The 144,179-nt window shown below is 43.5% G+C and overlaps 5 protein-coding genes and 3 long non-coding RNA genes across 19 annotated transcripts; 5 read left to right on the forward strand and 3 right to left on the reverse strand.

Annotated features, from left to right (window-relative positions):
• The first annotated feature begins 17,903 nt into the window (after positions 1-17,903).
• Positions 17,904-21,839, forward strand: LOC307034240. The gene is made up of 2 exons (XR_013806839.1): positions 17,904-21,478; positions 21,691-21,839. It is a non-coding gene; the product is annotated as an uncharacterized lncRNA (long non-coding RNA).
• Positions 21,840-24,907: 3,068 nt separating this feature from the next.
• LOC307033005 (uncharacterized protein) lies at positions 24,908-37,141 on the forward strand (the record flags this gene model as incomplete). Its single annotated transcript, XM_079671276.1, has 12 exons — positions 24,908-25,112; positions 29,380-29,446; positions 33,792-34,243; positions 34,572-34,681; positions 34,941-35,021; positions 35,252-35,459; positions 35,652-35,821; positions 35,912-36,010; positions 36,192-36,424; positions 36,513-36,691; positions 36,777-36,874; positions 37,062-37,141. Exons 6-12 carry the CDS (start codon positions 35,260-35,262, stop codon positions 37,139-37,141), a joined length of 1,059 nt encoding a protein of 352 aa, XP_079527402.1. The 5' UTR covers positions 24,908-25,112; positions 29,380-29,446; positions 33,792-34,243; positions 34,572-34,681; positions 34,941-35,021; positions 35,252-35,259.
• LOC307032241 (uncharacterized protein) lies at positions 37,009-40,388 on the forward strand. 3 transcript variants are annotated; one of them, XM_079670090.1, is made up of 8 exons: positions 37,009-37,406; positions 37,548-37,665; positions 37,742-37,833; positions 37,945-38,062; positions 38,386-38,502; positions 38,620-38,811; positions 39,057-39,680; positions 39,867-40,388. In XM_079670090.1, the coding sequence occupies exons 1-7, from the start codon at positions 37,149-37,151 to the stop codon at positions 39,248-39,250; spliced, it is 1,089 nt and encodes a 362-aa protein (XP_079526216.1). In that variant the 5' UTR covers positions 37,009-37,148; the 3' UTR covers positions 39,251-39,680; positions 39,867-40,388. The 3 variants fall into 3 exon arrangements, with proteins under 3 accessions (XP_079526216.1, XP_079526215.1, XP_079526217.1); XM_079670089.1 differs by having other exon boundaries at positions 37,742-38,062; XM_079670091.1 differs by lacking the exons at positions 39,057-39,680; positions 39,867-40,388 and having other exon boundaries at positions 37,742-38,062; positions 38,624-38,706.
• A 105-nt stretch (positions 40,389-40,493) lies between these two features.
• On the reverse strand, positions 40,494-45,045 carry LOC307032476. Of its 8 annotated transcripts, none has more exons than XR_013806270.1 (5): positions 44,762-45,045; positions 44,324-44,384; positions 43,690-44,223; positions 43,288-43,510; positions 40,496-43,159 (listed from the first exon to the last, which is right to left on the reverse strand). It is a non-coding gene; the product is annotated as an uncharacterized lncRNA (long non-coding RNA). The 8 variants fall into 8 exon arrangements; XR_013806271.1 differs by having other exon boundaries at positions 43,690-44,241; XR_013806265.1 differs by lacking the exons at positions 44,324-44,384; positions 44,762-45,045 and having other exon boundaries at positions 40,494-42,623; positions 43,061-43,131; positions 43,690-44,313.
• Positions 45,046-47,398: 2,353 nt separating this feature from the next.
• On the reverse strand, positions 47,399-55,645 carry LOC307033337. The gene is made up of 3 exons (XR_013806472.1): positions 54,395-55,645; positions 47,947-48,014; positions 47,399-47,815 (listed from the first exon to the last, which is right to left on the reverse strand). It is a non-coding gene; the product is annotated as an uncharacterized lncRNA (long non-coding RNA).
• LOC307034532 (putative nuclease HARBI1) lies at positions 48,903-51,053 on the forward strand (the record flags this gene model as incomplete). Its single annotated transcript, XM_079673358.1, has 5 exons — positions 48,903-48,950; positions 49,539-49,983; positions 50,089-50,372; positions 50,476-50,681; positions 50,774-51,053. 4 exons carry the CDS (start codon positions 48,903-48,905, stop codon positions 50,677-50,679), a joined length of 981 nt encoding a protein of 326 aa, XP_079529484.1. The 3' UTR covers positions 50,680-50,681; positions 50,774-51,053.
• An 18,605-nt stretch (positions 55,646-74,250) lies between the features above and the next one.
• LOC307031471 (uncharacterized protein) lies at positions 74,251-80,530 on the forward strand. Of its 3 annotated transcripts, none has more exons than XM_079668600.1 (10): positions 74,251-75,337; positions 76,261-76,541; positions 76,701-76,805; positions 77,195-77,306; positions 77,552-78,366; positions 78,528-78,711; positions 78,886-79,352; positions 79,452-79,623; positions 79,973-80,121; positions 80,314-80,530. In XM_079668600.1, exons 1-5 carry the CDS (start codon positions 75,220-75,222, stop codon positions 78,235-78,237), a joined length of 1,302 nt encoding a protein of 433 aa, XP_079524726.1. In that variant the 5' UTR covers positions 74,251-75,219; the 3' UTR covers positions 78,238-78,366; positions 78,528-78,711; positions 78,886-79,352; positions 79,452-79,623; positions 79,973-80,121; positions 80,314-80,530. The 3 variants fall into 3 exon arrangements, with proteins under 3 accessions (XP_079524726.1, XP_079524727.1, XP_079524725.1); XM_079668601.1 differs by having other exon boundaries at positions 78,886-79,336; XM_079668599.1 differs by having other exon boundaries at positions 78,886-79,623.
• Positions 80,531-80,660: 130 nt separating this feature from the next.
• LOC307031472 (uncharacterized protein) lies at positions 80,661-81,831 on the reverse strand. Its single transcript, XM_079668602.1, has 2 exons — positions 81,618-81,831; positions 80,661-81,142 (listed from the first exon to the last, which is right to left on the reverse strand). The coding sequence occupies exons 1-2, from the start codon at positions 81,806-81,808 to the stop codon at positions 80,881-80,883; spliced, it is 453 nt and encodes a 150-aa protein (XP_079524728.1). The 5' UTR covers positions 81,809-81,831; the 3' UTR covers positions 80,661-80,880.
• Between the last annotated feature and the right edge of the window lie 62,348 nt (positions 81,832-144,179).

Here is a 144,179-nt window from a genome sequence, read left to right on the forward strand (position 1 = left end):
CTCCTGTTGTTAATTGATACGCCTGAAACATGCACTTGTCAAGGTTCAGAGGCACATTTTGCAAATATGGCAGTAGCCATCGATCATCTTAAGATAAGATATACTTTATTGATCCCAAGTTGGAAACATTTGCATTACATCAGCAGGTGTAACAGTTGTAAATATGCAGTGGTGTTTATTTGTAAATCATTTAGTATAATCAAATAAATTCTGTGTTTTATATTTAATAATTCTGTGTTCTTTATTTATTGATTGTTCAATACCTGACAAGGCCGGAGATTAAATATGTACATACATCTTATAAGAGTATAATACATATGTATAATATCAGTTAAAATAAGTGCTTCAACATAGTTAACATTGCTGGAGGTATGCACAAATATTGATAGATGTCTTGTAATGCACTATTGAGGAACCTGCGACCCAAGTTTTTCATTCATTGCATAACTACACCGTTTGTGAATATGATATGTCAATAAACCTTAGAAAATCTTGAAATCTTGAAAGGGATGTACAAAATAGTCATTATATACAGTCTTTAATTAACTATTAGTAGAGAATAACGAGTAATGAATATACTTTATAGGGATCCTATTAATATCTAATAATAAAAATAATGAAATTCAATAACATGCTTTAACCACTAGGTGTCCCTTTATATCAGCTGTGCACGTTTATGGTGTAAATACAGCCTATCTACCAATTGGATCAAATATAAAAGTCAGCCGAATTAGTGTTGATATTGCGAAGAGACGTATTGTGTGAAAAGAAATGTAAGATGTTGTTTAATTGCTGATATATTTATGATCCACGTCACGTTTTCAGTTCCTCATGTTTGTCTAGAAGTCTTCTCATCAGGGCTCTATAAATAGAGAACTACGACAGATATGTAATATTTAATGCAGCCGAACCGTGTATTACAATGCCGATATGTGATGACTTTCAAAGAGAATAGTATTATTTTATTTTTTTAAATGTTTTCGGTCTGTTTCCGGTATTTGTTAATGACGATGTGATGTGAGATGTGAGACTGGAATTGCACAGGGGAAAATAACGTATCTTTAGATGCGGATTTTGTTAAACTAATACGTTTGCGCTGTGGACCAACACTCTACATTGACGGGGAAGGGGGTAGCAATAAAGATAACACCATTAAACAGTTACACAACATAACAGAAATAATATTGATAGCAGCGTCCCTAGCAACCACCTTGGTGACAATGAAAACATTGTATGGACGCAATTTCCTGAAGTAATCTTCGTAATAACTAGCAAACTAAAGATCATGTACATCCACTGCACACATAATCTGAAATAACAACTCATATTTCTCGCATCAAATGACATCAAAACGCATTTTAATGGCCAAACTAACTTTAAAACAGGCATTTTCCACCGAGAATAAAACGATGTTTGGCGATGTTTTTTTTTTCTGCAGGGAGAAATTTGAAGATCACGTGACATAGACGCCAGCCATTGGAATGAATGGAATGCAGTTGGAGGTCAACCAATCACAGAGCTTGAGAACTAATCACGGGGCTTGTCAAACAGAGCATATGGTGTAGTCCTATATGATAGCTGGGGATTCTGGGTAGTGTAGTGTCTTCTGCCATCCTTTACTCCGAAAAAATATTAGTTTCTCCGAATCGAAGGGGAAAAATACAAAAGCATTGCACACAATTGAAACCAATCAATGTTGTGTAATTAACAAGGATAATCTGGGGTTTTTTAGTCGATGAGTAGTGCAGATATCACTGTAAAATCAATCGAGAGTAAGGGAAATACTTACTTCCGGTTGTACAATTCTCCGTTATCCAATGGGAATGGACGCTCACATTGCCTTTAAGGGCAGCCGACACAAACGAATGCCGTGCTTCTATGAGCGTCAAATCCCGCCGCAGATGGGAATACATTGCAATCAGTTGAAAGCTATTTGCGTCCCTTTATGAAGCTGAAGGAGCCGAGGAGCATCACAACCACACGCCACGGGACCCTGACCAAGCGTCGCTCCTGGACGTTTATGGAGTGAAAGTGTGTTGCTCTGGGAGGGAAAAAACATTTTTGACCGTTGGCGCTCATCCTAATTTTCGGCCTTGATGTAACAACATTCATAATTAAGTATATTTAACACCCGTTGCATTTTTCATTTGCCCTGTAAGTGATGAAAGTGGGGGATCTTGGCTTATCAGGCTCATAGCAAGTCTTGGTCTTGCTATCTTCCTGTGTCTTTCGCAACCCACACTCACACACACGGAACTCAACTCAGGTGTGGTTAATCATCCAGTGGTTCTGCCACAATCAAAACGATGCGTGGATGAACGTCACTGTGTATGTGCATGTGTGTGAGTTTGTGTGAGAGACAGAGGACATGACAGCTCTGTGTCAGGAGCCTTTGCCTCCAAGGCCAGATTTATATTTTTCAGAAGCATGTTAGCAGACTGCTTTGTAGCCTGTAGACTGAATCAATATGTGACAAGATGTGTACACACACACACACACACACACACACACACACACACACACACACACACACACACACACACACACACACACACACACACACACACACACACACACACACACACACACACACACACACACACACACACACACACACACACACAAAACAGAAACCCAATATATAAAATTGATTACTCATTTCCTCACAGTGAATAGATTGTACATTACAGTTTACAGCAGACTACAGCTTGTAAACCACTCCATTCACATGTATGTAAAATGTGTGCATGCTCGCATATGGGCATGTGTTTTTTTGATTGTTGGGATAAGAGACAAATAATTTTAAAACATTTCTTAAATCTTAGCAGCCCAATGGCCCATATCACTTCTTACAACTACAATTCCATTCTTTTTTTTAAAAAGGGAAACTGCATCCCTCACACCGTATAAAACAGGCGCACTTTTCAACACAAGTTAATGTTGTACATTTAAACTAGTTAGTTAGCTTTAGGGCAAATAACTACTTGATTGGGGCAAGGACAATATCCAATATCGTGTGCTACCTACATAAGAACTGTGTCCACATGGCATATTTTCTGAGTGCCAGTGCATTTTTGAATATTTACCAATGAGGAAGAGTACAAGACTTAACTGTTTAAAATGGGAAAACGCATGTCTTGGCCGTGTCTCTCTATCGTTCTCAGGGTTGAGTGAAGCAGGCAGGACCCAAATGCAGATTTCACAGATAATACCTTTATTTCAATGCTAAACTAGAACAAACAGAACACTAACCCGTGACCATAGTCATACTACAACAAGGAACTCACAAAGACTAACAGAAAACACAGAACCTAAATGCACACAGGACTAATCAAACAAACAAGAGACAGGTGAGGAGGGAGGAGAAAACACAGGGGCACCAGGTGAACACAATCGGGTAATCAGGGAGGAGGGTAGACAGACAGAAAGCACCGCGGCTCTCAGGGTGCCGGGTTCGAGGGCGAAGACCGCGGCTCTCAGGGGGCCGGGCTCGAGGGCGAAGACCAGACAGTTCCGGAGGCCGGGCAGGACCTGGTGTCGGCCGAACAGGAACCGGAGCCGGTGGGACAGGCTTCGGCAGGATCCCCCACGGAAGAGGACCAGGAGTTGTCAGGACGCCTGGCGAGACAGGTGATGGCGGGGCCTCCAAAGGAACAGGACAAGGGGTTGGCAGGACCCCCCGGCAGGAGAGTTGTCGGCGGGACCCCCGGAGGAACAGGACATAGGATTGGCAGGACCCCCGGCAGGACAGTAGTCGGGGGACCTCCAACGGGACTGGACATGGAGCTGGCAGGACCCCCAGCGGAACCTCCAACGGCACAGGACATAGGGTTGGCAGGACCCCTGGCAGGAGAGTAATCGGCAGGACCTCCAACGGGACTGGACATGGAGCTAGCAGGACCTCCAACGGCATAGGACATAGGGTTGGCAGGACCCCCGGCAGAAGAGTAGTCGGCGGGACCCCCAACGGGACAGGACATGGGATTGGCAGGGCCCCCGGCAGGAGAGTAGTCTGCGAGACCCCCAACGAGACAGGACATAGGATCGGCAGGACCCCCAGCAGGAGAGTAGTCGGCGGGACCTCCAACGGGACTTGACATTGAGCTGGCACAAACCCCAGCGGAACCTCCAACGGAACAGGACATAGGATTGGCAGGACCCCCAGCAGAAGAGTAGTCGGCGGGACCCCCAACGGGACAGGACATAGGGTTGGCAGGACCCCCGGCAGGAGATTAGTCAGCGGGACCCCCAAAGGGAAAGGACATAGGGTTGGCAGGACCTCCAGCAGGAGAGTAGTCGACGGGACCCCCAACGGGACAGGACATAGGGTTGGCAGGACCCCCGGCAGGAGAGTAGTCGGCGGGACCCCCAACGGAACAGGATCTGGTGTCGGCAGGACAGGTGACGGCGGGACCTCAAACAGGACACAGGGAGCTGGAGTGGGTCGGAACACCGACAGGACACGAGGAGCTGGAGTGGGCCGGAACATCGACAGAACACGAGGAGCTGGAGTGGGCCGGAACACCGACAGAACACGAGGGACTGGAGTGGGCCGGAGAGCCGGAACGTGAGCCAGAATCATAGCTGCTGGGGCCGGCACTGGAGTCGGAACTGGAGCCGGAATTGAAGCCGGAACCATGGCTGCTGGGACCAGAACTGAGGCTGGAACCATGGCTGCTGGGGCCAGAACTGGGGCCGGAACTATGGTGCTTGGGGCTCGGGCTGCCAGCCTGGACCTGCGACTCCCCCTCCCAGGAGCCCCCTGGAGGCTCCGCGGACCTCCAAAAGCCAGACGAGCTCCAGAGAACGGCTCCCGGACAGGAGCAGGAACTGGGGAAGAAGCAGAGGCCGACTCCAGACGGAACACACCGAGGCGTATGGTGTCAGGTTGGGAGTTGGGAGGCAGGGAGCTAGCAGCCCTGGGGATAGCAGGCCGGGAATCACACACCGAGAGGAAGTCCAAGATCCAGCCAGGTAAGAATTTCACTAAACCTGGTCTCTCCATAGCCATCTGGTGCGCCTCAGCCAGAGCAGCCTCTCGCTGCTGAACTCCAGACGCTCCCCTCCACTTATCAGAGCAGCCAGCCAAAGAAAAGGAAAAACTGAGTTATTCTCGCTCAAAATAATCTGCTGGGCCCATCCTTGGTGAGTTCCTTCTGTCAGGGTTGAGTGAAGCAGGCAGGACCCAAAGGCAGATTTCACAGATAATACCTTTATTTCAAGGCTAAACTAGAACAAACAGAACACTAACCCGTGAACACAGTAAAAGCAACAGGCAAGACAGGGGGTGAACACTTTTCAAAAATAAAACAGGAAACCAAAGACAGAAAAAGACAAGACAAAACACAACACAGACAGATCGTGACAATCGTGATCTTCATTTCAGAAGGACACAATCATAACAAAGACTAAAAAGCTAATTTGTGGGTGCAGATTGGCGGGGCGGACACAGATGTTGTGCGTTACCCGTGAGTGACGTTTTTCTATCTCCGTGCGCAGATTGTCCTCCTCGCTCTTTGGCTGTCAGATTGAGCAGTGAAGCTCATTCATACAAAGTGTGAGCGCAAGAAGCTTCTGGTTGGTGCTTTTGCGGAAGAACATCAAAAATAGATAGTAAACAAATAGATAATAAGAAGACGGAGACGTTCTTAATCTATCACAAGCGGCAGATGGAGTGGTCATATGTTTTGATGAAATACTGGGATGATGCTCTCTACAATACCTCTTTGTAAGAAAAAAACCCACAATGTGGCAGGTTTGGGACAGGTTATAGGACACAAACAACTTCTAGGTGATGCCTATGTTTGTTTTGACTGTCAAGAAAGTTCAGAAACTCTAATCAATATCCTAAAAACCAAATATTTGTCTCCAAATCTTTTTTCTCAGCCATATAAAGGGCTGTGACTCTTGACAAAAGTTTGCAGAAGTAACACTGCAGAACATTTGATCATTTCCTGCTGGCAAGTTAATGTACTTGTCAAGCGGGATGCTGAGTTTTGATTCCCTGATGTACAGATCATTGTCTTTATGCCACTTCCCCACAGGGATCATTAAAGTGTTATTCCCCCCGTACGTCACATACCTACAGTATAACTGGGATGGTGAAATAAATTCAGGACCGCAGCTCCACTGTGACAGTTTCAGGCTCTCCTGTGGGCATGTCTTGACAGGGGGAGACGCCAAAGGTGTATTTATGGGTTGACAACCAGCTGGTGAGTTTGAGCTTGTCCTTCCATGTCTTCTCATCCTCTAACAAAAGTGAAACACATGGAGTAGTTAAAGAACAATTCCTTTAATGTCACAGCTAGGACACTTGGGTCTAATTTTATGCTTGTGTCTCCACCAGCAGAAAGAGTCATATGTAGAGGTTACTGCTCATGTACCGTTGACCAATTAAACTTAATCTTTTGCATGGCTGCCAACTACAGTAACAAGAGTTCTAGTGGGAATGAGCCTTGAGTTTCTAGATACGTGTAAACTGTCAAATAACGTCATAAACTGCAATAATTTATTGCAAATTCAAAGATATGGTAAGAAGTAATAAGAAGTTTTACTGCACAGATACCATAACAAAAAAAAACCATTGGGGATAAAGTGCACACACAATGGAAAACAGTTACATTTTAAACAAAAGCCATCTTTAAAAAGGGGATTTATATTACAATGGGGGAATAATCCATCAATTCAAAGTTTGAATAGGTTTTGAGTGAAACACAATGGCATGGTTACTGAAATAGAAATAAGATTAAAGAAGCAATCAAAATGAATTACAAACTGAAGGCTTGGCAATTATACATAAATAAAAGAAAATGATTGAATGAGTTGTTTACAGGGTTTCCATCACTTTTGTTATATCTTATTATCATTTGAAGATATCATATGGTTATATCTAAGGAGGTTTAAGCCAATATTTCTAGATTTATATTGTAAAGCCAAATTACAATTATCATGTTGTATGGCGACAGCTATACCTCAATTCACTTTTTGATGCATTTGGGTGTTGTTATTTTCAAACATTAAAAGGTCCCATATTATACTATATTTGAACAATATATTATAGGGCCATATTGATACAAAACATGTCTCTGAAGTGTTTCATACCCCTCTATTTCGGCCACTATTTCAGCCACTGTCACAACATTTCGTATAAGGCTTCTCCCTCTAAGGCTATCGCTATTGGATAATCCCACTGCACGTGTGCAGCACTGACAGACTTAATCCACGCCCACCTATGACGTGGGCCCCACCTACGGACTCACTTCCGTATAAATAGGAAGTAGTCCCTACAATCTGCTCCCACTTTTCTTCAGCACTCCGTTGCAGAAGCACTGTACAGGCACAAGCTCTTTTCAGAGCACCAGAAAGCAAACATTCCTAGTGGTTCCCCTGGCCCCATCCTCCCTCTCCTCCGGACGGGGGAGACAGGGCGGGGGCCCGGTGTCAACCCGACATATGAGTTACGACCGGAGCTCACGGTGTGAGTCCTGCCGGGGGTTGGAGCACGCAAATGCAGCTCTTACTCCCCAGGTGTCGTGCACTCATTAGGCGCTTTCACACCGCAGTACTTTTCCCACAAAGGTTAACGAGAACTTAGTTCATCAGAACTCTTTAGTTCTGATAAGTCCGGAATAAGTCCCTGGGGGTGGATTAGGCAAATGAAGCCGCTGACGTCACTTCTTCTTCTTCTGCTTTGGGTTTAATGGCAGGCCGCAAACAACTTCACGGCGTATACTGCCGCCCAAAATCCCCGGCCGGAAGTCCCCGGAGTTGGGAACTGGCTTCAGTAGAAGCTGCTGGGACTCCCAACAGCTTCTACTGAAGCCTTCCGAGTAAATCGCCAGAACTCCGACACCTCCTCATCTCCACCGCTCCCATGTTTTATTTTGTGTTGCCATAAATTAGTCTCTCTGCGTTTCTGCGCTGGGCTAATGTTAATGCTAATAATGCTAATGCGAGGATAATAAAATGGTGGCTTCACAACACTTTTTTTGAGTTTTACGGGGCGTGGTTTGCAATCCGCCCAGCCAATCAGAAATATAGCTCTTTTCTCACAAGAGAGCCGCATGAGAGTCCCTGATCTCTAGCAGGGACGGAAAAGGGGGTAAAAAGGTTCTCATGAACTAATTTTAGTTCCGGCTCTTTTCGGTGTGAACGCAACATTTCGGAACTATATCGGAACTAAAGTGGGAGAAGTACTCCGGTGTGAACGCGGCTATTGTGTCCGTCTCCCTCTGTCCCACAGAAAGTGGAGAGCGGACGCTCTCGCTGCTGCGGCCGAGGATGATTGGCTAGTCCGGGAGTCTTACTCTGTGGACCAAGCCCTTGATTTATGTGATCCGAGTGGCGGGCAGCAGTCAGGCGACTCCTTCCCCTCCATTCACGGGTCTCCATGGGGTTCCCCCGGCCCCATCCTCCCTCTCCTCCGGACGGGGGAGACAGGGCGGGGCCCGGTGTCGGCCCGGCAGCCGAGCCTATAGGTTCGGCTGCCGGGCTGACACCGGGTCCCGAGGTCATCGGGTCCCTCTATCCGCCATCTCGGCTCTGCCGTATAGGCGGTATTCTTCAGGAACTCCCGGAGATCATCGGAAAGGCAGCCGCCTAATGAGATATCCCCGTTCCCCCGGTTCAGGAGAGCTCTCCTCCGGATGACATAAGCGGCTACCTCATAGCCTGTCGGTTATTAGGCATCAGGGCTCGCGGCACAAACCGGCTGTCTTTAAAACCTGTCTGTTGATTGGACAGCATGGTTTTTTTTCCTATGTCACAGATATGCCTCCACACACCTCTTCTCATTCCTCAAGCGGGTTTGAGCGTGAACGCGCCTCAAATGTCCGGTTTACGAGCCTTTTCCTAAACGGCGACATGATGAGAGCCGCTGTGCAATACAGCGTGTGGAGGTGCAAGAGCCAGCTGTAACCTGTCAGTCAGCAGGCAGCACAGTTTTTTCCTCTGTCCCAGATGTGCCTACTACACACGGTCGTATTATAACGCACTGTGTGAATAGCCTTCTCCTAAACAGGGACAGGATGAGAGCCGGTGTGAGATGCAGCGTGTGGAGGCCCCCTCGCTGCTTTTCTCTCCGGGCCCCTCTTGGTTTGCTTCACGGGCAACGGCGGCGAGGGCTCTGACGTGGCTCGTCACCATGACAACCACAGCACATCCAGAGCATGTCGCACGCTCTCAGAGTATTACTCAGAGTGGCGACGCGTGTGTTCGATGGACAAATGGATAATAATAATAAGCAGCAAGGCCCACCGGGTAAGCTGGCTGCCCCTAACCTGTCGGTTAAAGGCAGCATGGCTCGCTGCATAAATCGGCTGTAGTTAAAACGTACTGGTTTTTAGGCAGCTCGGTTTTTCTCCTCTGTCCCAAACCTACCTCCTACACACGGTCCTAATGAGCCCACGAGTGCCATTATTACAGTGTGGACAGCACTGCACACACCTCCGCTCATCCCTCAGGGGTGTTGAGCGTGAACGCACCTCAGTGTCCAGTTTAACACTGTAAGCATTTGCTGTTAATTTACAGCCAATTTTCAACACTAATCTACTGGCAGCCCCCTAACCAGAATGTTACTGTGAATATTTGTACAGTAATAAACTGAAATTGTTCAACAGTATGAATACTGTATAATTTCAGTGTATTGCTGGCGTCTCTGCTGCCAATATTTTACTGTTAATTGAAAAAATACAGCGGTATACTGTATTTTATTTTTACAGTAAGAGGCTGTAAAGTCATTTCACAGTATGAGTACTGTGGTATTACAGTAAAGGGCAGGCGTCTGTGAAGAGACTGCCAGCACTTTGCTGTTATTTGACAGGAAAATGTGTTAGAGTGGACATAATGAGAGCCTGTGTGAAATGCAGCGTCAGGAGGGCTCTGGCGTGGCTCGTCACCATGACAACCACAGCACATCCAGAGCAGGTTGGCTCGCTGCCTAAGCCGGCTGTTTTTTTTTAACTTATAAATCGATTAATAAAACAGCAGGGCTTACTATTCAATTCGTCTACCTTAAACTTTTTGGGTTCAGGCAGCACAGATTTTTCCTCTGTCTCAGACGTACCTCCTACCCACGGTCGTAATAAGCCCACGGAGGGCCATTATTACGCATTGTGTGGGCAGCACTGCACACACCTCCGCTCATCCCTTAGTGGTGTTGAGCGTGAACGCGCGGTTTACGAGTCTTCTCCTAAACGGCGACATAATGAGAGCCTGTGTGAAATGCAGTGTGTGGAGGGCTCTGGCGTGGTTTGCCTCCAACCACAGCACATCCAGAGCGTACACCCGGCGCTATCAGAGTACTGTATGGTATTCAGGGTGGCGGAGCGTGTGTCTGATGGACAGGTGGATGAGCAGGCGGATGGGCAGAGGGCAGTCTCTGCAGTTCGCCTCTCCCCCCCCCGCAGTTCTACAGGATACAGGGCATCCTGTCATCCCAGGAACAGTGTCTCGCGCTCCATGCAGAGCGGCAGGAATTCTTGTTAAAAGAAAGCTTTTTTCCAGGGTTCCTCAAGGGGAAGAAAATCAGGGGGTTTTTACTCCTGCTATTTTCTGGTCCCGTAAGAGACGGGGCGGGGGGAATGAGACCCATCCTCGATCTGTCAGTGTCCAACAAGGCAATCGCTTTTTCCCATGCTGACGATCAAACAGGTGCTGGAGTGTTCGCCAGGGAGACTGGTTCACATCCATAATCCTGAAGGATGCATTCCTCCACGTAACCATCATCCCGAAGCACAGCAAATTCCTGCGTTTCTCGACTGGGTCCACGCACTTTTTCAAAGTGGCTGGAGACGGTTGGAGCAGCTACTCAGTCCACTAGTCTACTCAGAATCATAGATATATATAAATTAGGGCTGTCAAACGATTAAAATGTTTAATCAGATTAATCACAGCTTAAAAATGTATTAATCAGGATTAATCACCATTCGAACTATGTCCAAAACATGCCATTTCTTTATGTATATTGTTGTGGGAATGGAAAGATAAACGAAAGAAGGTGGATATATCCATTTAACATACAGTATGTATGTATGTTTATTATAACATTGTTCTGTGTGTCAAAATGAAAGACAGCCCACACACCTATCAATCATCAAACCGTGGGGTCTTATTTCATTACGTGTTGATTTCTATCAACACGTAATGTTGTATCGATGTATATAGAGATGTACTACAGCAAAAGTATTTTCTGTCAGGACTTCCTGCAACAACACCAAGCCGTTATCGTGATTCTGATTGGCCAGAAGACATTATCAAAGATGTTCTATTGAGAAGACGATCACTACGTGACAAAAGTTTTCAAAAACGTTTCTAGTCTTCGGCATTTCCAGACAAGTGACTACTGAAATCAATCTTACTAACTGCTGTCTGTGCAATTTACTCAGCGCGAGTTGGCGGACTTTATTTTGCTTACTTTAACATCATTTTTCATTGTGGGGCTAAAGTGGGGCTAAGCCATTTCTTGGTATGGCTGGAGCCTACCCTGGAGTTGCCACTGGTAGGATGTATGGGGCGGGCCATTCTGCACATGCGTTAAATGCGTTAAATATTTTCACGCAATTAATTCAAAAAATTAATTACCGCCATTAACGTGATCATTTTGACAGCATTAATATAAACACTAGATAACTCACCCGCGCTGCTGGCCAATGGAGACCGACGTTGCCACATGGCCGCCATCTTGCTACAGGCAGTGCTCTCATTCATAAGATTATGGTTTACTATTTAAATAACCATAGCTTGCTCAATTTTCAACCAATTTTCAAACGGTTTGGTTTTTTATAAACATCAAAGATGTAGTTATGATACTGCATACTTATAATCATGGACTTTCTTATGAAAATAACATTAAGCAGATAAAGCAATAGCTATACACACACACACAAGGTATTTATATTAAATATTTGCCGTGTATATATTTCCATTAATTTTATTATATTGTTAATATTTAAAATAAATTATAAAATTAAAATATATTTATATTTTATATATAAAAATCGTTCTCATGTTACCACTCTGTAAGCCAAGAGTTGTTAATTTAGCAATGTCTTAGCTTGAAGAACAGGGACACAACTAATGACAATAGCATATGGTGGTATATTATTTAGATATTCACACCTTTATCAGAAGAACCAAACCAACATAAAATTAATCAGTAGGTCCTGGCCAGTTCTGTCTCCTTTATCACAATTATTTTTGACATCAGATCTTCATATCGTCCTAGTTTTGTATTTAGTTTCTAGATTTGTAAACAAATCCAGAACCTTTGAAATACGTTACCACTTCACAGCACGGTGCGCTGAGTTCTTGTAGTCCCTGTGTCCTTTTGTGTCCTTCTATAGTCCATTTACTGTTGTTTGTCTTGTCTTACCCCGGCTGATATCTCACTAAATCCACAGTTTTAATTGTTCCCTATATTGCCCCTATGCCCTGTAAGGTGTCCTTGGGTGTTATGAAAGGCGGCCCCCCAAAATAAATGTATTATTATTAAGAAGAACAACTTGGTGTGGTGTGGAGGGGATGTAGGAAGCAGGGGCAGGTGGGGAGAGATGGGGCTTCAAGGTTCAAGGTTATTTTCTTTTAAGTATGTCTTGGAGATAAGGACCAGCTGCACACAATAAAATACAGTATAACACAAAACCAATAAGACACACGGTGACACATGGCACACCAACAATCAATCATCGTCCAGCCTCAGCTTTGGTATTCTTTCACAACCATTTTATGGGTTTATTAGACAGACTGAGCAAACATAAACATATGTGGGAAACATAGTCAAAGGCAAAGGAGGTAGAGAGATACAAAGTTTCATATGCTGAAGCAACAGAAAAGAAAAAACACCAAACGGACCCAAGAGATACCCGACATTTTAGTCTAAAAAGAAAGGGTCTGGTTCAACCTCCGTTGACTGTCTAGCTGCAGGTGGAGAGGATGGGTGGGGTTATCCATGATGAACAACAGCCTGTTCAGTGTCCTCCTCTCCACCACAGCTTCAAAGGGGTCCATCTTGATGCCGATGACAGACCCAGCTTTCCTGATCAGTTTATTGATCCTGCTGGTGTCACCGGCTCTGATACTGCCCCCCCAGCAGACCGCAGCAAAGAAGAGTGCACTGGCCACAACAGACTAGAAGATCTCCAGCATCTTGCTGCACACGTGCACCTCAGCTTCCTCAGAAAATAGAGTCTGCTCATCCCCTTCTTGTGCACAGCGTCAGTTTTGATCCTCCAGTTCAGCCCATTGTCTAAGTGCATTCCCAGGTATTTGTAGTCCTCCACAACAGCCACATCTTCTCCCAGAATGCACAGGGGTAGAGGAGACGTCCTCACCCTCCTGAAATCAATGACCGTCTCTCTGGTCTTGGCCACATTCAGAATACTCACAACATTAGGCTGAGGTTAATCTTCCGCTCTTCTAGAAGTGGTTGTGCTTCTTGTTGCTTCCGGCTAATATAAACATAATTAAAGATATTTTGAGTGTTTAAAATATGCTGTAATACAGAACACATTATATTTATTCCTAAACTTGCAGAAAGAAAAACTAAAGTGTGACATTTAATCACATATTTATATATCAATCTTATACACCTTGAATTCTTGTTGGCCAATGATACACATACCCTTTGAAGATGAGCTGGGAAATTGAATACTGTTGGCACAACACCATCTTTAAGCCGGACAGTCTGCCCCGTCCTGTCAAAGTCCTCACAACTGAAGTGATCACTGCAGAGCAGTGTCCTGCCACAGGAAACAAAACCGTCCCTTCTTAGGGCAACTTCCCACTGCAACTTCCCACTGCAACTTCCCACTGCCTCCTCCTCTCTCCGGTTTTGGGAAACCTTAAAAACATGAGAAAGGTAGCCAGATATATAAATTATTGTCAACATTGTCCTCCCTTCTTTCCTTTAACATTAAGGGTAAGGACAAAAATACACACCGAAATTATCATTATTTATGTATGTATGTATGTAATGTATACTTTAAGAATAAGACAACCACACTAAGAGTTATAAAAAAGGTGTCCAAAAGAAACATTAAATAATTTTGTAAAGAAATGGTAGCAACATATTCTAAAGAGGCTGGGTCAACATCAATCTTGCAATACTATTATCTCACATAGCCCCACTGATCCTGTGTAGCAGGACTTGTAATGTACATACATCCACTAAGTAATTAACGATTATCCTAATTATAGTCATAATATTGTCATATCTTATACGTGAAAGGTGATTCCACGGGTTCTTTTTTACAGACTGCGGCGATTAGAGCATTCGTAGGCTGCACAAAAGTCCGGCATAGTACTGCGGTCAAGCCAGCCTCCACTCGGAAAAACCTAGTCAAGCCAGCCCTCACGTGATATTGCGGTGCGCGAATATCCTATGCATTACGGTAGAGTAAAAAAAAAAAAATCATCCCTCTGTGTTTAGATGAGAATAAAACAAAAACTGTCCAGTATCAAAGACTAATTTCACTTCAGGGTGATAGCAGTGCATCCCATCTAATCACTCATCAGGACATTCTGATGTAGAGTTTCAAAAATAAAGACCTTTGAAGTCTCATATATGAGCTATCATCCATTTTTTTAGATGAGAATAAAACTAAGACCTTTGGGGACAGGGATCATAGCTCATATATGAGACTTCAAAGGTCTTTTATTTTGAAACTGTACATCAGAATGTCCTGATTTTTTCTGAGTGACTACATGGGGTGTCCTGCTATCACCCTGGAGTGAGATGGATCTATGATACTGGACGGTTTTTGTTTTATTCTCATCTAAAAACAGGGATGATAGCTCATACTATAGAGATTTCAAAGGTCTTTTATTTTGAAACTCTACATCAGAATGTCCTGATTTTTTCTGAGTGAATAGATGGGATGTCCTGCTATCACCCTGAAGTGAAATGAGTCTTTGATTCTGGACAGTTTTTGTTTTATTCTCATCTAAACACAGAGGGATGATTTTTTTTTTTTTTTTACTCTACCGTAATGCATAGGATATTCGCGCACCACAATATCACGTGAGGGCTGGCTTGACTAGGTTTTCCCGAGTGGAGGCTGGCTTGACCGCAGTGGCATAGTCAGGTACTTCTGTAAACACAAAGCCAGCAATTTCCTGTATCATAATGTAAGATGTTTATAACAAGCCAAACCACTTGGAAGAAATCATGTGTAACTTAAGTTATGTTGAAAAGAAAGAGCAGTTATGCCTCTCCCACTGGTGTAAAGTTGCTGGGTCAACTTTTTAATAGAGAGGCGAAGTCCCTCCCCTTCCGGGAGCCTCCATGGGACCCCGGAAGCGGAAAATTATACATTGAAGTCAATGGAGAGAGAAAAGTTATCTTTTGATCCCGTTTGAATTGTGCCACGAATGACACATATGATGTTTGTCAATCTTAAAAAATCATTTCCATGTAAAAAAAAGTCACAGTTTGTCGTAAAACTGTTGAAATATAAGACTATGAAAAATACGCAACTAGAAAGACTACAAATCCCAAATGCATTCTGGGTCGCGTAAGTGATGTCATAGGCGATAATGCTCCAAGACTGGTTGCGACTCGCAAAGCAAAGAGGAAGAAACGACCTGGGCGACCAGGAGCAGACACGTGCTGAGACTGAGTAGACGGAGATAGGAGTGAACGTTGAAGGGAGTGCGAGATTGAGAGCAGCTGGTGGAATGGCTTCTTTGAGTCCTGGAGAGGAGAATATGGAAAGTGCATCTGAAGGAGGATGGAATGAAGTAAGGAAAAAGACTTCAAGAAAGAAGATAGACATGTCAAGTGACAGTCTTAGTGAATCTGATTCACAGAATGAATTGAAGAAAGTAAAGAAAAAGATTGAGAATGAGGAGTGGAAAGTGATTGTGGAGTTTGGTGAGCAATCCGCAGCTAAGCTACATCCAGTGGCCCTGACTAAAGCAATTCACAAAGAAATTGGATTGATAAAACAAGCAAGATTTCTGAGCAAAGGACGGATGTCGGTTGAGTTGATTAATGCAAGACAACAGGAAAAGTTACTGAAAATGAAGACCCTGAATGAAGTTCGAATTAAATGCCATGTTCCTGGAGCAAATCGGAAAATACTTGGAGTTATCAGTGGAGTTCCCATAGAAATAGGCATAGAAGAACTCAAGAAGGAAATTAAAGGGGGGAAAGTGACTGTAGTAAAGCGTCTTCCTACTAGGTATCAAGGTAAGATAGTGGATAGTTTGTCTGTTCTTCTTCAGTTTGAAGAAACAATACAACAGAAGATAATGATCGGTTGCATGAGCTTTCCAGTAAGAGAATTCATCCCTAAACCTCTGCGGTGCTTTAAGTGCCAAAGGTTTGGGCATGTGGCAGACAAGTGCAAAGCAACTAAGCCCAGGTGTCCAACATTTGCGGGGGAACATGAATATGGTAGTTGTACTGCAGGTGCTAAGGTGAAATGTTGTAACTGTGGTCGGGAACATAGTGCTGCGTATCAGGGCTGTGAAGTGCAGAAAAAGGCCAAGGAGGTGCAGAGATACAAAGTGCAAAATAAAGTCTCATATGCTGAAGCAACAGAAAAGGTTTCACTAAACATAGCTAGGAAATCCCAAGTAGCATCAAGTATGTTCTCTTCAAAAGATTTTCCCAAACTCCCACAGGCAAAGGAAAGCCCCACAAAGTGTTCACATAAGTGTGTGATAGGAGAGGATGCATTGATTGTTAATAAGTACAAGTTTGTGGCCTTTATTGGAAAAGTGGTGAATGTTGCGTTACAACAGACAAAAAAGAGGTCAAGACTGAAAACAATAGTGGAGGCAGCAGGTGAATTTTTGGGGATAAAGGATATAACCGTTGAAATGATACATGAAATGCTAGCCACCAATAATGATGATTCACAGATTGAGTAGATGAATGGTTTTTCTCATTCTGCAATGGAATGCTAGAAGCCTTATTGCAAATGGACAAGAATTCAAGACCTATATATATCAGTTAAAAGAAAAACCAGACGTTATTTGTATTCAAGAAACATGGCTGAAGACTCATTTGGACTTCATAATTGGGGGATATACTGCTATAAGAAAAGATAGAAATGATGGCCAGGGAGGGGGATGTGCAATCTTTATCAGAGAAGTCATGTCTTATAGTAAGCTAACTTTTAAGAACAGTCATGATTTAGAAATAGTGGGTGTAGAAGTGTGGATTAATAAAAGGAAAATTAGTGTCCTGAATTTTTATAATCCATGTAATAAACTCAGAATAGAGGAATTAGACAGTCTTTGCCAAGGAAATGAAATAATATGGTGTGGTGATTTTAATGCACATAATACAATGTGGGGAGGGAGATCAACAGATTACAACGGACAGGTGGTGGAGGATTTAATGGAGGCAAAGGAATTAGTTTGTTTAAATAATGGGCAAGGTACAAGGATCAATTTTAGAGATGGAACAGAGTCTGCGATCGACCTAACTCTTGTAACAAGTGAATTAGCTTCTGGTAGCAGTTGGGAAGCATTGACAAATAACAGTATTGGGAGTGATCATCTTCCGATTATAATCAAGTTTGATATAAATCATGTGGTTGAGCTAGACGGTATCATGAGATGGACTTGGGAGATGTTTGCTAAATTGTGCGATCATGAATTGGATCAGATTGATATGGCAGAAAGTATTGATGAAATAAATGAGCAATTTACTTCAAATATAATTAAAAGCGCTAATCAAACTATTGGGAATAAAACTGGGAAACTTGGTAAATGTGTTAAGATGGTACCGTGGTGGAACAAAGACTGTAATGATGCAATCCGAAACAAAATCAGGCTGTTTGGAAAGCTAAGAAAGACAAATTCATTACATAATTTATTAGAATATAAAAAGGCTCAGGTAAGGAACATTGTTAAAAGAGCAACAAGTGAGTGTTGGAGAGGATTCTGTTCAAGTATTGGGAGAACTACACCATTAGATAAAGTATGGGGAATGATTAAGAAGATGAGGGGAATAAGACATCAGAGAAACCTGCCAGTATTAGAGATTGGAGGGGAAGTTGCCACTGGTGCTTTGGAGAAGGCAGAAATTCTAGCTGAAAATTTTGTCAAAGTTCATTCTTCGGAAAATTTGACAGAAGAAGGTAAGATCAGGAGGCAGGAAGTGTTAGATGAGCATCCTAATGTGTATGAAGAAAGACATTCGTCGCAGAGTGTTGTAAATATACCTTTCTCTATTCAAGAGTTGAGAAGAGCATTAAGTAAGTGTAAAATGACTGCTCCTGGGAAAGATAATGTATGTTATATAATGTTGACCAAATTAAGTGATTTTGCATTAGGAAAGCTGCTGGAGATGTACAATAAGATCTGGGAGAAAGGGAAGCTGCCAATAATATGGAAAGAGTCAGTCATTATTCCTATTAGGAAACCTGTGAAAGATCCAACCAGTCCAGGCAGTTATAGACCTATAGCTCTGACATCACACTTGTGTAAAGTTATGGAAAGAATGATAACAGAAAGGCTAACATACTACATTGAGAAAAATGAACTAATGACTCCTTATCAGAGTGGGTTTAGAAGAGGGCGGAGTACTTTAGATCCACTGCTGTGCCTGGAGTCTGAAGTCAGGAAAGCCCAAGCGAACAAGGAGTGTGTTGTAGCTGTATTCTTTGATGTGGAAAAAGCTTACGATATGATGTGGAAGGAAGGATTATTAATAAAACTGGACATTATGGGTCTGGGAGGTAATGTATACAATTGGATTATGGATTTTTTGTTTGGCCGTGCCATCAGAGTCCGAGTTGGCAAGTCATATTCTCGAAGGCATGAAGTTGAAAATGGAACCCCGCAGGGGAGTGTCATCAGTCCTCTTTTATTTTCTATCATGATCAATGATATATATACACAAGTAGGATCTGATATTGGTAAGTCACTTTTTGCAGATGATGGAGCTATTTGGAAAAGGGGCAGAAATGTAAAATATATTGTAGCTAAGATTCAGGAAGCCATTAGGGAAATTGAAAGCTGGTCTCTGACATGGGGGTTTAGATTGTCGGTGGAAAAAACTGAAACTTTATTTTTTACGAGGAAAAGGATAGGTGAGGAGGTTAGGTTAAAACTTTATGGACAAGATCTAAAGAAAGTGAAGACATTTACATTTCTGGGAATATGGTTGGACGAGAGAGTCACATGGAGTACTCACATTGATAAAGTCATAGATAAATGTAAAAGGGTTTTAAATGTTATGAGGTGCTTGGCAGGCACTAAGTGGGGGGCTGATAAAGCTGCTTTGAGGAACGTATACACGGCCTTAATAAGATCAGCCATAGAATACGGACTAATAGTGTATGGGTCAGCTGCATATTCTTCTCTTCAAAAATTAGATAGAGTCCAGGCACAAGCACTAAGGATATGCTGTGGGGCAGTAAGATCTACACCAGTGTCGGCACTTCAGGTAGAGGTCGGAGAAGTACCTATTTCTTTGAGGAGAAAGCAGTTAATTGTTCATTACTGGGCAAATCTACAGGGTCATAAAGATACTCACCCTACTAAACAAACTTTACAAACAAGTTGGGAAAGTAACAAAATAAAAAAAGAAAGTTGTTGTTTTTGTGTTTCGGAAATATGTAAGGAATTCAAAGTTAAGGAATGGAATATTAGTCCGACGGTGTTGTTATCAGCTGTTCCACCATGGTTGCTACCTCAACCTATAGTAGATTTATCACTATCGAAACGGGTACATTCAATGAAAAACAAATTCAATGTACAGGCTTGTGAACACTGTTCTACATGAACAATATGGGCACTTTATACAAATATTTACTGATGGATCCAAAAATCCAGAAAATGGTCTAACGAGTTGTGCATTTTATGTTCCTGAGTTAAAAGTCAAAGTGGGAAAGCGTACAAGTGATCACATTGCAGTATATACAGTAGAGATGATGGCTATCTCTCTAGCACTTCAGTGGGTAGAGGAAATACAGCCAATGCGAGTGGTCATTTGCTCTGACTCCAGTGCAGCTCTGGAGAGTATAAACAACTTCTCTTCAGAATGTCGTCAGGATATTTTACATGAAATTTTACAAAGCATGTTTAGGTTAGTTCATCTGGGAATTGTTGTTCAATTTGTGTGGGTTCCAGCGCATGTGGGCATTAGAGGGAATGAAGTAGTGGATCAACTGGCAAAATGTGGTTTGAAAGCAAACCAGATTGATATTATGGTACCCATCAGTAGAGCAGAAGTCAAATCTTTTACTAAAGTGGTTATCAAGCAACAATGGCAAAAACTATGGGACAGTAACACCAAAGGAAGACATTTATATCAGATACAAAGGGAAGTAGGAACAGGAAGCACTTGGAGGAGTAGTAGAAGAGAGCAGAGCATCAACAGCAGGATAAAATTGGGACACTCTGGACTAAACTCATCACTGCATCTGATTGGAAAACATCCAAATGGCAATTGTGATGGTTGCCAACAACCAGAGACAATACATCATGTATTTTTTAGCTGCCCGGACTATAACAGACAAAGATTCATTCTGAAAACTGCACTGGAACAACTCAACATCAAGGACATGGATTTCAAGGCAATATTTGAAAGTAAATCAAGAAATGAAGCAAACAAGCTGATCTTCAAATTCCTCAAAAGCACTGGTCTGAGGACAAGGATTTAGTATGAACATTTAATAACTAAACAGTAGGTGGCGATATATGCTCCAAGTGGAAGCGATTCGCCATTAAAGAAAAGAAGAAGAAAGCAAAGAGGAAGAAGAAGACTGATTTATTCCCTCCAATAAATATAAGAGATTGCTCCAATAAATTCACTTTTACAAGATGCCTGTGTGCTTTGTACCAGGTTGTAATCACAAAAGAGATCATACCACTTGCTCGTTCTATCGCTTCCCGTCTTATGAAAGGACCAGGAGTCGTTGGACCAAACATATCAGGTAATATACATGTTTTGCATGGAACATAGTCAAGTTAGCTACCTAGCTAGTAGCGAGCATGTTAGTTAGCATTACATTACATTACTTAGCCTTGTCATTTGTATTAGCCTTAACATGAAGTAAACCAAAATGTTAAACAGTAAGAGTAGTCATGATGGTAAGTATTTTGTGAAACATTTGAAGAGTAGCCTATCGCCCCCTCCACCAGGTGCTAAGGGGGCGGGAGGTAGGCTAACGCCACATTAGCATCAGCGATCTACTTAATGCTATCTGCACAAATGGTTAACATTGAACATTAAAAGATCAGGCAGTTCAGGGAGAGTCGAAGGAAGGAAGGCAGCTTTGCATGACATTCTTCTGGACGTGTTTCATTGTGATGATAGTGAGAGTGAGTCAATCTGTTTGTTTGAAAGACAGTAGTTGATTGATTACTGAGAGAACATTATTAAAATAGATAATTATTCAGTGTTGTTACTTTAAAGTGTTGTTACTGACCTTTTTCTCTTTTATTTTCTTTACCTCACCTGTAACTGCTGAGACCCTGAGGAACATGCACACTGACCTGCTCTGGCATCCTGATTTCCACTGTAAGTAATAGTATTTGGTTATGGTATATTATTTATATACATCAAAGGCACAATGCATCCCCCAGAGAGACACATGTATTGAGTGTGATATTTTGCATTGGTCATGTGAAATCATATTTACATACTAGAAAACTGTAGGAGCGGCAACTTGTTTTGAAATTGAATCTTTAATATCCGATAATAAAGTTTTCTTTATTCTTCTCTCTTCCCAGCTCCATCCATCACCGTTCTCTGTTCCTGCAGGTCCTGCTTGCTAATCAATATTCATATTTTTTTACACAATTACAAATAAAGTCAATGTATTGTATGACATGAAGTTGTGCTTCATTCTGAGTCAATAATAAATTCATTCTGCCTTCAACTGCAAAATTATTGTGGACTGCACCGACATCCATGTAGCTGCCCCCCAGTAAGATGAACCAAGCAAAGTTGACATACTCAACATACAGCTTTGCTCTTAAGTTTACATGAAGAATTTGTGAAATATTGGTAATAACAGGTTTAAATGATTACTAGTAATTAATTATATAATTTTCTCATTGTAGATGAGCAGACAGGGAGCCAGACGAGAAAAGCATAATATGCAGATGCAATTTTCCACATGGAAAAGAGAAAGGGCCAAGTGTATTTGAGTGGACAAAAGAGAAATCCCAAATACGAAAAATAAAATTATACAATTTACAGATATGTATACAAATATATATATATATATCCTATATACACCATGTATAATGATGGTGTATGATGTAGAAGGAAGTGTGGTAGATAACAAGTAAATATAGAGTTACATACAGATCCATGTTACAGCAAAAGATGGAATAACTAAGAAGCACACAGTATAATAATAATTACACGCAACAATTAAATAACTGCTCAGCATCTCCACCACAATCCCAATCTGCTGGGTCCTGTTTTCCTCCCCTCTGCATAACACCCCATCACACATACGAAACACAAGGCTGTGTCCGAGGGTGTTAAGAGTATGTTTATTTAAATGTCCTCCTCTACTGGCCAACACAGGGAGCATATGCTGGGTGTAGAATTGTTCCAGGAGGAGGAGATTTCCATGCCATGCAGGGTCTTTGGGGAGGGGGATGATGATCGCCTGCTCCGTGGTCCACAGTAGCAGAGACTCCGGTCTGTGAAGTGCAGCTGTTATATAATATACAATACATTTTTGAAAAACATTTGATCAACAAAAAAGGATTTGGTCAGGATCTAGAGTCAGTGTGTAGTTTATTAATTAATCAATGCTCTCTACATTAGGAAAACACATACCAGTGTACCAGAGAGAGTCACACACAGCTGTGCCTAGATAACCAAACAAATTGACAACAGGGATGCAAACTCATCAGGTATGAAAAAGGTGACAAGGATCCGAGCCCCCTGACCCCACAGAATATCGGCTTTAAAATGAGGAATAACAGAGGATTTTAGCAGTCAGAACAACTAAAGCAGTAGTGTTAATAATAACTAGGGCCGGGACTCGATTAAAAAAATTAATCTAATTAATTACAGGCTTTGTAATTAATTAATCGCAATTAATCGCATTTTTAATCACATATAAATATTTGACCTGAGAACAGTGAGAAGCAATTTTTTTCACACGGATTTTAGTATACCATTGAATAATGACTGAATACATAAGCTTAAGCAACAAAACATTGTTTATTTTTTTCAAGGTGGTACACTGGCCATAAAGTGTAGCAATAGCACATTTAGGAATATAGTACATTTCAGAGATTCAGGTAGCCTATAGGTAGGTAGACCTTCTGTAAACTATAACACTTTGTTTTTTAAGTAAAACACAATACTTTCAAGTACATTCAGAACATTGGAAACCCTGACTATTAGAAAACATCTCTCTGTTGCTTCAGAGGCCATAACAGACTTTGTTGATTTACCAACAGTTGATTTAAAAAATCTAATACATTTCAGTCCAACTCTCTCAATAACCTTGGCCGAAACAATAAACAGTTCAACATAAAGTGCCAGTTGCACCAACAACATAATAAATAGTTCAACATAAAGTGTACTGTACCATTTAAAATAAAATAAAAAAGTGCCAGTGATCGACCTCAATCCCTCCTATTCTTCCAATATCCTGATGAAAAATAAAATCTCTCTGTTGTATAGGCCACTCTGTTTGATCAACGCGAATTGGGTGTGGGTCCTTGTACTCCGAGTCGGGCTAACGTCCACGCTGGCTTCCATGCTAGCTGCTATATTTTTTTGCATTGAGGTGATACTTGAGGCTTGATGTGCTGCGGTGATCTGCAAATTCCTTTTTGCATAATTTGCAAACAACCGTGCTCTTATCGACGCTTCCATCCGTCCGTTTTTTAAAACAAAATGTCCCATCCACGGGGCAAACCAAAGCGGTCTCATCAGCTTCTTCGTTCGACTATTGTTCACTGGTTTGTTGTTGTCTGAAGTCATGAACGTTAGTTGGTGCTCCAGTATAATCGGTACCCCTGAAACTCATCCAGTGAGAAACGTTCCGCGGTACAAAAATAAGTGCGATTAAAATGCGTTAATTTTTGTGTAATTAATTCATCTTAATTAACGCGTTAAAGTCCCGGCCCTAATAATAACAGAAACGCCAAAGAGTCATATCTAATAGAAATATATAAAAGCATTTATTTTAATTGTGTAGCAGTCAGTTTATAATTTTGGCAGCACTGTTGAGCATTTTGAAAATGTATTTTCATGCCTCTGTGCAAGGCTTAGTCTTTCTATCTTTATATCCACATGGTGTAAAGTAACTAAGTTCATAAACTCAACAAGTACTATACTTGGGCACAATTTTGAGATACTTGTACTTTACTTAAGTATTTCAATGTTTTGCTACTTTGTACTTCTACTCCACTACAGTTCAGAGGTACATGGTGTACTTTGACTCCACTACATGTATTTAATCCCTTTAGTTACTTTACAGATGTGGATGAATGATGTGAAATATAATCAAGTGTTAAATCAGACTTTAGTTCCACCTGGAGTAAATCCAAAAGCTACCCTGCAGTATACAAAGTCATTCAAACTAGCTGCACCTTTACCAGCTTTGATAACACTTTCATGATCAATCATTATAGAACATATCATATTATTCTGAAATGGACCAATCTGCAAAATGACTACTTTTACTGTCGCTACTTTCACTAAATTTTGATAATAATACTTTTCTACTTTTACTTGAGGAACATTTGGAATGCAGGACTTTTACTGTAACAGAGTATTCCTACACTCTGGTACTTCTACTTTTACTCAAGTACAAGATCTGAGTAGGCTACTTCTACTTTTACTCAAGTAGCCTACACGATCTGAGTAGGCTACTTCTACTTTTACTCAAGTACAAGAACTGAGTACTTCTACTTTTAATCAAGTACAAGATATATACTTATACCACCTCTGTTTATAGCCTATGAAAAAAACGATTAGAAAACGAAGGCTAAAGCTAACGTTAGCAGATAGTGACAATGTATGCTAGTTAGCTAGCTCAACGATAATATTGCGACGGGAAAAAAAACTTTTCAGTGCACATCACGCTCTGCCGCTCCGACAGGGAGCTCTACTCTGAACACTGTTGGAGATTTGGAGGATGTTTAAAACCAACCTCGTCTCCGCGTGTCATTTGGTAAGCTGGATAAATTCGTAAAAAGGAAGGGATTAAGAAACACCAGAATGCAAGTTAAACAATAATCTTGTTTTAATGATAAAAAGTAACAATACAAATACAAATACAAACACAAAGGAAGTACTTCCTGCTCTTCCTCCAATCTCACGGATCTGGTCAGTTTGAAGAAAATTAGAGGCTGGTCTAAAGAAAACATAGGCTTATATCCAAAACCCCAGGAGGAGCTATGCGGCTGCCCCCCCCCCCCCCCCCCCCCCCGAGGGGTCCTCCACTTAGAAAAGACAGCCAATCAGCGCGAGCCAGAGGCGACCCTTACATTCGAGATAACAAACCCCTCCTTGCAAGTTTCACATACTTTTGGCATTTTATAAAGATAGTTTTAAGATATAGTTTTTTATAGTTGGATTATACAAATAACACATGTGAGTTACCTTAACCTCAAACAATAATAACAAGAGGAAAACATCAGCTCTGATCTCAAGCAGTAAAAAGTACCGCACACTCATTTAGCCTGCAACTCTTCCAGACACTTGAGCTATTGTTCTTTAAGAATATTCCCTGCAGAATCTTTATTTCAAATAAAAGGTTTCACATTGCATATTTCCAGCTTCCTTTACACATACTGTTATTATTAATACAAAGTAATCAACCACACACATCTATTTAAAACAAGTAGATTTCCCTGATCATTTGACATGCTACAAATCTCGGTAAGAATGTCCCCTCCCCCAGCTCTCTCGTCCCTGTCATAAAAGCTGCTTCCATTTCATATAGAGTAATAAAACATGTTTAAGCTAATTTCTCCACACTTTTTGTAGCCCTCCAGTACCCACATATGAAAGAATAAAAGCAGAGGAATCAAAATAAAACACCAATACAGGAATAGTTCATAAATGATTATACAGTAAGGAATACACACACATATTCTCTATGAAGTGACCCTTGTTATAGGTCCGAATGTCCTGTCCCCTGAAAGTCATGAGTTTTGGTTGATTAACAGAAGTTTAATTGTTCTTGTGGCTTAATGGCTTCCCTGAACTTCCCTTCACCCCAAAGTCAGCTTACTAGGAATGAATACATTTTATTGATAAGCTAAAAAGGACGTTTATCTTGGTTACTGCTGGGTGACCCAAGTCTCAAGGCCTGCAGGATGTGTAGGAGATAAATCATTAATTCTACAAGACTTTAACTACATTATCTGAAAATGTATCTGGGACTTCCCCTGTTAATTGCAAGGACTATTGATAATTAATAGAGAGACCCTAGGGGCCTCTTCTTGGTATCTGTTAGGCAGAAGTCACTCAATGCAGAAATCACAAGTTTAACACACATTCTATATAAGGTGACATTAAAATGAATATACCAGATTGAACTTTCCTGCCATAACACGTTACTTTAATACTTCAAATAACTCAAATAATACTTCAACACCTGAACGGCCCGTGCTAACAGCTGTTCACCAGCGGTCCAGTCTGTGCCCCAGTGACTCCGGACGCACAGTTAATATTAACGAACGCACCCGTAGGTAATGTAGCTGCTGAAGCTAGACCATCATCGCCGAGCAGCAGAGGCTTATTATACATCATGAGCAGAGCCGACAGGCAGGAAGACTCGAGCACACAGCTCGCGCTTCATTATAATATATAAAAAAAGCTCGCGGCCGCACAGTAATCCGGGTCCCAGACCCCCTCCCATACCCCAAAATATTTTTAGCGCAGATCTACATGAATCACACAAACGACCTATTTTGGATTTCAAAACGGAGAATTTCGCCGAAAGGTGACAAGTTTGCATCCCTGGACAAGATAACCAAAATCCTTTAATCTACACACAGCAAAAAAACTCAAATGACACAACGAGATGTAAAAAGGAGATCACACATATAGTCGATATAAAACTGGCCGCTTCAATCTGAATTGCAACTAAAACAAAACACGGGAGTGTATCTTGTTCTTGTGAACACTAATGTTATCCACAGCATACACAGAGACCACAAAGTTCTTAAGGAGAAAACTAGTTGCTAAAACAAAACACGTTAGTGTACCTTGTTAGCTAATGTTAGCTAGCTGACATTAACCTTAAACATTGCACTCATATTACTCACTGAAACCTTGTAAAGCCGGTCCCGCATGCTGGCTCTTACAGAACCGCTCCCTTTCGTGTATGTACAGCTCTCAACATGCCCAGACTTGTAGTGATTTTCACCTCGTTTTATACTTTTTCGCCTAATTCTGAAAGAAACAGGTGAAATGTACTAACGTGACGGCCATTTTTGTGATGGTGACGTGTATTGTGCGAGACCAGAGACCTGTAGTTCACTGAGCGGTTTCACACACAAAAAATGGTAACTTCACAGTTTTACGACACATTTTTATTTTTTTGACTTGCAAAATGTTCTTTTAATTTGACAAACATCATATGTGTCATTCGTGGCACAATTCAAACGGGATCGAAAGATGACTTTTCTCTCTCCATTGACGTCAATGTATAATTTTCCGCTTCCGGGGTCCAATGGGTCGGAAGTAGATGGGCGGGACTTCGCCTCTCTATACTAGGTCTCACTCACAGCCTCTTGTTATTAGCCAGCTAATAAATACAACCACGCCACATACACAAAGAGAAGCTGTAATTTCAACATGTCCAAGCATCCTGTATCATAGCCATGCTAATAATGTTTATAATAAACCAAACCGTTTGTAAATCAGTCAAGATTTCAGAGATCTAAGAGTATTTTTGTGCATATCACTCACCTTACTACCATAGCGCGTGCCAGAGTAGCTGAATGTAGCAAGATCGCGGCCGGTGAGCTACGCTGGAAAATCTCCCATGAGCCATCCAGTGTTTATATATATCTATGCTCAGAATGGGGATGAGAGTGTTATTTTACCTGGATGACCGGCTGTGGCTGGCTCACTCCAGGAAGGGAGGAAGCGGCTTACAGACGATACGTATCTCATCTGTCAAACCTGGGTTTCATTATCAACTGGAAGAAGAGCTGTCCTCTTCCCTCCCAGGTTATCATTTAACTGGGAGTGGAATTGAACTCAGCCCGCATGAGAGCGCGACTCACAGCGGAGAGGGGAGAAAGTGACAGCTCTCCTCCTGCGCGTCACACCCCACTCTCCGTGATGCAGCTGTTGGACATGATATCCAACCCAGTCTCACGGCATTTCGTGTTCACCAACACGATTTTTAATCTATTGAGTCGTGTTCACCAACACGATTTTCCCCTTTTTTTCGTGTTGCACAGCACGATTTTAAAAGCAATGTATTTCTGTTGGTAGTCTCACGGCATTACGTGTTATAGGAAGACCGGAAGCTGTGTGGTTCATAAAAATATGTTCTTACTCAATATCAAGCCACAATTATTGCTTTTATTTAAAATCGTATCGTTTCGGACTTTTGTTGCTGTCTGTGAGGAAAATAAATGGGGCTCATTTTTCCTTCTAATTTGTTATTCTTTTCAAAATAACCCACTGTTATTTAGTCAACAATAACACACAATTATCCTTGTTTTTATTTATTTGTTTAATTCTATAATCTCTGGCTTTTTTGCCGTCCTTCAAGAACTGAATTTCAAAATAAAAATAACCGGAAACAGACGTAGGCCTATAAGGGACATTTCGAGCATCGTCGAGTTTAGGATGGCCGAAGACACTACACTACCCATAATCCCCAGCTATCGTTTTCTGACTACAGTCCCCGTGATTAAACTTCAAGTCGGGATTGGATGTTGGAGTGGCAGTGCGCCAAGGTTACAGAATCGAAACTGGATCGAACGCCACCCCCCCCCCAACAATTAGAAGTTGCCAGTATTAAACAACAATTATTAACCGATTAAAATGAACCGACTAAACATCTCTCTGACACAGTTTAAACGCATTTCAAGTGGAAGAATTGTTCGTGTCTCCTCTTCGTGTCTCGGGAAGCTGGAAGCTGTATTATTTTCAAAAAATCAAAATGAAATTTTTTTTTTTTAACCATAACGGGTACTTTACACAACATTGAGTCAAATGTAACCTTGTTTTAATCCTTGTTTTATTTATGTTAAATTGTTGTTGTCGGTTAATTTTCCATTTTATTTATTTTGGTTTAAGATATCATTATTTTTGATTCATTATTATCATGTGAGATGTTTAAACTTTTCTGCATTTTATAAGGCAATATATACTTTTTTGTTTTTGTCCGTAGGCTACTTAGGTTATTAAAGAGTTATCGTGTCAAAATATAGGAAATGTATTAATATTTTATTGTATAATCGGTACAGGAAATTACATCATTCAGAGCACCACCAAAGACGCTGCCACCGGCATTGCGATCCATCCTCTGACAAAGTAAGTTGGGTCACTAAAGTCTGATATATGTTTTGCTTAGATTTAATAATTGGGGCTTTTTTTTAAGCCTTTACTCGCATGGTTCATCATACATACTGAACTGTTCTAAGTCTGAGAAATGCTTTCGCCATAATCAGCAAAGCAACATTAATGTGAAATTATTCTTGCGGGCGGCTAGCTCGCTAGCTCACGTTCAACATAAGCTTAAACTAGTTTAGCTACATTTATATCAGCTCATAAGTGGTGTGTGAAAAATATTTGTCTTAATTACGGCTACATACGTCGGTGTTAAAGTGTGAGTTATACGTTATCTTAATCGCTTTTGTTTTACACATGACAGTACTTACGCTGGCCGACATAGAGAGCCGCAGTGACGCGTCCTTAAACCCGGAAGTAAACTTCTTCCGGTTCCTTCGTCTAAAACGCAATGCAATTTCTCCATAGGATTTTGGAAAATAGCTCGAAATAAGGTCTGTGGTTGACACATATTTAAGAGATGGATCACGTTTTGTTCAGCCGGATAATATCCACATGTCAACCCTACTTTTATAATTTTTGAATAATAAATCTAGTCGGCTGAAGCAAAATGCTAACGTTATGCTATAAACGAACTACAAGCCAGTACAGCAGCAGGGTCGCACGACTTCAACGTCACGCCAACTTAAGATCGTTTCAACTGACTTGCACTGAAACTGCACTTTGAAAACTTTAAATATATTAACATTTTAAACTGTATACCCCGGTTGTCTAGGCCCGTTTTGTTTAATGTATACCACGTTTATCTAGGCCCTTTTTGTTTTATGTATACATGTCACACTGTGGGAAACGATATTTCGATATTTCTGGATGTATAACACATGTAGAATTTTTGACAATAAAGCTGAATTTGACTTTCGCGTGCTTGCATATTTTAACAAAGCTTTTCATTTTAGCCACACTGAATTTGACTAGAAGTCATGGCTGTGTCAATTACCAGTCTGATATCGTTTTACAAAGATGACAAGAAGAGTGTAGATAGAGGAGAGAACCACTACAAGTCAGGACACGTTACAGTGCAGCCTCGATGAAGGTGTGCTCACCGGTGTTGTCAGGGCTAGCATGAGGGACAAGGTTTATAGTGTCGGTGAGTAGTGATAGCAAGAGTACCGTTAACCTTTTAAGACCGAGTTAATTTATTCACATTAATTCCCATCAACAAATCAATTTTATGTGTCACATGAAATCTTTATTAGGCAAGGCAAGTTTATTTATATAGCACTTTTCAACACAAGGCAATTCAAAGTGCTTTACAAAAAATGAAAGACATTAAGAAAATGGCATTTAAAATCAGTCATTAAAAAGAAAAGCTAATAAAATAAACATTAAAAGAAAAAATACATGGATAAAAGTTACAGTGCAGTCTAAGATATTAATAGTTCAATTAAGAGCAGCGACAAAAAGAAAAGTCTTCAGCCTGGATTTAAAAGTAGTAAGTTGCAGCGGACCTGCAGGTTTCTGGGAGTTTGTTCCAGATATTTGGAGCATAATAACTGTACGCTGCTTTACCATGTTTAGTTCTGACTCTGGGGACAGAAAGCTGACCAGTCCCTGAAGACCTGAGAGATCTGGATGGTTCATCATTTAGCAGGAGGTCAGAAATGCATTTTGGTCCTAAACCATTCAGTGCTTTATAAACAGCAGCAGTATTTTGAAATCTATTCTTTGACACACAGGAAGCCAGTGTAAAGACTTCAGAACTGGAGCGATGTGATCCACTTTCTTAGTGTTAGTGAGGACTCGAGCAGCGGTGTTCTGAATCAGCTGCAGCTTTCTAATAGATTTTTTAGTGAGACCTGTGAAGACACCATTGCAGTAGTCCAGTCTACTGAAGATAAAAGCATGGACACGTTTTTCCAAATCCTGCTGTGACTTTAGTCTTATAATCCTAAATATGTTCTTTAGGTGATAGTAAGCTGATTTAGTAACTGTTTTAATGTGACTGTTGAAACCAATAACTAATTTAACCCGCTGACAAGAGAGCCTACCTCCGAAGATCGTGACTGGCTGAGGGACAGACTCGGGGGCAGGTTCTCAGGAATTTCTTGGCTTCTCTCCCCCGAGCCAGAAGAGGAACACTACAGCTTGGAAACACTTACTGTTCCTGAAATTATCAAATCTGTTGGGCATCAGGGACCTGAGGCAATTGTGGCAAGCATGGCATTGTCTGAAGAGCAACAGAGGGCAATTCAGGTGGCTACCACTGGTCAGCGAACCAGCCCAAACTGGCATTTGTTCAGGAAAGGAAGGTTGACTGCCAGCAACTTTGGAGCTGTCCTGAGGTCAAAGCGTGTGACTGCTTCCTTTATTGCCTGGGTCCTAGGGCAACAACAGGCCCTTGATGGTGTTTTGTCTGTACAGTGGGGGACTATGAATGAATGTGAGGGCGTCAGGGCATTCACCACTGCAACTCAGATGCAGGTCCATGAGTCAGATTTGTGGCTCTCCCAATCAGGAATGTTGGGGGCATCTCCAGATGGTCTGGTAGGGTCTTCCGCTGTGCTTGAGGTAAAGTGTCCCTACGGAGCAAGGGAAATGACAATTAGTGAAGCATTGCAAATCAAGGGCTTCTTTGTCAGTAAGGAAGGAGAAACATTCAGCCTGCGTGAGGAACATCCTTACTGGCACCAAGTGCAAGGTCAGCTTCACCTCACTGCAAGAAAGAAGAAGAAATAATAAAATTGTGAATTGTTTTTAATTTACATTTACTCGCCTTTGCAATGTTGTGGTTGATAGAGTGTTAGGTTTCCTGTCAGCTCGTCTGTTGGGAAGATATAAAATATAGTTTCATGGAAGTCACACCGTCACATATATTGTAAGAGCATTAAGACATACAGTACATAGGCTAAAACAAAACATCTAAAGATATAACCTTGCACTTTGATAAGTCTCGTGAACATTTTCACTATTTTGACATTTTTATAGATGAAAATTGAACTAAAGAAATAAATGGTAGATTAATCCATATTGAAAATAGGTGTCAGCTGCTACACTAATTATAATAGTTATATTTCTTAATTAATTAAGATAAGATATTACTGTATTGATCCCAATTTGGGAAATGTTTGTGTTGCAGCAGCATAACAAGAAAAACTAAATATAAGTTATTATATATACAAAAGTATGTGAGGGATGGAATATTAAATTGAATATAAATGTAAAATGTACATGTGATTTTACGTCCAAGAGAAGCTATGGAGCAGAGAGTTCTCTGCCAGCCAGAGGTGATTTGTTATTAGTTCAATATGTCAAACTGATTTCCCTGACTACAATCTTTAGTTACATGGTGAAACGTTATGCTGCTTGTACTAATAAGACTTATCATATAAGCCACACAGGTTTTAATAGGATGTATTCATTATATTTACTTGTGTTGCGGTCTTTTCAGCAGCGCCAATTCTATAACGGCGATACAGTCACTACCCATTATTTACATTTCACCGTGACATGGACAAAAATGTAACGTCAGCTTACCTCATGGCACGAATCCAGACTCTACTTTGGAAAACATTGGCCGGGAAACGAAAGAACAAGCACGTTTCATGCGAAGACCTGTGGCTGCAACCCGGAGCAAAGCAACAAACCATTGCGTAGCTAACTAGTAGCGCTAGCTTTAGCTAACGTTAGCCAACGAAACGAACTGCTGAGTAAAATTGGAAAACACTGGTAATTAATTATTCTATAATTTGTAAAACTACGGTGTTAAAAACGACAATTTCAAAAATACAGATTCTAATGGTCTGATATAGATATACAGATACTAAAGATAGGCAGGTACTTGCTTTTAAGCAGAACACAGGGGAAAACAAACTTAGCGGGAGTGTTTACGTGTTCGGCGTAATGACGTACAACGGCCTCGACAATTTCTGTAGTCCTATTCAGCCATTCGGTAACAACCATCGTTTTTCAGACACGTAAACTCTTCAAAAATCCCCAGTGGGGTCACTGCTGATGTATTTAATGTCGTAGAACAAAACGTCAATTACCTCTTAAATTTGTGTCAACCACAGACCTTATTTCGAGCTATTTTCCAAAACCCTATGGAAAAAATGCATTGCTTTTTGAGGAAGGAACCGGAAGTGCTAAAAATGCTAACTTACTTCCGGGTTTTACGACGCGTCACTGCGGCTCTCTAATTTGATATATGTTTGGGGGGGAGGGGCATAGTCCACGTCCATGTGCTTGTTACGCGTATGAAACAGGAAACACGTAAATGAACTCAGTCTGTCTAAAGTAGTTAAACCGTCACAATGTAATTTAAAAAAGCTAGTTTCACTACATAATTCACTTTTTCTATTCTCTCCTGCAGCTCCCGTACCCACACCACAAACTCATACACTGATCTACACCATCATAAAACCAACGGCACTTTTAAGAGCCAAACTCAACCTATCTCTCTGTCTATCCACCTACCTTTCTTATAGTTATTGTCTCTATCTTTTTCTATCATTCATTATCTATTTCTTCATCTATCCATCTCAATCTTACAATCTGTCTCTCTATCTCTGTTTGTCTCATACAGCAGCTGTTGCATATCTGTTGTGTTTGTCTGTCTGTCTGTCTGTCTGTCTGTCTGTCTGTCTGTCTGTCTGGCTGGCTGGCTGGCTGGCTGGCTGGCTGGCTGGCTGGCTGGCTGGCTGGCTGGCTGGCTGTGTTGCAATGGCAACAAAACACAACCCAGACCCCAATAATCCCACATCCAAAGAAGGGAAACGCATGGCTCTTGAGCTGAAGAATGAACACATGCTAGCTGAAGCTAAGGTTGGTGTTAACCCATATGACCTCATTCATTTCCCACTTGAATCTGGCACTATCTGTTATACCAAAAATGCTGAACAGGCCAAGAGTAACTGGATTTTGGATCAATGTATAGGGCCTTTGCAAAACGGTTCATCATTACAACATGGGGGGCAGAGGCTTACTAAATAAAGCTTGTTCAACTTGTTTTACTTCATTAGTTGTATATGGAAGGAAAAACTTGAAGCAAAAATGTTCTTCAAGTGAATGAATTTACTTTTATTTGTCCACTGTCATATGGTATCAGTTTATCAGCAACATCAACCTTACATGAGTTGTTACTTGGTCACAGAAAGCAGCTGAGGAGAGGAAACGGGCATGCTCTGTAGGAGACACTTTGCTGTGTAGGACGTGGCAAGCCGAGAGGGAGGCGTGGAGGGCGACGCCAAGGCTCAGCTACAGGTTGAAATCCCAATTATTTTACATTTTTATGAATTTACTAAGTAAATGGTTGGAAAATCGAATTAAAACACAGTAATTGCTTGTTGATGGTCTACAATAATTCCAATATATAAACGCATAGTGACACTACAGTCGGAGACATTCCCACTGTGGTTTCATAAGAACTATGCTTTATTTAATTTCACAAGCTTTTAAACAATAGGTAGATAATACAAATCATCAGTTATCTGTTGTTAACCCTCTGTGTGATGTTTTACAGTCACATCCCCCCCGACTGAGGGCTTCCAGTTTTCCAGTGTGGAGGTTCTGCGTACTGAACCTTCAGCACAACACGAATTTGGTAAATCACAAAAATGGCTTTAAGTTTCAAACTAAAATAAAAAATTTAATAAATTGTGTTAGTGAGAGAAAATTACCTTATACACAACTGACAGTTCAGGACTCGAATGAGGAATGTAATTCAGTAAAAATATTGGCCCGTTCCATACTGAGCAAAGAAATGATCCTTGATTTTTAGTGTTCATCTTAAATATACTCATTTACAGTTAAAGTTTCCCATTCTGTTCACAGAAAAGAATATGGAGAGACTCTCTGACATTCTTTCCTCATGTCCTCCTCCTGAGCCTCAAAAAAGCTCTGCCTCATCCTGGTCTTTTCGGCAGCAGAAAGCCTCAGAGCGCTGGAAAGAAGCGAGACCACACCACCTACAATGCCTTCTAGAAAAAGAGGCTGTTGGTCATCCCCTGTGTGGCCTCTGCCACAAACCGGCTGTTATTAGGTGAGATAACATTTACCTTTATTTAAATTACTTTACCTAATTGTAATTTTTCAGTATTAATGCTCAGTGCCCTGCTATTTCAGCTAACATGCATGACTTTTGGGATGTTAGAAAACTGGATAACTAGAGAAAACCCACATGAAAATGAAAGTAATTCTAGGATATTAGAATAATTTTGTATTTCCTCCCAAGGTGTAGAGAGTGTCTCCCCGAGGAGTGGTTCTGTGGAGACTGTGATGTACTTCATCACAAGAACCAGCCACTCCACAACAGGGACAGTTTAATGAATGGTTTTTTAAAACCAATTAGTCCAACAACGTGTGTTGTTAGAGTGGAAGGTGGATATGACACCCATGACCAAGGTATGCTCTCTCAAACTTGCATTTTGATGTTCACATGTCTCTTCGGCCAGCATATAATGGTAATTAGTGCTTTTCTTTTTTTTTTGACAGCTTGCATATTGCCAACTGTGAAGGCACCCAACTGCTCCTGTAAAGGCACAAACTTCACTGTGGTCCCAGGCAAACCAGTGATTTTAATTACCATCAATGGTAAACAAATATATATATTTGGATTTCTATTGAATTGTTGTTATATGTTTACTGTTGTGGGCTGAGGCATTGTGATTCCACTTGGAGTAAAACCTTCATGTAATATATGTTCATCTTTGACTATTTGTAGATGGAACTGTCGTAAAATGTGTCTTAATTATGTTTATTTACTTGTTCCAAGGGCGTTATGACTTGCATCTGCCACTATATGTCTGTCAAACTTGCCAGCAGCAGTGTACCCCCGACTTGAAAGTCCTCCTTAAGAGTGCATACTGGCCAGCTTCGGTCAGTATTTCCACACTTTACACCTTGGACCTCCTGAGCTCCTTTGAAGAGCTCAAGGTCATCTCTCCGGGATTCTCCAGACAGGCCTTTGCAAAGCTGCTGGAGCATCGCACAAAGTGGGGAGGAAGAGTAAGTGTAAATATTCTTTACCATATTATACATTCAAACATTTCCGTAAATAGACAAAATCACAGCAATATATGTAATTATCTTCCAGTCTGGACCTGTGAACGGAGATGCACTGCAGCGCAGCTTTCTGGAGTTCTCCTATGCCTCGTATGAGGAAGACCAGCTCTGCTGTGGTGCTCCTTTCATCTGCCCTGCCTGCACGATGGAGATGTTGGCTGTTTCTGCCGATGGAAACAGGAAGCTGTATCGCTTGCGGCAAAGTGGAAGGTGCTGTTTTTACAATGTTGTTATTTAACTTTTTTGATTACTGTTTATATTTCATGGATGTATTTGCTAATCTTTTTTTCCTCAGTTCTGATGGCAGTGCCTTTATTAATGGGCTCTTTGTAGCAGAAGACAGCGCGGTGGCTGCATTTGTCGACAAAATACAGAGATCACTGGAAAATGCAAGTTTTTATTCGTCATTTTACCTTATAGGTATATCACAAAAATAGCCATGTATATCCGTCCCTGACTTTCTTCAAATTCAGCTACTTCTCCTTACCATCTACTCCAAAATCAGATAATTAGAGCAAATGGTGTAGATCGTGATTCCATTGCTTTTAACTGATTTGTCATGATGTAATGTGTGTCTTAGACCCAGGGAAGAGGCACATGTGGGGACTCCCAGTGGACAGCAGCGAGGGAGACGTCAAGGAGGGCTTCGAAGCTGGATGAAGAAGGGATGGAGGTGGCTGTATGTTCTCATGGGTTTCTTTTGAAGGCCTTAAATATGTACAGGGGGGAGATATTCGCCTACCCCCTGTATCTTCAAAAGGAACTCATGCCAGCCAAAGCCAAGTTCTTCGCCATGGATGTGGCTTGCAAGTACTGGCCGAACATGGAGAAAGCTGCAAGTGTCCTTCCTGCTCTCCAGGAGCTGACCACCATGAAGCCATTCCTCAGTGTAATGCATGCTCGAGCCCATGCTACCAAATGCGAGGTATGTGAAATATTTTTGTATCACGTACATTTATATTTTTTATATTTATAATACTGAAGTAGTAAATATCTAAGCTATACTGTTTAGTATAGCAGATTGTAGCCTCTTTGCAAAACAATTCCAGCAACCTTTTACCATCAGATTATATGGAGTGGGAAGAACCAGGAGGGAGCAGGGATGAGCGCTGGGGAAGAGGTGGAGCAGGTCAACAGCTACCTGTCCCGTTGTGCCCTGACAACAAAATACATTTCCAAAGCAGGTGAGTGGAAGGTTTTGCCCTATTATTGCATAGTTTTTTAGATGACACATCATAACCTCATTATTGCTTTCAAAAGCACGACTGGACATGCTCACAGTGCATGCAATGGGATGGAACAGGAAAAAAGGTGACTCCCTTCATCAGGCACTTTCCACAAGATATGTGAAGGTGAGCCTCCTATTAAAGGTGTTGTTGTGTCCTTTGTCATTTGCACATGGCTTGTTGTTAATCATAGCAAGTTTTAATCTTGATAAATGTCCATCGTCTACTGTTTATCAGACTAGTAAGAGGCTCCTGGAAGAGACTGCAAGTCTTGAGGAACTAAAGACGGAGCTACATTGTGTCTCAGATGACATGGTGTCGACGTGGTTTTACGACGTGAAGGAATGGGCATCTGGTAAGCACGACGAGATAACACCAGCTAAATATCATTGTCCATGACTGTTTGAATTTACAGATTTGATTCTAAAGAGCAGCCAATTTTAAGGCAATAAGGCTGATTTTTTATGTCACCCTCACTGGATTTCAGTAGACAGGGACATAATCTTCAAGCAATAGCAAGCCAACTATGTGTCCATGTTTATCTCTGATATGTTCCAGTTTCCATAGTTGTACCATCAATTTGTGTTAAAAGGTGTTAAATATGTTGCACAACTTTGTTTCTCAAAACCGTTACGTGTTGTGTAACAGTACATTTTACTGCCAATATTATTTCTACAGGAACATCAGAAACATCGGGTACTTCTGAAGACATCCTTCAAACAGCACTGCAGCAAAGCATTGAGGGGCTTTACCTAAGTGTGAGGCAGCGGAAGCAATCCCTTTACCGACAGAATGGTATAACAATATAATGTTTTAGGTTGCAGATTCAACCTACTGAATTATATATATGTTTTGCACTTGCAAATATAGTTTGTCACATATCCCTATCCCAATACTTCATGTCTTTTTCAGACAGCAACAAGCCCCGCCATCAACTTCGAAGGAAGCTTGCAGACGACAAAAAGCGCCTTAACCAGGAGATACTGAAGTACAACCAGCTGGTACACGACTCTGCCAGAGGCATAGATGTTGCTGCGGTGGAGCATTCCCTCTCTGGAGGGAGCATCATGTCTGCGCTGTGTCCGAGGGAGGTTCATGGCATGGGTCAGTTTTCAGATATTTCATAATAATTAATTTGAAGTTCTGTTATATGAAGGTATACCTTGCTGAGTTATGCACATATCATGTACAGTGTTAGAACGTTCATTTAGTTTATGGGTATATCTTAAGTTTTCTTATTGTGTATACATTTGATTATTTTGAAAGTACATGTTTCGAGTTTTAAACATATTGTTATGCTATAATGAAAATGTGATTCATGTATATACATAACTGTGATTGGATTTTAGCTAACTTTACAGCCAAGAAAAAGATACTTGATCAAGTCATACTTACACGGAGACTGCAAGAGGAGAAAGGCATCCTATTGTGGGAGATGGCGCAGCATTGCACATGGTTGCAGAACATGGCAGTTGCTCTAAAAAATAAGGTGGCTGAGGAAGGTAAGTTGAAAGCAAAACTTAACCTACCTTGTAAAGTATGAGTTTTAAAGGAAAAAAAGTCAGCCCAAATCATTCTTGGTCACAGAAATTGGATGGAGTATAATGGCCTTTGCCCATTCGACCCGGCCATTTTACATAATGAAGTCCCTTGACAGTGACAATCATCTTTATATGTACATGGGAGAGAATATACTCCATTGAAGTGCTCTGGCCTCGTGAAGCAATCTTACTTTATAGTATGTCCATATAACAATATTTTGTGTATTTTCCGATGTAGACAAGGGGAATGGAGGACTTGGGTGCACCCTAAGAAGGAAGCATGCTGAGGCGTTGGAGAGGTTGCAGGTGGTACTGCAGCAGTACAAGACTGCTTTAGGTCCTGATGCTTGTTTCCTTCAACATGAAGAGGAAAGTCAAAGTGGCCTAAGCAGTCCAGACACCAGTGAAGATGAAGAAGGAAACATCATTTAGGTAATTTACTTATGAATTAATGTACAGTATCTTTGTTGATTTAGCCTCAACCTAGACATGTTGCTGTTACTTTTGTATTCATTAATGCTAAACATACATTGTGTATTCAAAAACCTCAAATTTGTTTTCTGATCTGCCCCTCTTTTTTGTTTCTCTGTATTTCCCCATATTGCTGCTGCTCTCAAGCACAAATATCCGCCAAGACTTGATGTGCTATCAGAAATGTAAATACTTTACTGACTTTATATTTAGAGATTGTATTCATACTCCTCAATGGAAGATCACCCTTGAATATGTTGACCATATGACTTTTCCCTATGCATCAGGCCAAACATTTCACTTGTACACAACTTAAATTGTATTGAAGAAAATGCTCAGCGTCCCTGAAATGCATCCTGAGCAATGAACCATTCACTTTTGATCCTTTTTGAAACACTAGAATGTAAATTCCTAAATCTCCAAGTATATCTTGCTGGTTACCATACAACTTGGTGAGCACATCATTGTCCAAGAGCAGGAGGTCTTTCCCTTTTTTCCCAGAACGGGATGCCTATGCATTATTATTTTCGATCTCTTATAGGATTTACCTGTCATTAACTTTATATGACTGCACCTGTTACACCGCAGGCCAATAACAGCTTTCCTCTAATTGTTCACTTTTGTTTCTTTTGCGTTACTTGCTTTAATTGCTTTGTCAGTTATATTTCCTTTTTGTTCTGTTGTCCATGCTTTTCATGTTAGACTAAACCCAAAGCTCTAGAGTCAAGACATGCACCCTTATGGTGGCCTTTTGCTTGTATTGTGGTGAAACACATAAGTAAACCATTGCCAGAGAGGACCATTTTATTGTTTTAAAAACAATGTTATTGATGTGGTTGGTTGATGAATAAATATAAATTAAGCATACGTCTGTGGTACTTTTTGTTGTTTACATCACACTGCATTATAATGCGTTTGGAAATAAATTCATTTAGAAGTAACAATATGGGTTAGCACTTGAATAGTTTTGTAAAGAGATGATCCTCATCCGGAACACTGGTTGTTGGTTTAAGATAAGATAGAACTTTATTGATCCCAATTTGGGAAATCTTTGCATTGCAGCAGCATTAAAACACATGGCATTATACAATACAAATAAAAAGACAAGAAATAAAGAAGAAAATATACATGTTGAAATTACAAATGAGCAATAAGAAGATATGCAAGGTATTATATTTACATAACTATGTGACAGATGGAATATTAAATATTACACTGAATATGTCAAATGTACAGTGAAGAGAGAAACTATGGAGCAGAGTTCTCTTCGAGCCAGAGGTGATTTGTTGTACAGCAACACGTTCTCACTGTCACATGTTGACGGACGGTCAGGCCCCCTCCCCGTCACCGACTTGCATAGAGCTCCCTGAACGTTGGTAATAGACACGTTGGGATATCGGCGAAATGCTCTCCGCAGATCTATTCTCACAGCGTTTATCAACCTTTTTCTTACTCAATATCAAGCCACACTCATTGTTTTTACTTCTTTATTTTAATTGAATAATGTAGGACTTTTGTTGCCGTCAGTTATGGGGAGAGTAGGGGCTCAGAATACTGAAATCTGTATTGTTTCATCGTTTTTTCCTTCTAATTTTGTATTCTTTTCTAAACCACACACTGTTATTTACTCAACAACACATAAGTATCCTTGTGTGTATTTATTTGTTTGATTAATAAACACAAGTTGGAGTCCGTCAGGACCGAGGGTCGGAGCAGCTCATTTGCTTTCGAGAATTTTACACCCGGAAGTAAGTATTCTCTCCGTTTCGCTTGACAAACCCAGCGCCGTATAGATAGAAGAGTTACGACAGCGGAAGTCCAAAAACGGTTATCGTCACGTGGTTCATGCAGACGAGGATCGTTCCCCGGAAGTTCATGGCAGGCAATGTGAATGCATTGATAACAGGAGATAGAACTACGATTTTTGGTAATTATTAGTGAATAAAGGTTTTGATTTGCAATATTTATAAAACAAATTGATATGTGTATGTATTTACATCAATATGTTTTAAAAAATTAAATAGAATTTGCTAATATTAAGTGATAATATTAGGATTAGTGTGAACAACTAGTTTACATGTTAGGCTAACAGTGCCTTGGTTAAAGAGCCTGTTGCTGTTTATAGCTTTGAATTCTTTCAAACCAATATTATCTTCTTAAACTTGTATGGTAGTCAGGAGCATCACTTTCTAATGTTTATTGATATATTTAGAGGGAGGGGATCTAAAGGAATGCTTCAAAATTCAGATTAGATTAATTTCTACCATTTTCTTAAATTCATGGTAGTTTCAGTAATCCCATGGTAATTGAGGACACAAGTTATCTAAATGACTAATGTCATCTTTATGGCTTTCAGAAAGGACAGGAGACCGACAGGTGACTATCAAAGGACTAGCAGCAGCAGCAGCAGCAGCATGATGATGATGTTAAATGTGTTGTTTTAGGAACATCCATTGCAAATACATGGAATTCAATAAACATTGAATAGCATATCATGCAGTTTGTCTGTGCCTTTTCCTCCGTGTTGTCCTGGTTTGCTGTGCTGCTTCCTAGTCGCCACCATGGTTTGCTGTGCTGCCTGGGGATGCTCAAATCGCTCCGAGAAAGGAGTACGAATGTACGGCTTCCCCACTGACACAGAGCGGAGGAAAAAATGGCTGGATCAAGTCAGCAGGAGCAATTTCACGACCAACAGCAAAAAAATATGTGAGGATATTATATACAAACACTGCATTTGCACTTTTTCACAAAACGAAAACCACACCATTGGGAAAGCTTAATGTTTTGGTTAATACAAAAAAAAAAGGCAAAGGCTTGAAAGACATAGAGCTGAGACTCAGGGTGCAGGGTGAGGGTCTCAATGCAGGTATTCAGGCTCCATTGAATCCCCCTCTGGTTCTTGTGCTGAAAGAGGGAGTAACAGACAGGAGAAAGGGTTATACACACCTATATAGCACACCTATTGGATGGGAAATTGCCTTGGGGAGATAAGGTGTGGTCTTTGTTCCCAACTGAAGTTATGGAACTTTATTATTTGTGAGTTTAACAAAGTATGACAAATGGCATCAGTAACAGATGTGATATGAATTTCTATAAAGTTGTCTCACATTCTTGGTCATATTTTATATACAGTATGTAATGAGTATAACATGTCCAGTAAGTATAAAGTGTTTCCTAATACTGTGTATTCAACCACTATGGAATATGTATGTGGGCAGACAAAACTGACTTGTTCTGTGTGTGAAGTAACCTCAAGTCACTCCGCAGGCACATTTTGATGATGACCAGTTTGTCAAGACAAAAAAGGGCAAGACTAGGCTAAGAGCAGAGGCTATACCCACCATCTTCGTGCATCGCCCTGTGGTCAAAAAGAGAAGGGCCCCTGCACCACGATTCACCCCGGGACCTGTATCTACAAAGCCCATAGCTCATGATCACAGCTATAGTGTGAAAGGTGACACAGGTATAATAAGTATGAACTCTTAGTAGCAAAAGTCATATTTCTTATTTTTAAGTGGTATAATATTTTAAATGTTCGAAAATCTACAGTGCCATGTCTTCTACTTACATTAGTCTCAAAGATTGAGGGAAGAAGGGATGAGGAGACTGAGAGAAAGGAAAGTGAGGGTGAAGAAAGAGAGGACATGGCTAGTGAGGAGAGACAGGGAGGGTGGACACCACCCACTCAGCCAGCAGCCAGTCAGCATACGAGGGAACCAGCAGCCAGTCAGCATACAAGGGAACCAGCAGCCAGTCAGCATACGAGGTAACCAGCAGCCAGTTAAACAGATCTATTAAAAAAATTAAAGAGAAAATTAAAGAGCCAAGAAGGAATCACCAAAAAAGCAAAGTCTGCACTAAGAAAAATCAGGAAGGAAAATGCAGCTCTCAAGAAAACAATGAAAATTAGGGACAACAAATATAAGAAAACGTTTTAAAAAGACCAACCCAAGGCATTAGGCAGACTCACCACAAATGGGATGAAATGGAGCAATGAGACAATTAAGAAGGCTTTAAAAATTCGCTTTGCGTGCGGACCAACGGGTTACAAAACTCTGCAGGAATTGCAGATTCCCCTTCCAGGATTAAGGACACTGCAAAGAAGGATGCAATGTGTTAAGTTTGAGCCTGGTGTGTAACAGCTAACATCAATGCCCCTCCACCTGCCAACATCACTGCCCTCCACCTGCCAGCACCCAGCCAGAGGAGCGCAAACAACAAAAACAAGCAAGGTGTCCCGTCATGTACCTGGACATTTGGGTTTGCAAAATGGAGTAAGAGATGGACTTGAAAAACCTTGGTGGCTCTCTACTCATGTTGTTACAGTTGTCTTGGTTACAGCTCTCAAGTTTTTTTTTGTTGCCATTTCCACATCTTTAGAAAATATGAAATAAATGAAGTGAAATCAACCTCTTCTCTGGAGAACAAACTTTGATTTCTCTGTCTTGTGAGTTTGCAGTCTTGCAGTTTTGCTCCTCCACCTGTAACATCACTGCCCCTCCACCTGCCATACAGTAGGTTACTAACAAGATTACTTATATAATACAGTGATAGAATACATGTTTAGCATGCTTACTTATATAAAACAGTAGTATTAAACTTACCTTGTGTTTTCACTCTCACTTAAGTCCCTCTCCCTTTGCCATCAATCCAAAATCAGCTGAGCTGCAACATTATACAGACAGGTAATAATCAACATAATCACAAGGACACAATATGGCTCTGCTAAAAACACTCACTCTTACACGCACCAAAGTTATATGTATCTAATATTTAACTCCCTCCACCCCCGCTTACAATCCCTCTTTTCTAATTCAACAACGTTGGACGAAATGACATTAAGAGAACGGAATTTACAATTAAAAGGCTGTTCAACGTGTGTTGCTAACTTGATTCGGTATCCTAGCTTAATCTGTTATCTGTAAACGTTCCCTAAATCTACTAATTTAGGGATAATCCACTGACATCCTTTAATACACATGTTCATTTGAATCAGATTTACTGATAATATCCGCAATATAAATCTTTAAACTTCTTCTTACCTTTAAAAGTCCGTCACGAACGGTCTATTATGCTGCAAGTCTACAGCTCTGCTAGCCTTGGCGCTAACTTCCGGGGAACGATTGAGAGGCTCCACGATCCGCCATGCCCATTGCTGTAAAAAAGTGGTCCATTGGAGTGAACGGAGATGACGTAACTCTCAGTCTATACGGCGCTGGACAAACCCATCCATGGACAAACCCCGTGATAGTCCTCAAGCTCTGATTGGATGTTTGAGTGTGCGCCGAGGGTTACGCCGAGCGTCGAACAGCACTTTGAAATGGGATGGAACCACGGCAGACTGTCAAAAACTGGATTTGAACGGGTCCACCCCCTCCCCCACCCCGTCCCCAGAACTACAAATTTAGTAACTGTGTAGTAACTACACACTATCGTGTGTTTCGCAACATGTTCTATGGCACGTCTCTGCTGGGAATTGTAGTTTTAAAAGACGTTTTCATATTTCCCATAATAAGAAGTTGCCAGTATTAAACTGTGTATATCCCTGGAGGTTTAGGAGATAGGAAACAATCACATTTAAAACATATAATTAATAAATGGGGGGAAATTGCTTGTGCCCCATAATGGGCAGCATTAATATATATATTAATGCTGCCCATTATATATAATATAATATAAATAATATATACATATATATATATATATAATATAATATAAATAATAAAGCTCTTCTGACCTTAGCTGTCATGTGGATACCCACATGCCAGCTAAGGTCAGAAGAGCTTTATTTAACAGCTCGTCTTATGTCTGTGACCCCTCCTGTTGTAAATTGATAAGCCTGAAACATGCACTTGTCAAGGTTCAGAGGCAAATTTTGCAAATATGGCAGTAGCCATCGATCATCTTAAGATAAGATATACTTTATTGATCCCAAGTTGGAAACATTTGCGTTACATCAGCATGTGTAACAGTTGTAAATATGCAGTGGTGTTTATTTGCAAATCATTTAGTATAATCACACAAATTCTGTGTTGCATATTTAATAATTCTGTGTTCTTTATTTATTGAATGTTCAATACCTGACAAGGTCGGAGATGAACAACTTGGGTCGCAGGTTCCTCAACAGTGCATTACAAGACATCTATCAATATGTGTGTATACCTCCACCATTAAACTCATCAAGTCATATTCTGCACATTTCTTATACTATCTACATACATCTTATATGAGTATAATACATATGTATAATATCAGTTAAAATAAGTGCTTAAACATACAGTAGTTAACATTGCAGGAAAGCAATATATTAGTACTTTGTCAGGCTTAATATGTATACCCCCAAAGCTTTTTTCTTATTAAAAATAAGACCTTAACCTAAAGTATTCTTTAATTTTTAAATAAAGCCTTATTAGTTTGTCTGTCTGTGTCTCCTATTAATATCTAATAATAAAAATAATACATTTCAATAACGTGCTTTAACCACTAGGTGTCCCTTTCTATCAGCTGTGCACCGTTATGGTGTAAATATACCAATATACCGATTGGATCAAATATAAAACTCAGCCGAATTAGTATTGATACTGCAAGGAGTTGACCGTCCGTCAACATGTGACCGGTTGGAAGTGAGAACGTGTTGTGTAGAGAGTTATTGCAGTGGGCAGGAATGTTTTCCTGTATCGGTTCCTGTGACAGCGGAGCTGCAGCAGTCTGTTGGAGAAGGAGCTCCTGTCTGTCCAGGTGGGGGGGGGTTATCTGTCTGTCCAGCTGCAGGTGGAGAGGATGGGTGGGGTTACCCATGATGGAACCAGAATACGTTTTTTTTGGCTTACACGCCTTTCATCGTTGTGGAAAATGTTGTCATATGCAATATTTTTGGATAGTTTCACCATTGAAATGCGTTTGATAACACTAGGTGCTCTAGTGCCAAAGTTGTGGCCCTACAAAAATATCAACTATTCATTTGTATGGCATCCAGAGCTTCCACATTTTAGGGAATATGTTTTTCTGATTTAAAATATCATCAATGTCATAAGCAATGGTTACATTAAAACCCTCCTATTGTATTCGTTTCCCCCCCTTACTTTGGTGTTCGCGGTCAAATTTGACCGGTCCTGTTTTAACTGCTATTACATTAACACAAAAACCATGAATCATCACCAAATCTCATTAATTTCATCAACATTGTATGTTGAGTTGGCACCTCAGCTCAAAACATACATTGAAATGATATGAGAGCAGTGCTACAAACTACAATTCCCATTAGATACGCGCCCAACAATCGTTACAAAGTACACAGAGCTGACATATTTGTAGTTCTTCCGGCGTGTGTGCGTGGACTCGTTCGACTTGTCTTGCGTTGACGGCCGTATAGGCTCCATTCCCTTTCAGAAATCCGTCAATCGGGCACGATCCGAAACCAAACCCTGTGTTTAAAAAAATATAAAATACAAATTTGCACTTTTGCCTCCTTAGCAACGGCAGTATCGTTTGGGTGGCGATCTGAGTTCGGGTACCGTATCTGTGACGTGACAAATATGACTCAAATGGAGCATATAAACAAGAGAACAAACGTGCAAAAACAAAACTGGTGTTCAAATAACAGATTTTATTTTTATGCATTATCATGGAGAATTCTTCGGCTGCCAGGAATGAGCCCACTCCTTGCCACTGAAAACAGAATGGAATAATGTTAGTTACAGTTACTGGTTTCGTCTTTCCGAAAAGCATAAACCATGTGTGAAGCAAACATCTTATAACTCAATTTATATAAGTAAATGTTTCATTTACCATATAGAAAAAGTGAACATAGAAATGAAAACAAATGTTCTAACAAACAATAAAAACAAACAAAAACACATACATTAACAACAATGAAGTTAAACAATCATTTGTTCCTACACTACTTCAGCTGCTTCAGAATAACAGCAGTGAAATATATAAGAGGACTGGTGGTAGATTTGGATGTTTTGCATTTGTTAAATATCATGTGTTTGTTCTCCAACATGGGACTACATCAGATGACATGAAGCCAAGTAACTGGAAGATATATACCATACTGGACAGGGCTCCCACTCCACCAACATTTCTGCTTTTCCCTATCAAGAGAAGAAAACAAATCTCTAATTTCGGAAGGACCAAACGCATATTAGCTATTTAGCAAACAATTGTGTTGGAAGTTTGTAAATCATAAAGCACACCCTATGCATTACTTTTATTCCCGTCTAACCTTTCTCATTCTTTCTTTTATTACACTCCTGATGGGGAAAGTTTCTAGGGGAGTGTGGTAGTAGCAATCTGTGAACATCAAAGCAGGTTCCACATAGAGTATTAGTCATATTAGAAATAAAATAAATACAACTATGAACACTTAAGTAGCAACCAGACTTGCACGATGAAAAGTGACCACACTGTTATCACTGGTCAAAAGTTATTGTATACATCATTGAAATGGAACCAAGCTGCTCTCAGTCCTAACATGGGATGCTTGTTTGAATGGCCATACCACTGCTGAGCCTGAGATGACCAAAGATAATACTGCTGTGTGAGGCTGTGTCACAGGCGTCTCCTCTGGGGTGGATCCCCCGGAGAACATCAAAGCGCACGGCACCAGAGGAATTTCCTCCACCACGGCGTTGCACGGAGGAATGACAGTGGAAGACATTTGCACTGCTGCATCTTGGTCTTCCCCCTGTTCTTTTATTCATTTGTATTTGAGGGATGTCTCCCATTCCTCTCTGACACACTCAGTACTGAGTGTCCTGTCAGAGTGAGTCATTTCGGGGACTCAACTGCGTGCCCTCTCTCCTGCCTGTCGGCACTTAGAGAGCTGCCCTTTTCCCCGTCTTTGATCGTTTTAACAAGTGGGACTTTGGTCTCTACTTTTCATAAACGACAGGTAGCCTATTTAGCCTACCTTCTTTCCCGTATGGAGAATATTCATTTTTAAAATGCTATATTCCCTGGGAATGTGATGCCCCATTACGCATGGGTTATTAATTGAGTAGGCGTGTTTTTGTGCTTCTGGTAATGGACGGACCAGTGGGAAGTGGACTACATCCTGCTTCGCCCTTAACCCAATAGCGATAGCCTTTGAGGGTGAAGCATTATGAAATAGAACTGGGGTTACGTACTGTAACCCAGCTTCTATGAGTTAAGGCGCAGCCCTCTAAGGTACGGGCCCCAATGGCTCCGCGAATAGCTGAAGAAAAGCTGTTTGTGTGGGAGCAGATTGTAGGGACTACTTCCAATTTATACGGAAGTGAGTCCGTAGGTGGGGCCCACGTCATAGGTGGGCGTGGATTAAGTCTGTCAGTGCTGCACACGTGCAGTGGGATTACCCAATAGCGATAGCCTTAGAGGGCTGCGCCTATACTCATAGAAGCTGGGTTACAGTACGTAACCCCAGTTCTGGGTCCGTAGCTTTAAATGTAACCGAGCTGCTCCTGGCCGCGCCCCTTTGGAGCGGTGAGCTCTGTGAAGAGGCAGAAACACAGTTTAACGCAGCCGTGATTAAACGCCATATTATGTTCCAAAATATAAACATGTCTATAGAGATATATTTATACACAAACAAAGAATATATGTATCTGTATTTTTAGCTAACAGTAATGTTATTAGCATATAATACTGATAGAAATTTAATTTCAGGTTGAGTATAGCTTGTGTATATATAAATATATCGTATATATTTATGTGTGTATATATCAATAAACATATATATATATAAACATGTCAATAGATATATTTATACACATAAACACAGAAAAAAAATACTCTTCACTTATTTAACCCTTTTTTCTCAACCTTTCCCTCTACCAGCCAAGGCCCCTGTATTGCAGGATCAATTTAAGCGTCCCTGTCCTGGACAGGTTTTTCAATGACCAGGATACACGCCCTGATTTCAGGCTGAGCAGGGAGTCCCTGAAGGTGTTGCTGGACCTCCTGGGTCAGGACAGGAGACACGGCTGGGGGGTCACAATTGAGACCCTGGTGTTCCTGTTCTGGCTGGCAAGTGGGGCATCATACAGGGTGGTCTCCAGAGTTTTTGGGATGCCTAGATCCACGGTACATCGGATTGTCCACAGAGTGACTGAGGAGGTGGTGGCCATTCGTCACCAGGTCATCCACCTCCCCAGGACAGAAGAAGACCTGGAGGCTGTGTCGTGTGGGTTTGCAGGGCTGGCCAGACACAGAGCCTTGAGGAAAGCTACTGGAGCAATCGACGGCTGCCATGTTCGCATCGTACCACCAAGCGGCCCTGATGGTCACTGTTACAGAAACAGGAAACTGTTCAGCTCAATTTTGCTGCAGGCTGTTTGTGACCATCAGGGCCGCTTCATTGACACATACATGGGCTGACCTGGGTCAGTCCACGACTCTAGAGTGCTCCGCCACAGCCCACTCTATCGGCGGGCACTCTACCCTCCTCCAGGGCACTATATCCTCGCAGACGGGGGGTACCCCTGCCTCCAACATCCACTTCCCCTCATCACTCCCTACAAACGGCCGCTGCAAGGTGTGGGACCCCAGCGCTTCACCAGCCATCACTCCCGGGCACGCTGCATCATCGAGCGTGCCTTCGGGATGATGAAAACAAGATTCAGGAGTATCTTCCGGCAAGCGCTGGAGGTGCACCACACCTTTGTTCCTCAAGTAAGTAATCACTCATTAGGACATTCTGATAATACTGAAGAGTAGATCTGACATGAGGTATAACATATATATATATATATTTCTGCCAATTTAAACATTTCAGATCATAACAGCATGTGCCGTCCTCCACAACATCTGCATTGGGGCCGGCGACATCATGGCCCCAGAAGAGGACATTGTGGAGGATGTAGCGGAGGATGAGGGGGAGAATGTGTTGGAGGCAGTCAGTGGTGCTCCTTGGCGGGACCAACTGTCTGCAGAGGTGTCTGCCCTGGAGGAGGTTCCTGGTGACCACGATTATGTGTAAATGTATGTAGAACAATTGACGAGCTGTGATATAATAACCTTGTGCAATATTTATATACATCTTTTGTTCCTATCTGCTGCTGAAAACATCTTAGTGACATGGCAGCCGTCGATTGCGTCCGCCCTGCGAACCCTAGCCCAACAATCCGATGTACCGTGGAGAGAAGCATCCCCAACAGCTCTGGAGACCACCCCAAAATGAAGCCCCACCCACCGTCAGAGGACACCAGGGTCTTAATTGTGGCAGCCAGGTCCAGCAGCACCACCTGGGACTCCCTGCTCAGCCTGAATATGTATATAGTTTAAATGTTGTTTTATTTGTATGTTATTTTATTTGTATGTTATGTTGTTCAATTAAATAAATCATAAGTTTCATATTGCTCATTACATTTATTTATTTATTACATTATTTGTCCACTAATCTTTCTAGCAGAGTAAAAAGCCTGTTGATGTTCTCCCTGCTCTCCTGGGCTGCCTCCCTCTGCAGCTGCATGTCTTCTCGGATGAGGTCCATTAGCCCATCCTGTTTTTTTTTCTTAGGCCGGGATGGCCCTGCCTCAACTCGATCCTCATCCTCGTCCTCCTCTTGGTCCCCCACTGCTGCACTTGGCCGTGGCGTGTCCTCTGGCATGGAGGACATTAGGACAGGGGGGCAGATGGAGGGCCTCTGTCCTAATATCTCGTCCATTTGGATAAACCATGGCCAAGTTGCAGCAGTGGGTTTCCCACTGACTCCCTCTCCTGACCCTGGGTATTTGCAATCCTAAAGGCAGAGTAAAACAATCATGGCAGTACAAAAAAAAACACCAGCAGATAAACAAATGTCAGCAAATATGTTTATTAACTTGTAAAACTCACATACTTTATATATATTTTTTAAGTTGTCCCACTTCTTCTTAGCCTAACACTTCCCTGCAGGCCCATATCTTCCAAAACCGTCCTAATTACAGAGAGAGCAGTCAAAAATCTAGTATTATGAATAAAACAATAACAATGTCACAAGGACACACACACTTAGGAAGAAATCTTCTTTCTGTTTTTAATGGTGGCATGGAGCCATCCCTACACAAATACAACAAAGAAATAAGGCATTGTCCCATATACTAGTTGTGTTATTAGAATGGACTGTATGAAATGAGGGATGATTCATAAAATAAGAACCATACAAAGTGGATATTGTGCCTTACCTCCAAGCGATGCTGGCGGAGAATTTGGCCCCCGTGAAGAGGGCTTCATTCTCCCCGCGCATCTGGATAAATTGCGTAGTCTGCTCCTTGCTCCCTATCAAAACAAAATTGTTGCAGTAAGATTTGTATAACAAAAGCAGTTAAATAAATAAATTAGCTTTATAATGAATCCCAACAATATGAAAACCAAACAGGGTTTAGAAATATTTTCACTTCATATTATTTTATGTATGTAATATAAAGAACACAGCTAACCCGTATATTTAAATACACAAATTAAATAGGTTTACTTTTCTTTCATGTCGTTTACTATTTGGGTGAGTTGAAACCCCATACTTACATTTCAAAACGAATCCAGCTGAAACCGTTGTAGCCGTTGATGGGACGTTACAAGCCATATATTTTTTTAAAAACTCATTCGTCACCGTCACCCGTTGCATCCTGGGATATGGTAGACCGCGGAGTGTACATCAGATGTATCCTCTAAATCTGGGGAAAGAAGGGTGCATTTGCGGGCCGCATTCGGAGGAGTCTTGTCTTTTTTTTGAATTGGGACAGCCTTCGTTTGGCGGAAGTGACGTATGCGGACTCCGAATGCATGCTCAGGAGGATGCGGCCGCTGAATTGGGACACAGCTATTCTCTCCAGTACAGGTTAGCTCTGAGTGTTAGCGATGCTTGCTAATGTAAACACAGGGTGCATCTCACTTCGGCTAAATGGATTCCTTGCGTCCCTCACTTGCATCGTTTCCCTGCGACTAGTCCCTCCCACCAGGGGTGCATGGAGAGACACAAGGAAACCATGAGAAGCAGGGAAATGAGTTTTAAGAGCAATGGGACGTCCTTTCCTCCGGAGCGTCACGTGAAGCGACATCCTTTGTGATGTCGTCTGACAGCAGCTCTGTCCCCGTTATTTTCACAAACACCCCCGCCTCTGTTAGTACACATTTACTGACACAAACGTTTGTATCATCTGTTGTAGACCCAAATAAATAAAATCAAATAAGAACTCATTCTCAAAAAAGATAAACGCTGTTCTTAAAATGTATAAACGAACAATAGTTTGATTAATATTGATTAGAGTGCACAATAGAAATAAAATAATTGAGAGAATAAAAAGAGATGTTATCAAAACCCAGTTAGATTAACACTCATTGGATTGCACACTTTGTTTGTGTGGATATGTAGCAAATTCACATTTTAAATAGTAGCCTACTTAAGGACTGCGGCGCGCCAGCTGAATTAAAAGCTAATCAGGTCAGTGACAAACTACCAGCTGAAACCCATGAAGGTCATTTAGGAAGAAGGTACCAGGCCTATATACGTTTTGGATAGAAAGAGGTTCAACCTTACCAAACACAAGATGTCTCATCATGCCATTGCATGTGTTACTGTTGTCCATCATGCAGGAGCAGTCCAGGCACCGTCGGGCACGACTACAACAGGCTATTTATTTAATGGAGGTAAGCATCACACTAGTCTGGTGCAGTATGACTGGTTTCACCAACAACAGCAATTTAATGTAAGATCAATTAATTGTCGGAGCTTAGTAAAAGCTAGGTGCTGAAGGCAACAGGTATCTTTATTTTACAGATGGATGCCGATCCCATCCAAGCAATTATGAATCCACATGTGCCAGTCCTTGCTGTGTTCTTTGAAGGCCAGAAGGACCTCATGCAGGACTACAGACTGGGGCGCCAGTCTCTGGAGGCCCTGCTGAGGATCCTGCCATCAAAGGGCACACAAGGCTGGTCACATGAGGTCAATATTTTAATGACAATTTATTGGTTGGCACACGGCTTGTCGTACAGTGTGGTGTCCCGGGCCTTTGATGTCCCCAAGTCTACCGTCTGCAGACTGGTGCACACTGGAGTAGAGAAGATAACAGCCCTTCGCCAGGAGGTCATCAAACTGCCCCCCCCCCTGGAGAACTGGAGAAGGTTTGCCAAGCATTTGCAAGGCTGGCCAACAGCCCAGTATTCTCCTGGTGTGTGGGGGCCATTGGTGGCTGCTATGTCCGCATAAAGATCCCCCCAGGACCACTGGGCCAGGATTACCTTAACAGAAAGCTCTTCCCATCCATACAATTACAGGCAGTGTTTGATGGGAAGGGCTTCTTTCTCAACACCTTTGTGGGTATCCTGGCTCAGTCCATGACACCAGAGTCTTGAAGAACAGCACAATTTACAAAGAGGCTCTGTATCCTCCCTCAGGTGGGACCAAAGATTCTTGTAAATCCATCAATGACTGTTAGTATACTAAAGATCTTCTCTCTCTTTTTAGGATTCTTTATTGTGGGTGATGGTGGCTACCCGTGCATAGAAGGACCTGTGGCCATTATCACCCCATATAGAGGACCACTGCAAGGGAGGGTGCAGAGCCGCTTCAACCAGCATCATGCCAGGGCTCGCTCCATCATAGAGCGGCCCTTTATAGAAAAAATTGGAGGCTTGGGGTACTATCCTATAAGCAAAGAGCAGGTATGTCAGCCACTGATCCCAGTCTGTACCACTGTTGTTGACAAACTTACGTAGCATCTGCTTCAGGGTTTGGTTGAAATGCTCCGTCAAACCATCAGTTTGGGGATGATATGGTGTGGTCCTCAGGCTCCGTATACCCAGCAAGTGATACACCTGTTTCAGCAGAGTGGACATGAAGTTAGTTCCCTGATAAGTTAATATTTCTTGAGGGAAACTTAATCTTGAAAAGAACTGAACCAAACAGAAAACAACTGATTTTGCTTTTATGGATTTCTATGGAAAAATCTCTGGGTACTTTGTGGCGTAATCTGTTATGACCAGCATTTACCGGTTTCCCCCCTTGCTCTTCTCAACAGGACCACAAATGTCCATCCCAAGGCGCTCAAATGGGGTGTGAAGGATGGGTAAAGGCTGCAGTGGAGCTCAGGAGGGGGTTCTAGCAGATGTTATTTGGCACTGAGGACAACTTCTGCAGAATTGAGTGACCTCTCTTCGCAGGCCAGTGAAAATACCGTTGGATGCGAGCTATGGTTTTATGCTTACCTAGGTGGCCAGCCCAGGGGATAGAGTGCCCCAATGAGAGAATGCTCTCTCTAACTGCTTGGGCGACCACTAGTTGCAACACTGACCCCTGCTGACGGTAGAGAATGCAATATTGCAGAACATACTCATCTTCGTTGAAGCCCAGCTCAGCCCCTGGCTCTTTTCCTTCGCTGTCTGAAAAAGAGAAACTAGGGATGGATCAGCTTTCTGCCTTTCCATGATATTGGCTGGCATTCGAAACTGTAAGGTTAAATCTGGCTCAGTGCTGGATGGTGGGTTCACAACTGTGTGTTGGAACTTTTCCTGCCTCTTCTGTCTGCGAGTTTTCCGAAGTCTCCCGGATGTTGTGTCAAGCTCCTCATTGAGAAAAGGTAAAGCACTAAGAGTCTCAGAGTGCTCATTTGGGGATTTTATCTGTGCTCTAGTAACGACAACATTACATGTTTGGCTTTGCTTCCCCTCCAACAAATCAAAAAGCACTGGAAGATCTCGCCCCAGCACCGCTGGATAAGGCAAGTTATCAAAAACCCCAATGTTCAAGAGGTAAGTTTGACCCTCTACTTGTATGTATATGTCAGCTGTTGAATAGCTTTTATCATCTCCATGCACACAACAGATTGGGATGGTGTCTCTTGTGCTGATAATGTTGGGTGGTACAAACTTCCGGTGTACAAGATTCTGACTACTCCCAGAATCCAGCAAGGCCTTGATAATCTGTCCATTAACTTCTATGAGTGTCGTCTCAATAGACTGGTCATCCTTACGCACATGCTCAAAATGAGGGCGAGGCACAAAGCACATTGTGTCATTTTGGCTGCATTTTGGGGGCTTTTCCACAAAGATAACAAATTGGCTTTTTACCAAGAGGTTTAAATGGGCAGCTAGCTGACTGCTTTTCCCACATGGGAGGCTTACCCACACCGGAGCGTGCCTCCTGATCGTATCATCGAGCTGGTTTGTGTCGATCCTTTGAACTCCATGAGTTGTAGCTCCATTGTTGTCCTTTATTACGGGCAGCAACAAAGACATCAGCCAGTCTAGCAGCCTGGGTCACTCTCTCGGATCCAGACTTGAAGCTCAGGGGACAAAATGCTCAAATATTGATCTGGTCTGATTATTTCATCAATTTCCTGTATGGCTTTACCTTTTAGTTGGATCCATTTCCCATAAAGCTCCTTGAGTCTTACATACAACTCCTTGGGGCTCTCGTCAGGGTTAAACTCCAAGGAACGAAATCTTTGCCTGTAGGTCTCAGGGTTGTTGTCATACTTAGAAAGAATAGCAGATTTTAGGTGGTCATAGTCAAGGGAATAATCAATGTCCATATGCACATAAGCACCTCTAGCTTTGTCAGTAAACAATGGTAACAAATGAAAACCCCAATCTGCTTTCTGCCACCGGCATGCTATAGCAATCCGTTCAATGTCATCATTGTCCGTTAATTTTTCCATTCTGAGCTCATGCGAGACTGACCTGCAAGGTTTGGACGGGCAGCCATGGTAAAAGGCTCAGCTTGCGCCTGAGGATGGTTGTTGGTGGATGGTAAGACTTCCACATCTGATGGATCAGGGTCTGCGGACAGAGAATCTGGTACTGGAGATGTTCTGGCCTTAACTTCTAACTGCAAAAAGCTGAAACTGCTGTTGCATTGTTTTAAAACGCTGTTCCTGTCTTGTCGTTATCTCGCTCTGAGCCTCCGTCTGCCCCATATGAGCCTGAAGCAGGGCCACCAGGTCCAACATGGATGGCTACTTACCTTCAACGCTTTCTACCACTCCAGAGGCCCCATTGTCCTCCTCTTCACTATTGGCTTGCTTTTCCTCGACATTTGAAAGGGGTTTCCTTCCAATTTTCCCTCCACGCTGCATCATTTTTTTTTAAAGAAAAAACCTGTGTCCTCCACTGAATGATCACCACTGCCACCAATTGTCAGGGACCAATCAGTAAGGCAACAGGACTCGAGTGGTTTAAATAAACTGGGTTTTTTTATTTACCCAAAAGTCCAAAGCAAACATCATCAATCAATAATTTCTAATAACTAGGCCTATAAAATAGGTCAACAAACTGACCTGCTACAATGAAAAACCAAGAAACCTATATAAACCAAGTTGAAACCAAGGGATAATTAATAGTAACAGAATATACAAAGGACACTGACAAAACCCAAATCCCCCCTTTGACATGGAAGCAGGTGGTTTGTCAAACTCAAGAGACAAAGAAGGTAAATACTACAAACAAATACTTGTGTTAGCTGTGCTAAAATGTTTGAAATAATGTCAGATTACAATAAAATAAAGAGTTTACCATTTAAAGCAAATGTGTGGTGTTAATCTATCCAGACATAAACAATAACATATGATTAGGTTTGATCATGATCTATTCTACAGTATGAGGGCATTTAGTGTGGAAACCCAGCATTTTCAACATTTCTTTGTGTATTTGGAACATAATTTTGTCCTAAACACATTTGACAAGATTTGGGAATAGCTGCTGTATGTTAAATTTTCTAGATTGAGTTATTCCTGTTCAGTGAAAACTGAACTGAAATTTGGCACTGCTGAACTGCAAATGTAAGGACTCAGGGGGGAGTCAAGCATTTGTCAAGTATTGATACTAAAATAGCTTTTCAATAAAACAACAACACAGAGTGCAAAGCTGTCAGGTTCTATAAAGAACTACAAGAGGCCTCACAAACACAGCTAGTATTTCTCTCTGGACCGTAACCAAAACACCTATAAAGAATTTATAAAGACATGTCAATACCCCTGCTCAACCTAAGGCCTTTCAACCAGTCGAACTTCCCTTCTGTTTTGTAGAAACATGAGGAGAATAGTGATTCAAAAATAGTGTGCTATCTTTTTATTATATTTTAAAGAAGGAAAATGTAGTACATTTAGTTGAAATTGATTTTGTTATATATCAAACCAGACTTCCACATTCATATTTGACTTCTTCTTGAGGAAATTCAAATGTCTGACACACACATCAATAACTGATGTATTGATAATGCAGACCAACTAACTGTGTTTATAATTTATTTGAAAAATATATTCATAGCCCTGCGTCTGTCTTTTTGGTGGCACAGCAGTTAAATCTATGATTCATGAAAATATTTAATTTCACATGTAGGTAAGAATAATATGTGTGGCAGACTTCAGAACAAGTGTGAGCAAAACAATAAAAAAAAGGCCAACAGATCTTACTGATCGTAACGTTGCCATGCCATAAAGAAAAAAACCTTGACAGAGTGCAGAGTTCCTTGTTGCCCTGTTAACAGTGGCCAGATAACAATATGTCATTGACTTCGACAGATTGTCTGGTTTTGGAATCCTGGTTACCATCTTGTATCGCCATTTGTGTGGGACTTGTCCCCCCAAGTTGAGAATCATAGCAAACTATTAGACCAGTTGTAATGAGATCTAATCAAAATTCACCAATTGGAGACAAAATACATTTCCAAAATATTTTAAGTCAGATCACATTGAACTTAATAGTCAGCTACTGATTCAGCATTATTTTAGAAGTTATCGCAAGCTGGTTTGTTACCTTCTTTGTAGTTCTTGAATCAGAGTTACTCAGGTACTATTGCCTGCCAATAACTCTTTAACCATCGGTTCAGATTTGTTACTTGCTCATTCCTCAGTGAATACTCAGGATTTTGTAAACTTCCATCAATCAAAGTTGATTTATATAGACCAATATCACACATTTTACATGTGTCTCAGTGGACTTTACAGTTTGTAAAGAATATGAATATGACACCCTCTGTCCTTTGACCCTAACATCAGACAAGGAAACACTTCCAAAGAAACCCAACAGTTAACGGGGAAAAATGGAAGAAACCTCAGGGAGAGCAACAGAGGAGGGATCCCTTTCCCAGGACGGACAGACGTGTAAATAGCAACATAGGTAGTCCAAATGTTTGGAAATACATGTGTCTATGTTACGACCCTGGGTCGTTAAGTATATTGTGTGCAGATATTTCTTCCTCCTCCTGTGTCTGTATGGCTGTGTGTGATTAAACAGGTGGTGCCAGGTAGCAGATTGGCTGCCCTCGACAGGCTGATTGGTCCACCTGAGGAGACGAGAGCATATTAAGCTGCAGCCGTGCAGTTCCTCGGCCGCTCTCTCTGACTCGACTTCTCCTACTCCCAAACAATTGCGTTAAAGATATCTGTCCTGTTGTGCTGTGTACGCATTTTTTACCGTATACCTGTCCTTCCCTTCTTGTGGTGAGACTTGAGGAAAAAAGCTACTTTACCTGACTTTGCAGACACGCTTTATTTTGTTCTCAGGAGTGCAAAACCATTTTCTTTTGATTCATTTGTTTTCTCCTGTTTTTATGCTAGAGTAGGTAAGAAGCCTGTACGTTTATTTTTGTCTCATTCGTTATGTAAGATTTTTGTGTTAAAAGTAGGGCCGGGACTCGATTAAAAAAATTAATCTAATTAATTACAGGCTTTGTAATTAATTAATCGCAATTAATCGCATTTTTAATCACATATAAATATTTGACCTGAGAACAGTGAGAAGCAATTTTTTTCACATGGATTTTAGTATACCATTGAATAATGACTGAATACATAAGCTTAAGCAACAAAACATTGTTTATTTTTTTCAAGGTGGTACACTGGCCATAAAGTGTAGCAATAGCATATTTAGGAATATAGTACATTTCAGAGATTCATGTAGCCTATAGGTAGGTAGACCTTCTGTAAACTATAACACTTTGTTTTTTAAGTAAAACACAATACTTTAATTACATTCAGAACATTGGAAACCCTGACTATTAGAAAACATCTCTCTGTTGCTTCAGAGGCCATAACAGACTTTGTTGATTTACCAACAGTTGATTTAAAAAATCTAATACATTTCAGTCCAACTCTCTCAATAACTTTGGCCAAAACAATAAACAGTTCAACATAAAGTGCCATTTGCACCAACAACATAATAAATAGTTCAACATAAAGTGTACTGTACCATTTAAAATAAAATAAAAAAAGTGCCAGTGATTGACCTCAATCCCTCTATTCTTCCAATATCCTGATGAAAAATAAAATCTCTCTGTTGCATAGGCCACTGTTTGATCAACGCGAATTGGGTGTGGGTCCTTGTACTCCGAGTCGGGCTAACGTCCACGCTAGCTTCCACGCTAGCTGCTATGTTTTGCATTGAGGTGATACTTGAGGCTTGATGTGCTGCGGTGATATACAAATTCCTTTTTGCATAATTTGCAAACAACCTTGCTCTTATCGACGCTTCCATCCGTCCGTTTTTTAAAACAAAATGTCCCATCCACGGGGCCAACCAAAGCGGTCTCATCAGCTTCTTCGTTCGACTATTGTTCACTGTGGTTTGTTGTTGTCTGAAGTCATGAACGTTAGTTGGTGCTCCAGTATAATCGGTACCCCTGAAACTCATCCAGTGAGAAACGTTCCGCGGTGCAAAAATAAGTGCGATTAAAATGCGTTAATTTTTGTCTAATTAATTCATCTTAATTAACGCGTTAAAGTCCCGGCCCTAGTTAAAAGGTTCATTTGTTTTGTGGTTTTGTTACTCCTGTGTGTGTATCATTTTGGTAATTGAATTTACCAAACGACATTCCCTTGTCTCTGCGTCCGTGTTCTTGGGAGTGGGAAAAGTGGGGAGAGTGCAACTTTATCCTGCACCTAGGATCCCCTAGACCTGGACGTAACATCATAATAAGAAGATGAATCCAGGAGGATGTCAACAATCCTGTGGGAGCCATCAGGGAAGTAGTATGATGAGAGTTAGGCAGGACCACAGTGACAGGTTCAGCCACGACTCAGGACCCCAGCGTAGACAGACAACAAAAATACATTTCGGGGAAGCTGGGTTATTCGGAACATGAGAGAACACAGGTACAGAGAGAGAGAAGGAAGAAGTAAGGTGTCCCCCGAAGCCTATAGCAGCAAAACTAGGGGCTGAATCAAATCAGCCCTAACTAAGAACTAAACTTAATCAGTAATAAGTTCCAAAATAATTTATGCCGTATACAATTTAACATTTGGAATCCGCCTAGTACAGCAAATCGGCATCCAGTTCTACTGCAAAGATTTTCTGAGCCAGGAAAAAGCTTGCTTCTCTGGCCATTAAGAAACTGCCACTGCAACTGTATGTTAGATGGCCAAAGATATTTCTGCAGACTGTGGTGCCATGGAGGGCTGTACCTTTGACCTCCCAGTTGCAGGGCTGACACTCTAATCACTACAGGCCACCATGCTGCCTCCGTGCTATCGGATGTACGGCAGCAAGGCCATCCACAACAACTTGAGAAGTCAGAGTCCATGGCAACATCTTACATTTTCCAGACTGTATGTGTGGCTGAGTGTTTGCATTTGTGTAAATAAAAGATTGCTACATAAAAACCAAATTTTCCATCTGCAATTTTTTTATTTTTTTTATTTAACCTTTATTTAACCAGATAAAAAGCATTGAGATAAAATCTCATTTACAATGCTGACCTGGCCAAGAAGGCAGCAACGTTACACATAACACATAACACAAACATGTACAAATAAAGAGAACACAACTAAGAAAACAAAAGACGAAAAAGCAGTCTCTACATTTTGCACATTTGGGACAGTAAGAAAGGTGCACTACTTATTACTGCAAGAGCAGCTGGTGGTAAGGACCTCAGACAACTTCAATTTAAAAGAGGCTATTGGGACAAGTGCCATCAGTTTGCGGCTTGATTGAAGGTCATTCCAAGACCAAGGACCATAATAAAAAAGACTCCTTTTTCCAGCCTCAGTCCGCACGGCAGGTACCTGTTTTAAAAATGTGGGACAGAGAATGAAAGCAGCAGGAGTAATAACTTGTTTGTTTGTGCCACAGTGGGGCTCTGAATAGAAAACAACACGCTTACGCATACAAATCAAGAAGATTGCATCAAGCCCCATGCTAGGAACAAACAAATACTTTATGGTTTTATTCCATTTGTGAAATAACAAAATGATTTATGCGTAAATCAGTGCTGTAAACTGAAAGCCTATTTTGTTCACAACCCCAACTTTATGGTGGTATATTAATTGGCCTTACAGCCTTAGAGAAAATATCCAGTGAGGGGTCGTTCTCCAGGCAAAGAAAAGGAGAATGGCTAGACTCGCCCAAGCTGAAAGAAAGTATCCAATAACTCAAATGAGCACTAGTTACAGCCAGTAACTACAGAAGAGTTGAACCTTGGAGCAGCAAATGGTTATTTGAGTAATTTGTATTAGATTTTGTCTAGTTTTACATACCTCAAAACATTTAAGTCCAGTTTTAGTCATAAGTCCAAGTGTTTTCGTTTGCGATTTCTTTATTGACAGAAACTATATTTATAGCTTTTAGAAATCAGTCAATATTGGATGATGTTGGTGCCATTGCTCCCCGGGCGCTATACAATAGCTGCCCACTGCTCCTAGTACTAGACTCCTGATACTAGGATGGGTTAAATGCAGAGAACACATTTCATTGTCTGTGCTATGTGCTCTGCATGTGTGACCATTAGAGAGGGTTTCACCCCTCCCAATATTATATTATTTGGTCTTAGTCATAGGAAAAAACGTAATTGGCGAAACATATTCTGTCAAAGTTCTGTTGAACCAAATGAACACTGCACTCCTGTCAGCTGATAACAGGAAACTGAAGCTACACTTGACAGAGCACACAAGATTGAAAAATGCTTCCCAGTCTGAAGAGTCCGATAGGGACATACTTTGGACAACATGAAAGCATAAAGAGTGACCCTCCCAACCCTGGGTACACAAAGCAGAGGTGAGTTCAGCGAGTGAAATCAGACTCCGGACCTCTGGTAAAATGACATTCGCACTTGAGCCAGAACAGCAGAGTCCATGCAATTTATTTTGTATGTACTTCGAAGAATTGGTGTGCCTTCATCACCTTTTCCTCTCTGAATCACACTCCCTGTGCCGCTTTCAGACTAATTACCATGGTCATTCAGTCGGAGGAGTACTGTCTGGGCACTAAGGTCCAGAATATCAAAGCCTTTATTTCTGGTGACTTGTTATTTTGGCGATGTTGAATTTTATGCTTATACAGTGAATTACCCTTGACAGAATATGCACTTTTTTTATTTCTCTACTCTCTAACTTTGCTTATTCTGTGGTTCTCCCCATCTTTCCCCCACCTCCTTTGCCCTGGTCCTTCTATCAGCTCTTTGTGATTAATCATTGCTGCTCGCTGTCTGTCTTTTTATAATATTAGCATTATCATTTCTCCTCCCATCGCTCTCTTCTCCTAACCTCTTGCCCTTCCTTCCCTTTCCTCCTCTCGTGTCATTTTCATCCTTTACTCTCTTCTCTTGCCTTTTTCTGTATATCCCCCCCTTCTCAGCTGTGCATTTCTTTTTTCTCTTCCTCCATTCACAGTGAATAATTATTTCTGCCCTATGTGCTGTCCCCTCTCCTTTCTTTAAAAATCATTATCCAATCTTTTATTAACACCGTTTGGGCTTATCTGTGCTAAGCCATTAATAGCTTGACTTTTTCTTTGCTGAAAAAATAGGGCAATTGCTCTCTAGACTGTGCTTGAGAATCACTTAACTTGAATTAAAAAAGTTGGCAGCGTTTAATTTATGTTTTTTATGACCCTTTAATACCAAATGTTCCTGGAGAGTTTAAGCTGTACTGTACTTTAACTCTGAGAAAGGACAGTAGGTGCCAAGCCACAAGGGCAATACCTTACTTATTAAGGATAAATGAAGCAGACGAGAAATGAAGCATTCCTATAGGATATGTTTACTGTTAAACTGACTGACACTCCCATAACATTGACAAGGTGCCATGTTGGGTGACCCTGAAGAAAACTTTAGCGAATGCCATGTTCTTCTTTATTTAGACATTTCAAGGGCAAATCTTTCTGCAAAAATGGTCCTATATGTCTAATAACTCATCCTGTTCATACTCCACCTTTTAAGAAATACACTAACCTCAAGTTCATACACTTAGTTGTTGATTACATAACAAATGTACTAATTTGAACAAAAACCATAACCTTTTCCAAAATCTATAATGCAGGTTTGTTGAGTACAAACTATCAAAGTTGTTTTCTGTTAACATGCATTTAAGTGGAAACTAACACTTGCAAATGTAAAAAGTTTGTAGAGAATCATAACTAGAACAGCAGGGCCATCGACCTAGCTGCTCTATTCAACCAGTTGGAAATGGTAACTAACTATCGCAAAACCGGAATGCATTCATAGTACCCAGAGGATGAATGTTACTGACTTTCATGGTCCCCTGACATTTCTCTGGGAGATTTAAAGAGGTTGACACTTTGTTTATATACAACTTTTTATAAATATATCTATGGTCCCCACAGGATGGATGGCACCAAACGGCCTGACTTTATCTAGCAACACAAAAACGTATTTGGGTAAAAGTCTTGTGTGATAGACTGTTTCATGCAAATTCTAAGTATTCATGGTCCCAAGTAGAAAAACCTTAACCACGTTGGTGATCACCTGACCTTTTTCTTTAATATACTATTCAAGTAGTTGCTAAAATACTTCCTTGAAATGTTCCCATCAGCCTCAAGTATACATTGTGTTAGGTGCATACAGATGTAGCACTGAATTTCAGACTCCAGTTTACAGCTTCCTGCCTACGACCTGCCAAAGACCAGTATAGAGGAATGTTAAGCCCTCCCATTATTTTCCAAGAGGGCGTTACCAGATTTTCAATTTCAGGTTTTAAACAGGAGATGGCGCTTCATTCACAAATACAGAAAGACAAGTTTCATGGACTTTCAGTTGTGTTTTGAAGAGCATTTGAACACATCAATATTTTAGATCAACTAAAGTATATCTAATCTTGTAATTCAATAATATATAGTCTTTATTTATTCAATAATAATTATTATAATGTAAATGTTTACATTACACTTCTTTATTTGTTATGCTCATACTTTAACCTTTACAATCGTTTGCTTTAATATCCAGTATATTTTTTGTATATTTTTGTGTTTGCTTCCTCCTGCTCCCTTTCGGACACATACTGTATGATTTATTATTATTATTAATATGAAGATATTATTAAGATAAGATGTTACTTTATTGATTGAACATTTTAGTTTAGAATGTGCTGTCCCACGGTAATTCAGAAGGCTCACAGGTCACATTCCGACCATTATTTAAAACAATAGGTGCTTTCACACCGTCTACAGTTTGATTTGTATGGAGGGAGCTCTGTCAGTTTTCGAAGTTACCCATTTGCTTTCGGGGAGCCCTATTTTTCAGAGCACATCCTGCTACTAAATATGTCACATGCACGCTCTGTTGAGTGGCGCAGCAGCGCGGATGCGATCAATTGCTATAAAAACACTCTTCTACTAATACAAACAGTGTCACTATGCCGGCGGATGTGGCCGTTGTTGAAGCCTCTTCAGGCTCCACATCGGCAGGCCTCTCCCTTGTGTGGAGCTGTCAAGCTCGACCCTAACGCCGCTTACAGCCGGCCAACTAAAAGTTGTTTTCCGTTCACGTTGTCATTTTTAGACTCCTTCGCTTCTTTGCGTGTGAATCCAAAAGCTGTGACGCTTGGCTGTTTTCGTTTTGCCATATTTTTTATTACAAAGCCAGAGTAAAAAAAATATCAATATGAACATTTCAAATAACGCACCGGCATCACCGCCATAACCATAGCAACGTAAGTAAGAATGCAGCGCCGCCACGTACAGATGGCAACACCCAGACATATTCACAAATATAAAACAAATATTCAGAAACTGTAATGAACAATAACTATTATTTATTTCAAGAACTGTTATTTACAGAAACTCAACATTTCTAATCTGTGTGACACAAATATGCACGATTGTTTTGGGCTCCCCCTATTTATCTCAATTGTGTGATGTGTGTTGTGTGTGTGCAATGTAACTTTTTTTCAATAAAATATTAAAGTCTCCCAGTCCGTGACTTTTCCTGAAAGTGTGTTATGTAGCACCCTATGTTGTTAAAAATTGCATTCTAATAGCGGGATTTGACGGGTTTAGGTAGGCCTATACAAAAACCTCTGGCGGTTCTAGTGTTAAGGTAATTAGGTACAGAAGAAGCCCTTTTTTATCAGTAACGAATTTAGAAGTTGAACATAAAAGTAAACTAACTGAGGGTCACTTGCAATGACAGTGTTGTGTCTAATTGTAAGCTTGTCAATCAGAGTAACCTACCGTTAATTTAGCTGCTGGAGAAGAAAGATCAAGGGGGCAGGGGGGAGGGGGGAGAGAGCTGTGGTTGATGGGCCATTAGTTGTGTAAATACACAGCTGAGAGCTGCCGTTTCATTCAGACTGTTTAAAAAACGGTAACAACGGACTATTTTTCTTAGCGGATGCATGTCAATTTAAATCAATACATACAACTATTTTTTCAATCAATACATACAACTATTTTTTAAATCAATAAAAACATTTTCTAAATCCATAAAAGCATTTCAATTAATATTGGGAGTCATGTCGTTACTTTGTTGAGAATGTGGCCGTGTAATAAGCGGGATAATTTGCAGCAACTTGTTCCTTATGGGGAAAATAACACCCTTCATCCAGATGAGGATCCCTCCGCTACGTTTTGGGATCCTGATCGACCGACGAAGCTCCACTACAATATACATATTTTTGGTGAATTACTGAGTTTAGGCACGTTAATAACGTTTTAATGAAGTTGAATACAGTATATTCATATGTGTCAGTGATTTCATGTCAATTCGGCGAACATAAACATAAATGATCGTGGTGAAGATGATTAAATTAGGATTAAAAATCGAGAGCCGGGCTGCATTTCCTCCCGTTCGTTTTTTTCGAATAACAAAATTATTTTGTTAAATAACAACATGGTGATGTTTTGTAAATGATTACATGTCTCTTATTTAGCACAGTAGTATGATATCCGTGACATATGGATCTTAAAAAAGTTCCGCTGTACATCCAGCGTACTGTATCTGACTTTATTTCACATGAGCTCCAGTGTGGAACCCCACTGCACCCCCTGGTGGATCAATGATCCATTGCAGCTGGCTTCATTATAATTACATTTATCTATCACGGGGGCGGTCTCAAGTCAAGCTGGAGGTTTTCCCTTGAGCGAGGGCAGATCACGTACCAATCACGGCCCTCGCGTTTCAAACTGTCTGAAATGAATCGCTACATCTGTATGCTTTGTTTGTGTCCACTGTTTTGAACCCCCATGTTTGGCATTTGAGCAGTCGCCAGCTTGTTTTTTGGCCAAAAGTAAGCATAGTGGGATGAGAAGTGGAGCTGGGGAGGGATATGCATTACAACGCCATGATAGTGACCTGCCAATTAAGGTGGCCAGTCTCTTAAGTATACCGTGCTTTATCGTCTATCTCTATCTCTATATGGCACCATCATTTGCGTCAAAAGTAGCGCTGGTGGACCCACATGCAGGAGGTTACAAGCACGCTACTAAAGAGACGCGCTACCATGGAAACCAAACAATGGTGTAGCTGTATTAAAGTCAGAGTGGAAACAGTCGTGAGTAAATCTGATTTTGTCAGAAATCGGGAGAAATGCGGGAGAAATATGACCACGGGAGGAAACCGGGAGAGGGCTATGAAATCGGGAGTCTCCCGCGAAAATCGGGAGGGTTGGCAAGTATGTGTCAGATGGATGCAGGCCTCATGGGGTACAGCTGATACTAAATAGGCCAGGAGAGATAATCAAATCAAGACTGGTAACAAGAAAGTATCTGATTGGCTAGGAAGACATACAAGGTAGATTCAGAACAGGTGTGTAGATGTGCAAAAGCAGCTCAGAAAAACCACTGTAAAAACACACAAAGACAGGAAGTAAAACCAGGATCATGACAGTAATTTCCAAAATGAAAATCATGTTGTATTGCTACAAATATTTGAAGCTAGTGATTGAGACCATATTCTAATCAACATTATTTTTACATTGGTAATAAATCAAATAAGCAATCAGGTCATTTCCTAAAGACTTCTATACAATCTGACTTTTTTAGTTTTTACAATTTGCCGAGTTGTCTCTTTTCGGACATTAAAGGCTCAAGGCACTTCCGCATTGGCTTTACTTTTCAGATTCATAGGCTACGTCAACTTATTTTATACACTCTATGGTTTAGTGCTAATTAGCAAATGCTAGCATGCCATCAAATTGAGACGGCGGCCTCCTGCTAAACATAAGCATGTTTGATTGTTTGCATATGCCATTCATTTAAAGCATTTCTGTTCAAAGCCTCACAGAGCTACTAGCGTAACAGGAAACTTCGACTGTCCTGCAAAGTAATGTCATGACTGGACAAATACATGTCACAAACGAGCTGAGAACCAAAATGCAACACACGGGAAACCAGGGATAGTCGGTAACCAGCCTTATTAAAAGGCAATAGGCTGGTAGGAGACAAAACTGCAGATAGTAGGCAAAGGGCTGGTCGGGGACAGGCGAGGGTTCCAGGAGAGGAACAAATTAAACCGGGTGAAAAATAACGACCACCTGGCTTGCCGGGAATTCAGTCTTTGTGCCGACCTGATGTATTCCAGGTTCTTATGGTCAGTCCAAACCTGAAATGGTTGTTCTGTCCCCTCAAGCCAGTGTCGCCACTCCTCCAACGCCAACTTGACTGCTAGAAGCTCCCGATTCCCCACGTCATAGTTTCTCTCTGCCGGACTCAATTTCCTCGAAAAGAAAGCACAGGGGTGGAGCTTCTGGTTCTCACCAGAACGTTGCGACAGGATGGTCCCCACCCCTACATCAGAAGCACCCACCTCCACCACCAACTGACCAGCGGGGTCTGGTACTTGCAGGATAGGAGCCGACGTAAACCGGCCCTTAAGGCCCTGAAAACCCTCTTCGGCTGCAGGGGACCATCGGAACGTCACCTTGGACGAGGTCAGGGCGGTGAGCGGGGCGGCCACGGTGCTGTAGCCACGGATGAACCGTCTGTAAAAGTTGGCGAATGGCATCACCAGGTACTGGTAATGTCCCGAAGAGGTGTTGAAGGCGGTCTTCCATTCGTCCCCCTCACGGATTCGTACCAGGTGATAAGCGTTTCGTAGATCAAGCTTAGTGAAGATTGTAGCCCCTTGTAGTAACTCGAACGCTGACAAGATGAGTGGCAGGGGATATCGATTCTTCACCGTGATGTCGTTCAGACCCCGATAGTCAATGCAGGGTCTCAGGGTCTTGTCCTTCTTCACCACCAAAAACCGACTGCTCCTGCGGGTGATGTGGAAGGACGAATAATTCCCGCAGCCAGAGAGTCATTGACGTAAGTCTCGATGGACTTCCTCTCCGGTGCCGAAAGCGAGCACAACCAGGCCTTGGGTGGGACTGCGCCTGGATGTAGCTCAATGGTGGTCGATGAGGTGGGAGAGATAGCCTTGAGACATGAGCATATGGACCGGTGTCGTCTGGTGTGTCACCGTTCCCAGCAGGTGACCATCCAAAGCATTAGCCGGTACCGGCTGGAGCAGCCGAACCTGTTGGATGCCCAGCTGTAGTGCGAGCTCCTCGTCAATGATGCTGACATCTGATCCGGAGTCGATAAAAACAGCCAGACCCTGAGATTTGCCTGTCAGGAGGAGTCGAGCATGGCACAAGGGTCTTAGATTGGGGATCAGCTCAGAGGTTTGGTCCACCAGTATACTCCCCATTACTGATGAGCTCTGCCTTTTACCGGACAACGGGAAATCGACCTCCCCGTACCGTGAGTCAGAGTAGGAATGGGAATTCTCAGCCGAAACCGGAAGTCGAAATCTCCCGAAAACCTGAAGTTGTTGTCGTCTGTTGCTCTCCTCTCCGGGTCTGGATTCGTCTTTCAATCCGAGAGGTGAGCTCAATCAACCCATCCAAGGAAGCAGGGAGATCATAGGAAACCAGCTCATCTCTCATATAATCCGCTAATCCTCTCAGGAATGCATCACACTGCGCCGGCTCGTTCCAGCTGCTGCGGCGGCTGCGGCGGCTGCTGCGGCGGAAGTCAATAGCGTAATCCACCACCGTGCCGGAACCCTGGCTCAAACTCAGCAGACCTCCGGCAGCGTAGGAACCCAGACGAACGGAACCGAACACCTTCCGCATCTCCGCGGAAAATGCAGCAAAAGAGGCACAGGCTGGAGTCTGCTGGTCCCACTCTGCAGTTCCCCATAAACGGGCTCTCCCCGTCAGATGATTAACGGTGGAAGCTACACGAGCCGCCTCGGAGGCGAAGGTGTGTAGCTGCAGTGAAAACAATATGGAACTGTTTGTGAGAAAAGGACTGCATCCCTCAGACTCACCAGCGTAGCGTTCCGGCGTTCCCACACGAGGCTCCAGAGCGTATCCAGTCGGGCCAGGGGCTGGAGCAGACATCGGAGCTGCGGGCGGAGGGACGGTAGCAGCCATGGTAGCGGCTAACTGTTGTACGGTGGCGGCCATCTGCTGCATCTGGGAGGTAAGGTAAGCCAGCGTTTGTCCCTGGGTTGAGGTTGCCTGGTGGGTCTCCGTAGCTAAGGTAGCTATCGTGACCTCCTTTCTTTGGATGGCATCCTCAACCCTCTCAAAGCGGTCTCTAGGAGACCCGGTGTTTGCTTGGTCCATTTCTGGCCAGATCGTTCTGTCACAAACGAGCTGAGAACCAAAATGCAACACACGGGAAAAAAGGGATAGTCGGTAACCAGCTTTATTAAAGGCAATAGGCTGGAAGGAGACACAACGGCAGATAGTAGGCAAAGGGCTGGTCGGGGACAGGCGAGGGTTCCAGGAGAAAGCAAGACGGGAGTCAGAGGTACAGAACGGGTCAGGGAGCAGGCGAGGCAGGCTGGTCAGGGACAGGCAGGGTCGAAACCGGGAGAGCAATCTGGAGGGTAATGCGGGAAAGACTGGCATGCTGCAAAGTACGATCTGGCACTGAGGTGAAAGTGAAATGGGCCTAAATACTAATGGAGCTGATGGGTGTAACAGAGTGAGAGAGAGAGACAGGGTGTGACTACCAGGTGACTAAGGACTGTTAATGCAGAAAATAGGTGAGTGAGAAAGCAGACAATAAAGGTGATTTTCAAAAAAATGTCCCCTCCTGAGGTTCTTTAGTTTGTTTCTCGAGCACTGGAGGTCTTTCATGTTCATCTGTTATTGCTATGTGCTTGAAATGTGGCACTCCAAGCCAAATTAAATTAGTTATTAAGATGAACTGTATCCCACATAAACTCATATTGGATCTGTTATTTATTTTAGTTTTACATCCGGTGACTTTTATATCACAATGATTCATAAAGTCAAAATGGATTTTTGTATCAGTGAGTGGTACCTGTATTTCATTTTTTATTAATTGTGCAAATTGAGTTACATCACGTGTCCTATTTTATGCGGAGAAAATCAATCTCAATTCAATCTACGGTGATTTTAACCTGCAGCGCAAAACCATGTGCAATAAGTTAATGGCCCTAAAGGCGGTATACTGTAGATACAGACTCATTACTTTCCTGTTATGCTTTAGAATCATGACTTGCAGGAAATCTTCACTGTAGAACAACATTTAGTCCATTTTGTAGAGCTGGAGGCTGTTGAACAGATGGCTCAGCGTAGCCAAACAGAGTATTCCCATAAAAAGTAATCTCACAACACTTGGACTCCAAGGATGGATGATGATTTTATGATGCCGTCTACTTAACTTAGATGTAAAGCCTAGACATTTACACTGCAGTGCTTAACGTAAAAACAGCTTTATGCTTTTGTTCGGCAGTTAAGGGGTATGTTATCACCCTGCATTAACTACATTTGCAACTGTGGGACAGAACAGCTATTGATCATGCTTTAATGTGGAAACATTTATATTTCCAACAAAAACGGAAAACGATGAGTCAATAGGTATAAAAGGACAATGGCGTGTTTGCAGTAACCTTGATACAGTTTGTGTTTGTTCATTGCCCTGGCATTTTCAACTACTGCAGTCTTACTTAGAAAAAGGACATTTTAAAAGAAGCATCTCAAGCATATCTACTCTCTGATTCTCTCTTTCTATGCATGCGTCTGTCCTAAGTGACCTCGGGAACTAAGGGACTTCCTCCAGTGTCCACAGCATAATCAGATGAAGCTGGGACCATCTGCAATACATCCATCACTGACACACACAGACAGACACACCTCTGCACCTGCAATAAAGACAGAGTGAGAGAGAGAGGCCATAGTCCACCTCTAAACAAGTTACCTCAGACATATCCAGGTTAAAGGAAATGAATATTTGCTGTATAAAGCTTTCAGAGATTCAAACTCAGCAGCTCTCATCTAGACTGGAATTCCTGGACAATTTACCCAAATGCCAAGACAATCAATCTTTAACAAAATACATTGCATAAAGGGATATGGTTTTTCAAAGATCAGTGAATCGGGCAGGAAAAAAACACTGCCAGGTTCAGGGCTTCATATCCCTCAGGGGCCTTCTGTACTGAAAATTAATGTAGTCATACTGGAAGGTACATTCCCATTAAATGGCAAATGCTCGCTGAATAGCAAACTAAACAAGTTTTATAAATGTAACCTGTAAGGAAATTGTATACCACTAGCCTGGGCAATGTCCATTGCTTGCTGTACCTGGTGCAGTGTCCAGATACTTTTAGAGAATATTTATCAGCTGTCATAAACAAGACTGAGTATTCATGAGGCGTATCTGAAGAGCAGCACAGACCAACAAAACCTTGCCAACCATAGTAAACAGGATACCGAATTAAGGTCTGGCCTCTTCATTATCTGCATAATATACCAACACATTATATTTACAGTCGAGATGTTTGCTGGACATGTGGGCTGAGTCCCTTGTGTATTCTTTTTAGTCTTGGTACCTACCTTCACACCATTCAGAATTGCAACACTTGTTACACTGGTTTCTCTACATTTGCACTGAAGGTTTTTGTCATTTTGATGGCACATTAGAAAGTTTGGAATTTCATTACAATGCAAGACAGAGAACAAGGAAAGCAAAGATAAACTCAGAGAAAAAAAGTAAGACAGAAATCAATGAAAGTAAAAAATCTGCAGAACATTTTAGGCATTGACATCAAAAATAGGGAATTAAAGCTTATAATTGCAACCACAAAAAAGTAGTAGGACAGGACAGCAAGACTAACAAAGGTAGACACACATAAATGTGAGTATGGACATGTTGAACAAAAATACGTACCGTATGACAGACTAATGACAGAGCTGGATGGTATGTGACATGATTGACTGGCTACTAAGCTACACCCAACCTACAGAGATTAAGATGGACAGGAGATTTAAACAAGTAATGAAGAGTGAGGTTGGTGTGATTGTTTTTCAATCGAAAAACTTTCCTCAATGGTTTACCATCTTTAACTACAAAACATTATGTAGAAATGTAAAAAACACAAAAACATGATAACTAACAACGGCTATGTTGCGGCTAACACGTTATCAAACAATTACCTTGCTACACATCAAGAAAAAAAGCAATGCGAGGTATCATTTAGACTTATTTATCTTATGACCAGACCAAATGTTGTACCAAAATTCACTGTCTTTGAACTCCAGAACGTTTTTTTTATTCACAAACAACTAATTAAAACATATAACATGATTCACTATTATTGCTAATGAAGATGTATTCTTTGTTTCGCAGCCAGGAGAAAGTTAAAAGGAGACTAATGGAGTCTCTGAAGGTTCAAATGAGTAATTGAATAAAGTATTGTTGGCTGGAACAAACAGGCAAGTCTTCACAGCACCATGAACAGAGAGAAAGAGAGCGTGCTGCTCTCGTTCGTGTGTGTACATGTGATTCCTGGCTCCTCTTCTCATTGGATGTTTTGACGATGGGCGGATCTTCCTCTTGGCTTAGTTCCTCTGTGATTAATATCGCAAAAATAGAGGATTTAGACGTTGGTTATGGTCGAATAGTCCAAATATCAGCTCCTAACGTCTACCCCTTGACCTCTGTGTGAAACGTCACGGGGTTAAGGAATAGTGGATAGGATCATTCAAAAGGACTTAGGAGAAAAAACTGCGCTACTTTAGAGAATCTTTGGTTGAAGTCGAATAGTCCATTTAGCTTAGGAACCTTCCTAACGGAGTGAAATGACCCGGAAGTCCCTCAGTGGCAGCCATGATAAGTGCCGTTTGAATTCTCTATATGATAGAAAAGGAGGTTTCAAACTTCCTTTATAACCTCCTTTAGCTTAGGAATCACTGGACCTCCCTTGACGAAAGGAGCAGAAAATGCTGCCCCACAATGCCTTGCAGCCTCAGCATTTGCCGTCACACAACAGTCGGCCGTTCACGGAAACAACCAATTTTGACCGAGAAATGATATCATGAAAGTTACGGTGCTTATTAAGCTTTTCAAAACGTATGTGGTAAGTTGCCAAAGTGCTTTGTTTTGAACGTTCATCAGTATTATAATCAAAGAGAGAAATATGAACGTTAGTTTTTACTGAAATTATCAAATAAAGTCAACATTTCATTTCATACTGAGCTATGTGGGGTTTGTTCAACTTTTAAAAGATGTTTGAATGGTGATATACACAGTGATAGATGTTAAGGACGTTTATAATAAATACATTTGTATTTATTTTTAAGATCTTTTCATAGTTCATACAATCATACATATTGGGATCATTTATATGAATGTGGACCGGAGGGAGAGGGTGACTAGCATAAGTTTCACTTTCCTTTTTTATTTCAATTCCAACTTTGGTCATGAAGAATATGTTTCTCTGTTGTCCCCCTTCATAAAGCATAAAACAACAGCATCAGAGCACGGTGCAGAGTCTCTAGATGAGTTTACAGTAGTCCCTCCTTCTTATTACACATCCATGTTGAAGTCCGCTGTATAGAAAGCTGTAGTTTCCATAGTTTCCCCGCAGCAGCAGACGCACATTTATGACGTCCGCTGGCGCATCATAAACACGTCGGATAGTGAAAGTGCAGTCGGATTCTCTAAAGTACCGCATTCTCTTCTCCTAAATCCTTTTGAATTCTCCTCCTATCCACTATCCCTTAAAGACTCAGTGAAGTGTGCGCCTGTGCATGATCTGTTATGCTAATACGTATAGTAATGACCAAAATTGTCCATTGGAACCCATATCAAAAGATGTGGGCATAGCAATGAATTTGACGAGTTTTGAATTTGCCGCCTGGAAACCCGCAGTTGACCTCCGCCTTCGTGGGCGTGGCTTGCGATCTACTGCGGGACGTCACGAGATGGTCGCCGCCGAAGTGTTTACATTCATCACAGTTTATTGTTTCTCTGTTTCAAAGTCGAATTTATCAAAGTTTTTGAGCGAGTATTTTACTGGAAAGTGTGTCGGAGTCGACTGGAAGTGATTGCCAATCGAGAAAACCTGACAATGGAGGAGACAGTGAAGAAAACGGGAGGAAAAACACACGGGAAGCGATGCATTGCCGCTGGCTGTAGTAATGTCAAGTCTGCCGAAGTGGCGATGTTTCTGTTCCCAAAAGATGAAGGTGAGCCTGGCTGGTGTCCTTGTTTCGTAGATTCGTTGATTGTTCATGACAAATAAGAACCACTGGTCGATTCGATTCGATTCGAGAGAGAGAGAGAGAGAGAGAGAGAGAGAGAGAGAGAGAGAGAGAGAGAGAGAGAGAGAGAGAGTTACAGGGTTGTTGTTGTTAGCATCTGGTGCTAGCTCGGAGCTAACGGAGATTAGCTGTTTTAAAAAATAAGGAGAGGGAGAGTCCTCTCCTGTGGGACTGAGAGAGATAACGTCAGCTCAGGGAGGTAAAGGACTCTGAGTGATTAGATTGTAAACTCTAGCCTAAGTTATCTCAGTGGGTTTGGTCATCTATGTAAACAAATATTTCCATCTATGTAATATTAGTTGTATAAAATAGGTTAAGAAATCCTTCCAATGTTTTTTGATTATTGAAATATATGTTTCATATGAGTGTTGAGAGCTGTATCCATAGATCTCTTAATGTTGCCCTCAAAGTGCACCAGATTGATGCATTCAACTTCAATTTAAAGAAAAATATCTTCCCGGGGTGCATGCCCCCGGACCCCCCTAGAGGGTGTGAGGTCATCACAGGTAAAACAGGTTCACATGGATAGGATACTAGATAAGTGTGAACACTCATTATGTACAATACACATTTTTCTTGGATTTGTTAACACTATAGTCCCTAATTTATTTGTAGAAAGGCAGGAAATGGAATTAAATCGAGAACATTTTTCATTGCGGGGGACCCCCTGTTTTGTGTGTCCCCCACTTCTCAAACCAAAGTTACACCCTTGTCTAGATCTATGACAAAATATTGTGCTCAACTAAATTGACTTCCATGGCCATGTTAATGATGTCATAATAGATTACCTATAGAATAGAGAGCTTATCTTTTGACTATTAATGGTTGGATCTATTTTATTTCTACAGATCTGTCAAAGGCATGGGCAAAGCAAGTACAGAGAACCAGGAAGGACTGGGAGCCTACCAAATACAGTGTTATGTGCAGTGAACACTTCACAAGGGACTCCTTTGATGAAAGTGCTCTACTACGAGCGCAGACGGGCATTGCGACAAAGAGGACCTTGATCCTGAAGAAGGGAGCAATTCCAACTGTTTTCCCCAGAGTTGGGACTTCAGCTGTGGGACAACTTTCAACGTCAACATCAAGACCGGCTCGATCTGCATTTGCAATGAGAGAGAGAAAGCGGGTAAAGTTGTTAGGCCATATTTGTTGATGTTAAATCAGGATTTAATTCCAGTGGCTAGTAGTCTCCTGAATTATTATTGTTGAAATGGTATGAGCAAGGTGTAGGCCTATACTGTTTTGAATAATTTTGTAATCCATTTCATATTGTGTACATTTGCAGAAAGTAGAAGAACTCCTGGCAGAATCAGAAGTGGAGAGTTGCAGTTTTGCTTCCACGGAGGAATCAATGGAGATGGCCACTGACACAGACATGGCACCGGAACAGGTTTGTGATTGCCCCCAGGTTTTGTTTTAGATGAGCACATTGGCTGGTTTTACCTTGCATGTTATCATGACTGGCACACACAGTGCACACATGAAAAAAAACCTTCTTTGTAATATGCACACCTTAGATCTTACACTTGTTATGTAAAACAAAAAGCTTAGCATTAGTCTTGTTCCAAACACCAAACATGCAACCGGCAAACCAGTCTGCTAAATATAATTATTGTAGAAAGTTGCTAGTCAGGCATGATATTGACTTACATATGCATTGGCTCTAGCTAAGCATTACTGTAGGGTACATGTTTATCATGATAATATTGTCTAGAACTTCTAACCCCTCGAAAATATTTTACAACATCACACTATGAAATGTATGTTTTCACCTGGCAGGAACGACAGAGTCAAGATCAGGCCTGCCAGACAGACTGGACTCCAACAGCTACTGTCAGCATCAAGACACAGACTGGGAAACAACTCACTAAAACAAAGACACAGTCAAAGGGTAATGCCACTATTGATTGGTTAATAGTAGTGCACTATTAAATCGAAGTTTAATCAGTTCCTAAAAAAAAAAAAACACAACAGTTTGACAGGATGAGCGAGTGTGTCATATAATACTGTATTACAGTACGGGATATTCCTTCTAATGTTGAGTTTGTTAACTCTAAATAGTAAGCAACAGATCAACATAGATTTGTGGTTTTATATAAACACAATATAGTATTCCATTGATCATTTCATTTCCAGCATGCCAGGTGACGCCCGAGATGCTGACTGCAAGTCTACCAGTACAAGGGAGGCAGAGAAATCTGAAAGTCCATGGCACCAGAGACCCAGCTACACCTGACCAGCCACCACAGGCTGCCTCTAGCAGCAGAAGCAGCCAGGCGTCAAAGCTGGAGCAACACCAACTGGAAGACGCGTCGTCCAGCAGTCCAGCTGCACCACCATCAGTATCAGGCTCCTCAGACTGGGAACCCAGTAGCCCCATCTCAGCGACTGATTCTTCTGACAAGTCAGATCTGTCAGAAAGTCGGGAAGCATTTGGGGATGAGATCTGCCACAAGGAACCCAAATACATCGTCTTTGGCTCCAGCCTCGGGAAACTGCTACAGTGGTGCCACTGTCCATCTTGCGGCAGCGTCGACATCCGTCAAGTGTGGACAACCACTGGAACACTACTTAAGATCCAGCAAACATGTGACTCCTGTCTGCAGGCAACTGAGTGGCAGAGTCAACCGAGCATTGGAAACTTCCCGCATACTGTTTGCCGGTGCGTCGCCAACAAAGGTGCTGCGAGTCCTAAACCACATGGGTGTGATGACCTACGTGAAACGAACATTCTTCTCACACCAGCGAGACATCCTGCAGCCTGCAATACAGGGTGTATGGACGCAACAACAGGCAGCCCACATTGCGATGCTGCAGACTGAAGGGCGACCTCTGGTTCTGGGGGGTGACGGCAGGGCCGACAGCCCTGGACTGGACACTGCGCAAAATTTGGAACATACACTACAATGGAGCTGGAATCAAATGTGGTGCTAGACCTACAGCTGGTGCAGGTACAGTTTATATTGTTCAAGTTCAGGGTTTTGTGTGAAAAAATTTAAAACTTCATCTGTAAATATTGTAATAGTAACAGTGTTTCAAATCATATTCAGCTCATTGCAGAGCTCCTGTCTAGTTATCTGCCTAACTGGAATGTTCCCTGCTGTATTTTCAGAGCAACGAGTGTGGTGGGAGCTAACATATGGAACTGGAAGGCCTGAATAGGATGGTGGCCTTCTTTGAGGACATCCTGGAGATTGGCACTCTCGTCACAGACCGACATCGCCAGATTGCCAAATGGATTAGAGAGAATATGCCGTACACAAAACATCTGTATGACATCTGGCATGCAGCCAAGTGTATGTGTCAATGTTGTTTCTTTTGAAGTTCAAGGAGTAGAGTCTTCTATTGAGTTATCGTAAAGTTACCACCAGACAGACATTGCAGCATGCAGTGTAACAAATCTTATTTGCACACCTCACTCAAATAGATAGATCTCTTTATGATGTCAGTTTTATTTATTGTCTTTGCAGCTGTTGGGAAGAAGCTAAAAGCCATCTGCAAGCTCAAGGGCTGTGAGGACCTGAAAGCATGGCAACAGAGCATAATCAACCACTTGTACTGGGCAGTGGTTTCCTCCACGCAAGACGATGCAAAACTGATTGTGGATAAATGGAAGTCGTGGAGCGGCATGTCCTAAACCTCCACAGGGGCCATGGTGGAAAGTTCCCCACATGTGCGCACAAGAGACTACAAGGCAGGGTTCACAGGAAGAAGTGGATCAAAGAGTTTAGAGTCAATACTCCTTTTTCTGATATGGCGGCAGACGTGACATTTAAAATTACGTCAGCAACGGGTGACTGTAATTTTAACCATCATCCACCGCCAAAAGGAGTATGGAATGTATACAGTGTATGCATGCTGAGTGATTAAAAACCCAGGACATACCCAGCAACAACAATGTACTGACTGTCTTATGGTTGGGTAAATAATCCAAAAAGTTACGTCTGAGCAACAAACATTAGAATTGATAATCCATAATGTCAAGCACTGCCATTGAAATTTGTTGATGATTGATTTATTGATCTGTTGATTGCAGGTTCACTATCAGCTGTCAAACTGGAGAAACTGGTGACAGACAAGATGCTGTGCAAGGACATCGGCAAGCTCTCTGCCGTACACCAGACATCCAAGCTGGAGGGCTTTCACAGCCTCATCATTCAGTTTGCACCAAAGTCTTACGTGTACTCCTACATTGGCATGCTGTGCAGGTTGGTCTTTTCAGCATATAATTCGAAGGCTTGTACTGTACCAGCTAAAGACTTGTTTCAGTTACTTGGGAATGGGCGTCTTTGTGCCGTGCTGAACCAGGTCCCCGTGCTGTATAAAAGCTTGCGACGTTACGTCACATCTCCCATAGTGTATCAAAATGGAGGAAGGAACTGTGATGAAGTTGTCAACTCCAAGACACACATTGCCAGGACTAAAATAAAACACTAAATCACATTCTGAATCAATATCAAGTTAAATAGAGCTGTTCATGTATAGACGTGGAATAATGACAAAAGAGAGATATTTCTTTTCACATTTTTAAAACTGTTTCTTTGTTTATGTTAACAGAACCCTTCTTGCCGGACTGCATTACAACGAGAATGCCAGCAGACATACTGCAACTACGAAGGCGGGAGAACAGAGGTTCAAAATCCGCTACCCCAAGTACAAGGCTGGAGGTCATGTTGTGAAGAAGATCCTAGTAGAGGCAACATTCAGTGAGTTTGAAATGAAATTACTCAAAATAATATTGTCCAGATTGGTAATGTACCGGTACTAATGATTTAGTAACTAATTCAGTTCAAAACCCCAATTGAAAGAATGATCTCGGCTTGATGACAGACACCATTTATTATTAGAGAACATTATAAAGTGCAAGTTTTGTATTCTGTCTTTGAACACTGTTGCAGGCTATGTGGATGATCTCATGAGAGAGGTGGTCGACCTCTGCAAGAAACCCAGCGCAGACAGGTCTGTACAGCTGGAGGAGCCTCCCACTCTATCCTCGGCAATGGAGAAGCCTGACAAAGCAGAGGCCATCAAGGCACATGCCAGTCGTTTCAAGACCAAATAGTCTGTCACTGTGCATCTTCAACTGTGGAACTGTATTAAACATTCACTTCAGAACTGTATTGTCACTGTCCTTCTTCATAACCGTGATAGTCCATGGATGGAAACTGTCGACGAATTTGGTTCACTGCACAAGAGGGCAGTGGCACTCTTATGTCGCGTCCTAGGTAACCCCAGCAAAGTCTCACCAGCTGTCGGTAGGCTGTGTATCGGTGGCGTCTGCAAGATAAAACATTATAGCATTGATATGACGACAGCTACTGTCAAGAGACTACTACAAATGAAGGACAATAGATGATAATAGGTCAACTTCAAAGTTACATTTTCTTATACTCAGATCATAAAAGACTAATATTCAAACGTATAAAGTTGCAAAAGTGGTCATGACATCATATTAACTGATACATTTATATACTAGTAATAGACTTGATTGTAAATAATGTTTGTAAGTCATTGCCCTCTTGCTGGAGATGGCCATAATGTTGCCTGTATCCATAGTATGCTATACGCAGCACCCAGATGTCTAGACAGCCAGATCGGAAGCCGGGGTGGTCGATTATGCAGCTGTGGACACCATCCTCCTCCATGGTCCTGGTGACAGCGGGGATTTCTCGACAGCACACACTCTCGGCTACAGTGTCCATGTTGTTACAGTTGTCGCACTGACACCTAAAACATATAAAACAGATGTAACATTATGATTAGCAGGAATGCCAGGATTTTTCAGTGTTGTCAGGTTGCGACATTTTGCAAGGTAACTGGATTTTATAATTTGAACTTGGAACTGTATATTGTTGAATTTTATGCAGAAGATCCAATAAAGTTAGACTATGTGCACATGAAAATTATTTCTTGTTCTCGCCCCCTGATTATCTGATAGGTGGAATGATTCCCATAAGCTGCAGATAAGAAGAAAAACAGGGCTGGTCACCCTGGCGTATGTTTTAATTCAATGACCAGAAAATTCTAGTTTAATAATACTCTAGCACATGACATGTACATAAGCTAATTATTTCCCAGAGGCTGAGCCCAAGCAGAGATTTTAAACAAGGCAAAGGGCCCTTCAGTCTTCACGCCCCCCCCCCCCCCCCCCCCCCTATTTTCAAATCGACAGTGACAGCACAGTCACTGCTAACCTGCTAACCATTCAGTGTTCTGTAGCCGGTCAATGTCTTCCCCATCGTCCATGTCGTCGCCATCATTCTCCCCACTTGACGTCCCTGACGGCTCAAATCTGTAGGGTTCAATCATGTCCTGCGCTTCCTCATCGTCACTTCCATCTTCTGTGCCACTTTCCTCATCTATCCTCTCCGAAAAGCTGTCAAAATCAATCATTTCTCTCACACTTGTTTCACTTTCCAAAGTCTCCGCCATGTTTACAATCACAACTGGGCCCATCTTGTGACGTCACAGCCGCTATCGTCTGCAACTTCCGGTAGGCTCAGACGGCCGTTATTATTAAATTTAATAATTAATAAATACATAAATTATTACAAATTATTTTAGCCATGAACAGGCACAATGATATGTAAGGAATGAAACTGCCATTTCATTTTGGCGTAAAAACATGCACTTCACGGGCACTTTAACCCCGTGACGTTTCACACAGAGGTCAAGGAATAGACGATAGGGTTAGACGTTAGGAGCTGATTTTTGGATTATCAGACCGCAACCCGACTGAACTTTCACTATCCGATGTGTTTATGATGCGCCAGCGGACGTCATAAATGTGCGTCTGCTGCTGTGGAGAAACTATGGAAACTACATTTTTATATACAGCGGAATACAACATGGATGTATAATAAGAACAACAGACTACTGTAAAATCATCTAGAGACTCTGCACCATGCTCTGATGCTGTTGTTTTATGCTTTATGAACGGACAACAGAGAAACATATTCTTCATGACCAAAGTTGGAATTGAAATAAAAAAGGAAAGTGAAACTTATGCTCGTCACCCTCTCCCTCCGGTCCACATTCATACAAATGATCCCAATACGTATGATTGTATGAACTATGAAAATATCTTAAAATCAATACAAATGTATTTATTATAAACATCCTTAACATCTATTGCTGTGTATATCACCATTCAAACATCTTTTAAAAGTTGAGCAAACCCCACACAGCTCAGTAAAGACTGTGAAATGTTGACTTTATTTGATCATTTCAGTAAAAACTAACATTCATATTTATCTTTTTGATTATAATACTGATGAACGTTCAAAACAAAGCACTTTGGCAAGTTACCACATACGTTTTGAAATGCTTAATAAGCACCGTAACTTTCATGATATCATTTCTCGGTCATAATCGGTTGTTTCCGTGAACGGCCGAATGTTGTTGAGACAGCAAATGCTGCTGCTGCAAGGCATTGTGGGGCAGCATTTTCTCCTCTCCTTTCGTAAAGGGAGGTCCAGTGGTTCCTGAGCTAAAGGAGGTTATAAGGAAGTTTGAAACCTCCTTTCCTATCATCTAGAGCAGGGGTGTTAAACTCAAGGCCCGCCCGCGACTTCATTTTATTTTGTCCGCAACAGCTTGCAAAGAATATACTACGTTTATTATACGGTTACATGCTGATTTACAGAAGCACGTTGTCCATAAACTACATGTCCCACAATGGCATCTCGTTTTGTGACATGGGCACTGAACAGATTTGCAATTATTTGCCCTGGGCTTCTGCTTTCGTAGTCCAATTGAGAGGCAATAATGTAATATAATAGATTATTTTATATAATATATTTATATATGTAGTATATTTATATAGTCTTAAAAGTTACAACCGGCCCTTTGAGTGCAACCTTAATGCTAATTTGGCCCGTGATGAAATTGAGTTTGACACCCCTGATCTAGAGAATTCGAACGGCACTTATCATGGATGCCACTGAGATACTTCCGGGTCATTTCACTCCGTTAAGAAGGTTCATAAGCTAAATGGACAATTCGACTGCAACCGTTGAGTGTTTGTTGTCCACACGCCTTTTTACTCCTATTCTCTTTTTATTTAATACATTTTAACGGCCTAAAACAAAGATAACGTGAAGCCGGAAGTGACGTCATGTAAACAACGGGGTTTTCCGGTTTTCAGAATATAGCTGTTTTAAATTAAAACAGCGTATGTAAACTTCCGGTTGTCAGAATAAAAGAGCTTTAATTAAAACAGTGTATTTAATTTAAATTACGCCATATAAACATTGATTTTAATTTCTTACACTAACTCGCTAACTATTATTGCTTTCAGAGCTAATAATTAGCTTAAACAGTCTTAAACCGGTTTTATTCATTTGAGTCAATGTCACTGACCAAGATATTGGTTTATTATGATTTATATTTTAAATGTATATTAAAATGTTTAACATAAAGTGCTATCATGTTGCTACAGGGACAATATTGCAGAAATCGTCCTTTGCTTTAGAACAGAGCAGGAATGTTTGGTCAACAGTCTACCAAGCATGTGGAAATGCACACAGTAAACCTTTTCCAATGTATTAGAGGCTCCCTTGAGTAAACCACTTTACAGTTGAAAAGATACAGCTATGAAGCAGACCAAGGATAAAGGTCGTTAAAAGATATTAGAGCAGGAGAAATACTATAAACCATGTGAGACGGACGTGTCTACAAAGCACGGCAGGGAGAGAAGCTGCTGAAGTGACTAAACCGCAGATCCTGTGTTAGGAAGTTGACAGAGTTGGACACACACACATACACACGCTCCAGTGCAGTTGGACACACATGCACACAGAGCTCATGACAGTAAGACAAGCGGACACGTTTGTAGGCCGAATAGACTGTTAAGGACAGGATAGTGACAGGTGTCTAAAGAAAGAGCAGAGCATAAACGAGAGGAAGGAGGACTGTAAATAAAGGTGGAGAGAACAAGACATGTATGGCAAGAAGGAGAGGGTGAATGAAAGAAAGAACAAATAAAGAAGTTGACAGGTGCCAAAGCAGTCAGGTCCATCACAGCTGATCTTCATGCCACGACACATTTCTATCCAAACATCTCTATGTTTAGTGTGTGTTAGTCACCTCGCATCTCTATCCCTGTGAATGACTGACAACACAAAGAAGACAGTTTATATTTCCTGGAGAGAAAGAGCTATGCTGAAACTGAACCTCCAAGTAGACTTTCCAGGAAACAAAACCAGCGGTAGATGTTCCTGCGTGGACTGTGCACTTGAGAGATAACCATTTTTATAACATTTATAATAGGTGAAATTATGTCAGCTGTCAACATATTTATTATTTTTGAAAATCAAATAGGCCTATGGCTTGTGCTGCTGCTGAAATAGAGATGGTGTCTCCAGAGCCAAAATGTATGTGTGTATTTACCTTTTTTTTTAAAATTACGTTAGCACCAAGTAGTTCGCTATCTACAGGTTTATATTAAAAGGGATATAAGCTAGCTACAATATGTTGAAGCCGTACAGCTTGTGTGAAAAAAAGCCACCAAGTTTAACAATATGGAAAGCTAGTGAGCAGGTAACATAATGCAGGTAATGCAAGAATAAGAAAAAAATTCAAACTGCGGTCGCACATGTGCGCGCAGTGAGGAGCGGGCCCTCGCGTCCGTGCGCCTGTCGGGGAGGGCAGCCGGTCGTCCCGGCGTCAAGCAGACGCGCGCGAGTCCTGGGAAATGAGCCGTTTCTCATTTCTATAATTTTCGCGTCCCAGACTCCCAGGCCCTCCGGCAGCGAGCCGGAAGCGGATGTCGGCGCGCCGTCTCGAAGGAAAACAAATTTCTCTAAAGGGTCGTCGAGGATCGATTATTGAGGAGGCTGTCTGGAGGAGCCGTAACCGAGGATACACTGATTTAGAGGAGAAAGGAGAGAGGAGTCTCTCTGGAGGAGCTATAACCGAGGGTACACTGATGTATTCTCCGGAGTCGATTTCAGCCAACAGTGATGTTTAAAAGAGGCGTGACGTTGTGATTAAAAGTTATTCAAGATGATTAAATGTAAATCAGACTTTCCGCCCTTTACTGTTTGTTTACTCACTAATCACATCTCCCCTGGATGTTAGGCTATTTATTTTAATACAACTGCTTTCATTGTGAGGCGATGTTTAAAGTGAGAACAGCAATAATATATGTAACAGGCCTACATCACACACTTTATTTGTATGCTTTAGTAGATATCTACAAGTAAACAGTTATTTTTCATGAAACCATATAATGCTTCACATAATAAAATATACATGGGCTGTAGCCGGATATACATTATATGCTTTAGGAGCTGTATGTGTGTGTTGTACAGTCAGTAGGTGTCTGTTGTGGAGTGTATAGGTGTCTGTTGTAATTGAATTTGCCACCAGCAGAGCCGGTGTGTGTCTGTGGGTTAGGGAATGTTCCGGTATTTGGACAACATTAACATGGGATCACTCCGGTCAATGTACGTACTTCGTCTCACTGGAATATTAATGGCCAGATTGAATACAAAATCGACCCAAATTCTCCGGTCAATGACAGGAGAGTTTTGAAAGTGACAAAACACTGTTCCACACATTTAAAAACACTTAATCAATGTTTACCCAGGATCCATGCACCTTTCCTGGCTTGTAAAATGTGGTGATGCGCCCTGGAGGTAGCGGGTAGGCTCTGTGCGTGGTGCTGAACCCCAGCCTGTCTATGTGGAATACAAAAACAAACAAAGACAAACACCTTTAAGGTCACCAGGGTCGTGAGGTTCTGGTTCTGGCGGTGTGCATGGAGGGGTTTAGTCCGAGTGAGGAGTGCTCGAGCGTGGGAGGATGTGTAAGGCAGAGGAGGGGAACAAAAGGTGTGTGCAGGAGCAGGGAGAAAAGAGAACATAAAAAGACTCAAAGTGTTCCACCTTCCAGCAGCAGCAGCAGCAGCAGCGGGCCCGCGGTGCTGAACACCTGCCTGTCTATGTGGAGTACAAAAACAAACAAAGACAAACACCTTTAAGGTCACCAGGGTCGTGAGGTTCTGGTTCTGGCGGTGTGCATGGAGGGGTTTGACCTGGCTCCCCGACACAATGCACATAGTCTGGAGCAGCGGAGCAGCGGCTGGGCCGTGTTCCCCCTTCTGTCCATTTGCCTATCAGTTTGTTAACGAAGTGGACAGAGGCTGTTTTTTGCCCCTAAAAGTGACTTTTAATGGTGTTTTTGGCATTTAAATGATGTGTTTTATCATTATCCAGGGTCCCCGACACAATGAAACTAGTCTGGAGCTCGCTGGGGTCCCGCAAAATGCTTTAATCACGATTTGGTCCTTTTCCCCATCAGTTTGTTAACGAAGTGGACAGAGGCTGTTTTTTGCCCCTAAAAGTGACTTTTAATGGTGTTTTTGGCATTTAAATGATGGGTCTTATCATTCTCCAGGGTCCCCGACACAATGAAACTAGTCTGGAGCTCGCTGGGGTCCCGCAAAATGCTTTAATCACGATTTTGTCCTTTTCCCCATCACTTTGTTAACGAAGTGGACAGAGGCTGTTTTTTGCCCCTAAAAGTGACTTTTAATGGTGTTTTTGGCATTTAAATGATGGGTCTTATCTTTCTCCAGGGTCCCCGACACAATGAAACTAGTCTGGAGCTCGCTGGGGTCCCGCAAAATGCTTTAATCACGATTTTGTCCTTTTCCCCATCACTTTGTTAACGAAGTGGACAGAGGCTGTTTTTTGCCCCTAAAAGTGACTTTTAATGGTGTTTTTGGTATTTAAATGATGTGTTTTATCATTATCCAGGGTCCCCGACACAATGAAACTAGTCTGGAGCTCGCTGGGGTCCCGCAAAATGCTTTAATCACGATTTTGTCCTTTTCCCCATCACTTTGTTAACGAAGTGGACAGAGGCTGTTTTTTGCCCCTAAAAGTGACTTTTAATGGTGTTTTTGGCATTTAAATGATGGGTCTTATCTTTCTCCAGGGTCCCCGACACAATGAAACTAGTCTGGAGCTCGCTGGGGTCCCGCAAAATGCTTTAATCACGATTTGGTCCTTTTCCCCATCACTTTGTTAACGAAGTGGACAGAGGCTGTTTTTTGCCCCTAAAAGTGACTTTTAATGGTGTTTTTTGTATTTAAATGATGTGTTTTATCATTATCCAGGGTCCCCGACACAATGAAACTAGTCTGGAGCTCGCTGGGGTCCCGCAAAATGCTTTAATCACGATTTGGTCCTTTTCCCCATCACTTTGTTAACGAAGTGGACAGAGGCTGTTTTTTGCCCCTAAAAGTGACTTTTAATGGTGTTTTTGGCATTTAAATGATGGGTCTTATCATTCTCCAGGGTCCCCGACACAATGAAACTAGTCTGGAGCTCGCTGGGGTCCCGCAAAATGCTTTAATCACGATTTGGTCCTTTTCCCCATCACTTTGTTAACGAAGTGGACAGAGGCTGTTTTTTGCCCCTAAAAGTGACTTTTAATGGTGTTTTTTGTATTTAAATGATGTGTTTTATCATTATCCAGGGTCCCCGACACAATGAAACTAGTCTGGAGCTCGCTGGGGTCCCGCAAAATGCTTTAATCACGATTTGGTCCTTTTCCCCATCACTTTGTTAACGAAGTGGACAGAGGCTGTTTTTTGCCCCTAAAAGTGACTTTTAATGGTGTTTTTGGCATTTAAATGATGGGTCTTATCATTCTCCAGGGTCCCCGACACAATGAAACTAGTCTGGAGCTCGCTGGGGTCCCGCAAAATGCTTTAATCACGATTTTGTCCTTTTCCCCATCACTTTGTTAACGAAGTGGACAGAGGCTGTTTTTTGCCCCTAAAAGTGACTTTTAATGGTGTTTTTGGCATTTAAATGATGTGTTTTATCATTATCCAGGGTCCCCGACACAATGAAACTAGTCTGGAGCTCGCTGGGGTCCCGCAAAATGCTTTAATCACGATTTGGTCCATTTCCCCATCAGTTTGTTAACGAAGTGGACAGAGGCTGTTTTTTGCCCCTAAAAGTGACTTTTAATGGTGTTTTTTGTATTTAAATGATGTGTTTTATCTTTCTCCAGGGTCCCCGACGCAATGCACATAGTCTGGAGCTCGCTGGGGTCCCGCAAAATGCTTTAATCACGATTTTGTCCTTTTCCCCATCACTTTGTTAACGAAGTGGACAGAGGCTGTTTTTTGCCCCTAAAAGTGACTTTTAATAGTGTTTTTGGCATTTAAATGATGTGTTTTATCATTATCCAGGGTCCCCGACACAATGAAACTAGTCTGGAGCTCGCTGGGGTCCCGCAAAATGCTTTAATCACGATTTTGTCCTTTTCCCCATCACTTTGTTAACGAAGTGGACAGAGGCTGTTTTTTGCCCTAAAAGTGACTTTTAATGGTGTTTTTGGCATTTAAATGATGTGTTTTATCATTATCCAGGGTCCCCGACACAATGCACATAGTCTGGAGCTCGCTGGGGTCCCGGAAATGCTTTAATCACGATTTGGTCCATTTCCCCATCAGTTTGTTAACGAAGTGGACAGAGGCTGTTTTTTGCCCCTAAAAGTGACTTTTAATGGTGTTTTTGGCATTTAAATGATGTGTTTTATCATTATCCAGGGTCCCCGACACAATGAAACTAGTCTGGAGCTCGCTGGGGTCCCGCAAAATGCTTTAATCACGATTTGGTCCTTTTCCCCATCAGTTTGTTAACGAAGTGGACAGAGGCTGTTTTTTGCCCCTAAAAGTGACTTTTAATGGTGTTTTTGGCATTTAAATGATGGGTCTTATCATTCTCCAGGGTCCCCGACACAATGAAACTAGTCTGGAGCTCGCTGGGGTCCCGCAAAATGCTTTAATCACGATTTTGTCCTTTTCCCCATCACTTTGTTAACGAAGTGGACAGAGGCTGTTTTTTGCCCCTAAAAGTGACTTTTAATGGTGTTTTTGGCATTTAAATGATGGGTCTTATCTTTCTCCAGGGTCCCCGACACAATGAAACTAGTCTGGAGCTCGCTGGGTCCCGCAAAATGCTTTAATCACGATTTTGTCCTTTTCCCCATCACTTTGTTAACGAAGTGGACAGAGGCTGTTTTTTGCCCCTAAAAGTGACTTTTAATGGTGTTTTTTGTATTTAAATGATGTGTTTTATCATTATCCAGGGTCCCCGACACAATGAAACTAGTCTGGAGCTCGCTGGGGTCCCGCAAAATGCTTTAATCACGATTTGGTCCTTTTCCCCATCACTTTGTTAACGAAGTGGACAGAGGCTGTTTTTTGCCCCTAAAAGTGACTTTTAATGGTGTTTTTTGTATTTAAATGATGTGTTTTATCATTATCCAGGGTCCCCGACACAATGAAACTAGTCTGGAGCTCGCTGGGGTCCCGCAAAATGCTTTAATCACGATTTGGTCCTTTTCCCCATCACTTTGTTAACGAAGTGGACAGAGGCTGTTTTTTGCCCCTAAAAGTGACTTTTAATGGTGTTTTTGGCATTTAAATGATGGGTCTTATCATTCTCCAGGGTCCCCGACACAATGAAACTAGTCTGGAGCTCGCTGGGGTCCCGCAAAATGCTTTAATCACGATTTGGTCCTTTTCCCCATCACTTTGTTAACGAAGTGGACAGAGGCTGTTTTTTGCCCCTAAAAGTGACTTTTAATGGTGTTTTTTGTATTTAAATGATGTGTTTTATCATTATCCAGGGTCCCCGACACAATGAAACTAGTCTGGAGCTCGCTGGGGTCCCGCAAAATGCTTTAATCACGATTTGGTCCTTTTCCCCATCACTTTGTTAACGAAGTGGACAGAGGCTGTTTTTTGCCCCTAAAAGTGACTTTTAATGGTGTTTTTGGCATTTAAATGATGGGTCTTATCTTTCTCCAGGGTCCCCGACACAATGAAACTAGTCTGGAGCTCGCTGGGGTCCCGCAAAATGCTTTAATCACGATTTTGTCCTTTTCCCCATCACTTTGTTAACGAAGTGGACAGAGGCTGTTTTTTGCCCCTAAAAGTGACTTTTAATGGTGTTTTTTGTATTTAAATGATGTGTTTTATCTTTCTCCAGGGTCCCCGACGCAATGCACATAGTCTGGAGCTCGCTGGGGTCCCGCAAAATGCTTTAATCACGATTTGGTCCTTTTCCCCATCACTTTGTTAACGAAGTGGACAGAGGCTGTTTTTTGCCCCTAAAAGTGACTTTTAATGGTGTTTTTTGTATTTAAATGATGTGTTTTATCTTTCTCCAGGGTCCCCGACGCAATGCACATAGTCTGGAGCTCGCTGGGGTCCCGCAAAATGCTTTAATCACGATTTTGTCCTTTTCCCCATCACTTTGTTAACGAAGTGGACAGAGGCTGTTTTTTGCCCCTAAAAGTGACTTTTAATGGTGTTTTTGGCATTTAAATGATGTGTTTTATCATTATCCAGGGTCCCCGACACAATGCACATAGTCTGGAGCTCGCTGGGGTCCCGCAAATGCTTTAATCAGGCGTTTTAACACTTTTCCCCACGAAAATGATTTTTAATTATTTTTTGGGGGCTATATAAATCAAATTCCGGTTAATGCCGAGCACAATTGTACCTTTTACTATTTTAATGTATTTGCATGATATATCTTTGGGCGATAAAAGCGACATATTTGGATGACTTTGTCAGTTTATTGAGCTTATCCCACAAATCCCGGATGATCCGGGCCAAATTTGGGAGCTCATAGGCAGCCTGCCATAGGCCCCCACCCGTGGAATGAAAAAAAAATGAAAGAAAACGGTCAATTATATGTTAAAATAATCAAAAAATGAACTTTTAAAATTACATGGGAGAGGGGATCTGAAAAATTGGAGAAGGGGAAAAGTGTTCGGCGCTTCGGGACGAAGCGCCGAACACTTTTCCCCTACCCCGTTGCAAGGTACAACGGAGAGGGGAATCCAGACTTCCCCTCCTCCGTTGTAAAAAACCGTTCATGTTTTACAAGCTACCTTCTGCACGAAATCGGAAACCCGGTTTTTGAGAGGACTCAGAAAAAAAACGGCTGTGTAACTTCATGGAGGAATTCATCCGCTGTATGTGCACTTTGGCTCGGATACATTTTGTTGCCTGGAGACCCCCCAGCATGGTTCTTACCAAACTTAAAGTTTTTGAACTGGGCTCTGGAGGAAGGTAAGGGGAGTTGACAGGGGACTCAATCCGCCTCATGAGGCACTATTTTCGGATACATTTCAACACTTTTAGCCCTTTTTGATGGTTCTCCAAAAAATAACTCTGACTTTTTCAGAGTGTGGAGGAAGGTGAGGGGAGTTGACAGGGGACTTTATCCGCCTTATGGGGCACTATTCTCGGATACATTTCAACACTTTTAGCCCTTTTTGATGGTTCTCCAAAAAATAACTCTGACTTTTTCAGAGTGTGGAGGAAGGTGAGGGGAGTTGACAGGGGACTTTATCCGCCTTATGGGGCACTATTCTCGGATACATTTCAACACTTTTAGCCCTTTTTGATGGTTCTCCAAAAAATAACTCTGACTTTTTCAGAGTGTGGAGGAAGGTGAGGGGAGTTGACAGGGGACTTTATCCGCCTTATGGGGCACTATTCCCGGATACATTTCAACACTTTTAGCCCTTTTTGATGGTTCTCCAAAAAATAACTCTGACTTTTTCAGAGTGTGGAGGAAGGTGAGGGGAGTTGACAGGGGACTTTATCCGCCTTATGGGGCACTATTCCCGGATACATTTCAACACTTTTAGCCCTTTTTGATGGTTCTCCAAAAAATAACTCTGACTTTTTCAGAGTGTGGAGGAAGGTGAGGGGAGTTGACAGGGGACTTTACCCGCCTTATGGGGCACTATTCCCGGATACATTTCAACACTTTTAGCCCTTTTTGATGGTTCTCCAAAAAATAACTCTGACTTTTTCAGAGTGTGGAGGAAGGTGAGGGGAGTTGACAGGGGACTTTACCCGCCTTATGGGGCACTATTCCCGGATACATTTCAACACTTTTAGCCCTTTTTGATGGTTCTCCAAAAAATAACTCTGACTTTTTCAGAGTGTGGAGGAAGGTGAGGGGAGTTGACAGGGGACTTTACCCGCCTTATGGGGCACTATTCCCGGATACATTTCAACACTTTTAGCCCTTTTTGATGGTTCTCCAAAAAATAACTCTGACTTTTTCAGAGTGTGGAGGAAGGTGAGGGGAGTTGACAGGGGACTTTACCCGCCTTATGGGGCACTATTCTCGGATACATTTTTTCATTTTCACCCATTTTTGATGGTTCTCCAAAAAGACAAGTTAGTCTTTTTTCTTCCCCCTTCCTCTTCTGATTTCTCACTGATCGAATGGCAAACGCGACCCGCCATCGGAGGGCCTCCGCCGGCCCGGCCTCGTGCCGGTGCTCTGGCGGTCGGTTCCTCCGAACTGCGGGTTCGACTCTGATGGCCGGGAGGGACGAGGGAAACGTCGGGGGGGTCTGCTGGAGGCTCCTGCTGGAGTCTTGCGTTCACTGGGACCTGGCTCGAAAAACTCGAAACCCTGACTCCAGTGCGGTGTTGCGGCCATGCGCCTCCGGGTACCAGACTCCCCTGCCTCCTCCGTGTTGCGTGGGCTGCGTGGGGGTAACCCTGCGTGTCCGTTACCCTGCGTGTCTCTTACCTCCCAGGCCGACCGATATGAAGCGTTTCCAAGACGAACCGTCTGACTCAGGGGTCCCACCACAGGTTCCGTAGCGGGGTGGAAGTTCCACCTCCCCTCTTTGCCGCGGAATGCAAAACAAACACCTGTTTCTCTCATCCTCCACTGTGGCATAGCGGCCTTAGTCGGCTGCGGCATTCAGCAATTGGCCTTGCTCCGGGCACAGGACCCTACTTCATCAAACTACCTATTTGATCCTGCGTAACAACCACATATATGCTTGTCTGCAAAGACATTGATCGAATGGCAAACGTGACCCGCCATCGGAGGGCCTCCGCCGGCCCGGCCTCGTGCCGGTGCTCTGGCGGTCGGTTCCTCCGAACTGCGGGTTCGACTCTGATGGCCGGGAGGGACGAGGGAAACGTCGGGGGGGTCTGCTGGAGGCTCCGGGCACAGGACCCTACTTCATCAAACTACCTATTTGATCCTGCGTAACAACCACATATATGCTTGTCTGCAAAGACATTGATCGAATGGCAAACGTGACCCGCCATCGGAGGGCCTCCGCCGGCCCGGCCTCGTGCCGGTGCTCTGGCGGTCGGTTCCTCCGAACTGCGGGTTCGACTCTGATGGCCGGGAGGGACGGGGGAAACGTCGGGGGGGTCTGCTGGAGGCTCCTGCTGGAGTCTTGCGTTCACTGGGACCTGGCTCGAAAAACTCGAAACCCTGACTCCAGTGCGGTGTTGCGGCCATGCGCCTCCGGGTACCAGACTCCCCTGCCTCCTCCGTGTTGCGTGGGCTGCGTGGGGGTAACCCTGCGTGTCCGTTACCCTGCGTGTCTCTTACCTCCCAGGCCGACCGATATGAAGCGTTTCCAAGACGAACCGTCTGACTCAGGGGTCCCACCACAGGTTCCGTAGCGGGGTGGAAGTTCCACCTCCCCTCTTTGCCGCGGAATGCAAAACAAACACCTGTTTCTCTCATCCTCCACTGTGGCATAGCGGCCTTAGTCGGCTGCGGCATTCAGCAATTGGCCTTGCTCCGGGCACAGGACCCTACTTCATCAAACTACCTATTTGATCCTGCGTAACAACCACATATATGCTTGTCTGCAAAGACATTGATCGAATGGCAAACGTGACCCGCCATCGGAGGGCCTCCGCCGGCCCGGCCTCGTGCCGGTGCTCTGGCGGTCGGTTCCTCCGAACTGCGGGTTCGACTCTGATGGCCGGGAGGGACGAGGGAAACGTCGGGGGGGTCTGCTGGAGGCTCCGGGCACAGGACCCTACTTCATCAAACTACCTATTTGATCCTGCGTAACAACCACATATATGCTTGTCTGCAAAGACATTGATCGAATGGCAAACGTGACCCGCCATCGGAGGGCCTCCGCCGGCCCGGCCTCGTGCCGGTGCTCTGGCGGTCGGTTCCTCCGAACTGCGGGTTCGACTCTGATGGCCGGGAGGGACGGGGGAAACGTCGGGGGGGTCTGCTGGAGGCTCCTGCTGGAGTCTTGCGTTCACTGGGACCTGGCTCGAAAAACTCGAAACCCTGACTCCAGTGCGGTGTTGCGGCCATGCGCCTCCGGGTACCAGACTCCCCTGCCTCCTCCGTGTTGCGTGGGCTGCGTGGGGGTAACCCTGCGTGTCCGTTACCCTGCGTGTCTCTTACCTCCCAGGCCGACCGATATGAAGCGTTTCCAAGACGAACCGTCTGACTCAGGGGTCCCACCACAGGTTCCGTAGCGGGGTGGAAGTTCCACCTCCCCTCTTTGCCGCGGAATGCAAAACAAACACCTGTTTCTCTCATCCTCCACTGTGGCATAGCGGCCTTAGTCGGCTGCGGCATTCAGCAATTGGCCTTGCTCCGGGCACAGGACCCTACTTCATCAAACTACCTATTTGATCCTGCGTAACAACCACATATATGCTTGTCTGCAAAGACATTGATCGAATGGCAAACGTGACCCGCCATCGGAGGGCCTCCGCCGGCCCGGCCTCGTGCCGGTGCTCTGGCGGTCGGTTCCTCCGAACTGCGGGTTCAACTCTGATGGCCGGGAGGGACGAGGGAAACGTCGGGGGGGTCTGCTGGAGGCTCCGGGCACAGGACCCTACTTCATCAAACTACCTATTTGATCCTGCGTAACAACCACATATATGCTTGTCTGCAAAGACATTGATCGAATGGCAAACGTGACCCGCCATCGGAGGGCCTCCGCCGGCCCGGCCTCGTGCCGGTGCTCTGGCGGTCGGTTCCTCCGAACTGCGGGTTCGACTCTGATGGCCGGGAGGGACGGGGGAAACGTCGGGGGGGTCTGCTGGAGGCTCCTGCTGGAGTCTTGCGTTCACTGGGACCTGGCTCGAAAAACTCGAAACCCTGACTCCAGTGCGGTGTTGCGGCCATGCGCCTCCGGGTACCAGACTCCCCTGCCTCCTCCGTGTTGCGTGGGCTGCGTGGGGGTAACCCTGCGTGTCCGTTACCCTGCGTGTCTCTTACCTCCCAGGCCGACCGATATGAAGCGTTTCCAAGACGAACCGTCTGACTCAGGGGTCCCACCACAGGTTCCGTAGCGGGGTGGAAGTTCCACCTCCCCTCTTTGCCGCGGAATGCAAAACAAACACCTGTTTCTCTCATCCTCCACTGTGGCATAGCGGCCTTAGTCGGCTGCGGCATTCAGCAATTGGCCTTGCTCCGGGCACAGGACCCTACTTCATCAAACTACCTATTTGATCCTGCGTAACAACCACATATATGCTTGTCTGCAAAGACATTGATCGAATGGCAAACGTGACCCGCCATCGGAAGGCCTCCGCCGGCCCGGCTTCGTGCCGGTGCTCTGGCGGTCGGTTCTTCCAAACTGCGGGTTTGACTCTGCTCCTGGGAGCACATATGCTTGTCTGCAAAGAGGGACATGCCTGGTCCCGCCCAGGTGTTCTTCTACGGCTAGTGTCCAGCCAGCTGCGGTATCATCAATTTTGACCCGCCATCGGAGGGCCTCCTCCCCGGGTCCAGCTTCCGGTGCTAGGCGGTCGGTTCCTCCAAACTGTGTGATTGACTCTGCTCCTGGGAGCACATATGCTTGTCTGCAAAGAGGGACATGCCTGGTCCCGCCCAGGTGTTCTTCTACGGCTAGTGTCCAGCCAGCTGTGGTATCATCAACTTTGACCCGCCATCGGAGGGCCTCCTCCCCGGGTCCAGCTTCCGGTGCTAGGCGGTCGGTTCCTCCAAACTGTGTGATTGACTCTGCTCCTGGGAGCACATATGCTTGTCTGCAAAGAGGGACATGCCTGGTCCCGCCCAGGTGTTCTTCTACGGCTAGTGTCCAGCCAGCTGCGGTATCATCAACTTTGACCCGCCATCGGAGGGCCTCCTCCCCGGGTCCAGCTTCCGGTGCTTGGCGGTCGGTTCATCCAAACTACGGGTAATCCTGGAGCGGACATAAACAAAGAATGATATTTTACAGGACATGATGGATATGTGTTTTTTCCAGGCTTTTTGGAAATAAACCAAATGTGATTTTGCAGTGCATGATATAGCTCATTTTACCCATGTGATGTTGTGCAGTACATTACTGAGCTCATTTAACGATATTGGTCTACCAGGTGAAGTGGGATGCTGCCATTTCCCAACTGGTCTCCGGAGGAATATAAGGAGAGTTGACAGGGGACTCTGCCCAGTGCTCATGAACCAAATGAGGGGTGTGTTAGAGGGGAAAGGCTCTGGCTGTTTCTGCAGCCTCTGCATCTACCTTCTCTCCCCACCCCGATACCAGCGCGTGCCTGCTGTAAAAGGCAGGTGCACGGGCTCTCACTTCCACTAACTCTGAGCCTGGCTCCCGAGCAGCACGTTCTCCCCGGCAGTCCGCCAGCAGATGAAAAACACCCACCTCTCCGCCTCTTCCGAGGGACGAGGGAACCGCGCGGGGGGGTCTGCTGGAGGTTCCTGCCGGGTGCTCCGTACTGCGTTTCACCGGGACCTGGCTCGAAAAACTCGGAACTCTGACTCCAGTGCGGTGTGGCGGTCTCGCCCTGGCCGTCCACCGTGCGCCTCCGGGTACCTGACTCCCCTGCCTCCTCCGGGGGCAGGTGCGAGGGGTTCAATGCCTCCTCCCCCCGCTGCGGCGAAAGCCGGAGCGGGACGGAGCGCCCGGAGGTACTGTTACCCCCACGTTTTGTACCCAAAACTGTCTTGTGAGTTCGTGGCAGAACCATGAAACAAAAAACAATCAATGTATCGGACCCATCGCCAGTCGCGTTGGTGCGGAGGTGGGACCATTTTAACCAGGTGGTAACCCAAGTCCTCCCCTTGGTCCGTGTTCCCTGCATTGAAGCATCGGACCCATGGTTGCAATCAGCAGTTGGCTAACGCATATAAACGGAGAAACAGAAAACCATTTAAATATAATTCATTGTGTGTGTTTTTGGAAGGATGTTGACCGAATGCCCGGTGTGCAGCCTCCGCTATCTGGCTTTGAATAAGCACCTTAAGCACAAACATGCAGTGCGGAACCTGGATGAAAGAGGCATCATTCTTAAAATGGCCAGTGGTAGAATAAATGTTCGGACCAAACCCTGTCCCATCACAGGGTGTTCGTATGCTGGGAGGAAACTACACCGTCATGTAACTCGTGACCACCCTGAGTTCTCCCGAGATGAGGCACATCAGGTCATGGCAAGGCTGAAGCATAGTGTGGCCCTGCAGTTGCTCCATGACCTCCGAGAGACTAATCCCATCATTGGAATGGCTACATCATTGGATATAGACAATGAGGAGGAATACCCGGTGCACCCTCCACCCTTCTCCCCACATACCGAGTGTGACGAAGAGGACTGCATGCAGGTGAGGCTGGACAATGTGGCATTGAGGGCTCAGAAGGATGCCCTCATTGATGAGGTGAAGACCCTGCGCTCCAGGCTAAAACAGGGTCTAAAACCCAGGAAGCAGAATGCCACTGCTGCTCTGCTTGAGGAAGACGAAGAATGTATACGATTTAAGGGCGTAGCAATCCCAAGTACCCCCGACATGAACTCAGTAGCCTCCGGCAGCAATACCCCTCTCAAGACCCCGGTGAAGACTGTCATGCGGTCCATAGAAGCCTCTGCGAGTGAGACCCCCCTCAAGTCTGTGATGCGGTCCCCAGAAGCCTCCGGAAGCAAGACCCCGGTGAAGACTGTCATGCGGTCCGACAAAGCCTCCGGTAGTGAGACCCCGGTGAACACTGTCATGCGGTCCCCAGAAGCCTCCGGAAGCAAGACCCCGGTGAAGACTGTCATGCGGTCCAACAAAGCCTCCGGTAGAGAGACCCCTCTCAAGTCTGTGATGCGGTCCCCAGAAGCCTCCGGAAGCAAGACCCCAGTGAAGACTGTCATGTGGTCCCCAGAAGCCTCCGGTAGTGAGACCCCAGTGAAGACTGTCATGCGGTCCATAGAAGCCTCTGCGAGTGAGATCCCTCTCAAGTCTGTGATGCGGTCCCCAGAAGCCTCCGGAAGCAAGACCCCGATGCAGACTGTCATGCGGTCCGTAGAAGCCTCCTGTAGTGAGACCCCTGTATGCCAGAAGACCCGTGCGTCTGTCTCCAATAAGCTGAAAGCTAATCTGGCTAAGGACTGGCCCTCTTCCCAAAATCAATGGTGCACTGGGAAGGGACTGCGGAATACCATGCGTGAAATCACGTTGCCTAAAAGCATGGAGACGTACATTCAGACATACAGAGGTCATTGTGAGGGTCTTGCACCGACAGTAAAACGGAAAGAGAATTGTATGTCCAATGTCAGCCGGATAAAGAACTTCATAGTATTCATGGCCCATGGTTTTGACCGGCTGTCAGACTGGCTGTTTCTAAAAGACACAAAGAGGGTCCGTGGCTGGAGCAAGTATATTTCAGAGTCGGGCCGGACAGTCACAACATCGCTGTTGTTCCTGAAGACTGTGAACCATTTCCTGAGGTACTTGTCTGCATCAAAGCTCCGGGGGTGCAGGCTCACCCAGTCTGATATGACCAACATCATCAGAGAGGTGAAAGCCAACATTAACGATTTGAAAAAGTCTGTCACTCTCCACCAGTTTAAGGTGAAGAGGGACAAGCTGGATCGTCTGCCGAGCCAGGCGGAGCTTCTCGCCGCCATGGCGGCCGCTGAGAAGCGCATCCCTGATCTCCTTGACCTGATGGCTAGCAATCCGACCACAATCACCCAGTACCTGCTATATGGCTATCTAACCCTCCATTGGAGCCTCCTGTATGGCCACCGTCCGGGTGTGTATGCAAACATGACCAACACGGAGGTCTTTGAGGCGGACAGAAGGGGCACTGCTGAGGGCTACATCATCCACGTGCAGGATCACAAGACTGCCAAGACATTTGGTGAAGCACAGCTGGTGCTTACAATAAAGGAGTTTAGCTGGGTCATGCGGTGGATGGGGATAAAAGAGGGCTTGTCGGGTCCTCAGAATGAATTCTTCCTTTTCACATCGGGGAAGCAGGCTTCCAAGAACCTGAACGCTCACTTGAAGAGGGCTTGGGCTGATGCTGGGCTAGAAACAGCCGTCACCTTCACCATCTTGCGCACTGCCCTGGCTGACAATATCAAGCATCACCAAGATCCAGAAAGCAGGTCGATTCTGGCTAGGTTTATGTGGCACTACGTAAGCACTGCAGACCGGTTCTACGCGAATACGCCTGGAATAAAGGAGGCATTGAAGATCCGCTCCATGTTCAGGGCGGCGGCAGCAGCTGCAGCAGCATCATCATCAGAAGGAGGTCTACCACCGTCAGCTACCTCCGAAGAGGATTCAGGGGCGGAGAGCAGCGATACCTCTTCTTCAGGACCGATTGGTACTCCTGATGAGGGGAAAGGGGCCGTGGACTCAACCTTTTTTCCCCGGTGCACTGTACAAGTTAGACGGCTAATATGGCCCCAAGGCCCCTGTTAATCATGTTGTTATTATGTTTATTTTGTATACTGTTTTTATAAAAGTGGTGTGATAATTAAATAAAAAAAAAAAAAAAAACATTAGTATAACCTTGAAGGTTCCCAGGGGCAAATACAGTGCCTGTCATTTTGCAGGATATAATTTAACATGTAACCTCTCCTGGAAATGGACATACTCTGTGCATTTCCAGGAGAGGTTCCATGTTAAATTATATCCTGCAATATCCTCCAAAGAAGGGGTGGTAGTGTCATGAATAAGGCCGAATATGTATGCCGATGTGCGGACGGTAAAGCACCGCAAAATCCACCCCTTTAGGGTAACCAGGGGCATGAAGTTCTGTAGGGTGTGAACATCTGGGTTTAGTCCGAGTGAGGAGTGCTCGAGCGTGGGAGGATGTGTAAGGCAGAGGAGGGTAACAAAAGGTGTGTGCAGGAGCAGGGAGAAAAGAGAAAATAAAAAGACTCAAAGTGTTCCACCTTCCAGCAGCAGCAGCAGCGGGCCCGCTCTGTCCGTGGTGCTGAACACCTGCCTGTCTATGTGGAGTACAAAAACAAACAAAGACAAACACCTTTAAGGTCACCAGGGGCGTGAGGTTCTGGTTCTGGCGGTGTGCATGGAGGGGTTTAGTCCGAGTGAGGAGTGCTCGAGCGTGGGAGGATGTGTAAGGCAGAGGAGGGGAACAAAAAAAAACGAATACAAATAAGTTAAAGTGTGAACCTCCAGCAGGGCAGGTGCTGCTGCTGCTGCTGCTGCTGCTGCTGCTGTGAAGGAGGACGAATATTGATGCTTGTGTTCGGACGGTAAAGCACCGCAAAATCCACCCCCCCTTAAAGGTGACCAGGGGCATGAGATTCTGCAGAGTGTGAACATCTGGGTTTAGTCCGTGGGGGAGTGCTTAAGTCCGGGGGCCCGGGGTCTCACGGTGCACGAGGTTATGGAAGTGCCACTGTTGCCGGAGGTCCTTAGTCCGTCCTTTGGGGCTCTGTCAGGGGCTACAGAGAGGTGGTTTTCCCGGTCCCTCTCCTGGAGGTATGAAATAACCTGAGCTCCATGTGAGGGAGCCGTGCTGGAGCTGCTTAGTCCGTCCTTTGGTGGTCTTTGAGGGGCTAATGAGAGGTGTTTTCCCCGGTCTATTTGATGGAAGTCTGACACGAGCAGAGTGTGCATGCTTTGAAACTAATCCACCCACACTTAGCATGCTATTTTAGGGTATAAATCGTACCTTGTCACCATGTACTGTGCTCCCTGGGACGACGCGCCCTCCTGTGGGGACACATGAGAACTGCACTCAAATCACTTTGTGCTTTTTAAACAGTTTAACATATTTTTTTCCACATTTAAAAAACGCTTTCTGCCCTGGAAATCATTTCTAATCATTATTACCGTTATGGAGGGGCTGCAGGAACACTTTCCCCGCCTTGCAAACATTTATTCCTGGTTCAAATAATCAATTTGTTCCGCCTGCTTTGCGTCAGCACCTCTGCGGCTGTCGGATTAACACAGATGAATGCACTTTTAACACTCACGCAGCCAGAATTCCTGCTCTTTTCCTGGGTTACAAAGTGAGGTGACGCAGCCTGTCCTCTGAGTCTCCCCGCCTCTCATAGACTTATTTCTGGGTAAAAAAAGCCATGTGCTCCGCCCCCTGGATCTCTGCATGTGTGTGTGTGCCTGTGAGTCTGTGGCTACTGTCCACATGCCCGCATTAGGAGGCACTATTTTCGGATACATTTTCTCATTTTCACCACTTTTCATGTTTTTATTATGTATATTGTTATATTATTATTATTATTATTATTGTATATATGTATACTGTGTATACTGTTTTTGTAAAAATCATGTGATTATTAAATAAATAATAAAACATGAATATAACCTTGAAGTTTCCCAGGGGCAAATACAGTGCCAGGTGTCAGACTATTTAAACAATGTTTACCCAGGATTCCGACACCTTCCCTGGCTTGTAAAATGCGGTGATGCGCCCTGGAGGTATCAGAGTATTTTAAACAACTTTTCCCCGCCTTTCAAACACTTTTTCCTGGCTTATAGCCTGTCATTTTGCAGGATATAATTTAACATGGAACCTCTCCCAGGGGCAAATACAGTGCCAGGTGTCAGACTATTTAAACAATGTTTACCCAGGATTCCGACACCTTCCCTGGCTTGTAAAATGCGGTGATGCGCCCTGGAGGTATCAGAGTATTTTAAACAACTTTTCCCCGCCTTTCAAACACTTTTTCCTGGCTTATAGCCTGTCATTTTGCAGGATATAATTTAACATGGAACCTCTCCTGGAAATGGACATACTCTGCGCATTTCCAGGAGAGGTTCCATGTTAAATTATATCCTGCAAAATGACAGGCAACAACTCTCTTCCAGACGTTTAAAAACACTTTTCCGACTATTTTAAACAACTTTTCCCCGCCTTTCAAACACTTTTTCCTGGCTTATAGCCTGTCATTTTGCAGGATATAATTTAACATGGAACCTCTCCTGGAAATGGACATACTCTGCGCATTTCCAGGAGAGGTTCCATGTTAAATTATATCCTGCAAAATGACAGGCAACAACTCTCTTCCAGACGTTTAAAAACACTTTTCCGACTATTTTAAACAACTTTTCCCCGCCTTTCAAACACTTGTTCCTGGCTTATAGCCTGTCATTTTGCAGGATATAATTTAACATGGAACCTCTCCTGGAAATGGACATACTCTGCGCATTTCCAGGAGAGGTTCCATGTTAAATGATATCCTGCAAAATGACAGGCAACAACTCTCTTCCAGACGTTTAAAAACACTTTTCCGACTATTTTAAACAACTTTTCCCCGCCTTTCAAACACTTTTTCCTGGCTTATAGCCTGTCATTTTGCAGGATATAATTTAACATGGAACCTCTCCTGGAAATGGACATACTCTGCGCATTTCCAGGAGAGGTTCCATGTTAAATTATATCCTGCAAAATGACAGGCAACAACTCTCTTCCAGACGTTTAAAAACACTTTTCCGACTATTTTAAACAACTTTTCCCCGCCTTTCAAACACTTTTTCCTGGCTTATAGCCTGTCATTTTGCAGGATATAATTTAACATGGAACCTCTCCTGGAAATGGACATATTCTGTGCATTTCCAGGAGAGGTTACATGTTAAATGATATCCTGCAAAATGACAGGCTACAACTCTCTTCCAGACGTTTAAAAACACTTTCCCCGACCATTTAAACATTATTTATGGCTTGTAAAGTGCGGTGATGAGCCCTGACAGTATCAGACTATTTAAAGGGTTACCAGGAGCATGAGAATATCCTCCACAGAAGGGGTGGTGGTGCCGTGAATAAGGCCGAATATGGATACCGATGTGCCGACGGTAAAGCACCGCAAAATCCACCCCCTTTAGGTTAACCAGGGGCATGGAGTTCTGTAGGGTGTGAACATCTGGGTTTAGTCCGTGGGGGAGTGCTTAAGTCCGGGAGTCCGGGGACTCACGGTGTGCAAGGTTATGGAGGTGCCCATGTCAGGGACACATGCTGGAGGTCTGTGGTCCGTCCTTTGGGGGTCTTGGAGGGGCCACAGAGAGGAGATTTCCCCGGTCTCTGTCCTGGATGAGTGAAATAAACAGAGTCTCCATGTCAGGGACACATGCTGGAGGTCTCTCTCCCGAGAGTGGACGTCCATTGCCTGTAAATTGGTCTAACATTAGGTCTGTCACTTTGGCTAACCGCACCACTGTCTGTCGTCTCCCGCAAGTGGACATCCATTGTCACTTTGGCTAACCGCACCACTGTCTGTCGTCTCCCGCAAGTGGACATCCATTGCCCCTAAATAGGGTTAGGGGTAACCCTAACCCTAAACCCTAACCCTATTTAGGGGCAATGGATGTCCACTCTCGGGAGACGACCGACAGTGGTCCGGTTACCCAAAGTGACAGACCTAATGTTAGCCCTATTTAGGGGCAATGGATGTCCTCTCTCGGGAGACGACCGACAGTGGTGCGGTTACCTAAAGTGACAGACCTAATGTTAGACCTATTTACAGGCAATGGACGTCCACTCTCGGGAGAGAGACCTCCAGCGTGTGTCCCTGCCATGGGGACTCTGTTTATTTCATACTTCCAGGACAGAGACCGGGGAAATCTCCTCTCTGTGGCCCCTCCAAGAGCCCCAAATGACGGACTAATGACCTCCAGCGTGTGTCCAGCAGCCGCTGATATGAACGGAAATCTGTCCGTTTCGTTAACATTTGAATGGCCAAATGGACGGAAATATGCCCATTTCGTTAAAACGCCGGACTGGAGCCTGTGCAGGACCCCAGTGAGAGCTCCAGACTGTGTGCACTGTGTTAGGGAACCATATGAACGGTGTACATGAGTGTTAAAAGCGCATTCAACTGTTTTAATTCAACAGCAGCCGCTGACAATCTCACTGTGTTAGCCAGGAAATGAGCCGGATTTGTGGGTAGGCTGAGTGTTGAAAGTGCATCAAACTGGTTTTAATTCAACAACAGGCTGCTTCATATCACACTGTTACCCAGGAAATGAGCCGGATTTGTGGGTAGGCTGAGTGTTAAAGGTGCATTAAACTGGTTTTAATTCAACAGAGGACAGGCTGCTTCATATCACACTGTCACCCAGGAAATGAGCCGGATTTGTGGCTAGGCTGAGGCATTAAACTGTTTTAATCCGACAGCCGCTGATGCGCACGGAAGTCTGTCCGTTTCGTTAACATTTGAATGACCAAATGGACAAGCCTGATTAAAGCATATGCAGGACCCCAGTGAGCTCCAGACTATGTGCATTGTGTTAAGGAACCATATGAATGATAGCATCAATCATTTAAATGCAAAAATAACGATTAAAAATCATTTTTAGGGGGAAAACGGTGGATCTGTCCATTTCGTTAACAATCTGATAGCCAAATGGACGAAAATCCGTCCGTTTCGTTAACAATCTGATAGCCAAATGGACAAGCAGGTAAAAACGGCAGAGTCGCTGCTCTCAGGGCCTCAGACTCACAGGCACACACACGTGCAGAGAACCAGGGCGGTGCCCATGGCTTTTTTTACCCAGCAATAAGTCTCTGAGAGGCGGGGGAATGTTGTGTGGATAGAGGCAGAGCGCAGCGGCAGGCAGACCGCAGCAGCAGCAGCAGGCAGAGAGGAGCAGGCTGCGATACCCCCCCCCACAGAGCCCATCCAGAGGACAGGCTGCGTCACCTCACTTTGTAACCCAGGAAAGGAGCAGGAATCCTGGCTGCGTGAGTGTTAAAAGCGCATTAAACTGTTTTAATCCGACAGCCGCTGATGCGCACGGAAGTCTGTCCGTTTCGTTAACATTCTGATAGCCAAATGGACGGAAATCCGTCCGTTTCGTTAACATTTGAATAGCCAAATGGACAAGAAGGTAAAAACGGCAGAGTCGCTGCTCTCAGGGCCCCAGGCTCACAGGCACACACACATGCAGAGGTTGAGGAGCAGGAATCCTGGGTACTTGAGTGTTAAAAGTGCATTAAACTGTTTTAATCCGACAGCCGCAGGTGCTGACGGAAAGCAAGCGGAAACAAATGGATTATTTTACACAGGAATAAGTGTTTGCAAGGCGGGGAAAGTGTTCCTGCAGCCCCTCCATCGCGGTAATAATGATTAGAAATGATTTCCAGGGCAGAAAGAGGTTTTAAAAGTGGAAAAACGATTTTAAACCGTTTGAAATGACTCCCAGGGTGCTGATGGAAAGGAGGCGGAACAAATGGATTATTTTACCCAGGAATAAGTGTTTGCAAGGCGGGGAAAGTGTTCCTGCATCCCCTCCATAACGGTAATAATGATTAGAAATGATTTCCAGGGCAGAAAGCGGTTTTTAAATGTGGAAAAAACTATTTAAAACTGTTTAAAAAGCACAAAGTGATTTGAGTGCAGTTCTCATGTGTCCCCACAGGAGGGCGTATCATCCCAGGGAGCACAGTGCATTAACAGTAAAAAATACAACAAAAACAGGGCAAAGCACCTCTCTGTGACTGCTCACGGACCCCCGAAGCAGCTCCGGCGTGGCTTCCTAACACGGGAAAACAGTTTTTTTCACACCTCCAGGACACAGACCGGGAAAAGCACCTCTCTTTGGCACCTCACAGAGCCCCAAAGGACGGCCTAATGACCTCCAGCCTCTCTCCCTCACATGGAGCTCAGGTTATTTCATACCTCCAGGAGAGGGACCGGGAAAACCACCTCTCTGTAGCCCCTCACAGAGCCCCAAAGGACGGACTAAGGACCTCCGGCAACAGTGGCACTTCCATAACGTCGTGCACTGTGAGTCCCCGGGCCCCCAGACTTAAGCACTCCCCCACGGACTAAACCCAGATGATCACACCCTACAGAACCTCATGCCCCTGGTAACCCTAAAGGGGGTGGATGTTGCGGTGCTTTACCGTCCGCACATCGGCATCCATATTCTGCCTTATTCACGGCACCACCACCACCCCCCCCCCCCCTGTGGAGGATATTCTCATGCTCCTGGTAACCCTTTAAATAGTCTGATACTACCAGGGCTCATCACCGCACTTTACAAGCCAGAAATAATGTTTAAATGGTCAGGGAAAGTGTTTTTAAACGTCTGGAAGAGAATTGTAGCCTGTCATTTTGCACGATATCATTTAACATTGAAACTCTCCTGGAAATGCACAGAATATGTGCATTTCCAGGAGAGGTTACATGTTAAATGATATCGTGCAAAATGACAGCCTATAACCCAGGAATAAGTGTTTGAAAGGCGGAGAAAAGTTGTTTAAAATAGTCTGAAACCTCCAGGGCGCATCACCGCATTTTACAAGCCAGGGAAGGTGTCTGAATCATGGGTAAACATTGTTTAAATAGTCAGATACCTGGCACTGTATTTGCCCCTGGGAACCTTCAAGGTTATACTAATGTTTTATTATTTATTTAATTATCACACCATTTTTACAAAAACAGTATACAAAATATACATAATAAACATAATAAACATAATAAAAACACGATTAGCAGGGGCCTTGGGGCCATATTAGCCGTCTAACTTGTATGGTGCACCGGGGAAAAAAGGTTGAGTCCACGGCCCCTGTCCCCTCATCAGGAGTATCAACCGGCCCTGAAGAAGAGTTATCGCTGCTCTCCGCCCCTGAGCCCTCTTCGGAGGTAGCTGACGGTGGTAGACCTCCTTCTGATGATGCTGCTGCAGCTGCTGCCGCCCTGAACATGGAGCGGATCTTCAATCCCTCCTTTATTCCAGGCGTATTCACGTAGTACCGGTCTGCAGTGCTTACGTCGTGACACATAAACCTAGCGAGAATCGACCTGCTTTCTGGATCTTGGTGATGCTTGATATTGTCAGCCAGGGCAGTGCGCAAAATGGTGAAGGTGACGGCTGTTTCTAGCCCAGCATCAGAACCAAGCCCTCTTCAAGTGAGCGTTCAGGTTCTTGGAGGCGTGCTTCCCCGTTGTGAAAAGGAAGAATTCACTCTGAGGACCCGACAAGCCCTCTTTTATCCCCATCCACCACATGACCCAGCTAAACTCCTTTACTGTAAGCACCAGCTGTGCTTCGCCAAATGTCTTGGCAGTCTTGTGATCCTGCACGTGGATGATGTAGCCCTCAGCAGTTCCCCTTCCATGGGCGCGGGAAGGGGGGTGCTTAGGGCGCTGCAGCACCCCCTAGCGGCAGGCAGGGGGTGCGGAGCTCCCCTGTCTGAATTATTATTTGACGGTTATTGCTGCTCCCGCTGTGCATAATCTGTGTAATATGTTGCCAATAAATTCCACATTGTTGGTAAAATAATATTTTGGCCTGCCCCGAATGTTTTTTCTGTAGCCCCGGACAATTCTACCTCAATAATATAATACATTAACCGTGCTTTACGTGAACCTCATCAAGACACTAGGAAGGACGGCAGGACTGTAATTTCCCGTGTTCAGTGAATGCAACAGAGGCAAGACACCAGACCAATCAGAGAGTTGCATGGAAATAAAAGTGTGCTTGTGTCATTCAAGCTCGCGGCTCTGTGTGTGTGCGGAAATATCGCATTTAGTGTGTGTGAGAGAGGGGGAGAGAGAGAGGGACCGGTGCCAGCAGCAGGGACCGTGTTGTTAGCCTCTGGTTAGCTAGCTGCACTAACGGACATACGGAGCTGTTTGTTCCACAACAAGCTGGAGGAGAGCTCTCCTCTCAGACTGAGAGGCTCAGGTGAGCTAAAGGACTCTCTGAGTGTTTAGATAGTTAACTTAGTCTAAGTTATCTCAGTGGGTCTCAAACGGTTTGGTCAAAAATTATTCAAAAGATTATTTCCGCGGCACACCTTCATATGATCATTATAGTTATAAAAAAAATAAGAGAATAAAGGAAAAACATTTATGAAATACTATATGGCAGTAAAACAAGAATACAGTTTGAAAGGGGAGTGATTTGTAAAATATCCATAAAGAAAAAGAACATCTGCTTACAGTTGTGTTTCATCTGGGTGTTGAGAGATGTATCCATAGATCTCTTAATGTTGCTCTCAAAGTGCACCAGATTGATGCTTTTAACTTCAATATTTAAAAAAAATCTTCCCGGGAGAGCATCCCCCCGGACCCCCCTAGAGGAGGTGAGGTCCGCTCCCCACTCGTAAAAAATAGCACTTCACCCCTGCCTATATGCCGTGAGCTGATTATCGAGCCTTCATTGTAATAGTCGCAGGTTTACTGTTTGTTTGCGTGTGGGGCGTTTTTTTGTGCGTGCTCTATAGTGCCCGTAATAGTGTTCACTGGAGTCCAGCACCTCAGCACCCCCACTCAAAATACCTTCCCGCGCCTCTGTCCCCTTCTGTCCACCTCAAAGACCTCCGTGTTGGTCATGTTTGCGTACACACCCGGACGGTGGCCATACAGGAGGCTCCAATGGAGGGTTAGATAGCCATATAGCAGGTACTGGGTGATTGAGGTCGGATTGCTAGCCATCAGGTCAAGGAGATCAGGGATGCAATTCTCAACGGCCGCCATGGCGGCGAGAAGCTCCGCCTGGCTCGGCAGACGATCCAGCTTGTTCCTCTTCAACTTAAACTGGTGGACAGTGACAGACCTTTTCAAGTCGTTCATGTTGGCTGTCACCTCTCTGATGATGTGGGTCATATCAGACTGGGTGAGCCTGCATCCCCGGAGCTTTGACGCAGACATGTACCTCAGGAAATGGTTCACAGTCTTCATGAACAACAGCGATGTTGTGACTGCCCGACCCGACTTTGAAATATACTCGCTTCAGCCACGGACCCTCTTTGTGTCTTTTAGAAACAGCCAGTCTGACAGCCGGTCAACACCATGGGCCATGAATACTAGGAAGTTCTTTATCCGGCTGACATTGGACATACAATTCTCTTTCCGTTTTACTGTCGGTGCGACACCCTCACAATGACCTCTGTATGTCTGAATGTACGTCTCCATGCTTTTAGGCAACGTGATTTCAGGCATGGTATTTCCCCGTCCCTTCCCAGTGGACCAGTGATTTGGGGGAGAGGACCAGTCCTTAGCCAGATTAGCTTTCAGCTTATTGGAGACAGACGCACGGGTCTTCTGGCATACAGGGGTCTCACTACCGGAGGCTTCTGCGGACCGCATGACAGTCTTCACCGGGGTCTTGAGAGGGGTATTGCTGCCGGAGGCTTCTGGGGACCGCATCATAGACTTGGCCGGGGCCTTGAGAGGGGTCTCACTACCGGAGGCTTCTGCGGACCGCATGACAGTCTTCACCGGGGTCTTGAGAGGGGTATTGCTGCCGGAGGCTTCTGGGGACCGCATCACAGACTTGGCCGGGGCCTTGAGAGGGGTCTCACTACCGGAGGCTTCTGCGGACTGCATGACAGTCTTCACCGGGGTCTTGAGAGGGGTATTGCTGCCGGAGGCTTCTGGGGACCACATCACAGACTTGGCCGGGGCCTTGAGAGGGGTCTCACTACCGGAGGCTTCTGCGGACCGCATGACAGTCTTCACCGGGGTCTTGAGAGGATTATTGCTGCCGGAGAGCATCCGAAAATTGTGTCTCATCATCCCATGACAACTCCGCTTGCATTCCTCCAGAGACCAGTTTCCCAAACTCAAAGTTTGGCAACCATGACAGAGTGTGGTGGCTCCACAAGTGGTATCCGAGCCAAACTGCACTTGGAGCAGTATGTGTAAAAATAATGTGTCCGATAATACTCCTCATAATGCGGGTCGAGTCCCCAAACAACTGCCCTTGCATTTCTCCACTGTCACAAAGTAAGACTTTACTTTATGGAGAACCGTAGAAAACGGGTAAAAGTGTTAAAATGTATCCGAAGATTGTGTCTCATAAACTCAACGTTTGCCCCCATGCATTCCTCCAGAGTTTGGGAAGAACCATGCTGGGGGGTCTCCGGGCAGCAAAATGTATCCGAGCCACAGTGCACATGGAGCGGATGAATTCCTCCATGAAGTTACACAGCCGTTTTTTTTCTGAGTGCTCTCAAAAACCGAGTTTCTGATTTCGTGCAGACAGTAGTCTGGAAAAGATGAATGCATTTTTTTGACAGAGAAGGGGGGGTCTCAATTCCCTTCTCCATTGCAAGTTGCAACGGGGGGTTGCAAAAGTCTCCGGGGCTTCGGCCCGAAGCTCCGAAGGGTTGAGCTTAGTTTAGCCCCTCCTCCGTTGGCACTTAGAAAAAATTCAAAAGATTTCAAAAACTTCATTTTTGATTATTTTAAGATATAATTAACCGTTTTCTTTGATTTTTTCTTCTTTCCACGGGTGGGGGCACATGGCAGGCCACCTATGAGCTCCCAAATTCGGCCTGGAACTTCCAGGATTTGTGGGATAAGCTCCATAAACTGACAAAGTCATCCAAAAATGTCACTTTTATAGCCCAAAGATATATATTACAAATAAATTAAAATAGTAAAAGGTACAATTGTGCTCCGCATTACCCGGAATTTGATTTATATAGCCCCATAAAAGTGATTAAAAATCGCCTGATTAAAGCATTATGCAGGACCCCAGTGAGCTCCAGACTATGTGCATTGTGTTAAGGAACCATATGAATGATAACATCAATCATTTAAATGCAAAGATAAAAATATGTCCATTTCGTTAACGTGCCATTCACGAAAGAAGTTGATTTCGTGAAAATGACATTCACGAAATACGCCCATTTCGTTAAAACGCCTCACTGAAGCCTATGCAGGACCCCAGTGAGAGCTCCAGACTATATGCATTGTGTTAGTTAACCCTATGAATGGTGTACATGAGTGTATACATGTTTTAAATAGTAGGATACCTCCAGGGCGCATCACCACATTTTACAAGCCAGGGAAGGTGCATGGATCCTGGGTAAATATTGTTTAATTGTTTAAGTGTTTTTAAATGTGTGGAACAGTGTTTTGTCACTTTCAAAACTCTCCTGTCATTGACCGGAGAAATTGGTTCGATGTTGTATTCAATCTGGCCATTAATATTCCAGTGAGACAAAGTACGTACATTGACCGGAGTGATCCCATGTTAATTTTGTCCAAAAACCGGAGCATTCCCTAACCATGACTGGGTCCATGATTCGAGAACGAGGAACCCAACAACGTTCCTCCAAGTTGTAGCCCTCCCAGTCCACCAAGTATTGTAGACCCCTACCCCAGCGTCTAACATCCAGGAGACGCTGCACGGAGTAGGCTGGATGGTTATCGATGACACGGGGGGGAGGAGGGGGAACGGCCGGAGGGCAAAGGTCGCTGGTGAGAGCTGGTTTGATTTGAGAGACATGGAAAGTGGGATGGATTCTCATATTTCTGGGGAGCCTTAAACGGACAGCAGAGGGATTGATGTGTCGCACAATGGGGAAGGGACCAATAAACCAAGGGGACAGTTTCTTGGACTCGGTGAGGAGGGGGATGTTCTTCGAGGACAACCACACCGATTGTCCAAGGGCGTAAGGGGGAACAACATGTCGACGGCGGTTGGCCGACTGATGACTCCTGGCGGAGGAGAGCCAAGCGGGTGTCCTTCCAGATCTTACGGCAACGTTGGACATGTTGCTGGACAGAAGGAACAGCCAACTCACTCTCCTCTTCAGGGAACAGGGGTGGCTGGTATCCCAGAAAGGCTTCAAAGGGTGAGAGTCCCGTGGCAGATGAGGTGAGGGAATTATGAGAGTATTCCACCCACGGTAGATGGGAGCTCCGTGTCCTCTGATTACTGTTGGCCACACAGCGGAGAGCAGACTCCAGGTCCTGATTTGCCCTCTCAGTTTGGCCGTTGGACTGGGGATGAAAGCCAGATGTTAGACTAACTGAAGCTCCAAGAGACTGACAAAAAGCCTTCCAAACCTGGGATGTGAATTGTGGACCACGGTCGGAGACAATGTCAGCTGGGATACCGTGTTGACGGAAAACATGCTGGGTTAGATGTTTGGAGGTCTCCAGGGCTGAAGGGAGCTTGGGTAGAGCAACAAAGTGTGCACACTTAGAGAAACGATCGACGACTGTTAGAATGGTTGTGTTCCCTTGAGAGGGAGGCAGACCGGTGACAAAGTCCAGGGCTATATGTGACCAGGGTCGACTAGGGATTGGAAGGGGTTGGAGCAGCCCAGCGGGTTTCTGATGGGAGGCCTTGTTCCTAGCACAGGTTGTGCAAGCTGACAGAAACTCCCTTGTGTCCCTGTCGACTGTAGGCCACCAGAAGTGTCTTCGGAGGAGAGAAAGTGTTTGATTGGCAACGGGATGATTCGAGATACGGGAACTGTGGACCCACTGCAGGACTTGGGAACGAACAGAGTCGGGAACAAACTGACAGTTAGGCGGACCGCTTCCTGGGTCGGGTTGTTCCAAAAGGGCCTCTTGAATGGAATTACTAATCTCCCAGGTGATGGCTCCCACAACACAACTCAGGGGGAGGATTGAGTCAGCAGAGGTTACTAGACTCACAGACGAGAACGATCTGGACAGAGCATCGGGCTTGGTATTTTTGGAACCAGGGCGATAGGTGAGGGAGAAGTTGAAGCGGCCGAAGAAGATGAAGTTCAGCCGCATGGCTGACTGGATGTATTCCAAATTTTGATGGTCCATCCAAACCAGAAATGGCTGCTCGCTGCCTTCGAGCCAGTGTCTCCACTCCTCCAAAGCCATCTTCACTGCCAGCAGTTCCTTGTTCCTTGTTGTCATAGTTTCTCTCCGCAGGGGAGAGACGGCGAGAGAAAAAAAGCACATGGGTGAAGCTTGTTGTTTGGCCCTGCTGTCTGAGACAGGACAGCGCCTACTCCGATGTATGATGCGTCAACCTCAACAACAAATTGTTTGCTGGAGTCCGGCTGGATGAGGATGGGGGCAGAAGTGAACAGAGACTTGAGTCTGAGAAAGGCCTCGTTAGCATCAGAGGTCCAGGAGAACTTGACTTTAATGGAAGTGAGACTGGAGCTGCGATCCTGCTGAAGTTTTTAATGAACCGGCGATAAAAGTTGGCGAAACCCAGGAACCTCTGCAATTCCTCCCGCGTTATGGGGACTGGCCACTCAGAGACAGCGAGAATCTTTCCAGGATCCGCCTCCAGCCTGCCTTGTCTAATGATAAATCCAAGGAAGCTGACACGTTCCTGGTTAAACTCACACTTCTAAGCCTTGACGTACAGCTTGTTCTCTAGCAGTCTCTGTAGAACCTGGCTGACGTGGTTCTGGTGTTCCTCCAGGCTCTTGGAAAAGATCAAGATATCGTTGCTGCAAAAAAAAAGAAAAAAAAAAAAGATTGAGGTAAACCTCAGGTACGCCAGATAAATCCACATCAGAAGAATCACAAGGAGCAGACACTGGTTTAGCAGGAAATGGAGGTATAGCTGATTGCAAACAGTTAAGGTGACACTTCTGATTCCAAGCAATTATCCTTTTTCCAGCCCAATCAATATGAGGGTTGTGAGTGCGAAGCCAAGGGTAACCAAGAACCAACGGGGTAGATGGAGCGGAAATGACCTTGAGTTGGATTTGTTCTCTGTGATTCCCCGAAATAAACAGAGTTACAGGTAAGGTCTGCTGGGTCACCTTAGAGATGCGTTGGCCATTTAAGGCATAAGCAGTCATGGGGTCCGATAAGGATTCCAATTTAATTCCCAGCTGGTTGGCAAGCTCCAGGTCCACAAAACTGTCCTCAGCACCAGAGTCTATGAGGGCGGAAAGGGGCAAGGTCTGAGAGTTGGAACAGAGTCTGGCAGGTATGAGGAAACGGTGCAAAGTAGGGGCAATAATTGAGGTAGGAAGTGTACTCGTCAGGACCCCCAAATTCACCGACGAGCGCCTGCGTTTGGGCGGACAGGGCAACCGGCAAGGAGATGCCCCAGTTTGCCACAATACAGGCACTCTCCTGACCTCATGCGGCGAAGGCATTCCTCAGGTGATAATCCTGCACGTCCCACCTGCATCGCTTCCTCCTTATCCAAGGTGGGCACGTGAGATGGCGAGGAAAACGCAGATGGTGTGGAATCAAAGGGAGCACTTCTGGGAGGATAGCTCGGTTTACTGGAAAAGGCATTTTGGTGGACGCTGTCCTCGCTCCACACAACGTTCCCTTAGCCGGCTGTCGAGACGAGAAACCAAATAAATTAGGGATTGAAGGTCTGCTGGCTCATCTCGAGCAGCCAGCTCGTCCTTCAGTTGCTCCTTTAATCCTTTAACGAACACTGCCCTTAGAGCCGCCTCGTCCCATCGGGCCAGTGTACGAAACTCAATGGAGTAATCTGCCACGGTCCGATTCCCCTGCTGTATCTTTAGCAGACGATTGGCAGCCGAGCCAGAGTAGTCAGTGTGATCAAAAACTAAAGACAGTTGTTCAGAAAAAACTCCAAAAGAAAGGGTGTCATAATCCACTGATGAACTTAGTGCCTCAGCCCAGGTTAAGGCTTTACCACGAAGCAAACTCAAACCATAGTTTATCTTGGTAACATCAGAAGAAAAAGACTGGGGGCGCTGGCGAAACACTTTGTTGCACTGAAAGATAAATCCCATGCATTTCTCCACCCCAGCATGAAACGGCTCAGGGTTGGTGATGGGGAAATCCCGGCATGGAGTGGGTACTGGAGGGGGATTAGAGGTGGCAGGAGTTATAGCTGCTGTCGTCAGGTTGGTGATCTGAGCAGCCAGGTTAGAGATGTGCTGAGCCATGGATTGGTTACTGTCCACCAACGCACGGATTAACTGTTCATGTTGACCCAAAAGATTGCCTTGATGAGACAGGGCGTGCTGGACAGTGGAGGAGTCCGGTCCGGTGTTTGTGTGGTTCATTTTGGGACCAGTTCGTTCTGTTATGCTCCGTGATCGCCTTTCAGGACTGAACCCACAATACAAACACGGACAGAAAAACAGGAGTTTGCAGCAAAAGGTTTTAATTTCAAATAGTGACAGGGGATACTAACTGTTGTTATTATAGTCCAGGAAAGGGGATAAAAAAGCGAGGGAATGGAGATCCTCAGCTGAGGCTCCGGAGTGAGCTGGGCCCAGAAGTTCAAAACTTTTAATCTCAATCAGATCCGATCAGATTTTGAAATCCCATTTTTTGTGATCCAGGATCAGACAAGTCGGCCAGATTTTGTCCCTGGAGTTCAAAGTAATTCAGGATAGGATCAGCCTGATCCAGATTACGATTTTTCAAGATGACTAGATCCTGAATATCAGTGCTTTAATCCTACCGATCGCCATCTAGTGGACATGAAAAATCATACAAGGAAGACAAGAGACCACATTGCAGAGACCTCTATAATGTCTAATTATATTTTTTTTTTTGAAAGGTGATGACAGATGATGGACTTCTTTTTTGTTGAAAATATTTTTTCTTTAATCTAAATTACATTTGTGATTGACAATCTTTGCTGTGATACTTCTATGAGCATAAACATTTATGTCATCAACATTTGGTTGAAAACAAAATAGGCCACCACAAACGTGAGCAAAAATGGAAAAAATAAAATGTATTTCCCATGAAGGCTAAAAATTGTGTATTATTTCAGTTAACAAACGTTGCCATCTTATTTAAATTGAAAAATATTTTAAAATAAATTGGACAGTACATTTTGCTCTGGTAATCCACTGGAAATCCACCCCTCTGGTGGGATCAGGATAATCCAGTTTTTTGGGATCAAACTGATCCCAATCCTGTGTGGTCGGTTTGAACTACCCGTTTTGAAGATTTGATCCAGATTAAAGCTTGGATTGGATTTCCTGATCTGATCGGATATCAAAGTGATCGTAATCCTGTTTTTTGGTTTTGAACTCCCCAAAATCCAAATCTGATCTGATCAGATAGGGATTAAAAATGTTGAACTCATGGGCCCTGGGGATTATCGCCCCGCAGATTAAAGGTGGATTGAGCCTGTGTCTTTACGCTCCCGAAAGCGAGTAGGTTGGAGCAGGAGTTAGAGTTTGTCCTACCGGACAGGAGTGTGGCGAGCAGGGGTTTCAGAGCTGAGGGGAGCGAGCAGGCTGGTTGCGTGGAGAGCGGATGAATCAGACGAGGAAGTGGCTGGACGTGGCTAGCGGAGGAGGTGATGATGGGTTCAGTGTAATCTTGACGACGAACTGGTGAAGACTGGATGAGGAGACCAGGTTTATAAGCAGGTGTGGATGAGTAGATGATCAGTATGAATGAGAAGCAGCTGCGGAGATGAATTGGCGGGAACCAGAAGTAGGTCAGCCACGCCCAGCCTGGGAGACAAACACAGACAGACAGACAACAACAGACAACAAACAAAAAGGGAAGCAGAAGGAGGGAGTACTGCAAGTGCTTACACAGACTGTATCATTAAAACTAAGTACCAGTTCTAGATCCTTGACTTTAGACAAACAATTCAAAAGACAACATGTATTTAAAGACCAATCTTTATTTGAATGTGCCTCGTAACCTGATATATTATTTATACAGTAATAGTTTTGACAATCTAAAAAAACTGAGCAACTCAACAGTCAACTTTATGTTTGTTATTTTCATTTTCCCCCTCTCATATTCAGTGTGGACGGATTGAAACAGCGTGGTGTCCAGAAAGCTGCAGAGACTTCAGGGAGAAACCTCCGTGTGATGGACGTCCTGTCTGTTGGTTTGGATAGGACTGAGGGTCTTTCCTCAGCGAGGAGGACCAGGCCTGATGGAGGAGCCCATGCTGGGCAAAGCTGATACCAACTGCACAGGCCTAGTCTGTCACTTTATTTGACTAAATGTGTTTACTTATACATTTAATAGGTTTACACCTTCTGTCCATATGTGCATTTTATTTAAAACCATTGATTAACATTTGGTTCACATTTCAATAAATTGTATTTGTATTTGCACTCCTTTTGTCCATTATTCTTACTGAAAATGTTAGATTACACATTCACATCTGACTGAAGATTGGCCCTATTTATTTGTGACGTTGCAAACTCTGCGGTACAAGGCACAAGTGATGTGAAGCTCATAAAGCGAGGCAAATAGAAATAATCAGCTGATGGAGTGTAGATGTGGAAATAGGTGCATTCGATCAGCTGACTGTTTTTACAATAAAAGTAGTTTCTTAGTGTACTGGTCTTAAAATCTCATAGCATCAGCTTTTAATGTTCCTCTTGGATGTTCTTCTTGACCCTCAGAGAAGGAGAACATGTCGTGTCTTTCAGGCATGTCCTTTCCTAACAAAAATTACAGGAAACATAAAACATATTATTGCAGAACAAGTGTGTTATTTATGAAAGCGGTGTGTTGGTATGTTTAGGGGCTGTAGATATCATTATTTTGTAATTGTAATGTTTTTTTTTTATTTCAACAGTGAGCTACAAAGACAATTAGATTATGAATGAACAGTATGAAGTTCATCAACATTGAAATATATGTTATCAAAATAATATTTAACTGTTATCAAAACGTAGTGCAACTGTAGAAGCTTGCTCTGTTGTCTCACTGAAAGAATAACCTTTACCAAGTTTTTTACAGACAATATTGAGAGATAAATAGTAGCAGTTCTCACTATGTGTTAAATATCTTTGCCTTCAATACATTAAATTAGAAAGCTGACAAAATAACATTGCTTGTTAACATCTAAATTTAACTTTTTGCATGGAAAAAACCCTCAACTTCACTGATGTGTAGGTGATCTAGTGTTGTTTAATGGAATGTATATCAGTGTATTAAAGTCAATACTTCATTTATTTAAACCAATATCTCTCTTGATTCTTTGTACAGTATGAAAACAAGAGTCTTTGTACCTGAGCTGAAGTTCACTGCTGTGAGGAGTCTAGTTCTGTCTCTCACTCTCTGGTCCAGCCTGTCTGCATCACCTGGACACCTTAAACAAACAGATATATATGTAAAGTACCATGTGTACAAACAATATAACTGATTATCTTCTGTTGAACATGTTGGATTGTGTATTGTCCGAGTCAGGGTCCTTTTTATTCTACTGTAACTTTGGAAGTTGTGTTACCAATGCTTACTTTTTATTTGATACCAATTTGGTAATGCAATTCATAAAAACAACAAGGTTTGGGTTAATTCTTCAGATGACTGTGACGTTAACGTGTAAACTCAATAATGAACTCCAGCTCAACCAACCATATTGTAATATCTAAGTAATCATCTTGAAATATGACATTAATAATTGTAATATACACACCAGGGGCGGAGCTTCAGGGGGGGCTGTAGGGGCAGGGCTCCCCAGGCCCGGAACGGTCGGGACCCAATGGCGGCCCGTCGCCGAGGCAGCAGGCTCCGCCCCCGAGATATTCGCCGGAGGGCCCTGCTGCCTCGCGCCACTGAGTGCACTGACGTTCGTGGTCATATTAAGTATAAAGCATTGTAGCCTATAATATGAGTTGAACTTGTGCTGCTATTTTCACACTCACATCTAACATTAAAACATGAAAAATTGCAAGTGAATCCCTTCTATTGTCTCCAAATGTATTTTGGGTAAAATCGTCATCAACAGCCGTCCATCAACATCATACGTAAATGAACGTCAACGTCATCATCAATCACTTGTCATTCAACAGAGCACTGCCTAAGCATGAGCAGTTATAAACACAAAAGTGGAGCTACAAAACGCAAAGAAAAAGATAAAAAGGACCAAGGAAAAGCCACATTTTCCAAGCTAGATGGATATTTTTTTCGCCCTACTCCTCCTCCTGCGGGAGATGAACCTGAAGTTGTTGCCACTGCCAGCCGTGTTTCATCCCCGAGCCCCAGCCCGCCAACAACGTTAGTGAGGGTTAGCCAGATTTACAGGTAGGCTACAATCACGGACACACACGTCTGTCAGCAAGAAAATGTGAGTTTGTGGTAAATGTTGATATCATGGTTGTTGTTACTTCGTGTAGCTCGGCCGCCTAGCTTATTTCCTTTTCTGTCTCTCGGCTGTAGTGATGATGATAATAATAATAATAATAATAATAATAATAATAATAATAATAATAGGGACGACTCAGCAGCTGCTAGCTGCTCGTCTAGAGGAGAGCCAGGCCTGACGCTTGACCAGCCGCACCCCTCCCCCTCCGGCTCCTTACCTGCTGCGCCGCAAGGTGAAGAAGTACCGGACACTGGGAATGAAAGCAGCAACAGGTCTCCTCCTCACGCTACTCCTACGGGTGAAACTCAGACCACGGATCATGATGTGTCCTGCAATTATCCTCTGGAGCGTTTTCCGACTGATCGGGCAAACTATTTTGAAAACATTGAGGACGCCAATATCAAAAGATATATCCTTAAAATGGGCCCATGCAAACCCAAAGGTCCATTTCCCAAAGACAAGGATAACCGTTGCTTTTCAGAAAGCTATTACACCTCCACCACTAAAGTTGGGATGAAATTTCCACGTAGCTGGATGTGCTATTCCCCAAAATTGGACTGCTGCTACTGTGAGCCTTGCTGGCTTTTTGCCAACCGAAAGGCACCGTTCTACAACAATGCATGGGTAAACGGAATAAAAGACTGGAAACATCTTTCTACTAAAATTGAGAGGCATGAATCCACTCAAATACACCTTGGTGCATGCGTAGTATATGAGCAGTGGAAAACCAACGGCACAATAGACGCTGACATGGAGAGGAATGTGCGTAATGCCGCCTAATTTTGGAGACAGGTCGTGGAGCGCATTGTTAATGTAACTCTCACTCTAGCTTCAAGCAACTTGGCATTCAGGGGCCATCGAGAGGTTCTAGGTCAGGGAAAAGCTGGCAACTTTTTGTCAATAATATAATTATTGGCTCGCTACGACCCTGTTTTGAAAGAGCTAATCAACCGACCAGAAGGGTCAGTGAAATACCTCAGTCACCAGATTCAAGATGAGATTATTTACATATTATCTCAACATGTGAAAGCTGACATCATTGATGAAATAAACGAAGCCCCATTTTATTCCGTCATCATGGACACAACGCAAGATGTGTCAAAGATAGACCAGTTGAGTCAGGTTTATCGCTACATAACTGTTGTTAAGAACGACATGGATATTGCAACAGATATACAGATCAATGAAGTCTTTTTGGGTTTTGAAGTGACTGAAGGTTCATCAGTTTCAGAGCTTGAAAACAAAATCCTTGGTTCTATAGAGAAAAAAGGATTAGATCTGTCTAAATGTCGCGGACAGGGCTATGAAAGGGCGGCTAATATGAGTGGCGTGCAAGCAAGAATAGCCGAGAATGAGCCCCTTGCCCACTATGTTCATTGCGCTGCTCATAATCTCAATCTAGCACTCAACGACTCTGTTAAAAATGTCCCTGGAGTGAAGCAGTTCTATGACACTGTAGAGACGCTCTACAACTTTGTTGGTCACAGTATCAAACGATGGGCATTGCTCAGTGAGTTAATGACGCCAGAGAGCAGAACTATCACATTAAAACGCTTATGTCCCACTCGCTGGTCATCTCGCCATGATGCACTTGTTGCGTTAAGGCACAGATATGGAGACATTATAAAAGCCCTCGTCAAAATATCCCTTACCAGTGACAAAAAGGATGAGCACTCAAGAATGCCATAAGCAAATTTAGCTTTCTATTTTTGGTCAACATGCAGACCAAGATTTTGGAAAGCATAAATTGTGCTTCACATTTACTGCAAGCAGAAGACGTGGATATTCTCAAAGCATCTACTCTACTGCAAAATGCCATCAGTGTTTTGGTGGAGTATAGGGGACAATTTGATGAGGCGAAGTCCGCCACTCTTGCCCTGGCTACTAAATGGGGAAGTCAAACACAGTTTGAAACAACCAGGGCCAGGAAAGTTAAGAGACACTTTGATGAACTTTCTGAAGACAGCCGCCTCACTGACACAGAGAGCAACTTTCGGGTGACCGTTTTCAATGCATGTCTCGATATAATCATCCAGCTTAAATGCAACTGTGAACATGTTTGAGGCAATTCACCCCAACACACTACTACAAGCAAAGGATGAGGATTTACACCAAGCTGCCCAGCGGCTTAGAGAGCACTACGGTCGGGACATCGCCGCCAGCTTCCCTGGCCAGCTGCTTTCTTTCAGAACCTGTTTCAGGGACCAAATACAAAAACTAAAATCTGTCGCGGATCTGGTAAAAATGCTCATTGTTTACAACCCAGCAGTAACATCTACTTTCAGTGAGGTTTGCACAGCCTTCATCTTATTTCTGACTCTTCCTGTCACCGTGGCAACCGCCGAGCGCTCTTTCTCCAAATTAAAACTCATCAAAAACTATTTGAGGAGTACGATGGGACAGGAGAGACTGAGTGGACTGGCCTTGCTGTGACCGAGCCAAGAAATTGGACATACAGCGGATTGTGGACGAGTTCGCGGAGCGCAAGGCTCGCCGAGTGCCCTTCAAGTAGTGGTGAGTACACTTCAAATTTAATTTGTACAGTAGCCTACTTGTACGTGAATGTATGGGCCGCCGTGCCAATTTTACACTGCTGTGCTCTCATGGTGGCGGCTGGCTGTCCATGGTGGATGGTGTGTCAGAAATGTAGTCATTTTATTAGGCTATGTTTTCGTTGTCCTTGTGGTTTGTTGGACTTTATGTCATGTTATATCATTATTATCTCTGATATATATTTCGTTTCTATACCCTTTGCAGAAACGAAATCTTAAATATTACACCTTTCCTTTAGTTACTTTTCTTTCAAACATTGTTTTAAATTGTAATCTTACTGACTGAGCGACTTTTTACGCACGAGCGTCAGATTACCACCCCGGACTCCCGATATTTTTGTCAAGCTTTATTGGGTTTAAAGGGCCCGGTCATATGGCCCCGCCCCCCGGCCCGGGTCTGATATGTGCCGCCAGTGATACACACATCTTATTGTGAGGTTGATTTCACATACACTACTTCGACATTAGCTTTTCTCCATACTTGAGCATAGCCAATTTAAATTAACCTTTACGATGCGTACAGTTCCTACCTACATAATAATCATCTCTCTAAGTTACAAGGATGACCTTATTTTATCAACCTCAAACAGAAGCCGTTTGTTGTACAGTATTATCCCACTTAACGCTTAACACTTGTCTATTTCGTTTTAACCTTTATAAATATAGTCTATGATTTTAACTTGGAGGCTACTATTAGCATCGTTAGCACCGATGTAGCTACCACTCGCTTACACGCTAACCCAAGCCTTAACATTCATTACGTAGCTGATTAAAATCATTAACACATAAATAAGTACTCAAATTTCACTTACCGCAAAACCGCATTCATGCACCGTCTGTTTCAACCGCAGAGCGAGTCACAATAGTCCGATATATAAGCATGAAGAACAAACAAACACGGCCGGGGGCAAGTTGTGTTCCCTGGATGAGCTGAACAGGCAGAGTGCCTGTACAGGGTATATGCAGGAATCCTGAAGTCAAATTTAATACCTTTTAAGACCTTTTTTAAGACCCTTTCCATACATTTTAAGACCTCATCGCAACTTTGAGTTCTAACCGGTTACATTGGCAACACACTTTACCTCACATTTACTATATTGATTGTAAGATAGCAAAACTAAACAGAGTGCAGACAGACTACTGAAGCCTCCTTTCCACATGAACTTCAACCTCTCTGTGAAGGTCAGGTTTAATGCAGTATGCTGCTTTGTTGCTTCTGTACTCTGTGCTCTTTCATTCCAGTAAAACTCCTCAGAAACCATTAGAAACCAATATTTGACCAATAAACAAAACAATTGACAAAACTTTGAACTATGAAATATGTTAAACTTTGGTGAGCTTCAGCGGGGTAATGCCATATAGGAGCTCCCTCACAAATACCCAGGGGTTAAATTGGGCTGGGGCTGTCCGGGGCTAAGCCCTGGCACATAAGACGATGCTCTGACGTCATCACCCTCACACATTTGTCATATGTTTACAAAAAAGGATATGTTAAGACTTTTTTCGTTCTTAATATAGACTGTATTTAGGGTCTATATGTGTTGACTTTACTTAATAACAGATCTCTGTGACCGGATATAGTTTGGCTTAGACCCCGGCCCCACGAGGACGCATACGGTAAAACGCATACACAAGCGCAAAAAAGGCTTCCGTTCACACGCATTCGATTCATTAACGTGTCCGTTCACACAAGACCGCTGGAAATGCTGGAAACGATGTAGTACATATATCAGGCCTGTAAGTGGCGCTGCTGCCACCCGAAATACACCAAAAGCAGCGAAGAAGACCCCGGAGCATGGTTGCCATGGTTGCCCTTCTGTTTATTCTCCGCGGTGGACGGCGTGTTCTCCTGCTGTATCTCTCAGGTAGTCCACCAGCAGATGAAAAACACCCACCTCTCCGCCTCTTCCAAGGAACGAGGGGACCGTGCGGCAGTTTCCGTAAAAAAAATGTTCCGCCAGTCAACATGTCCGTTAGAGTTTAAATCTTCCGTACAAAATTAGGAAAGTGCCGGTCAGAAGTCTTCTTTGTTATTTATTGAGCTTTAAAACAAATTGATAACGACTCTGTTCTCTGTATAATAATATAATAATATTTAATAAACGGTGACAGCCTCTCTTTTCCTCCACCTCTTCTGACAGCCCAGCAGCAGCAGGAGACGTGGGGAGAGGGAGGCGGGCTATTTCATTGTTATCAGAAAATGATCATATACAGTAGGGCACACACGGAGCCGTTGGACCCCCAGAGCGTTGCGTATGCCGGTCTACCCACCTTGGGACCCGTTACCGTAGTCGTTTATTCCCCCCTCCCCCCACACACACACACAGAGCGGAGCAAGGCAACGAAACTTAAAATAATAAGCAGCATTTTACGGCGCGCTATGCATGGGGCCGCCTTGTGGGGTTTCCCGACATGTCGTTTCAGTAAATTAAAGGGTGTTTCATGTTGTCGTTGCTGTGAACCTTCTTAATACCTTGGAAAATGCCGTTTAATACTTTTTAATACTTTTTAATAGCCTTAATTTTCGCTAAATTGATTTATCAACTTTTAATACTTTTTAAGACCCCGCGGACACCCTGCTGTAGCTTCACGGAGCAGCTAGCAGAGAGACAAGAAGCTAACAGCAGCAGTCACTTCACAGAGCCGTCACTCAATGTGACCACGCCCTAATATATGCAAAATGTAAGACCTAATATAAATAAAAGGGTCGTGTTAGAAAACAATTCACTCACAGATCCATAATCATGAAGGTGGAATCTTAATAATTCATCATAATATTTATTGCATCCATGGGTAGAAACATGTTTTTTTCTGCCGTAAAGTTGGGCATTTTAACATGGGGGTCTATGGAAATTGCTCCTTTCTGCAGTCAGTCCCTCTAGGCCAATATATGAACTGAAGTGTGTGCCACTTCCGTATTGGCGTCCCAGCCCTTCCACAGAGTTTGCCGCTTGGGCGTAACCCTCGGAGCACACTCTCCAATCACAGAGCTTGAGGACTATCACAGGGTTTGTCAAGCGAAGCGGAGAGAATACTTACTTCCGGGTGTAATATTCTCTAAAGCAAATGAGCTGCTCCGACCCTCGGTCCTGACGGACTCCAACTTGTGTTTATTAATCAAAAAAATAAATAAACACAAGGATAATTATGTGTTATTGTTGAGTAAATGGAGAATTGCACAGGGGAAAATAACGTAGTAGGCTATCTATGCCACCATTTTAAATAGGGATTTTGTTAAACTAATATGTTTGCGCTGTGGACCAACACTATACATTGACGGGGAAGGGGGTAGCAATAAAAATAACACCATTAAACAGTTACACAACATAACAGAAATAATATCAATAGCACCGTCCCTAGCAACAAGTAACAAGTAGTTAATAATAATAAAAGACATTAAGAAAAAGGCATTGCATTACTCTAAGCGTGTAATAACGTGCTTTAACCAGTCGGTGGTTTGGGTTAAAAAGATAAAAAATAAAGCGCTATGACAAAACACTCGACAGCTGATGCAGCTGTTGCCACGTAATAATGAACGGACGTCGCTTTAATATGACCTCTCAGAGGAGAGGAGTTCTCATTTCTTTAAACGTCTGCTGCTTCCCCTCCTCTCTTCTCGGTTCCCCTCCTCGGTCCTCCGCTCGCATCTCCTGTGGGCGGGACTAAGTCTCGAGGAGGGGAGTTGAGGAGGGGAAATTTAAGAATTGAGAAGCCTCTATGGTGTAGTCCTAAATGATAGCTGGGGATTCTGGGTAGTGCAGTGTCTTCTTCCATCCAATACTCCGAAAACATATTTGTTTCTCCGAATCGAAGGGGAAAAATACAAAAGCATTGCACACAATTTAAACCAATTAATGTTGTGTAATTAACAAAGATAATCTGGTGTTTTTTAGTCGATGAGTAGTGCAGATATCACTGTAAAATCAATCGACAGTAAGGGTAATACTTACTTCCGGGTGTACAATTCTCCGTCAGTGGCGGCTGGTGGAAAATATTTTCGGTGGGGCTGTGGAAATTAGTGATGGGCATTTCGAATCCCTTCGGAGACACAAATCTTTTGATTCAGATCACTTTAAATATTCGTTCACTGATTCGTTCACCGGTTCGCGAACGACTTCTGGTGATTTGCACATTCGCGAACGATTCGTCATTGTACTTAATTCGTTCAGTGAGTCTTCACTACTGCCGAAGTCCGTACAAGAAGTTTGCTGGCGTAAAATGTATGATATTAAAACACATTTTACACCTCACCTTGTTTCCCCATGAATTATGCTCTGGGAATAGGCTACATATTATTTAAGAACTATAATTGGCCATTGTTAAATCCATGGTTGAATCTCATAAATGTGTGCCTGACTATACGATGTATTACAGCAGGCTAAAACGTTATAATTTCAAACTCATGCACCTACTATGTGGCCTAACTTAAATCCCAAAGCATTAAACTCCATTTGGCTGAGTTCAAAGTGAATAAAAAAATATATCCTATACATCGGTGACGATTTATTCATATTCTATGTACCCATCTATGTTTGTTTACCTTTAGCTAGCGGCTAAGCTAGTGGGACGCTACGGAGCCCAGCTATCCGCCCTCTGAAGCTTTTAGGGCCGACAGGGGTAAGAGAATGTCCCGCTAACGCTGTGTGTGTGTGTTTCACATTAGCGGGACGCTATGGAGCTCAGGTATCCGCCCTCTGAAGCTTTTAGGGCAGACAGGGGGAGGAGAATACAACGCTGTGTGTATTTATCGCTAAGCTAGCGGCTAAACTAGCTGGACGCTACGGTTCAGGCATCCGTCCTCTGAAGCTTTTAGGGCCGACAAGGGGAGGAGAATGTCCCGCTAACGCTGTGTGTGTGTGTTTCACATTAGCGGGACGCTATGGAGCTGAGGTATCCGCCCTGTGAAGCTTTTAGGGCCGACAGGGGGAGGAGCAGTGCTTAATTTGTAAATCATAAGGTGCCGGAACGCAAAGTACATATGACAGCTCAGGGATGACGAGACGCGTACAGGTCCCGGAACGTATACAGAAAAGGTGCTGAAAACAACATGAAAATGTCCACTTGCAACGCTGTGGGACTTACAAGCCTCAATTTCAAATAGTATCCATGGTATAAATGTTATGACGATAATTTATAATTTGTTAGGCTAGTACGCACAACATAGGCCCACATCACCACAGGTGGGACTTCAGTATACAGCCAGCAATTAATTTCTCAACAGGTTTAACGTGTAAAAAATATATTTATTAGGCCTATTCAAAGATTGGCACGGCGGCCTATGAATAGACAGTATGTTTGATCACCATATTTAGTTGTTTAAAACACCCCACATCACGAGCATGTCCGGATTGTCCTCTATCTCTTTTTTTCTGCTTTTACTGCGTGTGTCTGTGGCAGTTCTGTGTCTTTTGGCCACCCAGGACCTCACGTACGGGACTGGATTGAATTTAGCCAGGGGGGGTCCAACAAGATTTAGGAAGAGTAAAGATGACATGGTAGATGTGAGCAAAGAGCTACGGTTGGGAGTGCAAATCAACTTCATTTGAGAAAATCCGCGCTCACATTCAGCACTTGCAATGGGAATGCTGTTGACAGCAACAAGTAACTCCATCAGCTCATCGGGGGTGTCTTTACCATCTGAGTCTCTGTACGTTCTGTAGGCCCGTATGACTGCGCGCGGGTTGGCAATATTGAAGCGCTGACACAGTGACTCGACCTCAGTCTCTCCATACAGCGCACCTGCGTCCTCGGGCCAGTATTGTGCGTAAAGCACCTTCAACTCCTCAATGAACTTGTTATATCCAGTTTTATCTGGCATCCGGCCTCCTTGAGATAACATACGGTCCTCCAAGTTCTTGGCCACAGTTAGAAAAAACTGACCTGTCGCTGGACGTCCCACACTCTTCTACGCTCAATACGCTCTCCTCTCCTACTGAATCTTCCTGCTGTAAGCCAGCTGATGTCGCGGTTCCGCTCGCCTCTTGCTCCGGCTGTTGTACCGGGCTAGTTGATGCCAGGGTACCCACCCTTTGCTGTTGGTGGTCCACCTGGCTGACGGTAGCTGGCTCCTGTTCCGGCTGGCGGTGAACCTGACCCGCTGCCCGGGCTTGGCTAGCTGTCGGTTAGCTAGCTGGCTAGCTGTTGCGGCGCTAACCTCCTCCTGGTTTTGACCATCAACATGACCGCTGCAGCTGCCCTCGTCGCTGCTTGTGGAGGCTTTTCTGACTCGTTTTGAAGTGTCTATTACCTCTTCCTTCTTTTTGAAGAAAGACAGTAAATGTAACTGTCTTTTTGACATGCTTGCATTGAATCACCGTTTCTTCCTCTCTGCGACGTGCTCCTCATGTGGCGAATTTCAAAAGTGAAAGACGTTTGTCCGTTGGTCCAGCTTTTCAGTGCGTCAACACAGATCTCCGACTCTTTCAAATCTTAATCTTAATAAACGACATGAAATTCTTGGGATTTTTTCTGAAAATTAATATCTGCATATTTTATTTCATTTTAACCATTTTTTATTTTTATTTTTTGTGAGAGGTACCGGATCAGCCCAAATAGGTGCCGGAACACAGGGTGGCCAAAATGAAGAGGTGCCGGATCCTGTTCCGGCAGGATCCGGCTCAAATTAACCACTGGGGAGGAGAATACAATGCTTTGTGTATTTATCGCTAAGCTAGCGGCTAAGCTGGCTGGACGCTACGGTTCAGGTATCCGTCCTCTGAGGCATTTATGGCGGATAGGTGGAGGAGGATGTCCTGCTCCTGTGTGTGTGTGTGTGTGTGTGTGTGTGTGTGTGTGTGTGTGTGTGTGTGTGTGTGTGTGTGTGTAACAGAGCTCAGATGAGAGGGCTCTGATTACAGTTTTAATCCTCTGTCAAACTGCAGTATCATCACTGAGCGATCGGAACTCGCGACAGGGGAAGCAAATACAGACATCACACGACGTAGCTTTAGGTAGCAAAACACGGAGATATCATACCTGCCAACCCTACCGATTTGGGCGGTAGTCTACCGCTTTTGACATGTTTCTACCGCCTACCGACTTAGCTGGCTTTCCCTACCGATTTTCAATCTTCCCAAACTATAACAAATAAAAATGACACTCCATAGAGTCGGCAACTGCTGGCACGCGGCACCGTAACCAGTGGCACACTAGGAATAAGTGGAATAAGTGTGCAAAATACACAACGTTGTGTACATCTCTTGCAACAATCTTATTGTTGATGGCTGTACCCAGCTGGCCCTTCGTTGTGTGTGGCCACTTCTTCATTGTTGCCTCTACAGAGAAAAGAAAAGGACATAATGAGATGACAGTGTAAAAATGCTCCAAGTCTTCTACAGACTCCAAGCATTCCACTCCAAAGTTTTGCCAAACCACCTGGTGTAGTGTACACGAGCTCCCCTGTGAGTTTATTGGCAGATAAAGCCCAAAGCTTTTATTCAAACAGGTGATCTATTTTATTAGTGATTTGTTTCACATATCATTACTATTATTTTTGAATTATCTGAAAAGTCAGTGCATTTACCAAATCTGTCTAAGAAGCTGCTAAGTTTACAATTATTAGTTAGAATTAGGTAAAGTTTGGCTTTTCAAAGTACTGTAACGTTTCTTCGTCGCCATTCAATTAATTTTCTTCATTTAAATCTTGAACACAGTCAATCGGCAGAATGCTCCTAAGTCCCTTGTCACTACCTTCTGTCTACTCCACCAAGGCAAACGTGCACATGGTGACATTAATGTAATTTCATTTGTATGTTTGTTCTGTCTGTTGTGTTTTCCTGTATCCGCGAGCAGTTGGAATTTGAAAGAGCGGGCACATAAACAGGGGGATGACGTCATGAATGCGCGCTCGTTGTGAGTGGCGCTTTTCTATGACGTCACATTCTGCAGCGAATGTCTTTATTACTCTCTAATAATATAAAAAAACGTAAACAATTAAAGGTAACATTTAGTGAAAACTTGTGGTTCAGATTATGTGTTTTAACAATAATGTACAGTTATCACATATTTAATAATTTACTAATCTTAAACTGATCAGCTGATTTCGAGTGGATATAAACATCCGGTTCCGGTCCTGGGTGAAATAACATGTAGCATGATAGCAGCATTAGCATCTGTCATGTTGCACGTAGAGTCCCTGCAAGGTATTTTAGCAGAGTTGTTGTGAACAGTGAAATTATTAAATCGCAAAACTACACACATGCTTTCCGCAGAAATTCATATACTGTCATGCTCCATGATCGTGAGGAAAGTATTTTCTCTGTGAAGATGTTCATTGTCTGTGATCTAGGGCAGGGGGATACAGTACATGTTATGCAATAGGGCAGTACTACAAAAAAGAGAAACATGACATTTATGGTACATTTAAGAAACCTGGTTATTTCATCCCTGTGGGAAAACTGCTGGGACATTTAGCTGCTATTCAGGCATCACAGATAAAAGCCAAGTGTTTGTTCATTAAAACTGAGAAGATGAAGGTAGATTTTGTCTTCACATTCATTAACCACAGTGAAATGCTCAAATAGACAGACATGGGGGTTGAAAAATCCAAGTATTTCTTTTTTTTCTTATTTGAAAAAGAACATCTAAGAGAACTAAGTATGGTTATTATAGTTAAATATTTTTGCATTTTCTTTTTGTTTTGTTTTGACTTTGCTTAACATTTCAATTATTTGTTTGTGTTTTATTTCATATAATACAGTATGTTTGTTGGGGTGAGATTCAAAATGTTCAGGGAAAAGTATTGTGTAAACATCATACAATTTTAACCCATTAAGACCTGAGGCCCATTCTACAAATGTCTATAAATCCTAAGTTTTCTGAAAAAAAAAATGGTGCTATATCAGTGGTTCTCAAACTTTTTAATGTCAAGGAGCCCCAAAATTGTATATATTTTGCCACCGACCCCATCTCAAAATATTTTGTTCCAGGGACCCCCACAACTAAAGATTTTAGTTAATAGCGCGGCATGAAGTGATGCGATATTAGCTTGCATATCTGCTATTTTTGAATAGCTAAAGTATAAAATATGGCTGAAAATGACAAAGATGCTTTCCTGGTTTTAATGGGCTAAAATGACACTGCAAAAAAGAAAATGGAAACTAGATTTGATATCCCCCCAAAGTGTTATCCTTTTTCGTTTTTGTACATGCAGCCATCTTTATTTCAGTTAACTAATCTGTTAGTCTTTTTATTTTAGTTTTATTTTATTAGTTTCAGTTGGCTATAATGACCTTGGAGCAATGTGTTTATACTGTTCATTTAAGGGTATTATAAATAACATAGGATTGAAAACATTTCATTTGGTACAGTACATTTAAAACTAACTTTTAATGAATGTGATTAATGTCAGTGGCTCAAACTAAAAATGTTGCTTCATACAATAAAACATACCGTAATCAAACAATATTGTCTTTATACATTGAATTGTCTTGGGCAATCCGCATACCTCAATATGGATTGAATGGAAATAAGTACAATGATTAATTAATGTAGTTATATAGAACTTTGGAATAATATGCACATTACCACATTACCTTGCAAAGACCTATATACAGGACTGTCTCAGAAAATTAGAATATTGTGATAAAGTTCTTTATTTTCTGTAATGCAATTAAAAAAACAAAAATGTCATACATTCTGGATTCATTACAAATCAACTGAAATATTGCAAGCCTTTTATTATTTTAATATTGCTGATTATGGCATACAGCTTAAGAAAACTCAAATATCCTATCTCTAAATATTAGAATATCATGAAAAAGTATACTAGTAGGGTGTTCAACGAATCACTTGAATCGTCTAATTAACTCGAAACACCTGCAAGGGTTTCCTGAGCCTTGAAAAACACTCAGCTTGGTTCAGTAAACTAAATCACAAGTATGGGGAAGACTGCTGATCTGACTGCTGTCCAGAGGACCGTCATTGACACCCTCCATCAGGAGGGTAAGACACAAAAAGAAATTTCTCAAAGAGCAAGCTGTTCACAGAGTGCAGTTTCAAAGCACATCCACAAAAAGTCTGTTGGAAGGGGGAAATGTGGCAGGAAACGCTGCACAACCAAGAGAGATGACCGCAGCCTTAACAGCATTGTGAAGAAGAGTCGCTTCCAGAATTTGGGGGAGCTTCAAAGACAGTGGACTGAAGCTGGAGTCCAGGTATCAAAAGTCACTGTTCACAGACGTGTCCGGGAAATGGGCTACAATAGCCGTATTCCCATGGTCAAGCCACTTCTGAACTCAAGACAATGGAAGAGGCGTCTGACTTGGGCTAAGGAAAAGAAGCACTGGACAGTTGCACAGTGGTCCAAAGTCCTCTTTTCAGACGAAAGCAAGTTTTGTATTTTATTTGGAAGTCAAGGCGCCAGAGTCTGGAGAAAGGCTGGAGAGGAGCAAAATCCAAGTTGCTTGAAATCCAGTGTGAAGTTCCCACAGTCAGCGATGGTTTGGGGAGCCATGTCAGCTGCTGGTGTTGGTCCACTGTGTTTCATCAAGCCCAGAGTAAATGCAGCTGTGTACCAAGAGATTTTAGAGCACTACATGCTTCCGTCTGCTGAAAAGCTCTATGGAGATGAGGAATTCATTTTCCAGCATGATCTGGCACCTGCCCACAGTGCCAAAACCACCAGTAACTGGTGTACTGACCATGGCATTACTGTCCTCGATTGGCCTGCAAATTCCCCTGACCTGAACCCCATAGAGAATATGTGGGGTATTGTGAAGAAGAAGCTGAAAGACACCAGACCCAACAATGCTAATGAGCTAAAGGCCGCTATTGAAGCATCCTGGGCATCCATAACACCTCAGCAATGCCACAGGCTGATTGCCTCCATGCCACGCCGCATTGATGCAGTAATCCGTGCAAAAGGATTCCCAACCAAGTACTGAGTGCATTAATGGACATTTTCAAATGTTTGATTGTGTCTTGCTGTTATAAATCTTTTTTTTTTACTTGGTCTGAGGAACTATTCTAATTTTTTGAGATAGGATTTTTGAGTTTTCTTAAGCTGTATGCCATAATCAGCAATATTAAAATAATAAAAGGCTTGCAATATTTCAGTTGATTTGTAATGAATCCAGAATGTATGACATTTTTGTTTTTTTAATTGCATTACAGAAAATAAAGAACTTTATCACAATATTCTAATTTTCTGAGACAGTCCTGTATATATAGGCCTTCTGTATATATGAGGCATTATGTAGGAGATATATGGGTCATTCCAGAATTGGAGGACATTTCATGTCCCCCATATAAAAAATCTAATAATCCATGCCCAAAAAGCTAAAACATGCACTTGTTGTGTTAAACATACTTGTCTTGAGACAAAATGTATATAAAGTTATAGAAAAAGTGGTTTCAAAATATTATTTAAATGATCAAATAGCTCTCAAACATCCCCTAAAATGGCATTTTTCTCTTGTCCCCGCTCCTTGGTGACCAACTTGCATGTCAAATATAACATTTAAAATAGGGATTTTATTTACTTTTTTTGGTATTATTCTATTGATATATGTCTCTTGTAATGGTAAAATCAATTTGTTAAATCATAAACATATTTTAAATAACAGTAATTTTGCACAGAAGGTGTGTCCCTCAACATGCGTTCAACCCTGTTACCCAAACCTTTTTAGATTGGCACAGGAAGTGAAAAAACTGTAAGTCAGATGACACAGTGGAAGTGAAATCAGCAAGCCATGTGCTAGTGCCATGGGTAGACCAAAACTAAGTCCTCTCTTTTATTTAAATGTTTTAAAATTATTTTCAGTCTAAAAAGAGTGTGGCACTCTGACCCACTCAACCGCCTCTACACTGGCAGCGGAGGGTCCACGATGACCTCCTGCGGGAAGAAGCCCTTGGGGTCATTGAACGCGTGCCATACGGCGAGCCAGTGGCGTGGTACCATCGTATGATAGTCACACGGAAGCACGAAGGTTCCCCCCGCAGGAGCGTGGACCTCTCCCCCCTCAACAAGTTCTGCCAACGTGAGACCTTCGCCACTGAGTCCCCGTTCCACCTTACACGCCACGTCCCGAAGGGCACCTGGAAGACCGTCACGGAAGCCTGGAACGGCTACCGCAGTGTCCCTCTGCGTGAGTCGGATCGCCACCTCACTACCTTCATCACACCCTTCGGCCGTTGGCGCTACACCAGGGCACCACAGGGTTTCCTGTCGTCAGGGGATGGCTACAACCGTCGGTTTGACGCCGTCCTCTCGGACTATGAACGCAAGGAACGTTGTGTGGATGACACCATCCACTATGACACCGACCTGGAGCAACACTGGTGGAGGACCATCGACTTCCTGACGCGTGTCGGCCGGTCGGGCATCGTGTTGAATCTGGACAAGCTTCAGTTCGCGGAGAGGTGCGTCGACTTCGCTGGCTTCAGGGTGTCGGAATCTACCATCGAACCGCTCCCAAAATACTTGGACGCCATCCGGGACTTCCCCGCCCCAGGCTCCACGACGGACATCAGAAGTTGGTTCGGCCGTGTCAATCAGGTGGCTAACTATGCCAAGTTGCGTGACAAGATGGCTCCATTTAAGCCGTTCCTCAGCCCACGCTGTGTGTTCCTATGGTACCCCGTTCTGGAGGAGGCCTTCCAGACGTCCAAGCAAGCCATAATGGAGGCATCCCCGAGGGCGTGGAGATCTACGACATGCAGAAGCGTACCTGCCTCCGCCCTGACTGGTCCATGCGTGGCATTGGCTACTTCCTGTTCCAGCAACATTGTCACTGTGCCTCGGGCATACCGGACTGCTGTCCAGAAGGATGGAGGATCACCCTCGCGGGTTCGCGTTTCCTGTCCCCTGCGGAGCAGCGCTATGCGGCCGTCGAGGGAGAGGCCCTAGCTGTGGCCCGGGGTCTGGAACAGACGCGGTACTTCACGCAGGAGTCCGACAACCTCGTCGTGGTCACCGACCATAAGCCATTGGTGAAGATCTTTGGCGACCATACGCTGGATGAGATCACAAACTCGCGTCTGTTTAGACTCAAGCAGCGCACCCTCCCATGGCGCTTCGACATTGTGCATCTGCTTGGCAAGAGCAACTATGCCGCTGATGCCACATCGAGGCATCCTTCCCCCTCGGGCTCAGCGAACGGCCTCTCATTGGGGCTGCCGAGCGGGCCTGACGCCGTGGAGTCAGCACTCATGGCCTCCATCCGCGACGACGCAAGGGAGCTCGGAGCCGTCTCTTGGCCCCTCCTCGCACGGGAGACTGCGGCTGACGGATGCCTCGGCCACCTCCTCCAACTCATCGAGCAGGAGGGTGGGATTGACATTAACGATCCTGCCCTGGCGAGTCTGTCATCGGTCTGTGAGTCTGTCTAAGCACAGGACGGCGTCCTGCTCTATCGGGACCGCGTCGTGGTCCCCCCGTCCCTCCGTGGGAAAGTCCTTCGGCATCTCCATGCCGCTCACCAGGGGACCTCAGCTATGGGGCAGCAGGCCCGAGCCATAGTTTACTGGCCCGGGATGTCCGGGGACATTCAGGCCACCAGGGATGGGTGTGCAGACTGCAACCGCAATGCTCCGTCACAGGCGGCTACACCCCCCCGGCCGCCCTCACCCCCGTCCACGCCACTCGAGGTGGTGTTTGCTGACTTCTTGTCACGGTTTGTGAAACAAGCAGGACCCAAATGCAGATATAAACTGAAACTTCCTTTATTTCAAGGCTATGAGATATATGTACAATGACAAACAGAACACTAACCGCAGAACTAGTCAGGGACCAAGACAGACAGACAACCCAGAACTTAAATACACACAAGACTCAATCACACAACAAGACACAGGTGAGGAGAGAGGAGAAAACACAGGGGCCCAGGTGAACATAATCAGACAATTAGACACACCAGGGAAACTAATGACAAGAGGAAAACACAGGGAAAAGGACCAGACAATAACCCAAAGGAAAACATGACATGGAAAACAGCAAAAACACCCAAACCTACAAAACTATAAACGTGACATAACATGAGAATCGTGACACTTCTTCGACTATGGGGGCCGCCACTACCTAGTTGTCTGGGATCGGCTCTCGGGCTGGGTAGAGGTACTGAGCTCTACGGCGGGTACTGCCCTGGCGGGCTCAGCTGGCCTGGTCCAACAACTCCGTTCGTTCTTCGCCACCTTCGGCATACCGGAGGAGCTCTTGAGCAACGGTGGTCCGGAATTCAAGGCGAGCCACACTGAGGACTTCCTCCGCTTATGGCACGTCAAACACTGTGTGTCTTCCGTTAGCTTTCCGCAGTCGAATGGGAGGGCGGAAGTTGCGGTTAAGACTGATAAGCGCCTCCTGATGTCCAACACCGGCCCGTCGGGCCGCCTTGATCAGGAACGCTTCCTACGCGCTATGCTGCAGTTGCGTAACACGCCTGACCCCGACTGCGACCTCTCGCCAGCAAAGATCATCTTCGGCCGCCCCCTTCGTGGCTCGCTCTCCTTCGTGAACCGCCTTGAGAAGTTCTCGAACCCGCATATCCGCCTGCTATGGCGCGAGGCATGGGCGGCGAAGGAGGACGCCCTTCGGACCCGTATGTCCCGTACCACCGAGTCTCTGGGGACTCACTCAAGACCGCTCCGCCCATTGGCACTCGGCGAAAGGGTATTCCTCCAGAACCAGCAAGGCCGAGCCCCCACAAATGGGACAGGTCAGGGATCGTGGTGGAGTCGCCGGGCCACGACCAGTATCGGGTCAGGGTTGACGGTTCGGGACGTCTAACACTGCGCAACCGGCGGTTCCTCCGTGCCTACACGCCGGCCACACCCTGCGCCCGTGAGCAGTCGGCTGCGCCGTCGCCACCACCCGCTGCCCTAGGACATCAGCCCCCACCTATCCACCCGGGCTGGGCGACGCCCCAGGGGATTGCTCAGCGGCCGGCTGTTGGGCCCCTCGACTCGGCTATGGGCGCTTCCCCACCAACGCCTGCTGATGAGGCGTCGTCTGACCTTACTGTTCCTACGGGTGCCTTCCTGGGCGCACCGCTCCCGGTGCCGCAGTCGCCGCCGACGCTGCCCCAGCCTACTCGGCCGGGCCGCGTGAGGAGGCCGTCTGCACGTTACGAGCCCGAGTCCGGCAGCTGGATACGGGATTTAGACCGTTAACCTATTCCGGCCCATAGCTTTCTGGTCTGGGGGGGATGAAGAGTTTATCGCCGATTCTTAAAAGCAATTTCTCAGTCTCTTGCGTTGAAAGTAAATTGTAGTCCAGCAGGAAGATTTTGCCTTTCTTTATTCAGTTCAGGGGATTTACATGTTGAGAGTTGGCTATCTAGTTTTGCTATACTGCCCAAAAGTTCTAACAGTTTTTGATTTTTGATTTGGTTTTGCCTTGCAGAGTAAAAGATAGTCTCTTTTCGGATCACAGCTTTTAACGTCTCCCACAAAAGAGATGGTGATATCCCATCAGACATATTGGTTATAAGGAAATCATCAATAGCTTTAGAGATTGTTTCACAGAATCGATCATTGTTTAACAGTGTACAATTCAGTCTCCAGGGGGGACGTGTCTTTTGTTACGGTGTGAATGAGAGGTCAAGTAACAATGGGGTGTGGTCGGATATCACTATGGGTGAGTATTCTATGCTTTTGAAAGTGGGAATAAAATAGTTATCGATACAAAAATAGTCGATTCTCGAGAATGTTTTGTGAACCAAGGAGTAGAAAGAAAACTGTTTTGCTTTGGGGTGGAGAGAACCACATCCTGTTTGACTCATAAATAGTGAGATGGCTTTAGCCATTTTAGAGGGGGAGTTCCGTTTTGGGCTAGATTTGTCTAAAAGGGGGTCCATTGTAAGGTTGAGATCACCGCCCAAAATCAAATGGTGGGAGTTTAGGTCAGGTAATAATGATAAAACCTTTCCCATGAATGCTTCATCATCCCAGTTGGGCGCATATAGATTGGCGAGAACAACATTGACATTATTGAGGGAACACAAAGCGACCTTGAGGATCCGCTATACCTTAGTCGGGCTGAACTGTATTTTTTTATGCATCACAATAGCTGCGCCTCTTGCTCTACTACTGAAATTGGAATGAAAGGTTTGGCCAACCCATGATGCCTTTAACCTATGGTGGTCCTTGGTGGTCAGATGAGTTTCTTGTAGAAAGGCCATTTCAGTTTTAATGTGTTTTAAGTGGGAAACAATTCTGCCTCTTTTAACCGGGGCATTCATGCCCTTAACATTCCAGGAGACAAGTCTTAGACATGTTTCACCATTTCCTGTTACATTAACCATCATCAAAATATGACCCTGAAGTATATGAAAAGGTAGTATGGGGCCTATTTAATGGAAAGCAGGAGAAACGAACAACAAAAATACAAAAAACTAAAATAAACATATAGTAGGACCTAACACCCAAATTCTCCCCCAAAAAAGAAAAGCTCTCAAAAAGGAGAGCCAAACACACATTCCCTTTCCTAAGCTTGTTCCTAAAACGAGAACTAGCAGCAGGACTCCAAAAAAATATGTCACTTCCGTATGACATTAACCTATAATCTAACGAATGTTCCTGAGCAGACAGGGCTCCTATCTCTACAATTGGTCTGACATGTAGAGTAAACAGTCTAGTTTCGTTTGTAGCCAATACAAAGTTAACCGCACAAACCTGAGATGGTTCCTAGCAAGGCTTGTTTGCCCCGGACCGTGCCCCTTTAACACCGCTACACCGGAAGTGGCCATAGTAAACATCACACAACAACAGAGAAAAGCTAGTGCACATGCTGGATAACAACATCCATCCATACCTCATGGTGGATCCATATCAGGACATCTTAATACAAACAGACTCAGGTTAAACATTTCAACTTCGCCGTTTCCTGAGATGTCCGTTTGTGATTGTTTATTTGCCGCGCATTCAGTCCAGAGAAAATCCGTGCTCCACAGCCTCCCACTACTCGGGCGGGACAATGCGTTGGTTGTAGAAGTCCTGGACTTTTTGCGGACAATCAAAGTAGTAGTAGTCATTTCTGAAGGAAACATGAAGACGAGCTGGGTGCAACAGGCGGAATTTTATTCCTTTCTGGTAAAGAGAATTCTTGATGGGGATGAAGGCAGCTCGCTTTTTGGCTAGGACGGAGCTTTTATCAGGATAAACTCTCAACTCGGTGCCGCCGTAATCCAGCTTGTGTTGTCTGGCCCATTTTAAGACTGCCTCTTTTTCCTGGAAACGGAGGAATTTTACAATGAAGGCCCGAGGTTTCCCCGTCTTGTTGGAGTCTCCCGTTCTGGGACCGAGGAACAGACACAAACTTTATCGGGTCCTGACCCCTCTCGCGCCCCTCGGGTATGTTTATTATCCTCAAGTTGGAACGCCCGGACCGGTTTTCGAGGTCTTCCACCCGCTCCTGGAGTGTGTGATGGTTTGGGACTTAAGGGACTGAACAGCGGCTTCCATCCCAAAGTTTTCACCCACCACTACTTCGGTTTTGTCGAGGCGGCTGTTGAACGATGCCACTTGTTGTCCCAGTGAGTTTACCGACCTCTCCATGCAGTCCGTTGATTCTTTTAAAAGTCTAGCCATGTCGGATTTGAAACTATCACTTTGTTTGGTGAGAAGAGCCTCCAGGTCCCCCTTGGTGACCGGGCAAGCAGCAGCCATGTTAGCTGCTATCTTAGCCGCTGTGGTCGCAGCTCTGGTTGTTTGTGTGATTGATGTCGATGGCTGTTTCTGTTTCCCCTTAGACATTACTTCTTAGTTCCCTTAAATATGAGCGTGGTTTGATTTGGTTACCAGATCGGCTTTGAGTGGTATTTGAAAGGTATAGAAAAGTTTGTCAGGAGCCCTCCACGCACACGTCTGCTCACTCCCTCATCAAACGGAAGTCGTCCCTTAAACAAAATTCTGGTCCTACCCCCTCTAGCGTACATTTTCCTTATTGGTCATCGTCATCAGCGTCATGTTTTCTTTCAGTTACAAGAAATAACAAATATGATTTGCAGGTCCTGCTCATAACCATTCAGGATTTGGCTTCTAAATAATACTTTCAGTTTAGATAGACTTGTACAATAGTTCAGTGCATCATTACAGTTATTCCACAGACGATTTTGATGTGATGCAATGAAGTTTGGAATTTGTTCATATGGGTGTTTTTTTTAAAATTCAGTTTCCTCTCAACATGTGTATGTGTTCTCTCCATGTGAAAAGTCCCTGGATATTATGAGGTAATTGTTGATTTGCGGTTTTGAACATAATTTGAATATGAAGCATGCTTTAAGATTTAAGATTTAAAATGCAGAGATCCACATGACATCTCCATAGCTGCGTTCACATCGGAGTACTTTTCCCCGTACTTTTCCCCTTTAGTTCCGTTAGTACCCCTTATGTTGCGTTCACACCAAAAAGAGTACTTAGTGCCGGGAACTTTTACCCCCATTTTTAGTGCCTGCTAGAGAGGTGGTACTATCCTGGGGGGAAATAGTGCCCCAGTTCTGATTGGCTGGGCGAATTGCAAACCACGCCCCGTAAAACTCTGAAAAGTTTTGTGGAGCCGCCATTGTATTAGCATTAGCCCCGCGCACCAACGGAGAGAGAATAACTTATGGCAACACAAAAAAAAATATGGGAGCGGTGGAGTGATGAGGAGGTGTCGGCGTTCCGGCGATTTACTCGGAAGGCTTCAGTAGAAGCTGCTGGGAGTCCCAGCAGCTTCTACTGAAGCCAGTCCCCAACTCCGGGGACTTCCGGCCAGGGACTTTGGGCGGCAGTATACGCCGTGAAGTTGTTTGCAGCCTGCCAGTAAACCCAAAGCAGAAGAAGACGAAGTGACGTCAGCGGCTCATTTGCGTAATCTTCCCTCAGGGAAAAGTACTCCGGTGTGAACGCGATTGTTACTTAGTGCCCTGGGGTAATAAGTGCCGGGGCACTAAGTGCCGGCACTAAGTACTGCAAAGTACGCGGCTCATGAGGACAGACCTGGAGAGTTTGGTGCGTGGGATCAGACTGTAGCAAACTGGAGTATGGCTTATTTTGGCTGTAATGTTACATAACCTGCTTAACTCACCTTTTGACTGCAGCTGCTGTGTCTGATTCAACAGATTATGTAACGGTGCTGTTATTACTCGTACGCTTTGGCTGTAAACAATTGTTCAACGGCTAAAAAGGGCCTCCACTCAGGGTCATGATATGCTGATTTCCAAGGAAAGCTGCTTTAACAGTAATTAATATGTAGCTTTTCACTTTTCACAATCTCTTTGTTTGGGGTTTATGGGTGTTAATGTTGAGAAACACATCATAATACCTCCTAATAGCTTTTTTATGTGTTGGAATAACTGTAACAAAGTGTTTCATAATCAGATAGTCTATATTGTTCCAGTAATATAATAAGAACAGCTTCTGCTATACCTCTGCATATGGGGTTTATTTTTATTAGGGCCGGGACTCGATTCAAAAAATTTATCTAATTAATTAGAGGCTTTGTAATTAATTAATCGAAATTAATCGCATTTTTAATCACATATAAATATTTGACCTGAGAACAGTGAGAAGCAATTTTTTTCACATGGATTTTAGTATACCATTGAATAATGACTGAATACATAAGCTTAAGCAACAAAACATTGTTTATTTTTTTCAAGGTGGTACTTAACCAAGACCAACAGAAAAGTGCAATTTTTGCCATAAAGTGTAGCAATAGCATATTTAGGAATATAGTACATTTCAGAGATTCAGGTAGCCTACAGGTAGGTAGACCACCTGTAAACTATAACACTTTGTTTTTTAAGTATAACACAATACTTTCAAGTACATTCAGAACATTGGAAACCCTGACTATTAGAAAACATCTCTCTGTTGCTTCAGAGGCCATAACAGACTTTTTTGATTTACCAACAGTTGATTTAAAAAATCTAATACATTTCAGTCCAACTCTCTCAATAACCTTGGCCAAAACAATAAACAGTTCAACATAAAGTGCCAGTTGCACCAACAACATAATAAATAGTTCAACATAAAGTGTACCATTTAAAATAAAATAAAAAAGTGCCAGTGATTGACCTCAATCCCTCCTATTCTTCCAATATCCTGATGAAAAATAAAATCTCTCTGTTGCATAGGCCACTGTTTGATCAACGCGAATTGGGTGTGGGTCCTTGTACTCCGAGTCGGGCTAACGTCCACGCTAGCTTCCACGCTAGCTGCTATATGTTTTGCATTGAGGTGATACTTGAGGCTTGATGTGCTGCGGTGATATGCAAATTCCTTTTTGCATAATTTGCAAACAACCGTGCTCTTATCGACGCTCCCATCCGTCTGTTTTTTAAAACAAAATGTCCCATCCACGGGGCCAACCAAAGCGGTCTCATCAGCTTCTTCGTTCATGTTTGACTATTGTTCACTGTGGTTTGTTGTTGTCTGAAGTCATGAACGTTAGTTGGTGCTCCAGTATAATCGGTACCCCTGAAACTCATCCAGTGAGAAACGTTCCGCGGTGCAAAAATAAGTGCGATTAAAATGCGTTAATTATTGTGTAATTAATTAATCTTAATTAACGCGTTAAAGTCCCGGCCCTAATTTTTATAATGTAATCAGCAGCTGACTGATAATTTGCAGCCAGGAATCAACCGTGTTGTTGCATTATGTTAATATTGAATTAATGAAAACATTGTGACAAATCGTAATCACTTTAGTGGTCCGTACCACTAACATGTATCTTACATTTCTTTTTTGCTACAGAATGTTCCTTTCTTGCAAACCCTTTTGGTCTTTCTGTATAAAAAAGTTGTACGTGACATACTTTATTTTGGCATCAGGTGTGTGATGAGAAAATTATGGAATTTTTACTCTACCAGAAGGATTAAGCACTTCAAGTTTAGATAAGGTTCGGTAGGAGGAGGCAAATGGTTGTAGAAACATGCTAAATACTCTGCACAAATGTAGAGAAAGGAGCATTTATGTGAGGGTAAATATTTCTATGAGTAAAAAAAAAAAACACTGTATTAATCTACTTTATACATTTATAGATTCAGTGATAAAAAATGAATGTACCCAAAACACGATGGCCCAAAGTTCCTGGTTTGTCTTAGCCAAATGGCAACTCGCGTAAACAAACATTTGGAGCGTTTGTTGCTAATTTACAGAATCACAGCTAATGAAAAAAAACAGACAGTGATAGGCAAAAGCCTTCTTTGCTTTCGATTTAAACTGATGGATTGGCATAACAACAGAAAGCCACCTTCGCTAAAATATATGAAGCAGTGTACAGACTCGGGGGAGTGTAGGATATTGTCCACCCTGCAATAACAGCTGAGTCTCTGTCCTAATTAATACTTGTTATATTTGAATAATGTAACACCAGAGTTTATTTCTGGTTAAGTGCAAAGAAGTGTATCTGTATGTTCCCAGGGGTCCTATGTTCTTCATTTCAATATTCTGTTAACCCAAATTAACCTTCCCATTGCGTTAGGGTCAAATTGTTCTATTTTAAGTAAATACTGTAGCTCATAAATACCCAGTCCCACCGTCAGATGTTACCTTGTATTTTGTCACTTTGTTTGAATAGATTTTCAACAACAATGAAAATGTGGGTTTAAGACCCCAACAAAGTAAATATAGATAAAGTAGATATTGTGGTCATAAAAGGATAATACAGTACCTGTTAAGCACTGAGCCTGTTTTTCAGGTCTCAGGCTCGAAAATGACATTCCAAGAGCAAATGACCATATCTTCCCTTCTAAAAGGGTTAAATTAATAATCTTTTTTCTCAAAGTAATGATAATCCTGTGAGTTGGAAGTAAAAAAGTCAGAATCAATATAAATGTTTTTTATTTGAAAGAAAATTCAGATTGAACATAGTAAAAAAGTGTAAATTATAGTGTCAGTCCAAATATTATTTTTTATTTATAGTGAAAACTACCCTTGGATGATGGTAAGGTAGACTAAAAGCTTTAGGAATCCAAAGTACAACATTAAGTACCCTGTATCAAGATTGTTGCAAAACAAGTAAATTTGACCTTTTTAGAGAGGTTTAGCAAAAAAACGTTTTCCATATCTCTGGACCCCCTTGGTCGATTTTGCTGATTGACATCTCTTTCTAACCATCAGAGCCAATGGAATCGAGGGAAAGTTCCCCATACACACACAGCTTACTAAATAAATAAGGAGTGAGAGAGACGCGTAGAAAAACCGGAAGCTGCGCTTACCTCTGGTGGCTACCATTAGCAGCTAATTTTTCTTCTCCGATCTTTGCATAAAAATTGAATTGTGGATCGTCAATAATTTGTTCAAAGTAACAGACACATTGCTAACCGATGGATTAACCTTCAGCCGCGTTTTTTCTCGTTTTAATGCCATTGAACACAACTTTTGATCAGAATAACAGCTAAGGTGAGCATATTTCCGTGTCCTTCCTGAAGCTACTCGTGTGTTGTCTGTATTTGCTTCCCCTGTCACGAGTTCCGATCGCTCAGTGATGATCCTTATATTTCTATAATCTGTGGA

Source organism: Notothenia rossii (assembly GCF_949606895.1).
Source record: "Notothenia rossii genome assembly, chromosome: 3".
Taxonomy (NCBI): Eukaryota; Metazoa; Chordata; class Actinopteri; order Perciformes; family Nototheniidae; genus Notothenia; species Notothenia rossii.

Bases quoted from the DNA above. Each gene is read 5' to 3' on its own strand.
- LOC307032241 (XM_079670089.1), top strand. From the start codon at position 37,149: ATGGAGGTGGCTGTATGTTCTCATGGGTTTCTTTTGAAGGCCTTAAAT. The intron at 38,503-38,619 runs GTATAACAATAT...TGTCTTTTTCAG, and splicing joins ATCCCTTTACCGACAGAATG to ACAGCAACAAGCCCCGCCAT. The intron at 38,812-39,056 runs GTCAGTTTTCAG...ATTGGATTTTAG, and splicing joins GAGGGAGGTTCATGGCATGG to CTAACTTTACAGCCAAGAAA.
- LOC307031471 (XM_079668599.1), top strand. From the start codon at position 75,220: ATGGAGGAGACAGTGAAGAAAACGGGAGGAAAAACACACGGGAAGCGA. The intron at 76,542-76,700 runs GTAAAGTTGTTA...GTACATTTGCAG, and splicing joins CAATGAGAGAGAGAAAGCGG to AAAGTAGAAGAACTCCTGGC. The intron at 77,307-77,551 runs GTAATGCCACTA...TTTCATTTCCAG, and splicing joins AACAAAGACACAGTCAAAGG to CATGCCAGGTGACGCCCGAG.
- LOC307031472 (XM_079668602.1), bottom strand. From the start codon at position 81,808: ATGATTGATTTTGACAGCTTTTCGGAGAGGATAGATGAGGAAAGTGGC. The intron at 81,143-81,617 runs GTTAGCAGGTTA...TATATGTTTTAG, and splicing joins CGGCTACAGAACACTGAATG to GTGTCAGTGCGACAACTGTA.